The sequence below is a fragment of the Theropithecus gelada genome, chromosome 19 (genome assembly GCF_003255815.1).
Source record: "Theropithecus gelada isolate Dixy chromosome 19, Tgel_1.0, whole genome shotgun sequence".
Lineage (NCBI taxonomy): Eukaryota > Metazoa > Chordata > Mammalia > Primates > Cercopithecidae > Theropithecus > Theropithecus gelada.
Window position 1 is genome coordinate 23,779,258 of NC_037687.1, and position 138,830 is coordinate 23,918,087.

Sequence of the window (138,830 nt, forward strand, 5' to 3'; positions counted from 1 at the left end):
AAAAAAAAAAAAAATAAAAAAAAAAAAAAAAAAAAAAAAAAAAAAAAAAAAAAAAAAAAAAGGCTGCTATAAAAGGTTCTAAATACTTACTTCACCTTTTTTTTTTTCAGTACCACATTTATTTTTTTCTTTGAGACAGTCTCGTTCTGTCGCCCAGGCTGGAGTGCAATGGCGCTGTCAGCTCACTGCAACCTCCACCTCCTGGGTTCAAGCAATTCTCATGGTTCAGTCTCCCAAATAGCTGGGATTACAGGCGCCCGCTACCACGCCTGGCTAATCTTTGTATTTTTAGTAGAGATGGGTTTTACCATGTTGGTCATGCTGGTCTCAAACTCCTGACCTCAGGTGATTCTCCTGCCTTGGCCTCAAAAAGTGTTGGGATTACAGGTGTGAGCCACCATGATCGGCCAGCACCCGGCTAATTTTGTTTGTTATTATTTGTAGAAACAGGGTCTTGATATGTTGCCCAGGCTGGTCTTGAACTCCTGGACTCACGGGATCCTCCCGCCTCAGCCTCCCAAAATGCTGGGATTACAGGTGGGAACCACCTCGCCCTGCCTACCTACTTAATTTTTTTTACTTGCAGTAAGATACACATAACATAAAAGTTGCTATTTTAACCATTCAAAGTTACAATTCAGTGGCATTTAGTGCATTCACACTGTTGAGCAACCCTCACTACTATCCAATTCCAGGACATTTTCTTTTTTTTTTTTTTTTTTTTTGAGACGGAGTCTCGCTCTGTCGCCCAGGCTGGAGTGCAGTGGCGCCATCTCGGCTCACTGCAAGCTCCGCCTCCCGGGTTCACGCCATTCTCCTGCCTCAGCCTCCTGAGTAGCTGGGACTACAGACGCCCACAACCGCGCCCGGCTAATTTTTTGTAATTTTAATAGAGATGGGGTTTCACCGGGTTAGCCAGGATGGTCTCGATCTCCTGACCTCGTGATCCGCCCGCCTCGGCTCCCAAAGTGCTGGGATTACAGGCGTGAGCCACCGCGCCCGGCCCCAGGACATTGTCATCATCCCATAGGGGAACCGCAAGCTCATTCAGCACATTCGTGGGTCACCTTGACCTGTTTTTAACTCTCCCAGACCCCCCTTTTTCTGCTTTATTGTGATTTGAAACATGGTTACTGGGGGGAAAAAGAAGTCAAAACACCAGAGCCAGAGCTGGGAGGTGGTTTGTTTGTAAATTGTATCTGCCCAAATAACAATAGCAACAGCTACAGCAATGGCAATCATAGTGACATTTCTTATGGGCTTTATTCCACGCCCTGAGATAACTTGCTTTTCAGAGGGAATTGCTTAATCCCCAAAGCCGCCGTGTAAACTAACTGCTAGATGATGATCAAAAGGAAATGGAGGTGCCCCCGAGTGGACAGATGGGCCTGCTCCGCGCCCACGCCCACTCGCCATGTGAGCTGGGACAGGTGGATTATCATCTCTGGACCTGGACTCCAACCTCCATAGAAAGGACTTATTGCCGGGCTCAGAGGCTCCCACCTGTAATCCAAGCATTTTGGGAGGCCAAGGTAGGAGGATCACTTGAGGTCAGGAGTTCAAGCCCAGCCTGGCCAACGTGGCAAAATCCCGTCTCTATTAAAAATACAAAAAAAAAAAATTAGCCAGGGGTGGTGGCGCACACCTGTAATCCCAGCTACTTGGGAGCCTGAGGCAGGGGAATCACTTGAACTCAGGAGGCGGAGTTTGCAGTGGGCCAATATGGTACCATTGCACTCCAGCCTGGGCAACAGAGTGAGATTCTATCTCAAAAAGGAAAGGAGAGGAGAGGAGAGGAGAGGAGAGAGAAAGAGAGAGAGAAAGAGAGAAAGAAAGGAAAGAAAGGAAAGAAAGGGAAGAAAGGAAAGAAAGGAAGAAAGAAAGGAAGGAAGGAAGGAAGGAAGGAAGGAAGGAAGGAAGGAAGGAAGGAAGAAAAGGAAGGAAGGAAGGGCGCGGTGGCTCAAGCCTGTAATCCCAGCACTTTGGGAGGCCGAGATGGGTGGATCACGAGGTCAGGAGATCGAGACCATCCTGGCTAAGACGGTGAAACCCCATCCCTACTAAAAAATACAAAAAACTGCCGGGCGCGGTGGCTCACGCCTGTAATCCCAGCACTTTGGGAGGCCAAGACGGGCGGATCACGAGGTCAGGAGATCGAGACCATCCTGGCTAACACGGTGAAACCCCGTCTCTACTAAAAAATACAAAAAAAAAAACTAGCCGGGCGAGGTGGCGGGGGCCTATAGTCCCAGCTACTCGGGGGGCTGAGGCAGGAGAATGGCATGAACCCGGGAGGTGGAGCTTGCAGTGAGCTGAGATCCGGCCACTGCACTCCAGCCTGGGTGACAGAGCGAGACTCTGTCTCAAAAAAGTTACAAACTTTTAAACATCAAACCTGTTGTATAGCTCATAGTGACCCTCGTATTAAGCTGTGGCAAGTTCCNAAAAAAAAAAAAAAAAAAAAAAAAAAAAAAATACTAAAAACTAGCTGGGCGAGGTGGCAGGCACCTGTAGTCCCAGCTACTCGGGAGGCTGAGGCAGGAGAATGGTGTAAATCTGGGAGGCGGAGCTTGCGGTGAGCTGAGATCCGGCCACTGCACTCCAGCCTGGGCGACAGAGTCAGACTCCCATCTCAAAAAAGGAGAGGAGGGGAGAGGAGGGGAGGGGAGGGGAAGAAAGAGAAAGAGAGGGAAGGAAGGAAGGAAGGAAGGAAGGAAGGAAGGAAGGAAGGAAGGAAGGAAGGAAGGAGGGAGGGAGGGAGGGAGGGAGGGAGGGAGGGAGGGAGGGAAGGAAGGAAGGAAGGAAGGAAGGAAGGAAGGAAGGAAGGAAGGAAGGAAGGAAGGAAGGAAGGAAGGAAGGAAGGAAGGAAGGAAAGGATTTATAATAGGTTGCCCTGTGGATGGAGTGAGAGGAAGCGCCGCTCACCCCTGGAGGAGTTGGCTGCTGTTGTCCTCATGGGAGGCTCAGGCCTCACCTACCGCGCGCCTCTCCCAGTGTGGATTTTTTGTTTTAACACAGAGGGAGAGTGGGAAAGGGGAACTGGGACCGGCAGTGCAGTGGGGCTGGGTGGGGAGAGTTCCCACTCACCCTCCCCCACCCTAAACGCCTACTCACTTCCTTCCATGCTAGTCAGCTCACCCCTGAGCACCCTCCATCCTGGGCCTCTCTGAGGGCAGGGAGTGGTTATGAGAAGCGAGTGGGATGGCAGGCTGGAAATCACCCCAGCGGGGCCCAGGGTGGAGCGGAAGCTTGTCTGTGTCCTTAACACCAGGCCATCAGCACTGCTGAATTTCAGGGGGAGGTTGAGGGTTTTTTGGTTTCTGTTTTTGAGACAGAGTGTCACTCTGTCACCCAGTGGCAGGATCTCAGCTCACTGCAGCCTCAACCTCCCACGCTCAAGTGATCCTCTTGTCTCAACCTCCCTGGGAGCTGGGACTACAGGTGTGCACCACCACACCCAGCTAATTTTTAAAATTTTTTTGTAAAGACAAGTTCTCGATATATTGCCCAGGCTGGTCTCAAACTCCTGGGCTCAAGTGATCCTCCACCTGAACCTCCCAAAATGCTGGGATTACAGGCATGTGCTATGGTGCCCAGTCAAGTATCTGTTGAATGAATGAATGAATGAATGAATGAATGAATGAATGAATGAATGAAAGAAATCTTTGCGAGGGCTCCAAGGACACATAACATGAGGTCAGGCTCTGTAAGGAGGCATTTATTTATTCAGGACCCTGGGGACAGGCACAGGACTTAGGTTTTTGTTCTGGGGCAGTCCCCGGGATCCCCAGCCCCTACTCTTCATCTGTCAGCTTCTCCATCTGTCTCCCAGCCACCTGCACCCTCACAGTTCTCATCTCGCAGCCCATCAAGCGAAGTGGAAGGTCTCAGGCCCTTTTTGTACCAAGCACATGTCCTGCGTTGTCACCCACAATGCAGCAGCCTCCCCTTCCTCCCACTGCCCCTTTGGGATGCCAGCGCTCCCAAGCCTGATGGGGGACCAGCGGCAAGGGAAGGCAGGGAGCTTTTCCAAGAACCCTGGTTTTTGTGGAGCAGAGAGGGGCTGGCTCTTGGAGTGGCTTGGTAGAGGGGAGGGCCGTCCCCTGGGGACTTGGGGTGGGCAGCTGGTCCCCCTAAGTGGACGTAGATTGGAGCCAGCACCCAGACCAGAGCAGACCTGAGTGTACAGAAGCCGCTGGGAACTTCTCCGCCTGCTAAATATTTAGACAGTGAGATGGATGGGGAATCCAGGGCCAGAGCAGATCGGCCAGGCCACTGGCTATTTTGAGAGAACCATTCTTTCTGCGCTCCAGGATAAATGTTTCCTCTGTCCCGCACTCTCTTCCCAGAGCCAGCAGCGACTACCCTGCGCAGGAGAAACAGCAGCCAATCGGCCCCAGAGTTTGGGGGCCAAGGTTCCAGCATCCGCAGCCATCAGCCATGTCCCTGATTTTCTGGTTCCTGTCCCTCGAAGACAGGGATCACAGGGTCAGCTCCAAATGTCAGCAGAGGGAGCAGGCGACATTGGCTTCTGCTTTGGACGACGCTCCCACGGTGCTGCCGCCGGACTGCTGTGTGAGAGGCAAGGGCGCCACCTGCCCCTCGCCCCAAGCCGACAAAGGCACCCAGCTCCCCTCCTTTCCCACAGGAGCAGAGGGGGCCCTTGGGTCCCTCCTCCCTGAGGTGAGCTGGGAAAGGGGTGTCTGCGAGTCGCCGTGGGCAGGCCCGAGGCACAGGCAGCAGACCCAGAGCTTGAGTCGCTTGAAGACAGCCTTGCGGAAAAGGATGAAGACCCAGGGGTCCAGGATGGGGTTGAAGGCGTAGAAGCGGAAGGCAAGGAGGTCCCCCATCTCACTGCTGCTGTCAGGGGCGACGGCCTGGGTGAAGCAGCGGATCTGAGGGCAGGGTGAGGGCGTCAAGAAGCACCCAGGAGTCCTCAGCCTCCCCACCCTGGCTCCCCCCTCCCACTCGCTTACCAGGGATGAGGTAAGGGCGGCATGTCAGAGGGGAAGGAGAGAAGATAAAAACTAAGTAACAAATGCATCTGGGGAACACAGGGAGAGAAAGTCCCAGGAAATTGCCAGAGATGCCTAAGGGGAGAGGAATAGGGGCCAGGTATATGGGTCCCCCCAACCTTAGAAGCTGGGAGGACCCCCAGGCTCCACAGATTTTTTGAGTATAACGTCCCTACAAGAAGGCGGCGCCGCCCAGCTGGGCCCCCTGAATCTGCCGCAGAGCTGTTGTGGTGCCTGTGTGTATCTGTCCACAGCATCTGAGTCTCTGAGTCAGGGTAACCCCCAAAAAAGATTTAAGGACCCCCCAATCCAGCCTGGCCTCTTGCATTTTACAGAAACAGAAACTGAGGCTCAGAAGAAAGGTGGCACGACCAGGTGTCACAGACACTGAGTAGGTACCGGGGTCTGTGGCACTCCCATTGGGGAGGGGCAGGACGGGAGTCCCGGAAGAAAACCGAGGTGCGGAGGCAAGGGTGGGGCCTGCTCTGAGGCAGAGGGGAGCCAGGTGAGTGGGAGATCAGGCTCTACAATCGAAGGACCCAGGACCGAGACCAGGCTCTGTGTGACTGTGGGCGAGAGACACTGCCCCTCATCTGTAAAAACGGGGATGAGAGAGAACGTTCTCTTGGTTTCCTGCCAAATGCTGTGGAATGGGTGGCTGTGATCCTTTTGAAAATTGTCTTAGGAAGTATCTGTAAGCCACTAAGTACGAGGTAGGCATAGAGAAGCGCTCAATGAGTGGTGGTTTTTCATTACAGGGGTAGGGGAGGAGGGGGATGCATTTTATTACGGGGGGCTCAGGATGCCTGAGCTGGGAGACAAGGTACCAGAAGAAGTCAGATGCAGAAAGTCTTCTCCAGAAAGCCAGGATCTGTCTGCCTGGGGACCAAGCCTCTGTCTGATTTGTTTTTGTTTTCTTTGTTTTTGTTTTGAGACAAGGTCTTGCTCTGTCAGCTAGGCTGGGATGTAGTCATCACAGCTCACTGCAGCCTTGACCTCCCAGGCTGCAGCAATCCTTCCACTGCAGCCTCCCAAGTAGCTGAGACCACAGGCACAGGCCATCATGCCAGGCTAATTTTTAAATATTTCGTAGAGATGGGGTTTCACCATGTTGCCCGGGCTGGTCTCAAACCTCTGAGCTCAAGTGATCCTCCTGCCTCGCTTTCTTTTTCTTTTTTTTTTTTCTTATTTATTTATTTATTTATTTTTGAGTTGGAGTCTCACTCTGTCACCCAGGCTGGAGTGCAGTGGCACGATCTCAGCTCATTGCAACCTCCGCCTCCCCGGTTCAAGTGATTCGCCTGCCTCAGCCTCCCAAGTAGCTGGGACTTCAGGCATGTGCCACTACACCCGGCTACTTTTCATTTATGTATTTGTTGTATTTTTAGTAGAGACAGGGTTTCATCATTTTGGCCAGACTGGTCTCGAACTCCTGACCTCGTGATCCGCCCGCCTCGGCCTCCCACAGTGCTGGGATTACAGGCGTGAACCACCGCATCCAGTCCTGCCTCGGCCTTTCTAAATGCTGAGATTACAGGCGTGAGCCACCATGCCCACGATGTCTGACCTCTTTTGAGCCTCAGTCTCCCCATCTGTGACATGGGCACAACCCACAGAGCTGCCCTCCTCCTCTCCCCACTCCCCCCAGCTCCGGGGGGACTTACCGTGAGAGGCAGGGAGCACACGGCCATGACCCCCGTCATGAGGGCCAGCAGGATCAGGTGGTCCACCTCGTCCTCTCCGGTGCGCGGGCGTGGACCCACCGAGCTCTGGTGGCGCTTCTGCTGGCGGTACATGCGGCAGAGGCTGAGGGTGACCGAGCCGTTGCACAGGAAGATGGCGGCCACCAGCAGGGCCACCAGGCCGGCGTAGGCCAGCGAGAAGGCGGCACCGCCCGGCTGGGCCCAGCGCATGCGGAGGAAGCACCAGCTACCGGGGCAGTACTGCTGGTGTTGGCCCAGGCCCAGCAGGGGCAGCGCGCAGAAGAGGACGCAGAAGGCGTAGATGGCTGGCAGCGCCAGGCGGGCGCAGCGGGGCCCGTCCAGTTGCGCGTAGAGGTAGGGGTGGCTCAGCGCCAGGCAGCGCTCCACGGCCATGGCGAAGAGGATGAGCATGGACGCCAGGCCGAAGAAGGTCATGGCGAAGGCGAAGGCATCGCACAGCGCGGGGCCGCCCCGGGCCAGGCCCAGCAGGGAGCTGTTGCGCGCATAGGCCACGAACACGGCCGGGCTCAGGAAGCTGGTGCCCAGCAGGTCGGTGGCCGCCAGCCCGGTGACCAGCACCGCGAAGGCCGAGGGGCGCGCCGGTCGCCGCGCGTGCAGGATGCCCAGGGCCAGCCCGTTGCCCACCACGCCGGCCACGAACATCAAGGTGCTGGTGGCCGGCCCCACCGAGCCCCGCACGTAGGTGAGGTTCCTGCACGAATCTGCCATCCCAGGTCTGGGCTGGAGGGTTCCCAAGGTGGAAGGTGTGGGGTCAGAGGGAGCCAAGACTACCCCCACCACCCAGCCCACTCAGGTGTCCCTACTGGCCAGTCCTTGTGGCAGCTGGGGCCTCCCAGTCAACCCCCAGTTCTCCTGTGAATGTGTATGTAGTCCTCTCCTTCTGGCTTCTCCCATCTCTCTCTCTCTCTCTCTCTGTCTCTCCCCGCCCTCCTATTTCTCTTTCTTTTTCTCTTTCTTTTCTTTCTTTTTTTTTTGAGATGGAGTCTCACTGTGTTGTCTAGGCTGGAGTGCAATGGCATGATCTCGGCTCACTGCAACCTCCACCTCCTGGGTTCAAGCAATTCTCCTGCCCCAGCCTCTGGAGTAGATAGATTACAGGCGCCCACTACCAGGCCCAGCTAATTTTTGTATTTTTAGTAAAGATGGGGTTCCACCGTGTTGATCAGGCTGGTCTCGAACTCTTAACCTCAGGTGATCTATCCACCTCGGCTTCCCAAAGTGTTGAGATTACAGGCGTGAGCCACCATGGCTGGCACCCCCCCACCTCCTATTTCTTTCCTTCTCTAGCTCTGTTTCTGCCATTAAAGAGACAGAGAACATCCGGGCATCACCAGTTCTTTCCTTCTCTGTCTCTCGGTCTCTTGCTGTTATCTCGCTGTCTCCGTCCCCTCCCTTGTCCTTGTCCTCCCTGTACCTTTCTCCCTCTAACCCCACACCCTCTACCCGCTCCTGCTCTGTGTTGCTGCTTCCCCAGCCCCTCACCGCACCTCTCCAGTCTTGCCCAGGCTCTCCTGTCCCGCGCGTCTGTCCCTTCACTTGCTCTGCTCCGTGTGTCTCTCGCTGCCTGTGTCGGTCTGTGTGTCAGCTTCTCCTTCCCTCCTCCCTCCTTCCCTCCCTCCCTCCCACCCTCCTCAGCTTGCCTGCTCACCCCAGCTTTTTCATTTCCTCTCTCTGCCCCGCCTTCCCTCACTGTTCTCCAGAGGCCCCCCTGGCACACTCCCCATTCCCCATCCACCCGCCCAACCCAGGACATCCATCTCCCATTGCTGCCTGCACTGTCCTCCCCACATCCTCTCTTGGTTCCCATCACTGAGCCACCTGCCACCTCCCCACACACAGGACTCCTCCCTCCCCCAGTGTCTCCTTCTCTGGCCTGGGTGGGAAATTCCTGAGTCACCATCACTTAGGCTTGGAGCCTCTTGGGGTAGTAGGCGACCGCTAGGAGGGACCTGAAGGGCACACACTTGACCGGGCTTCAATGGGGTGGCCTTGGCCTGGGCTGTCTCAGGGTGGCCTCTGGGATCTATTCTGGGCTTCAGGCCCTGGGGCTTAGGACATTGCCCAGGGATTGAGAAATGACCAGGAAATTCCTCTCTGATGTAGTGTTTTCCAGACACCACTGAGCGTTCTAGTCCCTGGACAAAACTCACTCCTTCCAGAAAACTGAGGAAGGAGGCTTGGCCAGAGAAAGACATGCCAGTCCCTCGAGCCTGTCCCTGGGCACCCAGCTCACCCTGCAGAGACCCGAGAAGGAAGCATGAAGGGGCGTATTTGGTGTCCAGTTGTCAGGAACAGGCCTGGGCGACTTCCACGGCCCATCATGGAAGGGTAGCACTGGGCCACCCTCTGACTTCTTGCACAGCACCCCTAGGCCCCTGGTGACCTTGACCTTCAGGAATCATATTTTGATCACAGGAAGCTGTCCACAACTCCAACATTGCTGCCATGCATCCCCCACCCTCCCCAAACACAGCCAAGTCACCGCCGCTGCAGCCTCGGGCCAGTGCGACAGACCCACGTGCTCCCACTGCCCACACGGCGTTCACGAGTCTCCCTTCCCATGGAGTCCGTGGCTTCCCAGGCAGCCTCCCAGCCCCAAAGGGCCAGATAAAACCTCGGAGACCCTCTCTGAGCCCCGCTGTTTATCGGGGGGCAGTCTCAAATCCATTTGACTTGACTTCCTGTTTCCGTCTGACCACCTTTTTCCTTGCTGCGTGATGGACCCAGGCGAGAAGAGGGAGCTGGTAGACTTCAGTCACCTCCTCTGTGCGTGAGGTAACACGGGCCTCACCGGCCTGGTGGCTGCCCTCAGCCTGCAGCACATCCCAGATGGGTCTTTGTAACAAGGAGAGAGCCTGTGCAGATGTCTCATGTCCAAGGCCAGGAGGGATGTGTCCAACCCAAGGACTGGACTGTGGGCAGCTGCAGTCTTGCCTTCTCTGTACCCTGGCGTGTGACCACAACCCCTTTGCCCCTTCCCCCCATCTCCCTATCACCCATGCCCAGCTGGCACCCGCAGCTTCCAGCACGATGAACGCCCAAGTACCAGCCCTACCGTGGCTCCCTAAGGGACCCCACTGCCCTGCTCTAGGGGTGCCTGTGCATGTGGGCTCCAGGTCCTGCCACGTGGTCCCGCCTCAGGCTGTCTGGTCCCCAGGCAGACCAGAGGGAACTCAGGAAGTTATATCGTATTAATGAAGGATGATGCCTGGCAGGCGTGCGTCTTGTTTGAACCGGGTGGCCTCTGGTTCCCCGAGCCTCCCTCTCTCTCGCTTCCTGTTACAAGGGCGGTTAACACTCAGGAAGTCCCCTCTGCTCCCATGCCCAGTGGGACTGCGGTCAAACCCCCGGTCCCTTCCAGGCCTCAGTTTCTTTTTTGTTGTTGTTTTTCTCTTTGCTTGTTTTTGATTTGAGATGGAGTCTCGCTCTGTCACCTAGGCTGGAGTACAGTGGCATGATCTCAGCTCACTGCAACCTCCGCCTCCCGGGTTCAAGCGATTCTCCTGCCTCAGCCTCCCAAGTAGCTGGGATTACAGGCACGTGCCCCTGCACTCAATTTTTATATTTTTAGTAGAGGCGGGGTTTCACCATGTTGGCCAGGCTGGTCTTGAACTCCTGACCTCAGGTGATCGGCCTGCCTTGGCCTCCCATAGTGCTGGGATTACAGGCATGAACCACCATGCCTGGCTGTTTGTTTTTGAGACGGGGTCTTGCTCTGTCACCCAGGCTGGAGTGTAGTGCTGCAATCTCAGTTCACTGCAACCTCCACCTCCGGGGTTCAAGCAATCCTCCCACTCAGCCTCCTGAGTAGCTGGGACTACAGGCACCCACTGCCATGCCCAGCTAATTTTTGTATTTTTGTAAAGACAGAGTTTCACTATGTCACCCAGGCTGGCTCTCAAACTCCAGGACTCAAGTGATCTCCCTACCTCGGCTTCCCAAAGTGCTGGGATTATAGGCCACCATGCCTGGCGTCAGGCCTCAGTTTCCCCGCTGATGCCACTAGGAGCCAGGAGCCCTGGCAACCCCAGCATCGGTTCTGTGTTCCTGCATCAGGAGCAGGTATGGGTGGCAGTGACTGTGCCTCCCTCCTAATGAGGGGACTGAGTTCCCCAGAGTCCGTACTGGCGCCAGACATGCCTCAGTCACCTTCCCCTGAAACCCAGCCTCCTGCTTGGCCATGGCCCCAGCTAGCCAGGCCAAGCCCACAGCAGTGTCCACAAGGGGGTTCTGCTCCCCCGCCAGGTGCCTTGGGGTGAGGAATCACCCACAGTGCGTTGTGCCAGGGGCGGCTTCCAGGGTGGGTGGAGCTACGGAAAGAGTCAGCAGCCCTCCTCTCGCCCTCTCTCCACCCATGGCGAGGAAAAGAACCAGGCCTCCCTGGGGAGGACCCCGAGGCTGCAGGGAAAAAGAGGAAGGACAGCTCAGAGACCCCCGAGATTAGGGACGGACCAAGTGACACACAGCACCTGGGAGGGGAGAGAGATCGAGGCTAATGTGCTGGGGACTGTGGGTGTGTAACCGGATTGTGACTCTGCATAGTTAGTGTGGCCCACGTGACCTAAGTGAGCATTTTTCTCAGCATCGTGATTGTGTTTGTGTGTGTGAGTATTGTGTGTATGTGTGTATTGTGAGCTCATGGGACTCTGTGTGTGCACATAGGCACACAGCTATGTTGTAGTTTTGTTTTGTTTTTGAGACGGAGTCTCGCTCTGTTGCCCAGGCTAGAGTGCAGTGGTGCGATCTCGGCTCACCACAACCTCCACCTCCCGGGTTCAAGTGAATCTTCTGCCTCAGCCTCCCAGGTAGCTGGGATTGCAGGTACTCGCCACCACGCCCAGCTAATTTTTGTATTTTAGTGGAGATGGGATTTCACCATGTTGGCCAGGCTGGTCTCGAACTCCTGATCTCAGGTGATCTGCCCACCTCAGCCTCCCAAAGTTCTCGCATTAGAGTCATGAGCCACTGTGTGTGACCTAATTTTTTTGAGACAGGGTTTCACTGTGTCACCCAGGCTGGAGTGCAGTGGCAAGATCTCAGCTTGCTGCAACCTCCACCTCCCAGGCTTAAGCGGTGCTCCTGCCTCAGCCTCCTGAGTAGCTGGGACTTCAGGTGCCCGCCACCATGCCTGACTAATTTTTGTATTTTTAGTAGAGGCAGAGTTTCACCATGTTGACCAGGCTGGTCTCGAACTCATGACCTTAAGTGATTCCCCCCCCCCCCCCCCCTCAGCCTCACAAAGTGCTGGGATTACAAGCTTGACCCACCACACCCGGCCCAGGCCTGCATCTGGAAGTGCCGCAGACCTAAGATCCTGGCTTGCCCTGGGCCTGACCCTCTCCCGACTCCCTGGTTTCCGTCTTCCTGGCACTGGCCCTGGGAGGAGGCAGGCCTTATCTCATCTTCTGCACACACGCACCACCAGCTGCTCGTGCCTGCCAGGCCTGCCGTCGGCCTGCTGTGCCCTCTCACTGCTTTGAGAAACTGCTACGTGTCCCAGACCTGTCTCGCCTTGACTCATTCCAGCATCCAGAGCCAGAGGCCTCCTTTCTCTAACCACTCACTGCCCTCCACCGCAAACAGGCCCTGGCCTACCTTCTTGTGGCTGCATCTCACCTTGCTCCAGGGGGCATAACCCAGTCTCCTGCCTCTGAATGGGCCATGCCCCTCACCTGAGGATCCCCTCATTTCCCAGTCTTCAAGGCCTCCTTGTCACCCCCTGAACCTGTCCAGAGTGGTCATCCATCCGATCCTCCCATTCCAGTCTCAAACCCCAGCTGGTTACCTCTCCATGCCTTTTTCTTTCTTTCTTTTTGAGATGGAGTCTTGCTCTGTCCTCAGTTTGGAGTGCACTGGTGCAATCTCGGCTCACTGCAACCTCTGCCTCCTGGGTTCAAGCGATTCTCGTGCCTCACTGTCCCGAGTAGCGGGGATTACAGGTGCGCGCCACCATGCCCAGCTAATTTTTGTATTTTTAGTAGAGACAGGGTTTCACCATGTTGGCCAGGCTGGTCTTGAACTCCTGACCTCAAATGATCTGCCTGCCTTGGCCTTCCAGAGTTCTGGGATTACAGGCATAAGCCACTGCGCCGGGCCCCAGGCCTGTTTTCTTTGTCTGTAAAATGGGGATAAACAGAGTCCCCTTGAGGGCTACTGTGAGCATTGAGCAAGATGGGACTGTTGAACCGTTCCCCTAGGAAGTGGTGGCCAAGACTGCAGCTCCTGCAGGCTCTGGGCTTTCCGTCCCCTGCCCTACCCCTTCAGCCAGGCCATGCGCTGCTCTGAGCGCCTGGGTTGAGGTGCAGTTTGCGATGGGGGTGCAGAGGGAAGACAGCCTGGAATAGGGCAGCTGAGAGCCCTTGGGGTCTGGAGGAACAAGCACCTCGCCCTGCAGCCACCTCTACCTCCTGGCCTGTCTCTGACCCCAGCCTGGGCCTGGCCCCAGAGCTGACTTCACCTCTGGGGGTGGCAGGAAGCAGCAGCTGGTGACCAGAAGCTGGTGCTGCTACGAAGCGGTAAATCTAATAAGATTATTCGGATCTGTTCTCATGGAGGATGGGCACACGGGGACCTGCCCTGTCGCTTCTGGATTGTGACTCCTGGCTTCTCCTTCCCCCAGCCCCAGTTCCCCATCCTCCTCCTCCTCCAGAAAGATACCTCCTGCTGGTCCCCTCTGTGTCCCACTCCCGCCAGCCCTCCCTTCCCCCAACCCAGGTCCCATTCAACCGCTTACATCTCCATAGTTTCTGTCCCCCAAGACCAGGGATGGGAAGGAGGAAGGGTTTGCACTACGCAGCTCCGACATTCCAGCGCTCGAAGGATCTAGCTCCCAAGAGCCTAGGCTCAGGAACTCCTTACGCTTCTCCTGATATGCCAAGCTCTGGAATCCTAGGGCGCAGGACCCCAGGATCTTGGCCCCATAGGCTTGAAAGATGCTGGAATTCCAGCCCTCGGAGGTCCTGGGATCCTAGATTCCTTTGCATTTCAGGTTCTGAGCTATGAGGATGCAGGATCTGTGAATTCTGGAATCCTTCTAGCTCCTTCCTGCCCAGCTTCTCTCCCCGCTCCTCCTCCACACCCTAGCTCATCTCTGGCTCACTCCCTGTCCCCCGTCTCCCCCGGGGCTCCCACAGACATGATGCAACCAGGCCCGAGCCAAGCAGGCTCGGCGGTGGGAAGCAGGAGGGAGATGTAATTACAAACGCTCCTGCCTGGATCCTACAGGAGACTCAGACTAGGCACCCGGGGGACCCTAATCCAATGGGAATAATGGAGCAGACTTGTGCACATTCCCCCTGTGGAGGGGAGGCCCAGCAAGCCACCTCCAGCCAGACCCAGGGTCCAGCCTCCACCAGCCACGAGCTGGGGAGCCTGAGTATTAGACAAGATAAGAGGAGATGAGGGAGAGGAGAGGGAGTGATCCTCAGGCCCTTGGACCAACCAGATAAAATAATTGGCCAAACCCACAGCTTCCCTGGCCTGCATTCTCCCCATTTCCTTTTTTTTTTTTTTGAGACGGAGTCTTGCTGTGTCGCGCAGGCTGGAGTGCAGTGGCGTGATCTCGGCTCACTGCAAGCTCCGCCTCCCAGATTCATGCCATTCTCCTGCCTCAGCCTCCTGAGTAGCTGCGACTACAGGTGCCCACCACCACGTCTGGCTAATTTTTTTTTGTATTTTTAGTAGAGTCAGTGTTTCACTGTGTTAGCCAGGTTGGTCTCGATCTCCTGACCTCGTGATCTGCCCACCTCGGCCTCCCAAAGTGCTGGGATTACAGGCATGAGCCACCGCGCCCAGCCCTCCCCATTTTCAATGGAGACACAGAATTTTTTATTTTTCTTTTCTTTTTTTTTTTTTCTTTTTGAAACGGAGTCTTGCTCTGTTGCCCAGGCTGGAGTGCAGTGGTGTGATCTTGGCTGACTGCAACCTCCACCTCCCAGGTTCAAGCAATTCTCTTGCCTCAGCCACCCGAGTAGCTGGGATTACAGGTTCGTGCCACCATTCCCAGCTAATTTTTGTCTTCTTAGTAGAGATGGGGTTTCACCATGTTGGCCAGGCTAGTCTTGAACTCCTGACCTCAAGTGATTTGCCCACCTCGGCCTCTCAAAGTGCTAGGATTACAGGCGTGAGCCACTGCGCCCGGCCATTTTATTTCTCATTCCTCTGTAAGAAGCCCCCGACACAGGCTTCAGGTTAAATGGCGACTGGTCCCCAGCTTCCTTGACCAGGAGACAATAGGGCATGGTGGGGATTTTGGTGAGCTGGAAAACCCAGGCCCTGTCTTACAGCCTGTGAGTCACCAGACCTTACAATTTCAGAGAAGACTTTGCAATTCCAGAGAAATATGGACTTTGATGTCAAATATCTGTGTTTTTCAATTTGGCAGCCAAGTCAAGAACATCTTTAAACATCATGTAAAGCCATAAAAATTTAACTGTGGCCGGGCAGGTGTCTCATGTTTGTAATCCCAGCACTTTGGGAGGCCGAGGCGAGCGGATCACTTGAGGTCAGGAGTTCAAGACCAGCCTGGCCAACATGGTGAAACCCCGCCTCTACTAAAAATACAAAAATTAGCTGGGCGTGGTGGTGCATGCCTGTAATCCCAGCTACTTGGGAGGCTGAGGCAGGAGAATTGCTTGAACCTGGGAGGCGGAGGTTGCAGTGAACCGAGATTGTGCCACTGTACTCCAGCCTGGGTGACAGAGTGAGACTCTCTCTCTCTGTCTCTCTCTTTATCTCCTCTCTCTCTACATATATATATATATCTGCAAGCTACATATGTCCTGCAGGCCAGTAGTATGTGAATTGGAAAACAGAGGGCAAGAACCAGGGCCGTCACAGTCACCCCTGTGTCTCCAGAACAATGACAAAATAAAGGAAGGATGAAGGAATGTACTCATTATTTTATTTCCTCTCCCTCCCTCTAGCCATGTTTCTCTCTTCTCTGAGTCCCCAGGTTTTATTACCATCATGTTCCAGCTCAGATGTCACCTCCTCCAGGAAGCACGCTTACCTCCAAGCTGAGTCAGGAGTTCCCTCTGCACTCCCCGACCCAGCACTGCCCACTCTGGGTTTTTACCATCTGGGGACAGGTCTTTCTCTCCCACTGGACTCTGAGCCCCAAGAGGGCAGGGCAGAGCCAGGGCTGTCTTGGTCACAGCCATGTCCCTAGCATTGCCCAACGCTGGTCAGAAAGTAGGTATCAGGGAGTGTTTGGAAGAGTTAATGAGTGAATGAATGAATGAATGAACGAGTGAGCAGAGAAAAAGTGCAGGACTTTAGGACAGAAGCGGGCCTGTGGTACAGGGAAACCAGGTATGAAAAAAGAAGTCGTTCAGGGGGTGAGAAGTGTGGGATGGGGACTGGGGACCCTAAGAATGTCCAACCCAGTGGGGAGGAGAGAGGCTAGTGGAGGGGTTCAGGGAGTACTGGAGTACCCCCGTCAGCGCTCTATTACCTCCTAGCTTTGCGACTCTGAATAAAGGACTTCCTTTGGCTCAGTTTCCTCATGGGTATCATACAAGTAGTCAGCTGCCTTCTGGGGCCGTGGGGACCATTAAGTTCAGGATCGATAGTGGAGGAGATAGCACTGAATACTCATCTCCTCTGAGGCTTTGATGGAGTCATACTCACTCCACGTCCACCCCTACCCCCAACACACACACTCAGAAGGAATGAGAACGGACACAGCTTCCCCCACGGTGGCCCCAAGCTCTGTGCGTACCTCACTTTCCCTGAAAGCACAGGCACTACCACAGTTACCAAGTTTATTGGATCCATACTTTGGCAGGGGAGGGTAAGCTGTCTGGAGGGTTCAGAGCAGAACACAAAAGAGGCGCTTGTCGCGGAAGGGGTTCTCCGCGGCGGGTACTGGCGTCACCAGCGGGTCATCTTTGGCATGCGTTTCGCAGAAAGCCAGGAGTTCCGCTGCTGCCTGGGACACCTGCGAGCACCCGGGTGGAGATGTCACCGCCCTGCTCGGCTCCTCAGAGCCGCCCACTTAGGCCCCGCCTCTTGCCCGGTCCCCTCCTCCCACTCTGCCCCGTCTCATACAGGCCCCTCCCCCTGTCCTACCCCGACCCTCGTCCTGGCCCCTCCCCTGTCCTGCCCCCTCCTCGTCTTGGCCCCTCCTCCTGCCCTGCCCCGCCCCTCGTCCTGGCCCCTCCTCCTGCCCTGCCCCGCCCCTTGCCCAGCCCTCTTCCCAGGTGCATCCTTGCACTATGGCTCCCGGCCGACACAGCCCGGGACAGACCGCAGGCCCAGAATCCCCGCCCTGCTCCCTACCCTGACCCAGCACCTTCATGCGGTCGATGTTCACCTCCAGCTTCAGCTGTTCCACCGTCTTGCGGGCCTCGGCAATCTTGGCCATGTTGTTGGACATGGTTGCGGCGAGGAAGGGGTTAAAAGACGCGCGGGAGTTGAGGCTGTGGGAGTAGGTTAGGATACGTTTGGGTCCCGAGGCGGGGGTGAGGAGACGGACCCGGTAACAGGTGAGAGGGTGGAAGGGCGCGCGAATGGGGTGGCCAGGGGCTGGTGGAGGGAGGGACAGATGAGGGGGACAGGAACAAGAGGAGCGATGCAGGGGTGCACGGATGGAGGTACCTAAGGCAGGTGGGGAGAGAACGGGGAGGCGCGAGGGAGGGAAGGAGGGGCGCACAGATGGGAGGCTGAGACAGAAGGACGGGCCACAGGTGCTGGATCAGAATCCAGGTGTCCTCACCCCCCGGGGGCAGAGCAAAAGCCAGGAGGGGGGCCCCTCCTCAGGCCAATTAACAGCGGCTCCAGGGAGAACTGGGAATTAAGATCGCGGCGGGAGGAGCACAGAGGGGGACTCATTAGGGCCTTGGCAGCAGCTGCCCCCTCCGCCCCCCTCAGGGAGCTCCCCCACTCCAGCCCTGGCCACCTCAAAGGCTCCTCTGCTCATTAGCAGCCAGGGGAGAGGGTTGGGGGAGCCCAACCGAGGAGAGGCCTATCGGATGGACAGAGGGACAACGGGGCGCGCAGAGACAGAGACAAAGTAATGGAGGGAGAGACTGAGGCACTGGAGAAATGAAGAAACGGGGAGGAATAGAGAGAGGGAGAGACTGGGGAAGCAATGAAGTGATGGAGGAGAAAATAGAGGGACAAATGAAGGGGGGAGCAAGGAACAGGGTGATACAAGGCAACTGGCACCGAGGGGACAAAGGGACCGAGGGGACAGAGCAGGGGAGGTGGAGGAAGGGGGTGTGGGGTGGGAGAGAATGGGGACATGAAGGGAGGGGGTGTGGGGTGGAAGAGGATGGAGGAGATGGACGGATGGGGTGGGAGAGAATGGGGTGATGGAGGGAGGAGGTGTGGGGTGGAAGAGGATGGAGAGATGGAGGGAGGTGGTGTAGGATGGGAGAGAATGGAGGAGATGGACGGATGGGGTGGAAGAGGATGGAGAGATGGAGGGAGGCGGTGTGGGATGGGAGAGAATGGAGGAGATGGACGGATGGGGTGGGAGAGGATGGGGTGATGGAGGGAGGGAGAAAGGAGAGAGAAGGGGAAATGGAGGAAGGGGGGATGGAGGAAAGAGCAGAGAGACACCAAGGGGATAAAGGGACAGAGACGAGGAGATAGAGGGACAGAGGCAAGAAGGGAAGGAAAGAGAGGGAGATGGAGGGGTTGGGGAGAGATGGAACCAGAAAGTGGGAGAGAGGAACAAAGCGAGAGACAGGCTGATGAAGACGTAGAAGAATTCATTCACTCACTCATTCACTCATTCATTCAATCATTCTCAGGCGAAGAGACGGTGGCCACGGAGCAGGCAAAGGGACCAGCTGTGGGGCCGGGACCGGAGCTTCCTACCTGTTGCTGCTCTGAGCCGGGCTGGCGGCGGTGACAGAGGCTGGGAGGCAGCGTCTGGGTCCCTCCGGCCCGCCCCCCCCCCCCCCCCCCCCCCCCCCCCCCCCCCCGGGCGCAGGCCCTACGGACCCGCCTCCTCCGGGAGCCACCTTCCCCGCCGCCCCGCCGCCTTGGGGCTGCCTCTCTGGGCCCTCTCTCTTATCTGTCAGTCCTATCTTTGTCCCTCTCCCTGTGTCTCTGCCGCTGCTGTCCTTTTGTGGGACTCTGTGCCTCTCTCACACTCACTAGAAAAGACAGTCTTGTCTAGGTGGGTCCCCGGCCTCGGTGCATTTAATCTACAGTCACACAAACCTCTCCAGTGTGTCCCACAGAGCCTCTCACTCAGCCACACTCGCCACCTCAGTGACACCCCCCAGCCTCATGCTCACTGTCCCTCACACAGACACAAACTGTCTTGCCCTGTCACATAGTAGCACCACACAACCTCACGAATGACCTTGCTCAACACAACCTCACACGGTCGCCCCAAATGCCACACACAGCCACCACCAATGGCAGCCCCAAGGGCTACACATCGGATAAATTATCTCAGAGCCCCAAACGTACCAGCAGTTTGCCACAGTGTCACATATAATGTCTCCAAATGTCACACACATTTGCATGCCTTTTTTTTTTTTTTTGAGACTGAGTCTCACTGTTGCCCAGGCTGGAGTGCAGTGGTGTGATCTCGGCTCACTGCAACCTCCGCGTCCTGGGTTCAAGCCATTTTCCTGCCTCAGCCTCCTGAGTAGCTGGGATTACAGGTGCCTGCCACCACTCCTGGCTAATTTTTGCATTTTTTGTAGAGACAGGGTCTCACAATGTTGGCCAGGCTGGTCTCGAACTCCTGACCTCAGGTCATCCACCCGCTTCGGCCTCCCAAAGTGCTGGGATTACAGGTGTGAGCCACCGCGCCTGGCCTTGCATGCCATTTAAACTTCTCTCTCAGTTTCACACCCTGTCCCAGTCTCACACTTTCTGTGTCTCATAGTGGCATGCAGTTACCCATGCAACCTGTCAAGTACACACTGTTTTATAGTATTTCATAGTAACACCCAGTTGCCTGTCCAGTGACACCCATGGAAGGCCACACACATTCTCACACAGTCTCCTGGTGTCACACGCATCTGACACATTCCCTCCATACACAGTCTGTCCCTGTCACACACACGCGCCCCATCTCCTGGTGTCGTACCTAGCTACCCACGATGGCTCAGTGTCTCACAGAGTCCCACACAATCTCGCAGCGTTTCACACACTCACTCCCGCCTCTCCATCATCTCTTGCCTTCTACACACAAGGCCTCCCTCACACTCTCGCTTCTGAGTGCCCTGCACAGCCGCACACTCGCACGCACTGTCACAACGCTGCCATCTCTCACGAGCTCAGTGTCACACACACAGTTTTGTTTTGCTTTTTGAGACAGGGTCTCTCTCTGTCACGCAGGCTGGAGTGCAGTGGCATGATCTTAGCTCACTGCAGCCTCCACCTCCCAGGCTCAAGCGATCCTCTCACCTCAGCCTCCGAGTAGCTGGGACCACAAAGGTGCATAACCACACCTGGCGAATTTCTTTTATTTTTTTTTTTTCGGTAGAGACGGCGTGGGGAGGGGTCTCCCTATGTTGCCCAGGCTGTTCTCAAAGTCCTGGCCTCAAGGGATCCTCCTGCCTCAGCCCCCCAAAGTGCTGGGATTGCAGCAATGTGCCCAGATCATGCACTTTTTCACAAGCCACACACAGTGCGGCCGACAAAGACTGTCTGACGCTCACTCCGTCTGTCCCACCTCATGAGAGGCCTTCTGTGTGCCTCTCATGACACCTGTCCACACCACCTCTCAGTGTACGCCAGTCATCAGCCTCACTCCCTCTCACACAGAATCTGCTTGTGTGACACACACAGCACCATATGCTCACCATGTTGCACACAGCCACACACACTGCCCCCTCACACGCACCGTCACACACAATCTCTCACTCCCACATATGGTCTCTCAATGTCCCATACAGAGCCCCAAAGAGTGTCTCTCCCACACCCGATCACACACAACCTTTCATCAGCACACACAGTCACCCACAATCTCTCAGCATCACCAGTAATTTTACAGTGTCACTGTCAGCGACATGTCATCTCTGACATATGCAGTCCCACTCAGTCTCTCCTTGTCGCACATAATCTCACATCAATCAGTCACACACAGACTCCCAGCACCACACACCATCTCACCAATACACCACGGCAGTACACACTCATGGTGTCCTAGTTCTCACATCACACACCATCTCCCAGCAGTCCACACTCACACAGTTTCCTGGCGTCACACACCATCTCACAGCAGTACACACAGATCTCCTGGAGTCACACACCATCACGGCAGTACACACTCGCACACTCTCCAGATGTCGAACGCCATCTCCCGGCAGTCCACACTCACACAGTTTCCTGCCATTGCACACCATCTCCCGGCAGTCCACACTCACACAGTGTCCTGGCGTCGCACACCATCTCACAGCAGTACACACTCGCAGATCTCCTGGAGTCACACACCATCACGGCAGTGCACACTCACACACTCTCCAGATGTCACGCGCCGTCTCCCGGCAGTCCACACTCACACAGCCTCCAGGTGTCACACGCCATTTCCCAGTGTCACCGCGAACACCAGCGTCCCCCGCTCCCCAGCACTCCCCTTTCGGCGCTCACACGCAGCCCCTGCCGGCCACATGAGGGCGCGCGCAGCACGCCCAGGCGCCCACCCTGCCCCGCGAGACTACAGGAGGAGGTGGCCACAGGGAGGAGGGCCTGGCGGAAGATGAAGGGGAGACTCGGGACCAGAGGAAGCACGGCAGGGAGCCAGGGACCGGAGGGAGAGGACAGGAAATGGACGCTGAGAAATTCACAGACAGGGGAGGGAGATGCAGGGAGAGTCAGAGAGACGCAGGGGGCTATAGAGACACAGATTAAGAGAGGGAGCGAGCTAGGGACTCAGAGAGGCAGAGACGGGGAGGGCGCTGCAGAGAGAGAGACACGAGAGGCAGAGACAGACAGGACACAGAGAGACAGGGGGTAGGAGAGAGACACCCAAGCCGAAACGCAGAGTCAGAGACAGGGACGAAGACACAGACACACAGAGATGGAGGCAGAGGCGGCCAGAGAGACAAAGAGATGCGCAGAGGGCGCCTTCCAGTGGGGACCCGACGACGGAGGCGGGGCCTGCAGAGGCGCGACCGAAGGGGAGGGGTCCGGGGCGGGGTTTCTAAGGGGCGTGTCCCCCGGTGTACCTGGGGGCGTGTCTCGATGGATGGGGTTTGGGGTTCCTTCTGGACCTGGACAAGGCGGGAGCCCTAGGAGGAGGTGGAGGTGGGGAGGAGCGTCTTTACTGTGGTCAGCCCACCCTAACTCGGTTTTCACCGCCTGGACAGGGAAGGGAGACGGGCCGGAAGGGGACCCCGACCCGAGTCCCTGGTAGAGATTTGGGTCTCGGACCCTAGCTCCCCTCCCCCCTCCCCTTGCGGGCTCAACGGGGCCAGATAGAGGAGAGAAATCAAGCCCACATCTGGAAAGCATCAGGCGCGCCGGACGTGCCAGGGCCCCAGGCCCGGCTGCGGAAGAGGGGAGGGGAGCCAAGGCGCTCCCCGCCCCGCCATCGGGGTCCGCCGGCGCCGAGGAGGGGCCTGGGCGTGTGCCGAGCCTCTGCGCCTCTCGCAGCTGGTTTCCATCAGCAGTCTGGCTTGGGTAGCCCCCGAGGAGGAAACCCAGCTCAGAGCGGGGGAAGACAGGGTGACGATCCAGTCTTCCCTCCTGCTCCTCCACTGCGGCCAGAAGCTGGGGGGTGGGGGAGATGGACAGACAGACACTGCCTGCCGCGAGCGCAGCCTCCGTTCCTCTCCCGAGCTGCAGACCGCAGCAGATGACCTCAGTCCCTGCCCTGTGCCCCAGCCTCATGACAACTTAGCGCTTGAAGGCATTACGGTCCCCATTTTTTGGAGGAGGATGAAACTGAGGCCCTGGATTCGGATTCCGTTCTGAGATTATTTATTCAAGAAATCATCAACAAATGGCAAGAGTGAATTCCAGAATCCAATACCCAACCGCCTGGGCGTTTAGAAGGTCTCTCAAACTCAACGCATCCAATACTGAGCTGATTCCATCGACCACATTCGCTCTTACTTCAAGCTTACTCATCTCAAGTGATGATAAATCTTTGAATTTTTGTTGTTGTTTTGAAACAGGGTCTTGCCTGTTGCCCAGGCTGGAGTGCAGTGGTGCAATCATAGTTCACTGCAGCCTGAACTCCTGGGCTCAAGTGATCCTCCTGCCTCAGCCTCCCCAGTAACTGGGGCTACAGGCGTGCACAACCACAAACGGCTTTTTTTTTTTTTTTTTTTTTTCCAGACAGAGTCTCACTCTGTCATCCATGCTGGTGTACAATGGTGCAATCTTGTCTCACTGTAACCTCCGCCTCCCAAGCTCAAGCAATTCTCATGCCTCAGCCTCCTGAGTAGCTGGGATTACAGGCATGTGCCACCAACCCAGCTACTTTTTTGTATTTTTAGTAGAGACGGGATTTCACCATGATGGCCAGGCTGGTCTCAAACTTTGGCCTCAAGTGATCTACCCGCCTTGGCCTCCCAAAGTGCTGGGATTACAGGCGTGAGCCACTGTGCCCGGCCTAACTTTTTATTTCTTTTAGAGGCAGGGTCTCACTATGTTGCTCAGGCTGGTCTTGAACTGTGAGCCACCGCACCCGGGCTGGGGTCATCCTTGACTCCCCTCCTTCTCTCACACTCCACGAGTCACCCATCAAGACATCCTGTTGGGCCGGGCGCGGTGGCTCAAGCCTGTAATCCCAGCACTTTGGGAGGCCGAGGCGGGTGGATCACGAGGTCAGGAGATCGAGACCATCCTGGCTAACATGGTGAAACCCCGTCTCTACTAAAAATACAAAAAACTAGCCGGGCGTGGTGGCGGGCGCCTGTAGTCCCAGCTACTCGGAGGCTGAGGCAGGAGAATGGCGTGAACCTGGGAGGCGGAGCTTGCAGTGAGCCGAGATCGCGCCACTGCACTCCAGCCTGGGTGACACAGCGCGAGACTCCGTCTCAAAAAAAATAAATAAATAAATAAATAAAAATAAAAAAGACATCCTGTTGGCTCTATCTTCAAAGCAACTCCAGAATCCAATCCCTCTCACTTCCTCCGCTGTCCCCACTTGGGTCCAGACACCGTTCCCTCCTGCTTGGACTATTACAGTGACCTCTGCATTGACCTCCTATCTTCTCCCTGTCCCCCTCAGCCTGTTTCCCACAGAGCAGCCAAAAGGACCCTATTTCAAACTGTCCCCATATAATAGCAAGTGGGTATGTGGAGCAATCTGAACCCTCATATGCTGGTGGGGATGTAAAATGGTGAAGTCCCTTTAGGAAACGACCTGGCAGGCCGGGTGCCGAGGCTCATGCCTGTAATCCCAGCACTTTGGGAGGCCGAGGTGGGCAGATCACTTGAGGTCAGTAGTTCAAGAGCAGTCTGGGCAACATGGTGAAACCCTGTCTCTACTAAAAATGCAAAAATTAGCCGAGCATGGTGGTGCACGCCTGTGATCCCAGCTACTTAGGAGGCTGAGGCAGAAGAATTGCTTGAACCTGGCAGGTGAAGGTTGCAGTGAGCCAAGATTGCACCACTGCATTCCAGCCTGGGTGACAGAGCAAGACTCTGTCTCAAAAAAACAAAACAAAACAAAACAAAAACTTGGCAGTTCCTCAAAAGGTTAAACATAGAGTTAACATATGACCCAGCAATTCCACTCCTAGGTGTATACCCAAGAGCAATAAAAACATACAAAATCATATATAAAAATGTTCACAGAAGCAATTTTCGTAGTAGCCCAAAGTGGAAACAACACACGTTCATCAACTGATGCATGGACAAATGGAATGTGGTCTATCCAGACAATGGACTGTCAATCATTTGTCAATAAAAGGAAATGAAGTACTAATACCTGCTACAACATGGATGAAAGTTGGAAATAGTATGCTGGCTGGGCACAGTGGCTCACGCCTGTCACCCCAGCACTTTGGGATGCTGAGGCGGGCAAGTTGCTTGAGCCCAGAAGTTCAAGACTAGCCTGGATAACATGGCAAAACCCTCTCTCTACAAAAAATATCAAAAAAGTAGCCAGGCGTGGTGGCATGTACCTGCAGTCTCAGCTTCCCAGGAGGCTGAGGTGGGAGGATCACCTGAACCCAGGAGGTAGAGGCTGCAGGGAGCTGTGATTGCACCACTACTCTCCAACTTGGGCTAAGTGAAAGAAGCCAGTCACTAAAGGTCACATATTGTATGATTCCATTTATATGATATGCCCAGAACTAGTAAATCTGTAGAAGGCAAAAGTAGATTACTGGATGCCAGGGGCTGGGAAGGTTGGAGGATGGCAGCTGTGGGGCACGGTTTCTTTAGGTGGTGATGGAAATGTTTTAGAATTCATTGTGGTGATATTTGCACAACTCTGTGAATATACTAAAATACCTTTTTTTTCTTTTTTTGAGACTGAGTATTGCTCTGTCGCCCAGGCTGAAGTGTAGTAGTGCGATCTTGGCTCACTGCAACCTCCGCCTCCCGAGTTCAAGCGAATCTCCCGCCTCAGCCTCCTGAGTAGCTGAGACTACAGGTGTGCACCCCCACGCCCAGCTAATTTTTTTTGTATTTTTAGTAGACATGGGGCTTCACCACGTTGGCCAGGCTGGTCTTGAACCCCTGACCTCAAATGATCTGCCCACCTCAGCCTCCCAAAGTGCTGGGATTCCAGGCATGAGCCACCAAGCCTGGCCACTAAAATACTGAATGTCTTTTATATTCAATATATTAAAAACCATTGAACTGTATACTTTACATGGGTAAATTTTATGGTAGGTGAATATATTTCAATACAGCTATTAACCCTCCCCCCCCCCCCCCCAAAAAAAAAAAAAAACTTTAAAAACTAAGTCTTTTTTATGCTCAGAATTCTCCCATGGGTGCCAGGAAGTAAAAACCAAAATTCCCACCATGGCCCATGAAGCCCCCACGATGTGACAGTCCCTACCTCCCCTCCTTTTCACCTCCCCACTCCAGCTGGCCTCCTTGCTGTTTTGTCAACAGGTCTCTGTTCAAATGTTATCTTCTCAATTAGACCTTTTTTTTTTTTTTTTTTTTTTTAAATACAGAGTCTCACTTTGTCACCCAGGCTGGAGTGCAATGGCGCGATCTTGGCTCACTGCAACCTCCGCCTCCTGGGTACAAGCAATTATTCTGCCTCAGCCTCCCAAGTAGCTGGGACAACAGGCACATGCCACCACGCCTGGCTAACTTTTGTATTTTTAGTAGAGATGGAGTTTCCCCATGTTGGCCAGGGTGGTCTCAAACTCCTGACCTCAGGTGATTTACCTGCCTTGGCCTCCCAAAGTGCTGGGATTATAGGCATAAGCCACTAACTTCTCAGTTAGACCATTCTTGATCACTCTACTTAAAATTACACGCTCCCTTGGCTGGGCACACTGGCTCATGCCTGTAATCCCAACACTTTGGGAGGCTTAGGCAGGAGGATTGCTTGAGATTAGGAGTTGGAGACCAGCCTGGGCAACATGGCGAGACCCTGTCTCTACAAAAAAATTAAAAATTAGTCATGCATGGTGGTGTGTGCCTGTAGTCCAAGATACTCGGGAGGCTGAAGCAGAAGGATCCCTGTAACCCAGGAGGTCAAGGTTGTAGTGAGCCATGGTTATGCCACTGCACTCCAGCCTGGGTGACAAAGTGAGACCGTATCTCAAAAAATAATAAATAAAATTACAAACTCCCCTGCTTCACCACCCCACCCAATCCCCTCATATCTCTGCTCAGTTTTTCCCTATAGTCATCACCTTTAGCAAACTATACAATGTATATATTATGGTACCACCACCACCACCCCCGCCCCCAGCTTCCCTCCCTGTGACTCATTCCTGGTGTATCCTTTTTAAGATCATGGGACCAGCAAACAGACCATGTAGGGCACTAAGGCCATGAACTCTGAAAATAGTCTGCCTGAATGTGAATCCTGGCTTTGCCACCTATGAGCTTCAGATACATTTTTGTTTGTTTGTTTTTGAGATGGAGTTTTGCTCTTGTCACTCAGGCTGCAGTCCAGTGGCACGATCTCGGTTCACTACAACCTCTGCCTCCCAGGTTCAAGTGATTCTCCTGCCTCAGCGTCCCAAGTAGCTGGGATGACAGGTGCCCACCACCACCCCCAGCTAATTTTTAAATTATTAGTGGAGATGAGGTTTCACCACGTTGGCCAGGCTAGTCTCGAATTCCTGACCTCGTGAGACGTGCATTTCACCTTCCACCACGATTGTGAGCCCGCCCCCCTCCGCCAGCCACATGGAACTGTGAGTCTATGAAGCCTCTTCTTCTTTATAAATTACCCAGTCTCAGGTTATGCCTTTATCAGCAGCATGAAAACAGACTAATACAGGTGGAAAAGATTAAATGAGTCAATGTGTGTAAAGTGGTGGGAATAGAGTCCAGCATGCCATAAGTGCTCAAATAAGTGTTAGCTGTTATTTTTTTGTAAGCACTAAAATCTTAAAAGCCCATCCATATTTACTTGAACCATTTCGGCCACTAAGTGACCTGTGTAGCCCTAGACAAGTCTCTTCTCCTTTCTGACTTCCATTGCCCGTTTTATGGAATGAAGTTGGAGTAATGGTTCCCAAGGGCCTGCCAAGCAATAGCTTTTCCTGGAAAACTTTTAAAAATAACTTTTATTCATTATTATGCTAAGTAAAACGTAGGTTTATCCCCTACCCTACCCCCACCATAGAAGATCCGTAGGGCAGGGGTTTGCTTTCTGTTTTGTCCCCTGCTCTAACCCCAGTGCCTGGCTGGGTGCTGAAGATACAGGTGAACACAGCAGGCCTGGTCCCTGCCCTTTCCGAGCTCAAAGGGAGGTAGATCTACCCATGTAGACTCAAAGGTCAAAGCAGCAACAAACACCCATCCTTCTGACTGTGGAATCAGGTGGGGGCTGGGTCCTAGCCCTGGATTCCCCTTGCTATGTGACCAGGGCAAGTAATGGCCCCTCTCTAAGCCTCCATTTACCCACCTAAGAACTGAGCATAATTTTACATACCCAATAACAAAACAGGACGAGCACAGTGGTTCATGCCTGAAATTCTAATACTTCGGGTGGCCAAGGTGCAAGGATTGCTTGAAGCCAAGAATTCAAGGCTAGCCTGGGCAACATAGTGAGAGTTCATCTCTACAAAAAATGGGAAAATTAGTCAGGCGTTGTGGTGCACACCTGTAGTCCCAGCTGCTTGCGGGGGTTGAGGTGGGAGGATTGCTAAAGCCCAGGATTTTGAGGCTGCAGTGAGCTATACCACTGCACTACAGTCTGGGTGACAGATCAGGACCCTGTCTCAAAAAATAATAAAAAATAAGAAGGAATGAAAGAAGGAAAGAAGGAAGGAAGGAAGGAAGGAAGGAAGGAAGGAAGGAAGGAAGGAAGGAAGGAAAGAAGGAAAGAAGGAAGGAAGAGAGTAAAAAGGCAATTCACATAAGAGGAAATACAAGAGCCAATAAGCATACAAAACTATGTGTTACATCAAGGAAAAGGGAGGAAATGTGCTAATTAAAACAGAACACAGTTTCTCCCCATAAGATTTGCAAAATGAAAATGATCAATAGCATCTATCGTTTGGTGAAGGGGTAGAAAACAGACATCTGAAAAACTGCTGTTAGAAATGTCAGTTGGGGGCAGTGCTAATGGAAGGAAGTGTGGTAGTTTCCATTAAAAGTTCTTACATGGGCATACTGTTAATGACCAAGCAACTCTATTTCTAGGAATGGGTCCTACAAAAATACACACAGATATGCACAAAGAGGCAAATATAAGGATATTACTGTAGCAAGATTCACAATAGCAAAATAATTGGAGAGCTGAAATATAGGGTTAGATTATGAGAATCCCCATAATGGAGGGAAGCTGGGGGCGGGGGTGGTGGTGGTGGTACCATAATATATACATTCTATAGTTTGCTAAAGGTGATGACTATAGGGAAAAACTGAGCAGAGATATGAGGGGATTGGGTGGGGTGGCGAAGGAGGGGAGTTTGTAATTTTATTCTTTTTTTTTCTTTTGAGATGGAGTCTCACTCTGTCACCCAGGCTGGAGTGCAGTGCTGTGATCCCAGCTCACTACAACCTACACGTCCCAGGTTCAAGTGATTCTTCTGTCTTAGCCTTCCGAGTAGCTGGGACTATAGGCACATGCCACCACGACCGGTTAATTTTTGTATTTTTAGTAGAGACAGGGTTTTGCCATGTTGGCCAGGCTGCTCTCGATCTCCTGATCTCAGGTGATTCACCTGCCTCGGCCTCCCAGGGTGCTGGGATTACAGGTATGAGCCACTTCGCCTAGCCATAATAGTCTTATATGCACCTATCAATAATAATATAGTGATAGGATAATGTTACCTAAATTTAGATGAAATGAGCCAGACACGGTGGCTCACATCTGTAATCCTAACATTTTGGGAGGCCAAGGCAGGAAGATCACTTCAGCCTACAAGTTCAAGACCAGCCTGGGCAACATAAGGAGACCCTATCTCTACAAAAAGTTTAAAAATAGCTGGGCAGGGTGGTAAGTACCTGTGGTCCCAGCTACTCAGGAGGCTGAAGTGGGAGGACTGTTTGAGCCTGAGGGGTTGATGCTGCAAGTGAGTCACGATCACACCACTGCTCTCCAGCCTGGGTAATACAGCAAGACCCCATCTCAAAAAATAAAAGAAAAAATAAGTAGATTTAGACAAAATGGACAAATTCTTAGATGAATAGGGCCTAGCAAAACTGACACAAGAAAAAATAGAAAACCTAAATAGTACTGTAACTATCAAAGAAATTCAATCCTTAATTTAAACCCTCCCCATAAAGAAATCTCCAGGCACAGATGATTTCACACAGTGATAAACACTGCATACATATAGTTCAATTTATGTAAATATACAATTTCACACATATATTACATATATAACTATATGTATATTCATATATATTTATATAGTTATTTAGATTCATATATGTATGCAAACACATAAAGAAATATGGGAGGATGCACATAAACTGCTGATTATGATAACTGTGAGAGAGGGGATTTAGGGACTGTCTCCTATTCTGTTCCCATGTTTGGGAAACCATATTTTTTGTTTGTTTTTTGAAACAGTCTTGCTTGTCATCCAGGCTGGCGTGCAGTGGCACAATCATGGCTCATTGCAGCCTAGGCCTCCCAGTCTCAAGTGATTCTCCCACCTCAGCCTCCTGAGTAGTTGGGACTACAAGAATGACCTACCATGCCTGGCTAATTTTTGTATTTTCTGTAGAGATGGGGTTTTACCATGTTGCCCAAGCTGGTCTTGAACTCCTGGGCTCAAGCGATCCCCCTACCTCCACTTCCCAAAGTGCTGGGATTACAGGCATGAGCCGTCATATCCCGCCTAAAATCATATTTATGACCAAACATAACCCAATCAAAGGCTAGATTCCTTGATGTAAAATAGCCAATGGTAGGAAGATGATGCTGAGATTCACCCTGGGGCCTCCCTGGAAACTGCCATATCCACAGCAAACAGAAGTTGCTCAATAAATGTTAGTCCAAAGGAAAAAGAGCATTTCTCCCACTTAATCATTCAATGAGAGTCCACCATATATGTAACACTGTGCATTTATTTACAAAGAGGTTAGAGAAACACACAGAATCTGGCCCCCCTTTGCACTGGGGAGTCACCATCGTCATAATAAATACAGTAATTTTAAAAAAGAAAAAAAAATACTAGATTGGAACAGCTGAGGGTCATCAGGCTTCCCCCATTCCCTCTTACAGGGAGTGGGGGGTATGAGATAGAAACCATCTTCCTTCCCCTCTTCTACCTCCGAATCCTCCATAATTGTCCAGGGATCGAGGTGAAAGAGTCCTTCTTTCCAGGTGTTGCCAACCCCTACTTGACCCTCAAAACCCCCAAATCAGTGCTCCTTCCCTTCCCAGGGCACTCTGCAGAACCACCTGAGTCAGACACAGAGTCTCTGACCAGGGTGCCAAGGGGATATCTTAAGGTTCCAGGGGCATGGAGGGGGCACTTTGTGAATGAGAGGGGGCCATAGCTGGGCAAGGAAAGGAGGAATGAGAGGGCTCATCAGGAATGAGAGAGAGAGTGGTGAAGGGGAACAAACAGACTAGGCTTCTAAACTAAAACGGGGAAATTCAAACCAAATTACCCCTTTTGCATACATGGACACTTACTGTACAGATGAGAAAAGTGACGCCCAGAGAACGGGAACTGTCTTGCCCAAGGACTTCCAAGCTAGAAGCTGAAATGGGTCAAACAGGGCTCCTCCCCATTCCTCTCGCTAGTGGTGGGGGAGCCTTTTCAACCAAGACTGCTAGGAGTGGGGAGAGTGAGGGGGGTCTTTGGAAGCAGAGAAAACGATGGTCTTTGGAAGGTAGATGTGGAAGGGTCAGTGGTTGAGAGTGTGGAGGTGCAGAGGCCATGAAGGGGGAGCCCAAGCAAATCCCCAAACTCACACTGTAGTCATGACCTTGAGAGAACCCGAACGGAAACGCAGTATCTTTTTCTTGAGCGCGTGGGAAGCCTTGATCTTCACGAAGACTTTGGCGGGGCCGGCGGGCGCCCCTGCACCTGCTCCGCCCCCGGGCCCGGAGGCTGCAGTGGCCGCCACCAGCTGCTGCGGCCACACGAGGCCACCGCTGCCGTCTGAGTCGCTGGAGGCAGAGCTGAAGGCAGGTGACTCTCCCTCGCTGGCGCTCGATTCGCTCTCCCCGTAACCCCCGCCGACGCCTCCCGGAGGCCCCCGGCGTCCCAGGGGCCCCAGGCGCCCGGCCGAGCACTCTGAGTCGCTGCCCGCGCAGCCGTAGAGCAGACGACGCTGGGGAGCTGACGGGGACGGGCCGGGGCCAGGAACACGTGCCGCCGGGGCTCGGGGCCGCACGCGGCGCCCATCAGCAGCGTCGATCTCCGCAGTGGAGCGCCAGCGACGGCAGGACCCTGCGGCCTGGGCCGCCAGCGTGGGCGCTGGACCGCGGCGTGGCCGTGGCGGCCGAGGCTCTTCCCGCTCCGCCGTGGGGTACTTGGGGGGCCCGGACGGGACCGCGGAGGCGCGGCCCAGCAGGCTGGTCTCGGACTGAGAGCGCGAGGCCTTGCGGGCCCTGGGCGAGCCCCGGCGGCCCGAAGCCTCCGTCATGCGTCCACGGCGGCCGGCGGCCCGGGGACGCTCCCGGGGCGGTGACTGCTCCACGCTGCGGCCGCGGGTCAGTGGCGGTGGTTTGCGGCGGGCGGCGCGACCGGGGAGGCCTCGGGTGGCCGCCTGGGCGCCCGGGATGTACTGCGCCTTCACCAAGCGGCCCTCGGCCGGGCTGTCGGGGGGCGAGGGGGCAGCGGGAGGCGCAGCCGGCTCGGGTGCAGCCTCCGACTCCCACGACGACGCCCAGGCGCGGCTCAAGGGGGCAGGGCTGGTGGGGTGGCCCCCGACGCGCTCCACCGAAGGCTCCCGCGCGGGCCGCGCGCTGCCGGGGGGCGGAGACGCGTCGGGCGGCCGCTGACGCACGCTGTTCTGGCGCCGCGGGCCACCGTCCGCGCCCCCGGGACTGGTCCGGGGCTGGCCCGCCCCCCGGCGGCGGCGCCTGCGCAGGAGCGCCGAGATGTAGCCGTCCAGGGGCCGCCCCGCGCCCCCCGCGTCGGGCGAGTCGGTGGGAGGGCGGCTGCAGGGTCGCGGGCTGCGCATCGCCACGGCGTGCAGGGGGCTGGGCGTCAGAAAGGGCCCGGCGCGGGCCCGCCGCTCCGCCGAGGAGCAGGCCTCCGGGCCGGCGGACCCCCCTGCCGTCGGGTAGGGCGCTGAGAAGGACCGCGGCACTGCTGCCCGCGCGCCCACCACCTCCGGAGCGCTGGGACTGGCGTCTCCTAGGGAAGGAAGGCCAAAAGAAAAAAAAAAGGAAGAGAGTGGAGGGGCTCTCAAAGTCCTTTCCCATTTCCCATCCAGCCTGGAAGGGGGGGTTTGCCTCCCTCCCTTCCATGCCCATCTCAGCAAAAACCCTGCTCTCACACCTTCCTTCCTGTAAAATTCATAATAAAATCTTTACAGGGTCCTACAAGACCCTGCGTGACTTGTCCAGACAATGACTCTGCCTCTCCCACTCTCACATCTTACCCTTTCCTTCCTTCCTTCCTTCCTTCCCTCCTTCCTTCCTTCCTTCCTTCCTTCCTTCCTTCCTTCCGTCCTTCCGTCCTTCCTTCCTTCCTCCCTCCCTCCCTCCCTCCTTCTTTCCTTCTCTTTCCTTTCTTTCTTTTTTGACAGGTTCTTGCTTGCTCTTGTCACCCAGGCTGGAGTGCAGTGGCGCGGTCATAGCTCACTGCAGCCTCCATCACCTGAGCTCAAGGGATCCTGCCGCCTTATCTTCCTGAGCAGCTGGGACTACAAGAACACACCACCATGCCCTGCTGATTTTTGGGGGGATGGGGTCTCACTGTGTTGCCCAGGCTGGTCTCCAACTCCCAGGCTCAAATAATCCTCCTGCCTCAGCCTCCTAAAGCGCTGGGATTATAGGCATGAGCCACCGGGCTGACCCTTCTCCTCTTATTTATAGGACTCCAGCCACACTGGCCTCCTGAAATCACGCACCAGTCACATTCTGGCCTCAGAGCCTTTGTGCTTCCCATTCCAGATTCCAGATTCCCGGAATGCCCTTCCTCCTGGATATCTGTTAGGTCCATTCCCTCACTTAGTTCAGGGCACAACTCAAATGTTACAGTCTCAGTGAGGCCCTCCCTGGCCTTATTTTCTAAAATTGCACTTCCTTCCCCAAACTCAAAGGGACACTTCTGAGCCCCTTTCCCAGGCTTATTTCTTGTCATAGCACATGGCATTATCTCTTACCCTAGATATTTTGCTTATTAACCCTTTTTTTTTTTTTTTTTTGTATTTTTAGTAGAGACGGGGTTTCACCATGTTAGCCAGGATGGTCTCGATCTCCTGACCTCGTGATCCACCCGCCTCGGCCTCCCAAAGTGCTGGGATTACAGGCTTGAGCCACCGCGCCCGGCCCCCTTTTTTTTTTTTTAAGACGAGGTCTCACTTTGTCGCCCAGGCTGGAGTGCAGTGGCATGATCTCAGCTCACTGCAACCTCTGCCACCTGGGTTCAAGCAGTTCTCCTGCCTCAACCTCCTGAGTAGCTGGGATTACAGGCGCCCACCACCACGCCCAGCTAATTTTTGTATTTTTTGTAGGGACGGGGTTTCACCATGTTGGTCAGGCTAGTCTGGATCTCCTGACCTCGTGATCCACCCATCTCGGCCTCCCAAAGTGCTGGGATTACAGGCGTGAGCTACCACGCCCGGCCATTTATCCTGTATTTTATTTATTCCTCCGATAGGCTGGCAGTTTCCTGAGGGCAGGGATTTGCCTGTTTTGTTCATTAGTGTTCATTTTGTTCATTGCTCCTTGGATACTGCTAGATAGCACATAGTGGAGGCTCAAAAACTTACTTGTATGAATGAAAGACAGCAGTTCCTGTTTACCAGTGACTGCCATGCTCCAAGTCCAATGCCTTAGAGCAGAGGCTCACTGAATATTCAAAAATATCCCCTTGGGGCGGGCACTGTGTGTGTGTGTGTGTGTGTGTGTGTGTGTGTGTGTGTTTGGTTGTTTTTTTTTTGAGGCAGAGTCTTGCTCTGTCACCCAGGCTGGAGTGCAGTGACACCATCTCAGCTCACTGCAACCTCTGCCTCCCAGGTTCTAGCAATTCTCCTGCCTCAGCCTCACAAGTAACTGGGACTACAGGCATATGCCACAATGTCTGGCTATTGAGGCACTGTTATTATCCCATTTAATTTATTTATTTTATTTATTTATTTATAATATTTTTGAGACGGAGTCTTACTCTGTCACCCTGGCTAGAGTGCGGTGGCTCCATCTTGGCTCACTGCAACCTCCACTTCCGGGTTCAAGCAATTCTCCAGTCTCAGCCTTCAGAGTATCTGGGACTACAGGCACAGGCCATCACGCCCAGCTAATTTTTGTAGTTTTAGTAGAGACAGGGTTTTACCATATTGGTCAGGTTGGTCTCGAACTCCTGACCTCAGATGGTCCACCTGCTTTGGCCTCCCAAAGTGTTGGGATTACAGGCAAGAGCCAGTGTGCCCAGCCTATTTATTTACTTATTTTGAGACAGACTCTTGCTCTGTCACCCAGACTGGAGGGCAGTGGCGCAATCTTGGCTCACTGCAACCTCCACCTCCCAGGTTCAAGCGATCCTCCCACCTCAGCCTCCCAAGTAACTGGAATTACAGGTGTTCGCTACCACGCCCAGCTAATTTTTATATAGACGGGGTTTCACTATGTTGGCCAGGTTGTCTGGATCTCCTGGCCTCAAGTGATCTGCCCACCTCCCAAAGTGCTGGGATTACAGGCGTGAACCACCGCACCCAGCCATATTTCATTTTAACAGATGGAAACACAGAGGCCCAGAAATAAGAGACCTGCTCATAATCACGTGAAAAGAAAATGTCGCACCAGGAATTGGAATCCAGGCCCGATTCGGAAGTCTGTGCCCACAACCGTACTCTTACTGTCCTTTCCCTGGTCCCAGGGTCCCACCCTCACCCACCTTACCTAGGGACTTGGGCCTCTCGCTGGCATAGATACCCCGGGGCTCAGAGGGACCTAGGCGACCATAGGAACTGGATCCAGAGAAGCCACTGTCCCCACAGAAGGTTGAGGGTGGTGAATCTGGACCTCCCGTGGAGCTGGGATCTTCATAGAAGCCTGAATTTCCAAGAGAAGCAGAGACTTCAGGGGGTTTGGGTGGGAAAACCAGGGCTGGGGAAAGGAGGAGATGGCGTGGGGAGAGACATGGAGGGCCTGAGAAATAGGGATACAGGGAACATGGAGGCATCCCAGGCAGACCCTACCCCTCTATCCATGCTCACCCGAGCTGCGCCCGCTCTCCTGTTCCAGGCCCCCAGACTCTAGGCTCAGGTCTCCCAGCTGCTGGCCCAGGTCCCAGACGAGCCCAGGCAGGGCCTCCTGAAGGTATAGGGAGAGAAGGATGGTCAGAAGGCCCCCAGTCCTCTGCCAACTGGTCCCCTATTCCATGAGCTTATGGGCAGAGTTTCACTTTGACAGTGAGGCTCTTGCTTCAAAAGGATAAAAGTAGTACCTGAGTCCCTGGAACCCCTCAAGATCTCCGTCCCTTCATCCCCATTAGAAAGTCCTTCTGACTGTCTAACTCCAGTCCTTCATGCTGCAGCCCCATCTCATTCCCTCTTAGGTGTGATGAGGCCTCAGAAAACCCCCATCTCTTGCCCCCTCTTTACCAGTTGCTCCCTCCAATTTGTGCTCAGAGCCCCTCAACCCCAATTAGAATGTCCCTCCTTGAGTCTAACTTGAGGGATTGTTGTAAGGACAGTTTACTACTAAAAGGTGGCATCCATGACCCCCAGATCCCTTAGTCATAGGTCTGCCTTCTTCTCCAAGTTTTTCTTTTTTTACTTTATTTGTTTGTTTACTTATTTATTTATTTTGAGACAGGGTCTCACTCTGTCGCCCAGGCTGGAGGGCAGTGGCATGATCCCAGCTCACCACAGCCTCTACCTCCCGGCATCAGGCAATCCTTCCACCTCAGCCTCCTGAGTAGCTGGGATTACAGGCGCCCACCACCATGCCCAGATAATTTTTGTGTTTTCAGTAGAGGCGGGGTTTCACCATGTTGTCCAGGCTGGTCTTGAACTCCTGATCTCAGGTGATCCACCCGCCTCAGCCTCCCAAAGTCCCAGGATTACAGGTGTGAGCCACTTCGCCCAGCCTCTCCCTGTCTTTGACCTTTTTTTTCAGCTACACCCATTGCCCCTTATCACCAACAGAAGGTCCTTTTGTGAGTCTTCCTTAAGTCCCTCCTGCTGCAGATTGCCTCTTTCCCCAATATGGATAAAACAGGCTGACCACGACTCATATACCTCTTTGCTCTCCCTTCAGAAAGAACCTCCAAGCCTCCTAGACAGTCCTGTGAGTCTAGCCTTACTGGTACTGCAGCAGCCATCCCCAGCGTGTTCCTTTGCCCCAGAGACCACATCCTCCTTCTGCCTTTGGTCCACTCCCACCAGGAAGCTCCAATGGGTCTACCGTTCCTTATCGCCATAAGAAATTTCCAGGAGTCAGGCTGGGCGCAGTGGCTCACGCCTGTAATCCCAGCACTTTGGGAGGCTGAGGCGGGCGGATCACATGAGATCTGGAGTTGGAACCCGACTGGCCAATATGGTGAAACCTCGTCTCCACTAAAAATACAAAAATTAGCGGGGCATGGTGGTTTGCACCTGTAGTCCCAGCTACTTGAGAGGCTGACACGGGAGGATTGCTTGAACACGGAAGGCAGAGGTTGCAGTGAGCCGAGATTGCGCCATTGCACTCCAGCCTAGGCAACAGAGTAAGACTCTGTCTAAAAAAAAAAGAAGAAAAAAAGGAAAAGAAATTTCCGTTAGTCTACCCTGGGTGCTTCTTGCTGCGGGAAAAGAGCACTTCTCATCAGATGTGAATTAATGAAGGTGAAAGCCCTTTTAGGGGAGTGACCGTGACAAGAGGTGGCGTAAGGGCTGAAGCAACACGGATGGGGTCTCCAGGACATTAGGATTTAACCTCATTTTAGAAAAGAGAGGGTCAGAGGCAGAAGAAGACTCACATGGGTCTGAGTGCGGCTGGGTAGCAGCAGGCAGCCTCAGGCTGACGGCTGACCCTCAGACAAAAGCGGCTTGTCTGGACGGCAGGAGGGAGGGAAGTAGGGAGGAGGGTTTAGGAGGGCAGGCACCCAGCCCTGCCTATTTAGGGCAGAAACACTGGCCGGCTCCCCGGCAGCCACAACCCCCCCCCAGTCCCAGTCTCTCCAGGGCCCAGCCTCTCCCCTCCCCCGAGAACAGAAGCCCCCATCTGGGCCTGTTTATTCGAGGAAGGTCAACAAATCGTTCTACTTTGGGCTCCTGCCCTGGGCATGTTGAGACGCTCACGGTGAAGTCATCTTTGAGCGGAACTCAAAAAAGCAGCCGAATTGTGCGGCATCAGGAAGTAGCTAAAAAAATCTGTCGGACCGCCCATGTCCCCCATGTCATGTCCCCCACAAATCACTGGCAATACTCACTCCCCTCTAGCCTCGCCTGGCCTCGCCACCGTCCCTCGAACATACCACGGATGCGCCTACCTCGGGAGAATGTTTCCCCCACATACCTTCCTTGCTTCATTCAGGTCTTTGGTGACCTGATCTCTTCTCTGACACCTTTCCAAAATAGCTCCCCCGTCATTGTGCACCCTGTTGCCCTGCTTTTCGAGTTTTTTCTACGTATCAGTAATGACCTCTTGATTTAAAATTATACATTGGGCCGGGCTTGGTGGCTCACGCCTGTAATCCCAGCACATTGGGAGGCCGAGGCAGGGAGGATCACTTGATTTCAGGAGTTCAAGACCAGCCTGACCAACATGGTGAAACCCTGTCTCTACTAAAAATACAAAAAATAGCCGGGTGTGGTGGTGCGCGCCTGTAATCTCAGCTACCCAGGAGGCTGAAGCAGGAGAATTGCTTGAACCAGGGAGGCGGAGCTCGCAGTGAGCCAAGATCACACCACTGCACTCCAGCCTGGGCAACAGTGAGACTTCGTCTCCAAAAACAATTAAAATAAAATAAAATTATACATCAAGGTGTCATTCGTTTGTTGAATCTCTGACTAGAATGTCAGCCCTAGGAATGCAGAGATTTCTGTCTGTTTTGCTCACAGGTGTACCCCCACCCAGTGCCTAGAACTGTGCCTGGCACAAAGTGGGTGCTCAGGAAATATTTAATGGGCTGGGTGTGGTGGCTTATGCCTGTCATTCCAGCACTCTGGGAGTGCCAAGGTGGGAGGATCGCTTGAGGCCAAGAGTTCGAGACCAGCCTAGTGAGACCCAGTCTTTCTCTTTCCCCACATACATATATATATATATGAAATTTATTTATTTATTTATTTTTCAGACGGAATCTAGCTCTGCCGCCCAGGCTGGAGTACAGTGGTGCAGCCTCCGCCTCCCAGGTTCAAGTGATTTTTTTTTTGCCTCAGCCTCCCAAGTAGCTGGGATTACAAGCATGTCCCACCTCACTTGGCTAATTTTTGTATTTTTAGTAGAGACAGGGTTTCATCATGTTGGCCAGGTTGGTCTCGAACTCCTGACCACAAGTCATCCGCCTACCTCAGCCTCCCAAAGTGCTGGGATTACATGCGTGAGCCACTGTGCCTGGTATTTTTTATTTTATTTTTGAGACAAGATCTCACTGTCTCACCAGGCTGGACCGCAGTGGCACAATCACGGCTCACTGCAAACTTCACCTCCTGGGCTCAGGTGATCCTACTACCTCAGCCTCCCAAGTAGCTGGGACTACAGGCGCGTGCCACCACGCCCCGCTAGTTTTTGTATTTTTTTGGAGAGACAGGGTCTCCCTGTGTTGCACAGGCTTGTCTCAAACTCCTGGGCTCAAGCAGTCCTCCCGCCTTGGTCTCTTGAAGCGCTGGGATTACAGGCATGAGCCACTGCACCCAGCTGTCTATTTTTTAAAAAGAACTATTAGATGAAGGAATGAATGGATACAATGGAATACTATACAGCTGTTGAAATGGAATGAGTCAAATTTCTATATAGAATCATTACCAAGATATAGCATTGAGCAGAAAGAGAAAAGTGCAGAATATATATAGGAGTGACTCAGAATTACCAGGAGGGCTTGTGAAAACCCAAATGACTGAGTCCCATTCCCAGAGCTTTCGATTTCAGCCTGCAGTCGGGCCCAAGTAGTTATATGGCTAACAAGTTCCTTGTGATGTAGTCCTGCTGGCCAGGGGGCCACACTTTGACTGGCATAGTCTCTGGGACCTCACCCAAGAAACTAGAATTTGTAAAATGCAAAGCTTTGACAAAAGCTCCATATTTTTGGGTATCTAAACAGTTTCTGTTAGGAGATATGTTGGAAGAGGTCTGGGAGGTGACAGTAAGGTGACAATGATGGTGACCTCAGAGGAAAGGTTGGATTTAGGGGCTCCAGGGAGGAATGGGGGGACTGGATGGTAGAAGGAAATGTTTTTTTTTGTTTTTTTGGTTTTTTTTGAGACGGAGTCTCGCTCTGTCGCCCAGGCTGGAATGCAGTGGCCTGATCTCAGCTCACTGCAAGCTCCGCCTCCCGGGTTTACGCCATTCTCCTGCCTCAGCCTCCCGAGTAGCTGGGACCACAGGCGCCCGCCACCTTGCCCGGCTAGTTTTTTGTATTTTTTAGTAGAGACGGGGTTTCACCGGGTTAGCCAGGATGGTCTCGATCTCCTGACCTCGTGATCCGCCCGTCTCGGCCTCCCAAAGTGCTGGGATTACAGGCTTGAGCCACCGGCCCGGCCTAGAAGGAAATGTTTAAGGAGGCATGACTTGGCATCACATTAAGCTCTGCTGCTCCCCAGCTGTGTGACCTTGGGTGGGTGGCTTTACCTCTCTGGGCTTCAGTTTCCTTATCTATAACTGGGCATCATAGCACACCATCTCCTGGAGGTTATTGTGAGGATTAAATGAGTTTCTTTTGACACATAATAAATGCCAGTTTGTATGATTACAGGAAAGCTATTAATTTCTTACAAGGAAAATAGAAAATGTTTCCATTGTTTAATTAAAAATAAATGTAGGAGTCGGGCACAGTGGCTCATGCCTGTAATCCCAACAACTTTGCGAGGCCAAGGCGGGAGGATCACTTGAGGCCAGGAATTCAAGACCAGCCTGGCCAACATGGTGAAAACCCATCTCTACTAAAAATACAAAAATTAGCCAGGGGTGATGGTGCATGCCTGTAATTCCAGCTCCTTGGGAGGTTGAGACAGGAGAATCGCTTGAATCCAGGAGGTGGAGGTTGCAGTGGGCCGAGAATCACTTGAACCTAGGAGGTGGACGTTGCAGTGAGCTGAAATCATGCCATTGCACTCCAGCCTGGGTGACACAGCAAGACTCTGTCTCAATTAACAAATAAAGGCCAGGTACAGTAGCTCACACCTGCAATCCTAGTGCTGTGAGAGGCTGAGGCAGGAGGATTGCTTGAGCCCAGGAGTTGGAGACCAGCCTGAACAACATAGCAAGACCTCATATCTTAAAAAAAAAAAATTAGCCAAGTGTGGTGGCATGCACCTGTAGTCCTAGCTTCTTGGGAGGCTGAGGCAGGAGGACTGCTTGAGGCCAGGAGTTAGAGGCTGCAGTGAGCTATGATTGCGCCACTGCACTTCAGCCTGGGAGACTTTGTCTCTAAAAATAAATGAATAAATAAATATATCATTTACAAATATATAAATAAACGTGAAAGGATGGACTTTTCGGTAAGTTCTGCTAAGTCTAATTCCGGTTCTTCCATTACAAGGAAGAGCAGAAATTAAGGAGACAGACAGGAGATGCCTCATCCTCTCCAGCGCCTAGGCAGCCCCCCGAAAATATTCCAAGTCTACACCCCTCTATTTGCAAGTCTGGCCTCTTTCCTTCCAGTTGCAAAAGGATGAATCTTTAAAAGATTAGAAAGTCCTTGGCCTGAGTCTGGCTCCCTGCCTCCCTATGGTGCCCCTCATCCTTTCTCTGCAGGCTTAATAAGAGTTCGGTTAGGACCCCTGGAGACCCCTTTGCCCAAACTTCCCTTACCTTGTTTCTCCCCTCACGTGCCCCTCATTGGTATCCAATGCCCATTTATCTCTATTAGGAAGTCCTTCCGCAAGTCTGACTTAAATTCTTCTTGCTGAAAAGGACCTTTTTCCTTCTTGAGAACAAGCAGGACCCAGGGAGCCCCTGTCCTCACCCAGGATTCCTGCCTCTCTTCTCTGCAACACCCTTGATCTTTACCTGGTATTCCCATCATTCCTATTAGAAAGAAATCAAGTCTGGCTTCAGTCTTTCTTGCCTTGAAGGAAGTGTATTCCTGGCAGGGGCTGGGGGTGGGGGGTAAGTCATAAGACAAGGGCTGGGGGATCAGAGGAAGCCCTCACCGGCTCTTCAGAGGGACCCAGGAACCCCCAGCACTAGAGAAGTTTATATTTAGCGCTTCTCTGCTCCTCCTCCTCCCCCCGCCTGCCACCGCCTCCTCCCTGATGCTGGGACAAGCTTTGCCTAGAGACTGGGGGGTGGGGGGGACAGGCCTCTCCACTACCATCTCATGCCGGGAGGACAGAGGGCTGGGGGGAGGAGGGGACAGAGGGACCGAGGAGAGGGAGACTGAAGGGCAGAGATGGGGAAGGTGAAGGGTGAAAAGGGGAGAGACCAAGGGCAGAGCGGGAGAGGACGCAGCTACCCACAGCTACCCCATCCTCATGCCTCGCTTTCTCCTTGTCAGGATGGAAAGCGCCTTCCAAGCCGAGCCAGCTTGGGGTGGGGGGAGCTAGCGAAGGCCCCCACAATCCGTCTCTAACTTTGGGAGGGGGTGGGGACTCCCACAGCTGTTTCTGTTTCCAGAAAAGAATGTGCAGGGGGGGGTCCCACTCCTGAGAGGGGGAGGGGCCGGGCGTGCAGCCCCGGGAGTCTGGCTTCAGCCTTCCTCCCCAGTCCCCATCTGGGGAGAGGGCAGTCGAGGTCAGCGGCGGGGAGAGCCCCCTCCACTGCCACCTCGGCTCAGGTTTCCCGAAACGGGAAGCTCTGGCCACACACAGGCTTGGGGATGGGGATCTGCGGTGGAGCCAGGGTGTGCGGGCTGGGGGGAGGGGAAGAGAGACTAAGCCTGGGACGTCGGGCAAGAAGAAGAGAGCGAGGTGCAGACAGGCAGGAAGGGAAGGCCACGGAGACAGACGCAGAGGGACGCAGAGATCACAGAGACAGAGAGACAGGATGAAGAGAGAGAAGCAGACACAGAAAGTCACAGGGATGTGGCAGGACGGAGACAGTGACAGAACCCCGGCATGAGGTCGGGAGACTCAAGGAATGACATAGAAAGGGGAGAGGCATAGGCCTCCTCAAGTCATTCCGGAGACCTCTGTCCATCTTCCACCATGAGAACACCCAGAGGCCAGAAGTCTCCCCCAGGCGCTGCCTCGACCTGCCTCCCCTTGGGTCAAGGAGAGCTGGGGCCAGCTAGGAAGCAAGGGAAGCGTCATCAAAGGGTCAAGAGCCCAGTGGGGGGTCCTCAGGGACTGTGAGCTTTCTCTCAGCAGTGGTCCCTCCCTCTGGAGGCCCTCAGATTCCCCTCCTCCCACCCCGCCCCCTCCAGAGATCTCCAAGCACACCAGGACTTAGGGAAGATGGAGCCCTGGTGGCGGGGCCCAGAGAAGGGCATGTTTGGAGCCTGGCTGTGTGACCTTGGGTGAGTCGCTTGCTCTCTCTGAGCCTCAATTTCTCTCTATGTTAAATGGGGACTATCACCCCCTGTTTCCCAAGCTGCAAGAAGACAACGCCTGCAAAGTACCCGGTCCCGGGTTTGACACATACTTGGCGCCCAGAAGGATTTTCTTTGGGGAAGGGGTGTAACGGATGGGGCCTGTTTCTCACGAGGCCCCAGTGGGGGCGATGCAGTTTCCCCTCCCCCGATTTGGGGGCGGGGAGGCCAGGTCCAGCCCGCCGCCGGAACTCCGAGGTCTCCAGCCCCACCCCCTGTCCTTTCTCACTCCCTGCCTACCCGGGTCCCCAACCCCCCCCACCCCCCCCCCGCCTGAGCATCCAACTGAGGCAGACAGACAGACAGACGGGGTGGAGGGACCGACGGACAGGCGGCCCCTTACCAGCTGCTCCTCCAGGGCTGCTGCGGCCCGGCGCGCCGCCGCCGCATCTTCATCCTCATCAGCGTCCTCCTCGTCCTCGGCCTCGGCGCCCCCCATTCCGGGCTGGGCCAGCCGCAGCGCCTGCTGCACGCGGTACTCCTGTCTCTCCCGGAGCCAGTGTAACTCGCAGAGCCCGGCCAGGCTACCCTCCAGCCAGCCCCGCAGCCGGCCCCGCTCAGGGCTCACCGGGAACGAGAAGGCCCGGATCATGGCTGCGGCCCCCCGCCCCAGCCCGGCCGGGCCCCGCGGCCACCCCTCTCCCGGACCCACCTCCCCGCCCCAGCAGCCTGCCCGCCCGCTGGCCGGGCTGTCACCGTCTCATCTGCATAGGCGCCCGCCCATTGGGCCGCCCACCCGCGCCTTATCTGCATGGCCACGCCCCCAGCGACCGAGCAACTGCCGCCTATTGGCGAATAACCTCCCCGACGGAGACGCTCGGCCGTGCAACCGCACCGCCCAATACGACGCATGCTCGCAACTGCCTACTCACTCCGCTCGCCACGCCCCCTCCGAGCAACTGCCTCGGGGCCCTGGCCTCGCCCCTCTACGCGTCACAATGAAACAAGCCCGCCCTTGCCTCAATGCCATTGGTCTGTGTCTGGCCGGTCCTGCAGCAAGTTCCACCCTTTTGCGGGCGAGCACTGGCTACCATTGGACTGTCCGGCGCGAGGGGAAGGGTGATCTATAAATAGGGAATGGGTCCACGTGACAGTTTGGCAGCTGCTCCTACCCCTCCACCCCGCCCAGCCTTCAGCTTCTGAGGCTGCGCAGGGGGAGAAAAGGGTTAGGGGGTCGAGCCCTGACTTCGCCTCCTCTTCCAAGAAGCCTTCCTAGACGCTCAGCTGTAAAACCAGACGGACGTCCTCCGATAAATTGTTTCTACGTAGGGCCGGCTTCACCGGCTTGGAATCCGCTTAGAAGGGTCTTCGCGCTTGGTTGAATGTTCTGCAATTGCTGTCTTGAAATTTTTAGTTTTTGAGCATGGGGCCCCTTATTTTCACTTTGCACTAGGCCAAATATGTAGCCGGTCTTGCTGCTAAGAGTCTGAGATCCATTGTATTCCAAATTCTGGAATTATAAGACCCTGGGTGGAAGATTCTATGCTTTGACCAGAAGAGAGTCTAAGCAGCTTTTGTCTCCCAGGTGCTAGGAGGTTGTGTGCTCATCATTCTTCCATTCCAGGGGCCTTTGTTCTACGTTCTAAGGGGCTTTGTTCTCAGCCTTCTATGATGCTCTATTCTCAACGTTCTCTGGTCCTAGGAGTCTGAGCCTGACATTCGTTTCCAAGGCTTCCCGCTGTCTCCAGGCTCCGCGAGCAGGACTGGGGCACCCTCAGGCGGCCAACCTGTGTCACTACGCCGAGCCTGCCTCTGCCAACTTCCAAGACCTAGCTCTAATATTCACACTCATCTCTCAGACAGACCTTGGCTCCCTAAAAGCCAAGGCCCAGAAGATCATACGAGAAATTTCCTCTTTTATGATTCCGCGTGCACGAAGTGACCTTCTGGTGGTGAGATGGAGAGAAATTGATAGTGGCGACAGACAGCAAAGTCTCCAGGAGCCAGACTTCCTCGGGGTGAGTCACAGATCTGTCACTTGACAACTGTGTGACCTTGGAAAACTTAACCTCTCTGTGCCCCCGTTTCTTCATCTGATCACGGGATCATAATACTGGCCGCCTCATAGAGTTGTTCTGAGGATTAAATGAAATGTATCAGGTACTTGGAGCAATGACTTCCATGGATCAACAGCCACAGAAGGGTTTGATAAATACGTTTTAAAACTAATCTAGTAAGTTTCAGGGGAAAAAATGTCTTAAAATTTGGTAGAGACAACCTTTATTCAGTCTTCCTCTTGTTCAAAATAGAAAACTAGTCGGGTGTGGTGGTGCACGCCTGTAACCCCAGCTACTTGGGAAGCTGAGGCGAGAGGATCACTTAAGCCTGGGAGGGCAGAGGTTTCAGAGAGCCATGATCACACCACTGCAATCCAGCCTGGGCAGCAGTGAGATCTTGTCTCAAAAAAAAAAAAAAAAAAAGTTGAGGGCCAGGTGTGGTGGCTCATGCCTGTAATCCCAGCACATTGGGAGGCCGAGGCAGGTGGATCACCTGAGATCAGGAGTTCAAGAACAGCCTGGGCAACATGGTGAAACCCCATCTCTACTAAAAATACAAAAATTAGCCAGGCATGGTGGTGGGCGCCTGTAATCCCAGCTACTGGGGAGGCTGAAGCGAGAGAATCGCTTGAACCCAGGAGGTGGAGGTTGCAGTGAGCCGAGATCATACCAATACACTCCAGCCTGGGAGATACAGCCGGACTCTGTCTCAAAAAAAGGGGGGGGGTTCTCTTACACTGCCCTAATTTTCCAACAATAGGGAGATAATCAAGGATTGATAAGTGTCTGGGGAATGACATCAGTATTAGTTTTCCATCCCTGCTGTATGTACAAGATCAGTTGAGTCATTTGCCGAGTACAATGTTGAACCTGGAGCTGATTTAGGGTTCTGGTCACCAGGCATTTGAAGATGGATATTCCTAGGAAGATAACTAAAAAGAGAATAAGAGAGAAAAAAAATGAAGGTGTGAGACCAGAGAGCAGCAGATGGTGGGAGGATTCCAAGGAGGTGAAGAGACATCCTTGGTTACTGGAGTCCAAAGAGCTGTAGCAATTCTGAAGATTTCCTTTCTGACTTCTTGATGCTTTTATTAATGACGATGCCAAAAGATTTCTGGAGAATCAGCCAGGTGCGGTGGCTCACGTCTGTAATCCCAGCACTTTGGGAGGCCGAGGTGGGCGGATCACCTGAGGTCAGGAGTTCAAGATTAGCCTGGCCAACATGGCAAAACCCCATCTGTATTAAAAATACAAAAATTAGCCAGGCGTGACTGCACACACCTGTAATCCCAGCTACACAGGAGGCAGAGGCAGGAGAATCGTTTGAACCCAGGAGGCGGAGGTTGCAGCGAGCCAAGATCGTGCCACTGCACTCCAGCCTGGGTGACAGAGGGAGAATCCGTCTCAAAAAAAAAAAAAAAAAAAAGAGAGAGAAAGATTTCTGGAGAATCAACAAGCAACAGTTGCTTCCAAACATGGCACACAAACTGGATATGGTGGCATGTGCCTGTAGTCTGAGCTACTCAGGAGGCTGAGGCAGGAGGATCACTTGAGCCTGGGAGGCAGAGGCAGGCGGATCATTTGAGGTCAGGAGTTCAAGATCAGCCTGGCCAACATGGCGAAACCCCATCTCTACTAAAAATACAAAAATTAGCTGGGTGTGGTGGTGCACGCCTGTAATCCCAGCTACTTGGGAGGCTGAGGCAGGAGAATTGCTTGAACCTGGGAGGCAGAGGTTGCAGTGAGCTGAGATGACGCCACTGCACTCCAACCTGGGCAACAGAGGGAGGCTCTATCTCAAAAAAATAAAAGAGAGAGAACACAAATGAAAGGCAAAAGTCACATGATGAGAAGCAGGCACGGGAGGACCAGAGTGGGTGTTAAAATGGAGAATCCTAGCCAGGCTCTGTGACATGCACCTGTAGTACCCAGGAGACAGAGGCAGGAGGATTGTGTGAGCTCATGAGTTCAAGGACAACCTGGGCAACATGGTGAGACCCTGTCTCTAAAATAGTGTGTGTGGGAGGGAATCCTGGAGTTTCTGATTCCGGGAGGAGGCTGTCTCATGATGTCATCTACTTGACCCAAGGTTCTTGGGAGAGCTGTCTACAGATGCAGCCTCGTCCGCTTCCAGGGCTCTTGAAAGAGCCTCCCTCTGAGGTCTCTAATGGCAGTGGATTCCCATTCAGCACAGGTCTTATATCTCTTCATCTCTGAGATATGAACCCAAGGCAGGACAGTCTGGTGTTTGCAATAGTGTAGGGTCCATCCCATCTGAGTTCAAGGTTAGTTTTCCTGCGATGTCTTTTCCAGAGGACTAAATTCCCTGTTTGGGAATTATGAAGAGGCTGTAGTGGAGTATTTGGAGGGAAGGCAGCTTGCACCTCTTAGTGACAAGCATGTGTGTACTTAGTCCTTGATAATATCTGAGAATGTCGATTGTAATAGATTAGAGTCCTCAAGGGCCCAATAGGAGTAGAATCCTTGCGAGTCTTTGAGTGATTATTTCATAAGAAGATTATTGATGTGTGCTCTGGTAGGAAGAGTAATGGCCCCCCAAAGATGTCTACATCTTTATCCCTGGAACCTGTGAATATAGCACCTTTTATGGAAAAAGGAACTTTTTGTGATTAAGAATCTTGAGATAGGGAGATTTATCTTGGATTATCCCGGTGGATCCAATATCATCACAGGGTTCCTTATAAGATGGAGGCAGGATCGTTAGAGTCAGAGAAATATGTAAATATAGAAGCAGAGGCCGGGCCAGGCACAGTGGCTCACACCTGTAATCCGAAAGCTTTGGGAGGCCGAGAGGGGAGGATCGCTGGAGGCCAGGACTTTGAGACCAGCCTGGGCAACATATCTCTACAAAAAAAAAAAAAGAAAAGAAAAGAAAAGAAAGGAAAAAACTTAGCCAGGTGTGGTGGTGCATGCTTGTAGTTCCAGCTAGTAGGGAGGCTGAAACAAGAGGATTGTTTGAGCCCGGGAGTTTGAGGCTGCAGTGAACTATGATCGTGCTACTACACTCCAGCCTGAGTGAGAGAGCAAGATCCTGTCTCAAAACAACAACAACAACAACAACAACAACAAAGACAAAGGCATGTTAGGGTGCTCCAATTCCCCAATTCCCCAGACAATGCTTCCTTGCCTCTTCCCAGCTTCTGGTGGCTCATGGCAATCTCTAACATTCTTTGGCTTGTGGCTGCGTCATTCCAAGCTCTGCCTTCATCATCACATGCTTCTCCCTGTGTCTTACGTGGCCACCTTCTTATAAAGACACCAGTTGGCCAGGCGCGGTGGCTCACACCTATAATCCCAGCACTTTGGGAGGCCAAGGCGAGTGGATCACCTGAGGTCAGGAGTTTGAGACCAGCCTGACCAACATGGAGAAATCCCGTCTCTACTAAAAATACAAAATTAGCTGGGCGTGGTGGCGTGTGCCTGTAATCCAGCTACTCGGGAGGCTGAGGCAGGAGAATCACTGGAATCCGGGAGGCAGGATTTGCAGTGAGCCGAGATCATGCCACCACACTCCAGCCTGGGCAACAAGAGCAAAACTCCATCTCAAAAAACAAACAAAAACAAGACACCAGTCATGTTGCATTAGGGGCCCACCCTACTCCAGTATGACCTCCTTTTAACTGATTACATCTGCAATGACCCTATTTCCAAGTAGGGTCATATTCTGACACTAGAGAGACAAAATTCAACCCATGACCGGCCCAGAAACCATTGGAGTTGCCTTTTGGATAGTCTTGGATAAAACAAAATAAATAATGGTATAGATGCATGCTGTGTGGATAAGGTTTTGCCTTCAAGGGCAAGGTCATGCCCTAAATCTTGTTCTTATGAATTACATAGTTATAATTTGTCCTAGACACTCATTATTTTTTATTTTATTTTATTTTTGAGACAGGGTCTTGCTCTGTTGCCCAGGTGGAGTGCTGTGGTGCAATCTCAGCTCACTGCAGCCTCAACCTGTCAGGCTGAAGCAATCCACCCACCTCAGCCTCCCGAGTAGCTGGGACTAGAAGTGTGCATCACCACACTCAGCTAAGTTTTTTATTTTTTATTTTTGTAGAGATGGGGTCTCCCTATGTTACCCAGGCTAGTCTCGAACTCCTGGGCTCAAGCGATCCTCCCACCTTGGCCTCCCAAAGTGCTGGGATTACCGACATGAGCCTGTCCTTTATGAGCAAGGGCTTGGGGCAGATTTTTATTTGTTTTTCCTACTTCCTGTATAACTGCAGAAACTTGGGGCACGTGTGGAGTGTGAGTGAGTGAGTGAGCTGCTGGAATGAACTGACCAGACAGGATATCATCTATGCATGGGATTAGAATGGAATTATAGGAGAAAACCAAATCCTTCAAATTAGCATTCAGGATCGGAAAAAAAAGTAACTAGGGGTTTCAACGAACCACTGAGGCATAGCAGTCTATGTATGTTTACTGTTGACCTTCCAGGGGAAAGGGAAACGGGGCTGTGGATCATCACGTGTGTGAAAGAAGGCAGAGGGTATGTTAGTACAGTCAAGTGGGTAGTGTTGGCTGCTCTAGAATAGAGGCCAGTGTAGTGTTGGATTGGAAATAGCAGGAACTACAGTGTGACTGTTTTATTTACAGCCTTGAGGTATTGGACTTGTGGTATCCTTTAACATTGGGACTCTTATTGGGATTTTTTTTTTTTTTTTTTTTTGAGACAGAGTCTCGCTCTGTCACCCAGGCTGGAGTGGAGTGCAGTGGCGTGATCTCGACTCACTGCAACTTCTGCCTCTCGGGTTCAAGGGATTCTTCTACCTTAGCCTCCTGAGTAGCTGGGATTACAGGTACCTGCCACCATGCCACGCTAATTTTTTAATTTGTTTTTAGTGGAGTCAGGGTTTCACCATGTTGGCCAGGCTTGTCTAGAACTCCTGACCTCAGGTGATCTGCCCACCTCAGCCTCCCAAATTACAGGTGTTATGATTGGGATGCTTGGCAGACAGGAGTGTTGTAGGGGATGGAAGTGGATAGTAGGAGGCTCCGAATAACGCGTTGGGGGCCCTAGTGGGCCTCTGGTGTCAGAACACATTAAGGCAGCTTCAAGAAGGGCATGAAAAGATCTAATTCTATTCCACAACTTAGGGTAATTGGTTAAAAAAAAAAAAAGGGAGCCAGGTGCAGTGGCTCACACCTGTAATCTCAACACTTTGGGAGACCGAGGCGGGAGGATCGCTTGAGGCCAGGACTTTAAGACCAGCCTGGGTGACATAGCAAGATCTTGTCTCTATTTAAACAAAAAAAAATTTTTTTAATTCTAAAAAAGAAAGGATCTACTTCTACCTTAAGAGGTTTAGCCTCCCAGATGCACCCTATGTTTGTTGAGTTGGAGGCTCAAAGAGAATCAGGAATGCAAGTCGCAGATCCTGGATATGTGGGTCTGAGGGAGAGGTGGATGTTTCGGGAACAGGGTGGTTGGAGTGGTGGGAAGGTTAGTGGACTGGATGAACAAGGGCAGAATTAGGGACTGGGAGACATAAGCCCTCTTGTGAATGTGAAATACTATGGCTTTGGCTGGGCACGGTGGCTCACACCTGTAATCCCAACACTTTCGGAGGCCAAGGCAGGTGGATCACTTGAGGTCAGGAGTTTGAGACTAGCGTGTCCAACATGGTGAAACCCTGCCTCTACTAAAAATACAAAAATTCGCTGATGGTGATGGTGTGCACCTGTGATCCCAGTTACTTGGGAGGATTAGGCAGGCGAATGGCTTGAATCTGGGAGGTAGAAGTTGCAGTGAGCCGAGATTGCGCCACTGCACTCCAGCCTGGGTGACAGAGCGAGACTACATCTCAAAAAAAAAAAAAAAAAATTATTCTTCTACATTGATAGAATATCTCTTTCTAAAGGGATTATTGGAGTAATCTGAGTAAGAAACTTTGCTGGGTAGTAGAGGGCCCAACGAGCCCAAGAGTGGCTTGGACAGGCATAACCATGTGGCTAATTATGGTCTCATTACCATTATTGTTGTGTACTGAGGTAGGGAGTGGGCACTAATACGTTTATGGCAGAGTGTGTGGCCCCTGTGTCTACAAAAACCCTGGCAGGATGCTCATTAAGGGGGTTGATGGTCATTTCCCCCTGAAGGTTAAGGAATGCTTATAGACACAGAGGAGAAAGTTGGCTGGAAGTGAGTCACTGGAAGACTGAATCTTAGACTCAAATTCCTTTTGCACTTCAAAGCTAAATAGTGTCAAGTCCAATGTCCCTTTTCTTTACAGTATATACAAGTGTCTCTATCAAGATTAGGTTTTGAGGCCGGGTGCAGTGGCCCACACCTGTAATCCCAGCACTTTGAGAGGTGAGGCAAGAGGATCTCTTAACACCAGGAGTTCAATACCAGCCTGGGCAACATAGTGAGACCCCCTCTCTATAACAAAAAACATGCCCGGGCACAGTGGTTCATGCCTGTAATCCCAGCACTTTGGGAGGCCAAGGCGGGCAGATCACTTGAGGTCAGGAGTTCGAGACCAGCCTGGCCAACATGGCAAAACCCCTTCTCTACTAAAAATATAAAACTTAGCCGGGCGTGGTGGCGCATGCCTGTAGCCTCAGCTACTTGGGAGGCTGAGGTGGGAAGATCACTTGAGCCCAGGAGGTTGAGGCTGCAGTGAGCTGTGATCATGCCACTGCACTTTGGCCTGGGCAACACAGCAAGATTCTATCTCAAAAAATAATAAAAAATTTAAAACTACATAAAAAACAAAAAATTAGCCAGGTGTGGTGGCTCATACCTGTAGTCCCGGCTACTCAAGTGGCTGAGGGGGAAGATGGCTTGAACCCAGTAGTTTGAGGCTGCAGTGAGCTATGATCATACCACTGTGTGGAAGCCTGGGTGATAGAGCAAGACCCTGGCTCTAACAAACAAAATTAGATTTTGTGGTTCCAGTGGTCTAATAGGATAAACTTTTTGTCTCTAATGATTTAAGTTGTAGGCCCCTAAGTTTTCATTGGGTGGATTTGACTTTTTTTTTTTTTTTTTGAGACGGGGTTCACTCTTGTTGCCCAGGCTGGAGTGCAATGGCACGATCTTGGCTCACCACAACCTCAGCCTCCCGGGTTCAAGCGATTCTCCTGCCTCAACCTCCCGAATAGCTGGGATTACAGGCATGCGCCACCATGCCCAGCTAATTTTGTATTTTTAGTAGAGACGGGATTTCTCCATGTTAGTCAGGCTGGTCTCGAACTCCCGACCTCAGATGATCCACCTACCTCAGCACCCAAAGTGCTGAGATTACAGGCGTGAGCCACCGTGCACGGCCTTGATTTTATCTTTCACGGCATCCTCATGATGTGCGCTATCTCCTGGAATCCTATAATTGAGGAATTTCAACGTTTTTGAATCATGTCTCTCATTTCTGGTCTCCGGATGTTAACTAGTGGCCAACACAGCAGCAGATCAGGTCTGATAGTCTTTTCCATCCATTTTTAGCCTGGGTCTGTCACGGAGATGGATTCACCTCTATGTTGCCTACACTTCCGGACCTTAGACTAAATAAAGGGATAGGCACTGGGGATGGAGTCTAAGAGCCTTTCCCCAATAGTCTTAGCAACTATGCCTCAGAGGTATCCTGCTCATTTGGATACCTTGATTTACTGAGGCTCATTTAGCATTTTCAAATCAAAGAGCTGCAGCTCAGCCAGGCGCAGTGGCTCATGTATGTAATCCCAACACTTTGGGAGGCTGAGGCAGGCAGATCGCTTGAGCTCAGGAACTTGAGACCAGCCTGGGCAACATGGTAAAACCTCTACAAAAAAATTAGCCAGCATGGTGGCATGTGCCTGTAGTTCCAGCTACTCAGGAGGCTGAGGCGGGAGGATCACTAGAGCCCAGGAGGTCAAGGCTGCAGTGAGCTGTGATCATGCCACTGCACTCCAGCCCGGGCAACAGGGACCCTGCCACAGGAAAAAAAAAAAAAAAAAAAAAAGCTGCAGCTCTGGAACCATCAGATGGACAAGTTGATACAAATCAAATTGGAAAATCCCAGAGTAAGCTCCCAGTATTAGCCTAAATTGGCTGCTAAATTCTTTCCTGTTTTCCTGGTTTTTTTTTTTTAGGGATGTTGCCCAAACTGGACTCGAACTCCTAGACTCCAGCAATCCTCCCACCTCAGCCTCTTAAACAGCTGGGAATACTGTCACCTGCCACCATGCCCAGCTTTCAGGTAGGTCTTTGCAGCACGTAAGTCAGAGCGTGCTGAAAGTCTGAAGAAAACTTGTTCAGGTGCATGTTCGGATCGTTTGCCTTCAGCTGTGGAAGGTGGAGAACCATGTTGTTAGGGTGTTATTGGAGAACTGGGGAGCTGCAGGGCTGGAGTCAAAGGTAGAGAGAGGTGGATACGTGTTCCCTCCAGTTCGTTCCCTCCGCCTTCAGTCTTTCAACGCTAAGATGAAGCTTAAGAGGTCCTCTCGGCCGGGCGCGGTGGCTCAAGCCTGTAATCCCAGCACTTTGGGAGGCCGAGATGGGCGGATCACGAGGTCAGGAGATCGAGACCATCCTGGCGAACACAGTGAAACCCCGTCTCTACTAAGAAATACAAAAAATAGCCGGGCGAGATGGCGGCGCCTGTGGTCCCAGCTACTCGGGAGGCTGAGGCCGGAGAATGGCGTGAACCCGGGAGGCGGAGCTTGCAGTGAGCTGAGATCCGGCCACCGCACTCCAGCCTGGGCGACAGAGCGAGACTCCGTCTCAAAAAAAAAAAAAAAAAAAAGAGGTCCTCTCTGACTACCCACCCTCTCTGACCCCTGAGCTCATTCTAGGCTGCCCAAGCCTCCCAAACTCCCCCAGTCCAGCCCTTCCCATTCTGGGTCATCACTGTCCAGGGGCAGGTAAGTCTCTCCACTGGATGGCGAACCCCATGAAGGGCAGTCCTTGGCTGTCTCAGTCACCACTGTGTCCCCAGCATCACCCAGCTCAGTGAGACAAATGAATTAATATATACTTCTCTATATATTTCGTATACAGAGAAGTCATCACATCAATATAAAATAAAATACTAAATGTTGTATATCAGTTTTCTAGTATGGATCAGACTTGGGCTAACTGCATTTTATTTATTTTATTTTTGAGACAGGGTCTCTCTCTTGCCCAGGCTAGAGTGCAGTGGCGTGATCCTTGGCTCACTGCAATCTCTGCTTCCTGGGGTCAAGCGATCCTCCAGCCTCAACCTCCCAAGTAGCTGAGATCACAGGTGCAAGCTACCACACCTGGCTAATTTTTGAACTCTTTGTAGAAAGGGAGTTTCGCCAACTTGGTCAGGCTGGTCTCGAACTCCTGAGATCTAAGGGATCTGCCTGCCTCAGCCTCCTAAAGAGCTGGAATTACAGGCGTGAGCCACCACGCCCAGCCTGAATTGTTTTTTTTTTTTTTTTTTTTTGAGACGGAGTCTCACTGTGTCTCCCAGGCTGGAGTGCAGTGGCGCGATCTCGGCTCACTGCAAGCTCCGCCCCCGGGGTTCACGCCATTCTCCCACCTCAGCCTCCCAAGTAGCTGGGACCACAGGCGCCCGCTACCGCGCCCGGCTAGTTTTTTGTATTTTTAGTAGAGACGGGGTTTCACCATGTTAGCCAGGATAGTCTCGATCTCCTGACCTTGTGATCCACCCGCCTCGGCCTCCCAAAGTGCTGGGATTACAGGCTTGAGCCACCGCGCCCAGCCCCAGCCTGAATTGTTAATAGTTGTGATTAGTAGTAACACCACCAAATAAAAAATCAGTCATCACAAACCATGAGATTACTTTCTTTTCTCCAAGTTCTCTACCCTCCAGTCACATTCCTTTCATCTCTCCCCAGTTTCCAACTCCTTCTCCATTACTCCTCCCTCTCCCTTCTCTTCTTCTCTCCTGGCAATCCTTCTCTATATTTTCTACCCCAGGTCGTCCTCCTTCCAAGACTCCTCTCCCATCAGTCCTCTCTCCCCACCCCCTCCATCCTTCCTCTTTTCAGGCAGTCCTCTTTCTAGATGAACTCCATCTTGGTACAACAAACTATGAGTTAAGAGTGCTGTGTGCTGAGACCAAGGCCATGGGGCCAGAGATGAGTCCGTTTTAATTGCTGGGGAAGCAGGGAGGGGCCTCGGAAATAACTCCCCCCACCGCACTCCCCACGTGTCCCATCCAGTTTGGGCAGGAAGCCACTTGCCCTAGAACAGTTCATTGCTGGGATCCTGTGAAGAACCGCTGTGGAGGGCAGCAGCTGGACGAGGGCACAGGACCTCAGAGAACACTGATGCGCTCCGCCAGCCCCTGCATGTCGTGGTCCTGTGGTGAATGGGCCCCACCAAGATCCCTGTCCGCGGGCAGCCCAGACCCAGGCAGCGGATGCTCTGCCACAAACTGCTCCCAGCGCGCGTCGTCACTCTCATGCGTGATGTATCGCTCTCCCATCTTCCCCTCCAGCTCTCGGAGGTCCAGCCACGTCTGGTACTCCTGGGCCCGACAGAACTGGAGTTAGCTTGGGGTCTGCATTGGAGCAGTGCCTGGAGGCCATCTGCTTTGCCACTGACAGCTGGGTACCAATGAAGGTGAAGCCACACCCTCTGCAACCCACCCAGCCAGTAGACATTTAGCTTCACCCCCTCTTCCAGCCAATGGGAGGACTACTCACATTCCAGACCCAAGGAAACCTACATCCGTCACTACCTGCCTAGCCAATAAGCAATCTAGTTCCACCCATTCCTCCAACCCAGCCAATGGGCCAGCCCTGCCCACTGCATCACCTGTAACCAGGGGTGGCTGAGAGATTTGTCCACGCTGTAGCGTTTGCGCATCTTCACCTGCAGCAGGTTGTTGATGAGGTCAATGGCTGCATAGGAAAGAGAAACAGGTCAAGCCCTACAGGTCGAGGGTCACTCCTCTAATAGGCACGCCCTAGCCTACCTGCCTGCCACTGACACCTTCCTTCTGCACTAGCTCAGGTGGTTCAGAAGCCTCACCTGTGCCAATCACTCACCCATCCATTTCCTCATTACAAATTTGTCTCCTCCTGCACACGCATGTTCACACCAGCTCCCTCTTTACCTGTTCTCTACTTCAATTCCCCCATTCCCCTATGTCACCTTTTTTTTTTTCTTTTTGTCATACACAGGTACATACAATTACATGTGTACTATTCTTTTTATTTATTTATTTATTTATTTATTTATTTATTTATTTATTTATTGAGACGGAGTCTCCCTCTGTTGCCCAGGCTGGAGTGCAGTGGCATGATCTTGGCTCACTGCAACCTCTGCCTCCCGGGTTCATGCAATTCTCCTGCCTCAGCCTCCTGAGTAGCTAGGAATACAAGTGTGTGTCACCATGTCCAGCTAACTTTTTGTACTTTTAGTAGAGACAGGGTTCGACCATGTTGGCCAGGCTGGTCTCGAACTCCTGACCTCAAGCAATCCACCTGCCTTGGCCTCCCAAATTATTGGGATTACAGGCAAGAGCCACCGCGCCTGGCCTAAATGGATTTGCAACTTACAATATTTCCTTCTTTTTTTTTTTTTTTTTTGGGGTCTCATTGTTATCCAAGTTGAAGTGCAGTGGCATGATCAATGCTCACTGAAGTCTCTATGCCCCCAGCTTGATTGATTATCCTGCCTTAGCCTCCCGAGTAGCTGGGACTACAAGTATCTGTCACTATGGTCGGCTAATTTTTGTAATTTTTTTGTTTGTTTGTTTGTTTGTTTTTGAGACGGAGTCTCGCTCTGTCACCCAGGCTGGAGTGCAGTGGCCGGATCTCAGCTCACTGCAAGCTCCGCCTCCCGGGTTCACGCCATTCTCCTGCCTCAGCCTCCCAAGTAGCTGGGACTACAGGCGTCCGCCACATCGCCTGGCTAGTTTTTTGTATTTTTTAGTAGAGACGGGGTTTCACCGTGTTAGCCAGGATGGTCTCGATCTCCTGACCTCGTGATCCACCCGTCTCGGCCTCCCAAAGTGCTGGGATTACAGGCTTGAGCCACCGTGCCCGGCCAATTTTTGTACTTTTTGTAGAGACACATTGCCCAGGCTGGTCTTTAACTCCTGGGATCAAGCAATCTGCCCACCTTGGCCTCCCAAGGTGCTGGGATTACGGCCCTCAGCCACTGCGCCTGACCAACTTATGATACTTTTAATTTACAATGGGTTTATCAGGTTTATCTAATGCCAGTGTAAATCAGGGAGCATCTATGTCATCAGGCTGGGCGCGATGGCTCATACCTGTAATCCCAGCACTTTGGGAGGCCGAGGCGGGTGGATCACCTGAGGTCAGGGGTTCGAGACAAGCTTGGCCAATATGGAGAAACCCCATCTCTACTAAAAATACAAAAAATTAACTGGACATGGTAGTGCATGCCTGTAGTCCCAGCTACTCGGGAGGCTGAGGCAGAAGAATCGCTTGAACTCAGGAGGCAGAGGTTGCAGTGAGCCAAGATCGTGCCACTGCACTCCAGCCTGGGTGACAAGTGCGAAACTCCGTCTCAAAAAAAAAAAAAATGTCATCAGATGGTAGTTAGTCACCATTGCCTGCAGAAGCCTCAGAGACTAAGGCCTGTTCATTGTGAAGAAGAGGACTAGCAAATGTCAAGCTTCAAGACAAGCCAGCACTCATCCGAGGCTCTCTCCTTGATGGGAAGCCTTGAAGGACAAGGCTTCACTGTGTGAACCCATCCGAGGAGAGGCCTGGTGCACACAGGCACCCTGCTCCGGTCAACACCCACAGGATGCTGTGATCCTCACACAGGTGCAACCACACTTAAATTCACTTGTGCACACTCGATGCATTTTTACTCAGGGACTTCTGGGTGGGTCTCAAAAGACAATGTTGGCTGGGTGTGATGGCTTATGCCTGCAATCCCAGCACTTTGGGAGGCTGAGGCAGACAAGTAACTTGAGGTCAGGAGCTCAAGACCAGCCTGGCTAACACGGCAAAACCACGTCTCTACTAAAAATACAAAAAATTAGCCAGGCAGGTGGTGTGTGCCTGTAATCCCAGTTACTTGGGAGACTGAGGCAGGAGAATCCCTTGAACCCAGGAGGCGGAGGTTACAGTGAGCCAAGATCACACCACTGCACTCCAGCCTGGGCGAGAGAGCAAGACTCCGTCTAAAAAAAAAAAGCCAGTATTGAACACCCCCAGTATTATTCCAGGACTCAAGTCAATCCACATTCTCACTGCTTAGGGCCTGTACTTTTAGACCACCACCAAGACCTTGTCTTGTCCTGCACTGAGCAACCTCCGCATCACCCTGCCCCACCTGCTCCATGAAGTCACACCCTCCAGAGAGGGCTCTTCCCCCTTCCACTCTTCACAGACCACTCAAGGAGCTCCCCCGCACCTGACCCCTCCTGTCCAAGTCATCACAGTATTCCCAGAGCTGGAACAGTCAATGCCTGGCACATCGTAGGCGCTCAACATGTTGAATCAATTGTTATAAATACATGAATGTACTTGTTGAATAAATGGTTATAAATAAACGAATGAATGATCCCCCCCTTCCCATACTCCATCTGTCTTCCTGAGCTCCCTGGCTCCAAGACATGTCCCTTGTTCTCCTGGCTTCTGACACACCCCAGTATCTTAGCCTTGCCTCTGGCCCTCTAAACATGCCATCCCACACCCAGCCTCAAAGCTCCAGGCCTTAGGACTTAACTTTTCCAAGCAGGGAAAGTTACAGACCCATTCCCAAGCAGGTTCAAGTCACCAGGCCCGGTGCCACCTCATCAGGCCCAGCCACGACACCAAAGCCCAGGAATGCAGAGATCGCAACGTCTGCCTCAGTCCTGGCTCCCTTCTCCTCCCCGCTCCCATCCCCTCCCAGCTTCCAGGCCTCAGGGTCTGCCCTGTTACTGGACCTCTTCAGAAACCCTCCAAGGCCACATCCCTAGACTGGCCCCCTCGGTCACTGGACCCACTCCAGGCTTCAGGCCCATCTTCACCCAAGTCATGGCCCCAGTACCCAGCAAAGTAGCCAGGCCCTTGTTCCTCAACTCTACCCACTGGTGCCTCCTTTTTGCAAGGCTTACCCTTTTGGGGTCATAAACCCAAAGGCTCCAGGTTCCAACCAATGCCTTGAGGGGCTCAGCCCCTTCTCCTGGTCACCCCAGCCCTTTGCCACCCTCAAGTCCAGTCCCTCTCCTGGTCCCACCCTAGACAAGCCAAGTCTCACTCAGCCCCCTAAGGCTCCAAGTGTCCTCCTTAGCAGTTTTGGGGCACTTGGTTTCCAGCCCAAGTAACCTAGTCTAGGACTGGGTCCCAGCCCACTGTTTATAGGATGGCTCCTCCTGTGGCCACGCCCCTCCAGTAGGCCCGCCCTGCCACTAGGCTTCACCCACAAGGTGCCAGGCTGCTTCCCCGTCCATCCCCTCTCGTGGCCCCGCCCACTCCTCCAGCCCCACCCCACAACCCACCCACCCATGGGATAGGCGGGCCCCAGGCACCTCCAGCTGAGATGTGGCTCCAGGGGCTGGCCGGGTACATGAAGGCAGCGTTCTGGATTTGGTCATTGATGTCCTCGTCCTCGTTGAAAGGGAACGTGCCGCTGAGGCTGACGTACATGATCACGCCCACCGACCACATGTCCAGCGAGCGGTTGTAGCCCTGGTTGAGCAGCACCTCGGGCGCCAGGTAGGCCGGCGTGCCCACCACTGAGCGGCGGAATGACTTCTCACCGATGATGCGCGCAAAGCCAAAGTCACACAGCTTCACCTGCAGAGGGCGAGGGGCGAAGGCTCTATCAGGTGATGGAGCCGCACCCGCCCCAGCATCCCCACCACACCACCCCCCATGGTATTCCAGAGAAAGCTGAATGCTGGTTTGAATCCAGGCTCCTCGGCTCACTAGCTGAGCAACCCTGGGCAAGTGACTTTCCCTCTCCGTGCCTCAGTTTCCCCATCTATAGGAAGAATATGAGCAGAAGAGCACCTATCTCAGAGGACTGCCATGATGGTTAGTGAGTTAAACCATCCAAAGCCCACAACACAATATTTGGCATGCAGTTGGTGCACAATAAAGGCTAGCTGCTGCTATACCTCTGCCACCTCCAATGGTTTGCTGTTTTAAATAATGCAGATCTTTTTTTTTTAAATAGCCTTAAAATATACATGATTGGGGCATGGTGGCTCATGCCTGCAATCCCAGCACTTTGGGAGGCCAAGGAAGATGGATCATTTGAGGTCAGGAGTTCGAGACCAGCCTGGCCAACATGGTGAAACCCCTGTCTCTACTAAAAATACAAAAATTAGCCAGGCGTTGGTGGCAGACACCTGTGGTCCCAGCTACCTGGGAGGCTGAGGCAGGAGAATCGCCTGAACCTGGGAGGCGGAGGTTGCAGTGAGCCGAGATCGTGCCACTGCACTCCAGCCTGGGTGACAGAGCGAGACTCCGTCTCAAAAAACAAACAAACAAACATGAAACATAATGGAGATCTTAACAGTCCCTACCTTAAAGGGTGCTTATTTAGACTGAAAGAGAAATATATATGCAACGTGTTAGGAGCAGTGTCTAGCACAGAATGAGCCTCAGTGATCTCAGGTCAGGAACCTAATTTCTCCAGGCCTTGATTTTGTCATCTGTATTGGGGGGTTGTTGATAACAGCCTCCTCTCAGGCTTTCCTGGGGATTAGGTAGGAGCAGGTGCTGACTGCAGTAGCCGGCAGACAGTACGGTGTATGCCTACCTTTCCCTCATTGTCTTATTTATTTATTTTTTTGAGATGGAGTCTTGCTCTGTCGCCCAGGCTGGAGTGCAGTAGCGTGATCTTGGCTCACTGCAACTTCTGCCTCCCGGGTTCAAGCAATTCTCCTGCCTCAGCCTCCCAAATAGCTGGGATCACAGGGACCTACCACCACACCTGGCTAATTTTTATATTTTTAGTAGAGATGACGTTTTGCCATGTCAGCTAGGCTGGTCCCAAACTCCTGACCTCAGGTGTTCTGCCTGCCTCGGCCTCCCAAAGTGCTGGGATTACAGACATGAGCCACCACGCCTGGCCCCTTTCCCTCATTGTTAATGGCTGCAGTCTAAGGTCATGGACAGGCTTTGGAGCCAGCAAGACCTGGGTTCAAGGTCCTGCTCTGCTGCCTACCAGTCTCAGCCTCAGTCCCCGCTCTGTTCATGTATTGTCCCTTCCCTGTTCAAAACCCTTCCTTGGCTCACTGTTGCTTGCAGGATAGAGCCCCAAATCCTTGACGTCTGAAGCCTCTGTCACCTTTGAAACCAGCCACGTGCCAACCCCTGAGCTGAATCTCAATGTGACAGCCACACTTTCCTGAGGTCCTCTACCCTTTCTACAGATCTTATAGATCTTTCCCTTTTCCAAGATCTACCCTTTCCTATGAATCTTTTTTTTTTTTTTTTGAGACGGAGTCTCGCTTTGTCGCCCAGGCTGGAGTGCAGTGGCGCAATCTCAGCTCACTGTGAGCTCCACCTCCTGGGTTCACGCCATTCTCCGAGTAGCTGGGACTACAGGCGCGCACCACCACGCCTGGCTAATTTTTTGTATTTTTAGTAGAGATGGGGTTTCACTGTGTTAGCCAGGATGGTCTCGATCTCCTGACCTTGTGATCCGCCCACCTCGGCCTCCCAAAGTGCTGGGATTACAGGCATGAGCCACCACGCCTGGCTGGATCTTTTTTTAAAATTTTTATTTATTTTATTTTTATTTGTTTAGACCAGGTCTTGCTCTGTTGCCCAGGCTGGACTGCCGTGGTGTGATCTCGGCTCACTGCAACCTCCACCTCCTGGGTTCAAGCAACTCTCCTGCCTCAGCCTCCCGGGTAGCTGGGATTACAGGTGCCTGCCACCATGCCCGGCTAATTTTTGTATTTTTAGTAGAGACAGGGTTTCACCATGTTAGCCAGGCTGGTCTCCAACTCCTGACTTCAAGTGATCTGCCCACCTCAGCCTCCCAAAGTGTTGAGATTACAGGCATGAGCCACTGTGCCCGACCAGAAAATTTTTTTTTTTTTTTTTTTTTTGAGATGGAGTCTGGCTCTGTCGCCCAGGCTGGAGTGCAGTGGCCCGATCTCGGCTCACTGCAAGCTCCCCGGGTCACTGCAAGCTCCCCCTCCCGGGTTTACGCCATTCTCCTGCCTCAGCCTCCCGAGTAGCTGGGACTACAGGCGCCCGCCACCTCGTCCGGCTAGTTTTTCGTATTTTTTAGTAGAGACGGGGTTTCACCGTGTTAGCCAGGATGGTCTCGATCTCCTGACCTCGTGATCCGCCCGTCTCAGCCTCCCAAAGTGCTGGGATTACAGGCTTGAGCCACCGCGCCCGGCCCTCAGAAAACTTTTAAATACGTTTGGAACAACTTGTGTATGTCAATCTATTTCCCCAACTGTCACACACCAGATTTTGAAGACATAGTATGAAAAACAAGCAGAATATTTCACTGAACTTTGTTTCTTTTTTAAGAGACAGGGTCTTGCTCTGTCACCCCAGCTGGAGTACAGTGGCACAATTATAGCTCACTGTGGATGCAGACTCGAACTCCTGGGCTCAAGCTATCCTCCCATCTTGGCCTCCCAAAGTGCAGGGATTATAGGCATAAGCCACCTCGCCTGGCCTTAATAATTTTTATGTTGACTATTGAATAAAGTGCTATATGTTGGGATACACTATATTATTAAAACTAATTTCATCTGTTTCTTTTTACTTTTTTTTTTTTTTTTGAGACGGAGTCTCGCGCTGTGTCACCCAGGCTGGAGTGCAGTGGCACGATCTCGGCTCACTGCAAGCTCCGCCTCCCAGGTTCACGCCATTCTCCTGCCTCAGCCTCCGAGTAGCTGGGACTACAGGCGCCCGCCACCACGCCCGGCTAGTTTTTTGTATTTTTAGTAGAGACGGGGTTTCACCATGTTAGCCAGGATGGTCTCGATCTCCTGACCTCGTGATCCGCCCGTCTCGGCCTCCCAAAGTGCTGGGATTACAGGCTTGAGCCACCGCGCCCGGCCCTCAGAAAACTTTTAAATACGTTTGGAACAACTTGTGTATGTCAATCTATTTCCCCAACTGTCATACACCAGATTTTGAAGACATAGTATGAAAAACAAGCAGAATATTTCACTGAACTTTGTTTCTTTTTTAAGAGACAGGGTCTTGCTCTGTCACCCCAGCTGCAGTACAGTGGCACAATTATAGCTCACTGTGGATGCAGACTCGAACTCCTGGGCTCAAGCTATCCTCCCATCTTGGCCTCCCAAAGTGCAGGGATTATAGGCATAAGCCACCTCGCCTGGCCTTAATAATTTTTTTTTTTTTTTTTTTTTTTTTGAGACGGAGTCTGGCTCTGTTGCCCAGGCTGGAGTGCAGTGGCCGGATCTCAGCTCACTGCAAGCCCTGCCTCCCAGGTTCACGCCATTCTCCTGCCTCAGCCTCCCGAGTAGCTGGGAGTACAGGCGCCCGCCACCTCGCCCGGCTAATTTTTTTTGTATTTTAGTAGAGACGGGGTTTCACCGTGTTAGCCAGGATGGTCTCGATCTCCTGAACTCGTGATCCGCCCGTCTCGGCCTCCCAAAGTGCTGGGATTACAGGCTTGAGCCACCGCGCCCGGCCAATTTTTTGTATTTTTAGTAGAGACGGGGTTTCTCCATGTTGGTCAGGCTGGTCTCGAACTCCTGACCTCAGATAATCCATCCGCCTCGGCCTCCCAAAGTGCTGGGATTACAGGCGTGAGCCACCGCACCCGGTCTTCTTCCTTTTTTTTTTTTTTTTAAAGAGCTAGAGTCTCACTCTGTCACTCAGGCTGGAGTGCAGTGGCATGATCATAGCTCACTGCAGCCACCCAACTCCTGGGCTCAGGCAATCCTCCCATCTCAGCCTCCTAAGCAGCTGGGACTATAGGTGCACGCCACCATTCCCGGCTAATTTTTTTCGTTTTTTGTACAGGTGAGGTCTCGCTTTGTTGCCCAGGCTAGTCTCAAACTTTTGGGCTCAAGTGATCCTCCTGCCTCAGCCTCCCAAAATGCTGATTACAGGCAAGAGCCACTGTGCCTGGCCCCCACATCTTGATTAGTATAATCCCCTTCCCCATCCCCACCCCGGCCATCAGCGTTGCCTGGATTTCCCCAAATCAGGAGGGGACATAACTGACCTGAGGAAATGGGTCCGCTGATGCCAGCAACACGTTTTCTGGTTTCAAGTCACAGTGGACAATGTTCTTGAAGTGAAGATGTCTCAAAGCCACTAGGATCTGAGGGGAGCAGATGGGGCCAGTAAGAAAGGTAGACAGGTACTCAGCCAAATCTCACCCTCAGCAGCCAGCCCTCCAAACCCGTCCATGCTTTTTTTTTTTTTTTTTTTTGAGACAGAGTCTTGCTCTGTAACCCAGGCTGGAGTGCAGTGGCATGATCTCAGCTCACTGCAACCCCACCACGCGGGTTCAAGTGATTCTCCTGCCTCAGCTTCCCAAGTAGCTGGGACTACAGGCGTGTGCCACCATGCCTGGCTAATTTTATTTTTTTCTTTTTGAGGCGGAGTCTCACTCTGTCACCTGGGGTGGAGTGCAGCGGCGTGATCTCAGCTCACTGCAACCTCCGCCTCCAGGGCTCAAGAGATTCTCCTGCCTCAGCCTCCCAAGTAGCTGGGATTACAGGTACCGGCCACTATGCCCAGCTAGTTTTTTCTATTTTTAGTAGAGATGGGTTTCACCATGTTGGCCAGGCTGTTCTCGAACTCCTGACCTCGTGATTCGCCCACCTCGGCCTCCCAAAGTGCTTGGATTGCAGGCGTGAGTCACTGCACCCAGACCTGCCCTGATAGTTTTTTTTGTATTTTTAGTAGAGACAGGGTTTCACCATGTTAATCAGGTTGGTCTCCAACTCCTGGCCTCAAGTGATCCACCCATCTCAGCCTCCCAAAATGCTGGGATTACAGGCATGAGTGAGTCACTACGCCTGGCCCCATCCATGCCTTCCTACACACCCCTGCCAGGAAACAGGAGGCACTGGAGCACCAAAGAATCTCAGAATCATAGAACCATTTACACCTGAGAGAGAAGAGTTAAATGTAAACTAGAAAGGCTCGGCTACATGAGAGGGGCTGTGAAGATCCTGAGATCTTCTAGCATATGGTAAACTCCTGAATGCTACTAATAGAGCAGGCATTTTCAAGATCCAACTATGTGATTCTTTTTTTTTTTTTGAGACAGAGTCTTGCTTTGTCACTCAGGCTGGAGCGCAGAGCTGGGATCACAGCTCACTGCACCCTCGACCTCTCAGGCTCAATCCATCCTCCCACCTCAGCCTCCCTAGTAACTGGGATTACAGGCACACACCATCACACCTGACTAATTTTTGTATTTGTAGAGACAGTGTCTCACCATGTTGCCCAGGCTGGTCTCAAACTCCTGCACTCAAGTGAACCACCCACCTCAGCCTCGCAAAGTGCTGGGATAACAGGCGTGAGCCACCCCACCTCACCCTTTTTTTTTTTTTTTAAGAGATGGAGTCTCCCTCCGTCACCAGGCTGAAGTGCAGTATCATTTGCTACAGCCGCAAACTAATTGGGTTAAGTGATCATCCAACCTCAGTCTCCCAAATAGCTGGGACTACAGGCATGTGCCACTATGTCAGGCTTTGATTTCCCCCCCCTTTTTTTTTTTTTTTGAGAAAGCCTCCTAGGTTCACGCCAGCCTCCTGACCAGCTGGGATTACAGGCGCACACCACCATGCCCGGCTAATTTTTGTATTTTTAGTAAAGATGGTTGCTCTCTCTGTTGGTCAGGATGGTCTTGAACTCCTGACCTCGTGATCCACCCACCTTGGCCTCCCGGAAGTGCTGGTATTACAGGCGTGAGCCACCGCACCTAGCCTGATTCCATTTTTTAAAAAAATATTTTTCATCCTTACAAAAAACTTTGGGTGCGGTGACTCAAGCCTGTAATCCCAGCACTTTGGAAGACTGAGACAGGTGGATCACCTGAGGTCAGGTGTTAGACACCATCCTGGCCAACATGGCGAAACCCTGTCTCTATTAAAAATACAAAAATTAGTTGGGCGTGGTGGCGGGTACCTGTAGTCCCAGCTACTTGGGAGGTTGAGGCAGGAGAATCATTTGAATCTGGGAGGTGGAGTTTGCAGTGAGCCAAGATCATGCCTTTGCACTCCAGCCTGGGCGACAGAGCAAGAATCTGTCTCAAAAAAAAAAAAAAAAAAAGAGGCAGAGAGATTCTGGAGCCAATCTGCCCTGCCCAGGTGGAGAACCTGGCTCAATGCTTACGAACTTACGGCCTTGGGCAAGTCTCTTCACCTCTCTGGCTCTCAGTTTCCTCATCCGTAAAATGGGGGTGATAATAGTACCCACCCACCAGCCTGGCCGACATGGTGAAACCCCATCTCTACTAAAAATACAAAAATAAGCCGGGCATGGTGGCGCGAGCCTGTAATCTCAGCTACCTGGGAGGCTGAGGCAGGATAATTGCTTGAATCCGGAGGCAGAGGTTGCAGTGAGTCAACATCGCACCACGGCACTCCAGCCTGGGCAACAGAGCGAGGCCCCATCTCAAAAAAAAAAAAAAAAAAAGAGTACCGACCTCACAGGTTGCTATAAGGTTTCAAGCGTATCTGCGCTTAGGATAGCTAACCACTGTATGTTAGCTGTTACTGTTGTTATTAGTTACTATTTTTGTGATGGCCTGTTGGTAAATATATTTGTGTGTGTCTCTTAAATAAAGCTTCTCCTGCTGTATCTGTTCCTATGATGACAAGGTGAGCTGAGTGGAAGAAAAACAAAAAACCATCACCATTTGTAACCATTTATCTGTGAGAACCATATTTCTTGATTCTCTCAAACAAAATGCCAAGTACACCAGAAGCATAGTGTTGTACTACTGCAATTATTATCTATGTCTCAGAATTTAAATACTTGTGTTTATTCTGATTTTCTTTAAAAAAAAAAAAAAAATTTTTGTAGAGATGGCATCTCGCTTTGTTGCCCAGGCTGGTCTTAAACTCCTGGCCTCAAACGATCCTCCCACCTCAGCTACCCAAACCTTGAGATTACAGGCATGAGCCACCCTGCCCGGCCAAACTCCTCATTCTACAGACTGGGAGACCAAGCTGGAAAGATGCATGTGTTGTATGTCATCTCCAGGTTGTTTTTTTGAGACGGAGTCTCACTCTGTTGCCCAGGCTGGAGTGCAATGGCATGACCTCAGCTCACTGCAAATTCCACCTCCCTGGTTCAAGCGATTCTTGTGCCTCAGCCTCCTGAGTAGCTGGGATTACAGGTGGGCACCACCACACCTGGCTAATTTTTGTATTATTAGTAAAGATGGGATTTCACCATGTTGGCCAGGCTGGTCTCAAACTCCTGACCTCAGGTGATCCACCCACCTTGGCCTCCCAAAGTTCTAGGATGACAGGCGTGAGCCACCTCGCCCGGCCCATTTCCAGATTTTGTCAGTTGATTTTCTCCCAGTTCATATGAAACCAAGAGGGCAGGTTAGGCTGGGCATGGTGGCTCATGCCTGTAATCCCAGCACTTTGGGAGGCCGAGGTGGGCAGATCACGAAATCAAAAGTTCAAGACCAGCCTGACTGACATGGTGAAACCCCATCTCTACTAAAAATACAAAAATTAGCCAGGTATGGTGGCGTGTGCCTGTATTCCCAGCTACGCAGGAGGCTGAGGCAGGAGAATCACTTGAACCCAGGAGGCAGAGGTTGCAGTGAGCTGAGATAGTGCCACTGAACTCCAGCCTGGGTGACAGAGCGAGACTCCGTCTCAAAAAAACAAAAAAAAAACAAACAAAAAAAACATTGGCCAGAGACGGTGGCTTATGCTTGTAATCCCAGCACTTTGGGAGGCTGAGGTGGGTGGACCACGAGGTCAGGAGTTCAAGACTAGCCTGGCCAACATAGTGAAACCCCATCTCTACTAAAAATACAAAAATTAGCTGGGTGTGCTGGCATGCGCCTGTAGTCCCAGCTACTCAGGTGGCTGAGGCAGGACAATCGTTTGAACCTGGGAGACAGAGATTGCAGTGAGCTGAGACTGTGCTACTGCATTCCAGCCTGGGTGACAGAGTGAGACTTTGTCTCAAAAAAAAAAAAAAAAAAAAAGAGGGCCGGTTGGAAGCTAGATAGATCCAGACTCAAATCTTGGCTGGAAAGCTACTCGGCTGTGACCTCGAGGGAGACAGCTATCTCCCTGAGCCTCAGTTTCCTCATCTATACAATGGGGGTTATAACAATACCTACCTCATAGGATGGTGGTGAGGCCTAAATAAGCTCATGAAGTAAAGGGTTTAGCACAGGGCTTGGGTGTAGGGCAGGCAAGAGCCCAGAAAGCAGAAATCTGCAGAGAGAGAGAGAAAGAAGAGCAAGCAGGCAAAAAGAGAGGAAGAGACGAAGGCCGGAAAGAGAAACCCCCTCAGCTGCTGCAAGCAGCCACCTGTGAGCACCACGATTCCTCTCCACACCTGAAGTCTGGATGTGGCCGGGCGTGGAGGCTCACACCTGTGATCCCAGCACTTTAGGAGGCTGAGGCGGGCAGATCACTTGAGGTCAGGAGTTTGAGACTGGCCTGGGCAACATGATGAAATCCCATCTCTACTAAAATTACAAAAAATTAGCCAGGTATGGTGGCACACACCTATAATCCCAGCTACTTGGGAGGCTGAGGTAGGAGAATTGCCTGAACCCAGGAGGCGGAGGGTGCAGTGAGCCGAGATCGTGCCACTGCCCTTCAGCCTGGGCAACAAAGCGAGACTCTGTCTCAAAAATAAATAAATAATAAGGTCTGGATGAGGTTGCATTAGGGGATTTCTGTCCCCATCCCATAAGCCAGCCTGACAAACAGGCACACTGCCTGAGAGGATAAGGGTGCTGGCCCAGGGTAAAGGAAACAGCAACGATGACTCTGAGACTCACAGAGATGTCTCAGAAGAAGGCAAGGCGCCAACCAGAGGGAAAGGCCTTTCTAGGAGGGATGTGAAACACAGAAACCACAAAAGGGGATATTTAACATCGTAAAAGTTCAACTCTATGGCAGGCTGGATGCAGTGGCTCACGCCTGTAACCGGACACTTTGGGAGGCTGTGGCAAGAGGACCACTTAAGCCCAGGAGTTCGAGACCAGCCTGGGCAACATGGCAAGACCCTGTCTTTACAAAAACATACAAAAAAAAAAAATTGCCAGGTGTGATGGCTCATGCCTGTGGTTCCAGCTAGCTCAGGAGACTGAGATGGGAGGATCACCTGAGCCCAGGAGTTCAAGACCAGCCTGGGCAACACGGCAAGACCTTGTCTCTACAAAAACATTAAAAAAAAAAAAAGAAAATTAGTTGGACATGGTGGCTTATGCCTGGGGTTCCAGCTAATTCAGGAGACTGAAATGGGAGAATCGCTTCGGCCCAGCAGTTTGAGGCTGCAGTGAGCTATGATCACACCACCGCACTCCAGCCTGGATGACAGAATGAGACCCTGCCTCAAAAAAAAAAAAAAAAAAAAATAGAATAAAATAAAACCCTATGGTAAATAAAAGTTAAATATAAAATAAAGAGGCAAACAAATACTGGGATAAAAGCATTGAACAACGTAAGTGATAAGAATCTAATGTGCCCTCCCAAAAAAAGAAATCAGAACAGAGGCTGCACACAGTGGCTCACGCCTATAATCCCAGCACTTTGCAAGGCTGAGGCCGAGTTGGGAGGATCACTTGAGCCCAGGAGTTGAAGACCAGCCTGGGCACCATAGCGAGACCCTGTCTTTATAAAAATTAGCTGGGCGTGATGGCTGATCCCTGTAGTCTCAGCTACTCAGCAGGCGGAGGCAGGAGAATCTCCTGAACCCGGGAGGTCGAGGCTGCAGCAAGCTCAGGTGACGAAGCGAGACCGTGTCTCAAAAAAAACAAACAAAAAGCACAGGCACACAAGGAAAATCTGTCTGAATGTAACACAAATGAGTTTGACATCACTAGTTAAAAGCAAAGATCCTAGGTTCAAATCCCACCAGCTATGTGACTCTGGACAAGTTATTTGATGTCTCTGACCCTCAGTTTCTTCAACCGTAAAAGGGGAGTGAGAATAACAGCACCTCCTACATAGGTTACTATGAAGATTAAATGAGTTTGAAGAATGCCTGGCACATAGTAAGTGCTCAATAAATGTCAGTGACCACATTATTTATCATCACCATTATCAGCCTCCCTTGTCCTAGCCCTGCTCACCTGAGCGATCATTGTCTAAGGCTGGGGCTGTATTGGTCATCCCTGTGTCCTCAGCACTGCCCAGCAAGGCACCAAGCACAGAGGAGGGCCTAGGGAGTATTTGTTCACCAACTGAATGAACGAATGAGAGAAAAAGGGCTCCTTGATGCTTTTTTCTATTGTTTGGTTTTGAGAGAGGGTCTCGCTCTGTCACCCAGGCTGGAGTGCAGTGGCACGGTCATAGCTCACTGCAGCCTTGACCACCTAGGTTCAAGAGATCCCCTCCACTCCCTCCTCCCAAGCAGCTAGGACTACAGACTTGTGCTATCAGGCACCACATCCAGCTAAGTTTTCTTTTTTTTTTTTCTTTTTGTAGAGATGGGATCTCACTATGTTGCCTAGGCTGGTCTCCCCTGGCTTCAAGTGATCCTCTTGCCTTGGCCTCCCAAAGTGCTGGGATTACGGGCATGAGCCATCCTGTTTTTGAGATGGGCTCTTGCTATGTTGCTCAGGCTGTCTCAAACTCCTGGGCTCAAGCAGTCCTCTGGCCTTAGCCTCCTGAGTAGCTGAGATTAGAGGTGTACCCCACCATGCCTGACTCCCCTTTTTTCCAGATGAGTCAAATCAGGTCCAGGGGGCCTGATTGATCATTTATTTTCTTTTTATAGTAAAAGTAGCTATCATTACTACTAGTCTATTATTTTTCTATTATTATTACTCTTTATTATTATTATTATTGAGACGAAATCTCACTCTTGTCCCCCAGGTTGCAGTGCAGTGGCACGATCTCGGCTCACTGCAACCTCCGCCTCCTGGGTTCAAGCGATTCTCCTGCCTCAGCCTCCCAAGTAGCTGGGATTACAGGCACCTACCACCACGCCCAGCTAATTTTTGTATTTTTAGTAGAAACGGGGTTTCACCATGTTGGCCAGGCTGATCTCAAACTCCTGACCTCAGGTGATCTGCCTGCCTCAGCCTCCCAAAGTGCTGGGATTACAGGCATGAGCCACCGCGCCCAGACTACTCTTTATTATTTTTAATTGTTATTGTCACTCTATCATTTTTCTTTTTTCTTTCTTTTTAGAGGCAGGTCTCGCTACATTGCCCAGGCTGGAGTGCAGTGCCTCTTCACAGATGCGATCCCACTACTGCTCAGCACAAGAGCTTTGACCTGCTCTGCTTCCAACCTGGGCTGCTTTGCACCCTGGTGGTCCCCCGCTCCCAGGAGGTCACCGCATGGATGACGAACTTAATGAGAACAACTGATCAGCGCAGAACTCCTGGGATCAAGTGATTCTCCTGCCACAGCCTCCTGAGTAGCTGGGACCACAGGCACGTGCTACCGTGCCTGGCTTATTTTTTATATTATGCTTATTATTACTCCTGTATGATTATGGCTTTTATTTATTTATTTTCTTGAAACAGAGTCTCGCTCTGTCGCCCAGGCTGGAGTGCAGTGGCGCGATCTCGGCTCACTGCAAGCTCCGCCTCCCGGGTTCACGCCATTCTCCTGCCTCAGCCTCCCGAGTAGCTGGGACTACAGGTGCCCGCCACCTCGCCCGGCTAATTTTTTGTATTTTTAGTAGAGATGGGGTTTCACCGTGTTAGCCAGGATGGTCTCGATCTCCCGACCTCGTGATCTGCCCACCTTGGCCTCCCAAAGTGCTGGGATTACAGGCGTGAGCCACCGCGCCCGGCCTGATTATGGTTTCTATTATCTGCTATCGTGGCTCCTGCCAGTGTCTTCCTGACCCCCTAGGCATACAGGGCCTCTCCAAGCCAACACCTGATGGGGAGGGGTGGGTGGCAGCGGGCAGGATGGCGCACCTGGGTGATGAGGAACTTGGTGAGGCGCTCAGGCAGCCGGCCCTTCTCACTGGACAGGATCATCTCCAACATGTCTCCATGCAGCTTCTCCATCACCACAAACACTTTCTCAGGCGTCTCGAACATGCACTCCAGGTTCACGATCCCAGGGTGCCGCAGGCTCTGCAGGGTGGGGAGTGGGGTCAGGGCCCAGGTCGCCCACAAACTCAGACCCCAAAGGGTCAGGTATGGGAGCAGGAGGATGACAAACAAGGAGAAGGATGTCCCTGGGGTGTTGGCACTCAGGTAGAGAAGGGGGCTTCCCACAGGCCAAGACAGAACAGGCCCACCTCCACCCCACCTGCCAGGTGCCCAGAAGGATCTTTTTTTTTCTTTCTATTTAAATATAGAGATGGGGTTTCACCATGTTGGCCAGGCTGGTCTCAAATTTCTGGCCTCAAATGATCCTCCCACCTCGGCCTCCCAAAGTGCTGGGATTACAGGCATGAGCCACTATGCCCGGCCCAGAAGGATCTTTACATCCTGAAATTCTGGTGGAGGCCCAGGGTTGCAGGAGGGAGGAGCAAGAGCTTGGAGAAATGGGGAGAGCTCTGCATGTCTGTATCTTTTAAATCCATACCCCCTCTCACATTCCCCAGTCCTATCCTGGTCTAACCCCTCTCTCCCACCCAGATCCCCACTCAGCCTCCTGGCTACAGTCACTTCCCTTTCCACCCACCCTCCAGATGGTAGCCCGAGGAATTTTCCTAAAGTATGCACCTGATTCTGCCCCTCCCTTGCTCAAAAGCCTTCTGTGGCTCCCCAGTACCCTCAGGAGAAAGTCCCAAGGGTCTGGCTTCACCCTCCTCCCTGGCCTCATCTTCCAGTACCTCCTTTCTAGAAAACCTCACGCTCCCTCTCACCAGGCCTTTGTACAGGCTGGTCCCTCTGCTAAGAACACCTTCTCCTCCTCTTCAGTCTCAACATGCATATGGTTTCCTCCAGGAAGCCTTCCCTGACCACCCCTACACACTGGGTCAGCTGGCCCGTGAAAGGAAGCAGCAGAAAGGGAAGGCGGCCTGGTGCTTACCTGCAGAATGGCCACTTCGTTCCGGAGCTGGCTCTCCTGCTTGGTGGGGAAGCGCAGTTTGTCAATGACCTTAACTGCCACGTCCCGGCCTGTCTTCCGGTGCTTTCCTGGGCAGGGAGTCAGACAGATGGGGGTTGAGAGAGCAAGACCACCCAGTTTGGCAGGAGTATCTCCACCTCTGCTGACCTCTGCCCCCCCATCATAGAGACAGTCAGAGTTGGGCAGAGTTGGAGGCCCCAGGAGATATGTGAAAAGGCCAGCAGAGGTGCACTTTGGGAGTAAAGGCAGAAAGAAGAAAAGCAAAAAACAAAGCTCCAAAGAAGAGAATGTATAACATGGGAAACTGGATTTATAACCAGTCAGGATCTAGCATCTAGTTTTGTGGGGCCCATAAGAGTCCTGGGGACAGGGGAGAGACAAAAGTGAGGGGACTCTAGGGTCAGAATTATCTCCACCCAAATTCTACACTTCCAAGAGTGTAAAATTTACCCTGTCCTATCCAGCTCTAGGATCTAGCTCTGTGACAAATCAAAGTGTAAAATTTACCACCCCTTGAATCCAATCAGAATCTAGGATTTAGCCTGTGGCCAATCAGAATGCCGAATCTGCCCTCCTAGTCAGTCAGAATCTAGGATCTAGCTCTGTGGCCAGAGTGCAGAATCTATCCTCCTATCCAATCAGAATCTAGGATCTAGCTCTGTGGCCAGAGTGCAGAATCTATCCTCCTATCCAATCAGAATCTAGGTTCTAGCTCTGTGGCTAATCAGAATGCAGAACCTACCTTCCCTATCCAATCAAAATCTACCTCTGTGACTAATCAGAGTGCTGAATTTACGCTTCCTATTTACAACAGGAGGAGAGTCCATTGGTTTCTCCCAATGAGAAAAGAACCTACAAACAGTCCACCTAGGATCTAGCTTTCTAACCCAATCAACATAGGAGGTGAGCATGTGACCAATCAGAAAGGAAGGGTTGGAGCTACAGCAGCTTCCCCCAGCCCCACGCCCCCTCTGGGTTAGCTCTAAAGTGTCCTCACCTCCATAGACCACTCCAAACTGCCCTGAGCCCAGCACTTCATCAGGGAAGATCTGATAGACAGTGGCAATGTCCTGCAGGGTGAAGACAGGGCAGGTCAGGGGTGCAAATGGAAATCGGGGAGGGGGAGTCAAGGAGATGAGAGAGCTGGGGAGGGTTTGTGGGAAGGGAGGGCATCATGTGTGGGCAGGAGTCTCACCACATTCTCTTGGATCTGACTGTTGGACACAGAGATACTCAGAGAAGCTTGTCCTGGGGAGAGGGGAGAGAGAGAGGTGAGGGGACTCCAGGCTCAGGATTATCTCCACCTATACCTGTAAAGGCAGACTTGGGAGTCAGGCCACCCAGATTTGAATCCAATGTTCGATACAACATGCAGCTTCAGGCTGGTGACTTGTCCACTATGAACCTCGGTTTCCTCATCTAGAAAATGGGGATAATAAAAGGACCTCCCTCATAGGGCCACCAGGAAGAGTAAATGAGATGTACTGAGTGGCTAAAGGAGTGACGTTATGGATGATTTTGCTGAGCATTTTACCCTAGGATCTCAGCACCAGGGGAGGCAGACTGACCTCAATATACAGAGAAGGAAACCGAGTCTTGGAGGGAAAGCCCAGACTGACTCCTGCGTCTTCCCTTGAATTTGTCCCCCTACAAACCCAACCAGAGCCAGATATTTCTAAATCCGGATCTTTCTGCCACTTGAATGTCTCTCTCTTCCACCAGTCTAGGCCCCTGCTTGCCCTCCAACTCTGGGTCCTCACTCCACAGCCCCTTCCCTGGTCTCCTTGCCCCAATCGTGCCCCTCCTATTCACCTCCCACAGAGAAGCCAGAGGGATCTTACTGAGGCACAAGGTTGACCCTATCCTTCCTCTGCTCACAACTCTGCCTTGGCTCCCCAGTGCCCTGAGGAAGAAGCCTGAGCTCCTTAAATGGTCTAAAAGGCATGGCCGGCCGGGCGCGGTGGCTCAAGCCTGTAATCCCAGCACTTTGGGAGGCCGAGATGGGCGGATCACGAGGTCAGGAGATCGAGACCATCCTGGCTAACACGGTGAAACCCCGTCTCTGCTAAAAAATACAAAAAAACTAGCCGGGCGAGGTGGCGGGCGCCTGTGGTCCCAGCTGCTCGGGAGGCTGAGGCAGGAGAATGGCGTGAGCCCGGGAGGCGGAGCTTGCAGTGAGCTGAGATCCGGCCACTGCACTCCAGCCTGGGGCAACAGAGCAAGACTCCGTCTCAAAAAAAAAAAAAAAAAAAAAAAAAAAAAAAGGCATGGCCTAGACCCTCATCTACCTCTGACTTCAACCCCCCACATGCTATTCCTGACACACTGGCCTCCTTGCTGGGCCTCAAATACAGCAAGCTCTCTTCTACCTTCTAGTCTCGGCATATGCTGTTTCCCCTGCCAGGAAAACTCTTTCCTTCATCCTAGACTTAGCTAAATCCTCCTCATCCTCAAGTGTCAGCTCAAATGTCACTCCTAGGACCAAGCTGGATCACTGTTGCAAATGTTCTGTATCACACTCGTTGCTTGTATGGGTTAATGATCAGTGTCTGTAACCCACACTGGATTATAAGCTCCAGAGGGTGGGAACCTGGTACTCTTTCATCACTTTTTGCCTCTGCCTAAAATGAGATCTCATTTTCTTTCCCACATCTCACCCTGCCTCGGCCTCCAGGTCTCAGTTCAGATGTCACCTCCTCCAGGAAGCCCTCCTATACACCCAGATTGGGTCAGGTACCCCTCTGGGCCCCTCCAGCTCCCTGGGTCCCTTGTCCCAACCCTGCCCACCCTGGACTGTCACTCTCTGAAGACAGGTATTCTGCCCTACTGGACTCTGAGCCCCATGAGGGCAGGTCTTGGGCTGTCCTGATCACTGGGTCCCCAGCACTGTCCCGCGTAGAGGAGGCACTCAGTAAGTGCATGAGGACTTATCAGCACCTGGGACAAGGCTCATGGAGGGGAAGTGACATGCCCAAGCCCACATATCAGGCCAGGAGCTTAACAGAGATTTGTTGTGGATTTTTGTGTTGTTTGTTTGTTTTTTCTTTTTTGGAGACAGAGTCTTGCTCTGTCACCCAGACTGGAGTGCAGTGGTGCGATCACGACTCACTACAGCCCCTCAACCTCCCAGGCTCAAGCAATTCTCCTGCCTCAGCCTCCCAAGTACCTGGAACTACAGGAGTGCGCCACCACACCTGGCTAATTGTTTTTATTTTTTGTAGAGATGGAATCTCGTTATGTTGCCCAGGCTGGTCTTGAACTCCTGGCCTCAAGTGATCCTCCTTCCTTAGCTTCCCAAAGTGCTGGGATTAACAGGCATGATTAATAAAGTCTGAACGCAGGCCTGCTGAGTCCAGAAGCCATGTTTTCAACCCCACCATTGCCCAAGGGCCCTCTTTGGCCCTTCCATTCCCCAGAATCCTGCCCCACCCATCTAGACCTATTTTTTTTTTTTTTTTTTTGAGACGGAGTCTCGCTCTGTCGCCCAGGCTGGAGTGCAGTGGCGCGATCTCGGCTCACTGCAAGCTCCGCCTCCGGGGCTTACGCCATTCTCCTGCCTCAGCCTCCCGAGTAGCTGGGACCACAGGCGCCCGCCACCTCGCCCGGCTAGTTTTTTGTATTTTTTAGTAGAGACGGGGTTTCACCGTGTTCGCCAGGATGGTCTCGATCTCCTGACCTCGTGATCCGCCCGTCTCGGCCTCCCAAAGTGCTGGGATTACAGGCTTGAGCCACCGCGCCCGGCCTAGACCTATTCTTTCAAGGACCGGGGTGGGAGGACTTACTGTGGGGCGCGTGGCCTGGGGCGCTGGGTGCGTCCTGAAGGATGACGGGCATCAGGGCCTGGCGGATGGCTGTCTCCCAGCCCCGGGCGGCCTCAGCCCCCTGCCCACTTGGCCCACCTGGAGCCCCGCCAGGCATCTCGCCCACAAAGTAGGTGGCATTGGCAGTGACGATCTCAAAGCAGTGTGGGTTGGTGCCCGGCGGCACAAGGCTGAAGTTCTGGGCGGACTCCACCGTGAGGATTTCTGACAGCGGAATTTCCTGCAGGATGCGGAACCAGCACAGGTGAGGATACCAGGCAGACCCTGGAATTCTACTGCTTACCCAGAAGGATACACAGGATCCATGTTGATGGGGATGGGCCTGGTTTGCTGAGTGGTTAGACAAGTTCCCAGTAATTCTAAGCCTGTTCTCGCTGTTCTTTTATAATTACTGGCAGAGGCCAGGGGCGGTGGCTCACGCCTGTAATCCTAACACTTTGGGAGGCCGAGGCGGGCAGATCACTTGAGGTCAGGAGTTCGAGACCAGCCTGGCCAACATGGCAAAATCCCGTCTCTACTGAAAATACAAAAATTAGCCAGGCGTGGTGGTATGTGCCTGTAATCCCAACTAATCAGGAGGCTGGGGCAGGAGAATTGCTTGAACCTGGGAGACAGACGTTACAATGAACCAAGACCGCGCCACTGTTGCCTAGGTGACAGAGTGAGACTCCATCTCAAAAATAATAATAATACTAATTACTGGCAGAAGTGATATGGAAGCAGAGACCAGAAAGGTAAGAAGAAGTCAGCTGGCAAAGAGTAGGGGAACAGCATGTGCAAAGGCCCTGAGGAAAGGCTGTGCTCAAAAGCCAAGCTGTATTCCCATCACATGGCGGTGCCTGGACACAGTAAAAGCTTGATAAACATTTGACGGCTGGACGTGGTGGCTCATGCCTGTACTCCCAGCACTTTGGGAGGCCGAGGAGGGCAGATGGCCCAGGAGTTCAAGACGAGCCTGGGCCACATAGTGAGACCCCAGCTCTACAAAAAATTTAAAAATCAGTCAGGCATGGTGCCATAAGCCTGTAATCCCAGCACTTTGGGAGGCCAAGGCAGGCAGATCGCTGGAGCCCAGGAGTTTGAGACCAGCCAGGGCAACATGATGAGACCCCCATCTCTACAAAAAATACAAAAATTAGCCAGGTGTGGTGGTACGCACCTGTAATCCCAGCTACTGGGGAGGTGGGACAATTATTTGAGCCAGGGAGGCAGAGGTTACAGTGAGCCATGATCATGCCACTGCATCTGGGAGACAAGCAAGATCCTGTCTCAAAATAAATAAATGGGCCGGGTGCGGTGGCTCTCAACTGTAATCACAACACTTTGGGAGGCCAAGGCGGGCGGATCACGAAGCCAGGAGTTTGAGACCAGCCTGACCAACATGGTGAAAGCCCATCTCTACTAAAAACACAAAAATTAGCCAGGCATGGTGGCATGCCTATAATCCTGGCTACTCAGGAGACTGAGGCAGGAGAATCACTTGAACCCGGGAGGCAGATGTTGCAGTGAGCCAAGAATGCGACACTGCACTCAAGCCTGGGTGACAGAGCGAGACTCCGTCTCAAAACTAAATAAATGTTTGATAATAAATGGAGGAAATGAGGCCACACAGGGCTTCGCAGGCCACAAGGAAGAGCCTGGGCTTTGTCCAACGGTCTCAGGAAGCCACCGAAGGCTTTTGAGCATCATCTGCTTGTGTGCGGAGGGCAGATGGAATAGAATGAGATGGAGACAGAGAACCAGAAAGGAGGCTGAGGGGACCCAGGCGGGACAGAAGGCACAGGGATCATGGGGTGGGAAACGTGTCAAAGGAGGAAGAAGGGAGGAAGGACAAAGGAAGGAGGGAGGGAGGGAGGAAGGAGGGAGGAAAGAATGAATGACTTAGGTAGCCCATAAAACCAGGTGATGACATGGACACATGGGTGGGGGGACGGTGAGGACAGCATTTTATTTTATTTTTTTTTTGAGATGAAGTCTTGCCCAGGCAGGAGTGCAGTGGCGCGATCTCAGCTCACTGCAGCATCTGCCTCCCAGGTTCAAGCGATTCTCCTGCCTCAGCCTCCGAAGTGGCTGGGGTTATAGGCACCCGCCACCACGCCCAGCTAATTTTTGTATTTTTAGTAGAGACAGGGTTTCACCATGTTGGCCAGACTGATTTCGAACTTGTGATCTCAAGTGATCCTCCTGCCTCGGCCTCTGAAAGCTCTGGGATTACAGGCATGAGCCACCCATGCCTGGCCAAGGACAGTATTTTAGATGGTGTGGTCTGAGCAAAATGGGAAGATGATAAGGAACCAGCCATGGAAAGTTCAAGGAAGACACTCCAGGACAGGTAACAGCAGGAGTCCCGGTTTTATTACTGTAAGACAATAGGAGCCACTGGGGGGTTTTGAGGGTTTTAATAAAGACTCCCCTGGCTACTAGGGGGGAAATGACAGAGGTTGAGGTCAGAAGCAAGGACCCTGCAAGGAGAAGGCTGCAACCATCTGGGTGGAAGACAGTGGCTGGGACACGGTGTGGGCACAGGAGGTGGTGACGAATACACACACATAATGCAATACATTAATTATAAAGGAATAGCGAAGCCGGGCGCGGTGGCTCACGCCTGTAATCCCAGCACTCTGGGAGGCCGAGGCGGGGGGCAGATCGTGATGTCAAGAGATCGAGACCATCCTGGCCAACATGGTGAAACCCCGTCTCCAATAAAAATACAAAAATTAGCTGGGCGAGGTGGCGTTCACCTGTAGTCCTAGCTACTCGGGAGGCTGAGGCAGGAGAATCGCTTGAATCCGGGAAGTGGAGGTTGCAGTGAGCCGAGATCACGCTACTGCACTCCAGCCGGGCGACAGAGTGAGACTCCATCTCAAAAAATAAATAAATAATAAAAAAATAAAGGAATAGTGAGAACAGCCTTAGAAGTACTGGGAGCTTAATATACCACGCCCTAAGCCGATTGGTTTAGTGGATTGGCTCTTTGAATTCTAGCACCAGCCCTGAGGTATTAGCATTTGAGGCATATTTACAGGTGAGAAGCATGAGGCACTGAGAAGTAGGGAACCTGCCCCGGCCGCCCGCGCTGGAAAGTGGTGGGGCCAGAATCGGATGGGCAGCTCTTGCTGATGAGCTGGAAGCAGGGAGGCTGGGGGTGGGCAGAGGGTGTGATTTGCAGGATGTCTGGAGTAACTGGGGGTAGGAGGAGGTGTGGGGAAGTTTGTGGGCACAGCGGGAAGTCCAGGGGAGCTGGAAGCCCGGAGGCTTACCTTATAGTATCTGTTGGTCGTGTTGTTCTGGAAAAGCGTGATGCACTTGCAGTCCAGGCGCCAATAGTGCCGCTTTCTCTGCAAAGATGTTTGAAGAGTCACGTGAACCGCCAGACTTTCCGGCCCAGTCCCGGTCCCGTCCCGTGGCGCTGCTTGGGGCTCCAGGTGCCTGGAGCACCACGTGCACGCCCTAACCCTAGTACCTACCCCCACGCCGTAGTCCCACCCCCGCCCACACGCCCTAACCCTAGCCCCGCTCCTAGCCTTAACCCTAGCCCAGCCCCCACGCCCTAACCCCAGACTCACCTCCACTTAGCCCTCTTCCTCCAGCCAAGCTCCTCCCCTAACTCTAGCCCCGCCCATAACCTTGCCCTTAGCCCCGTGTCTTCCCTAACTCTTGCCCCTAGTCCCACCCTTATAACCCACGCTTCTAATTCAAGCCCCGCCTCCAGCATGGCCCAGCCCACTACTGGCCCGCCAGCGCCTAGCTTCAGCCCCACCCACCTAGCCCCGCCTACTCAAGCTGAGCCGCCCCTCTTCCAACCTTCACTCCCCGCACCTGGCCCCGCCCCGGCCACTCACCAGCGTGTCCTTGTTGCTGTAATGAACCACCCAACCCTCCCGCAGCGTGGTGCTGGATTTCCGCGTCGTGTGTCGCACTGATTGCACCACCCTCATTAGGGGGATGTACCCTAGGGAGCTGCGGAGGAAGAGTAAAGGGTGAGAAGACCATGCTGCTTGGGGCCGCAGGGGGCATCTCTGGGAAACTAGGGAGTTGCGGACTGTTTTTGTTTGGTTGGTTTTTGTTTTGACAATTTCCCACCCCCAACACACACCCCGGAGTTTTTTTTTTTTTTTTTTTCTGTTTTTTTTTTGAGACGGAGTCTCGCTCTGTCCCCCAGGCTGGAGTGCAGTGGCCGGATCTCAGCTCACTGCAAGCTCCGCCTCCCGGGTTTACGCCATTCTCCTGCCTCAGTCTCCCAAGTAGCTGGGACTACAGGCGCCCGCCACCTCGCCCAGCTAGTTTTTTTGTATTTTTTAGCAGAGACGGGGTTTCACCGTGTTAGCCAGGATGGTCTCGATCTCCTGACCTCGTGATCTGCCCATCTCGGCCTCCCAAAGTGCTGGGATTACAGGCTTGAGCCACCGCGCCCGGCCTTTTGTTTTGTTTTTAAGAGTCTCGCTCTGTCACCCAGGCTAGAATGCAGTGGTGCGATCTCAGCTCACTGTAACCTCTGCCTCTTGGGTTCAAGCGATTCTCGTGCCTCAGCCTCCTGAGTGGCTGGGACAATCACGGTGACCATTACATGCACGCCACCACTCCTGGCTAATTTTTGTATTTTTAGTAGTGATGAGGTTTCGCCATGTTGGCCAGGCTGGTCTCGAACTCCTGGCCTGAAGAGATCCACCTGCCTCGGCCTCCTAAAGTGCTTACAGGTGCGAGCCACCACGCTGGCCCAGAAGGAGATTCTTGAGAGGGCTTCTGTAATAGGCCTTTCTGAAGTCAGGCTGCCTAGCAAATTAACTAACCTCTTTGTGCCTCAGTTTCTTCACCCAAACGGGATGCTATGAGGAGTGGAAACCTTTCTACGGAGCTTAGTAAAGTGCCTGGCATACAGAGGACCTCCAGTAAATGCTAATTGGTATTTAGTCCAGCGATTGTGGAGCCAGCTATGTGACACTGGGTAAGTGATTCAACCTCTCTGGGCCTCACCTCCCTCATCTGTGCAGATGCTATTAGTACAGTAAGGAAGGTCTAGAGAGATTAAGTGACCTGCTGGGCATGGTGGCTCATGCCTGTAATCCCAACACTTTGGGAGGCAGAAGTGGGGGGATCACTTGAGGTCAGGAGTTCGAGATTTGAGAGATTAAGTGACTTGCTCAACTCTGGAACCAACAATCTCTGGATCCCTGTGCTAGATCAGAACCCGGGTGGCCTTGGGTGCAGTGGCTCACGCCTGTAATCCCAGCACTTTGGGAGGCCGAGGCGGGCAGATCACGAGGTCAGCAGATCGAGACCATCCTGGCTAACATGGTGAAACCCCATCTCTACTAAAAATTAAAAAAATCAGCTGGGTGTGGTGGCGGGCGCCTGTAGTCCCAGCTAGTCGGGAGGGCGAGACAGGAGAATTGCTTGAACCTGGGAGGCAGAGGTTGCAGTGAGCCTAGATCCTGCCACTGCACTCCAGCTTGGGCGACAAAGTGAGACTCGGTCTCAAAAAAAAAAGGACCCGGGTGGCCTTGACCACATCCCTTTGCCTGAGACTCAGTTTCCCCATCTGTGAAATAGGCTACCTCTCCCCACACCTGCCACCCCCAATCCCTCAAGATCCAACTCTGACAGCGTACGATTGTGTTACTAGACATTCCCAGGAAAGACGTGGGAGAAAGGGAACCTGCGGCTTCAGGCTGCTTGGGTTGGGAGGCACCCCAGGAAACACTGTCATTACTGTAACCAGCTTACCCATCCCCTTTCTGTCCCACCCTCTTCCCCTCACCCTCCCTGCTGCAGCCACATGGGTCTCTGCTGTCCCTGGAACACGGGTGGCTCTACCCAAGGGCCTTTGCACCTGCTGTTGCCTCTGCCTGGAAGCCTCTCCCCCAGAGCCCCACAAGGCTCCTTCCCTCCCCTCCCTTCAACTGCCACTTCCTCAGCGAGGTCTCCTTGAATGACCCTAAGATAGCATGTCCCCTATTCTCCATCTCCTCTTGTTTTTATCACCATCACCAATACCCGATGCTGTGGATGCATTTATTAGCTGTCTCCCCACTGAGACCGTCAGCTCCAGAAGAGCAGACTTTTACCTCTTTTGTTCATAGCTGTGTGCTTGGAGTCAGAACACAGCAGGTGCCCATTAAATATTTTCCGGTGCACCTGTGAAGGTGCCCGCTTACCCCTGCCCCAGGTTTATCACCCTGTGGGGTAGATACCTCATCGCCCCAGGAGGAAACCGTGGCACACAGGGAAGCACCTAGCAAGTGAAGTGGTAGAGCTGGGATCTGGGCTGACTCTCAGCCTCCAGCGCCTGTGTGAACTGTGCTGTGCCAGCTTTCTCAAGAAACATTCATGCCACACCCAGATAGGAAGTGTCTGATCTGCGCCAGCCCTGTCCTAGGCACCTGGGAGGGCAGAAAATATCCTTGCCCTCATGCACCTGAGCTCACATTCCAGTGGAGTTGAATAAGTGTGAACTCTGTATATAGTTCCAAAATGTGTAATCCCAGCACTTTGGGAGGCTGAGGTGGAAGGATTGCTTGAGCCCAGAAGTTCAAGACCACCCTGGGCAACATAGCAAGACCCCTATCCCTTAAAAAAAAAAAAAAAAAAAAAAAGAAGAAGAATATAGGTCGAGCGTGGTGGTTCACGCCTGTAATCCCAGCAACTTTGGGAGGCCAAGACAGATGGATCACCTGAGGTCAGGAGTTCGAGACCAGCCTGACCAACATGGCAAAACCCCGTCTCTACTAAAAATACAAAAAAAATTAGCCTGGCATGGTGGTGGGTGCCTGTAGTCCCATCTACTCCGGAGGCTGAGGCAGGAGAATCGCTTGAACCCAGGAGGCGGAGGTTCCATTGAACTGAAATTGTGTCACTGCACTCCAGCCTGGGCAACAAGAGTGAAACTCTTGTCTAAAAAAAAAAAAAAAAAAAAAAAAAATTAGCCAGATAGCATTGCGTCCCTGTAGTCCCAGATACTCAGGAGGCCAAGGCAGGAGGATCACCTGAGCCCAGGAGTTTGAGGTTACAGTGAGTCACAATCACACCACTGCACTCCAGTGGGCAACAAAGCAAGACCCTTTGGGAGGCTGAGGTGGGTGGATCACTTGAGCTCAGGAGTCAGGAGTTCAAGACCAGCCTGGGCAACATAGGGTAGACCCTGTCTCTGCAGAAATACAAAAATTAGCTGGGTATGGTGGATGAGCCTGTGGTCCCAGCTACTTGGGAGGCTAAGGTAGCAGGATCGCTTGAGCCCAGGTGGTTGAGGCTGCAGTGAGTCAAGACTGCACCACTGCACCAGCCTGGGTGACAGACTGAGACCCTCTCTCAAAACAAAAAATTATTTTTAAAAAGCTGTAGTGCTTTAAAAGGTTTGCCTCAGGAACTGGGAAAATTTACAAATACAAGGTGATGTCAGCCCACTGTAGATAAAAAGATATGGAGGTTCACTGTGCAGGAGGGTCTTCCCCCAGGGTTGCTTGGAGGGTTCCGTGCGTACCTCTGGGCCTTGCCTCCCTCGCCTTCCTCCTCCTCACTGGCGTGGAGCGCATTCTCCGAGTGGGAGCCAGGGATGACACCGGAGTCCTCTGACTCATCCATGAGGGCGCTCTTGTCAGCCTCGCTGAAATCGGTGGCCTCCTCCATCGGCACATCTGTGGGGACGGAGGCGTTAGAGGGGCCTCCACCCAGTCCTGCCCCTTCCCCTCTTTCTCCCCAGCGTCCCCCCAGCCTCTCACCTCCATTGATAAGGGCCTCCCCCAGGCAGTCATTAGGGACGCGGGTGGCGCAGCGTTTGTGACAGTTAAACTTGCAGTCTGGTAGGACAGGGAACAAGGCGACAGGTGAGAAGGGGAAGAGAGGTTACCTGGAAGGCTTGAACCTTGACCCTAAGCCCCAGGCTCAAAAGAGTCTACTCTTGCTGCCTGGGTAAGAACCCTGGCTGCCGCCGCCCTGGTCATTTTCCCACTTTCAGCCACAGTTTGCCCAACTCTCGGGAGGTCTTGATTAAGTGGGAGGGGTAGACTCAAAATCCCGATGACTGCCGGGTGCGGTGGCTCCCGCCTGTAATCTCAGTACTTTGGGAGGTCGGGGAGAACAGATAATTTGAGGTCAGGAGTTCGAGACCAGCCTGCCCTACATGGTGAAACCTCATCTCTACTAAAAATACAAAAATTAGCTGGGCGTGGGACTACAGGTGCCCACCACCAAGCCTAGCTAATTTTTGTGTGTTTTTAGTAGAGATGGGGTTTCCCCATGTTGGTCAGGCTGGTTTCAAACTCCTGACCTCAGGTGATCCACCCACCTTGGCTTCCTAAAGTGCTAGGATTACAGGTGTGAGCCACCGCGCCCAACTTGTGTGTGTGTGTGTGTGTGTGTGTGTGTGTGTGATTGGTTCTAATGTGCTGTGACTCTAGACTCTGAACACCCTAGGGCTGGGTTCCTCAACCCGTGACACTAACATAGTGCCCGGGATAACTCCTTGTTTTAGGGCACTTGCTCTGTGCATTGTAGGATGTTTAGCTGCATCTCTGACTTCCACCTACTGGACGCCAGTAGCACTATCCCAGTGTACCAAACAAAACTATCTCCAACCCTTGTGAAACATCCCCTAGGAGCGAAACTGCCCCTGGATGAGAACCATTGCTGTAGAGTTCAGTGTTTCCATGGTTCTAGGGACACTATACATCCAAGATTCTAGAGTGTACTAAAAACCTATTTTATGAAGGTTCTATGATTCTGTATTTCTTTTTTTTTTTTTTTTTTGAGACGGAGTCTCGCTCTATTGCCCAGGCTGGAGTGCAGTGGCCGGATCTCAGCTCACTGCAAGCTCCGCCTCCCGGGTTCACGCCATTCTCCTGCCTCAGCCTCCCGAGTAGCTGGGACTACAGGCGCCCACCACCTCGCCCGGCTAGTTTTTTGTATTTTTTAGTAGAGACGGGGTTTCACCAGGTTAGCCAGGATGGTCTCGATCTCCTGACCTCGTGATCCGCCCGTCTCGGCCTCCCAAAGTGCTGGAATTACAGGCTTGAGCCACCGCGCCCGGCCTTTTTTTTTTTTTTTTTTGAGAAATAGTCTGGCTCTGTCTCTAGTCTCTCCCAGACTAGAGTGTACAGTGGCGCAGTCTTGGCGCACTGCAACCTCTGCCTCCCAGGCTCAAGCAATCTTCCCACCTCAGCCTCCTGAGTAGCTGAAACTACAGGCACGTACTACCATGCCCGGCTAATTTTTTGTATTTTTTGTGGAGATGGGGTCTTTCCATATTGTACAAGCTGGTCTTGAACTCCTAGGCTCAGGCAATCCACCCACCTAAGCCTCCCAAAGTGCTGGGATTACAGGTGTGAGCCACTGCCCCCGGCCTGATGCCATATTTCTAAGGCTTCAGAGTTTGATGTCCAAGTTTCTAGAGCTCTAGACATCTATGATTTGACACTTCTAAGACTCTTTAATGTTCAAGATTTTAGGGTGTTATATATCTCAACTCTAAAATTTGACAGTTCTGCCGGGCGCGGTGGCTCAAGCCTGTAATCCCAGCACTTTGGGAGGCCGAGACGGGCGGATCACGAGGTCAGGAGATCGAGACCATCCTGGCTAACACGGTGAAACCCCGTCTCTACTAAAAAAAAATACAAAAAACTAGCCGGGCGAGGTGGCGAGCACCTGTCGTCCCAGCTACTCGGGAGGCTGAGGCAGGAGAATGGTGTAAACCCGGGAGGCGGAGCTTGCGGTGAGCTGAGATCCGGCCACTGCACTCCAGCCTGGGCGACAGAGCAAGACTCCGTCTCAAAAAAAAAAAAAAAAAAATTGACAGTTCTAGAGTTCTACAATTCTAGGCTTCTCTGCCTCCAGAGTCTGCAGATTCCAAGGTTCTAGGATTCTATACCTACAAGATTCTAGAATTTGATGTTTCCGTGCTTCTTTAGCTCTAGAATTCGATTGTTCTAATAAATTCTTGAATTGGATGTTTCTAAGTTTATATGGATCTAGACCTCTGAGGTTCTAGAACTTTTTTTTCTTTTTTTGAGACAAGTTCTTGCTCTGTCACCCAGGCTGGAATGCAGTGACACAATCACAGCTCACTGCAGCCTCAACCTCCTGGGCTCAATTAAATCCTCCCTCCTCAGAGTCCCAAGTAGCTGGGACCCCAGATGCATGCTGCCACGCCTAGCTAGTTTTTACTTTTTTTTGTAGAGACAGGGTTTCGCCATGTTGCCCAGGCTGGTCTTAAACTCCTAGGCTTAAGTGATCCACCTACCTTGACCTCCCAAAGTGCTGAGATTACATGCATGAACCACCATGCCTGGCTGGATTCTAGAATTTGATCGTTCGAAGTTCTGGGAGTGTAGAATTTCCAGGATTCTAGGTTACGATGGTTTCAAGTTTATACGATTCTAGACGTCTAAGACTCTCAAATTTGATGTGCCTATGTTTCTATTACCTTCAAATCCCATGGTTCCAAAATTCTCATGTTCTGAGAATCTATAACTTGGGAGATCTAAGATGTGTAATCTAAAGTTCTGTTGTTATTTTAGCTGAATTCTATCATTCTGAATTTTTGAATGCTATGGTTCTGATTCTAGAATTCTCAGATTCTACAGTTTTAGAATTCCATGCTAAACGCTTTATGAATCTAGAATTCCAAGGTTCTAAAGACTGAGGTTCAGCTGGGCATGGTGGCTCACACCTGTAATCCCAGCACTTTGGGAGGCTGAGGTAGGAGGATTGCTTAAGCCCAGGAGTTCAAGACCAGCCTGGACAATATAGTGATACCTTATCTCTACAAATGATTTAAAAATTAGCTGGATGTGTTGGCACCACCTGTAGTCCTAGCTACTCAGGAGGCTGAGGCAGGAGGATCACTTGAACCCAGGAGGTTGAGGCTGCAGTGAACCATGATTGCACCATTACACTCCAGCCTGGGTGACAGAGTGACACTCTGTCTCCAAAGAAAAACAACACACACACACACACACACACACAAAAAAAAAAAAAAAACTGAGGTTCTAGGATTCTAGAATTCCAAAAGTCCCAGAACACTAGGATTCAGGGCTCTCCCCTTCTGAGGCCCTGGGCTCCCAAGGCTCACAATACCTGTGCTGAGATCCTTGTGTCCTGCCCCAAGACCACGTTGGGACAGGGAGGAAGCTCTGACCCTGTCTGTCCTCCCCGACGGGCCCAGCTAACCTTTGCATTGTAGGCCCTGCCGGAAGAGGCCCTTGAGGAGTTTCTTGCAAGCTTGGCAAACGGTGGGCCGTGTATAGCTGTGGATGAGGAAGGTGTGCGGCACCTTGACCTTGGAGAGCAGCATCTTGTCCAACTCAATGGGGCGGCCCGTGTAGGATGAGGCAGAAGAGGAGGAAGAGGATGAGGGGGGACGGCGAGGCAGGAGTTCGGTGGTGCTACGGCTCTGTCGTCGGCAAGAACGAAAGGGACACATCAGTGCATTGGCCCCATGCCTGGGCCCCGTCACCCGCCTAGCTACCAATCCGTCCCATCCCCCATCTCCTCACCAGCTCATCAGCTGTGCAGGGCAGGGACTCGGAGGTGCCGAGGCGCACCGAATGGCCGCTGGCCAGAGACGTGGATGACAGGCGCCGTTTGCGGGCCCCACTACAGTTGTTGGGGATGCTGAAGGCACAGCGCTTGTGGTAGTTCAGCCCGCAGCCTGCAGGGGGCGCCAGAGAGTAAGAGACATGGCCTCTATCCCTCCTAGGTCTCTTCTTGAGAACTCTGCCCTTTCCACCCAATCTCCCACCTGCTCCTGTCCCCTCACCCCCAGCACGATATCCTCCAAAAGGTACTACCCGTAAGTGTATCAGCCCCCGCCCCAGGCCCGCCCCTCCTCAGAGCTCCGCCCCAAGTTCCAGCTTGTAGCCCCACCATCACTCCATCTATCCCCTAGACCCTGAACACACCGACACCCCTTTTCTCACTCCAACAAGGGACACCTCAAAGGTCCCCGCCAAAGCTCCATCCCTAGTTTCAGCTTGTAGCCCTGCCATCACCCCATCTGTCCCCCAGACCTTGAACACACCCCACATCCAAAATTTTCCCACTCCAACAACGGATACCTCAAAGGGTCCCTCCAAAGCTCCGCCCCTAGTTCCAGCTTGTAGCCCCAACATCACCCCGTCTGTCCCGCAGGGCCTGAACACGCCTCGCACCCCACCTTTCCCCACTGCAACAAGGGATGCCTCAAAAGTCCCCTCCAAAGCTCTGACCCAGCCCCAATCCTCTATGGTAAGCACCTCCTTTTAGTCCTCCCCAAAACTGTCCAACTCCCTAGAGACACCTGTTCCCCCTTCTAGCCCTGACCTTCCTTTTTCTGAGGCCCCTTTGGTTCCCCTTCTTTCCCCAGCCCCAAGTTTCCCAGAGAAAATGCCTCTCCTCACCCCCACCCCTAAGGTCACTATCACTCCCTCCAGGTCTGCTCACCCCCCATACCCCACTTTCTCTTTTCTGTAGACCTGGAATCCAGGCAATCCCTAAGTAGTGTGATTAAATCTTAGTAGTGCGGACCAGGCATGGTGGCTCACGCCTGTAATCCCAGCACTTTGGGAGGCCAAGGCAGGCGGATCACTTGAGGTCAGGAATTCAAGACCACACTGGCCAACATGGCAAAACCCCATCTCTACTAAAAATACAAAACTTAGCCGGGTGTGGTGGCACACACCTATAATCCCAGCTACTCCGGAGGCTGAGGCAGGAGAATCACTTGAACCCAGGAGGCGGAGGTTGTAGTGAGCTGAGATCATGCCACTGCACTCCAGCCTGGGCAATAGAGTGAGACTCAGTCTCAAAAAGAAGAGTTATCAGTTGTACTCAGGTTCATTGTACCATACTAGGCAGAAGTATGACTTGTTATTGTCTTTATTTTATTTTATTTTATTTTATTTTTATTTTTATTTTTTTTTTTGAGACGGAGTCTTGCTCTGTCGCCCATGCTGGAGTGCAGTGGCCGGATCTCAGCTCACTGCAAGCTCCGCCTCCCGGGTTCACGCCATTCTCCTGCCTCAGCCTCCCGAGCAGCTGGGACTACAGGCGCTCGCCACCTCGCCCGGCTAGTTTTTTTGTATTTTTTAGTAGAGACGGGGTTTCACCGTGTTAGCCAGGATGGTCTCGATCTCCTGACCTCGTGATCCGCCCATCTCGGCCTCCCAAAGTGCTGGGATTACAGGCTTGAGCCACCGCGCCCGGCCGTCTTTATTTTATTTTGTAGAGACAGGATCTCCATGTACCCCAGGCTGGAGCACAATGGCACAATAATAGCTCCCTGCAGCCTTCAACTCCTGGGCTTAAGCAATCCTCCTGCCTCAGCCTCCTGCATAGCTGGAACCACAGACGTACGATACCATGCCCAGATAATTTTTTTTTTTTTACAGATGGGGTCTCGCTATGTTGCCCAGGCTGGTCTTGAACTCCTGGGCTCAAGTGATCCTCCCACCTCAGCCTCCCAAAGCATTGGGATTACAGGTGTGAGCCACTGTGCCCTGCCTATTTTATCTTTTAAAATCCTCATCCATGGAGAAATCAGCTCAAGTCCCCGTTCCCCACTGGAAACGTGTATGCGTGCTCTAATACATCTCCAGTGATTCCAAACGATTCCAGGATCGCTTTCTATTCTGGAGTGAAGAATGTTCCTCCAGCCCTTGGGAGGCCTTCTGGTAGCCGCCTGCTCCAGGCTTTCCAGTTCCACACCTCCTCATTGTAGGCACTGTCTTGGCTGCATGTTGTAATCGCGGAGGCAAGCTTGGAGAACGGTGTTGGCCCTGCAAGAAGAGCTTCAGCAGGGCAAATGGTCTGCATACGGGAACCATTTCCCAGTGTTGGCCTTGAATCATTCATATGCTTTCCAGAATTTCAGAATCTTATCTATAACTCCCAGAATGAGTCTCAGGATAGAGTTAAACTCCTGTCGGAATGGAGTCATTTGGGGTTCTCTTGCCACCACAGGAACTGGGACCATCATCTGTGATGCTGGGTCACTGAGGTCCGTGCTGAGAACCCATTAGGACTTGATGACACCAGGGCTGTACCATGACGAAGACTGCATATGCTGAGACCTCAAGAGTTGGATATGGTGTATGGACGATGGCAATATTTATAAGAGCTTTGAATGCAGAGTCAGTTTCTGCAGGCCTAGAGTCCTTAAATAATACAAATATATTTAGGACTGCATGATGATCTGGAACACAGGATGCTGGAGAAATGATTTCTTTTTTTTGTTTTTTTGTTTTTGTTTTTTTTTTTTGAGATGGAGTCTCACCCTGTCGCCCAGGCTGGAGTGCAATGTATGATCTCAGCTCACTGCAACCTCTGCCTCCCAGGTTCAAATGATTCTCCTGCCTCAGCCTCCCGAGTATCTGGGATTACAGGCGCCTGCCACCATACCCAGCTAATTTTTGTATTTTTAGTAGAGATAGGGTTTCACCATGTTGGCCAGGCTGGTCTCTAACTCCTGACCTCAAGATCTGCCCGCCTCGGCCTCCCAAAGTGTTGGGATTACAGGCGTGAGTCACCGCACCCAGCTTAGAATCTGGATTTCTGTACAAGCGTGGCACCCATGGAGCTACAGATACTGTCTCAGACCTAATACCCAATGGAACATCCAAAAACATGCCTCTAATCTCAGGGCACATTGTATAAAAATGGAGGCGCATGGGGCCCAGCGCAGTGGTTCATGCCTGTAATCCCAGCACTTGGGGAGGCTGAGGTGAGTGGAATACTTGAGACCAGCCTGGCCAACATGGTGAAATCCCGCCTCTACTAAAAATACAAAAATTAGCCAGGAGTGGTGGCGTGCACCTGTAATCCCAGCTATTTGGGAGGCCGAGGCAGGAGAATTGCTTGAACCCGGGAGGCAGAGATTGCAGTGAGCCAAGGCCACGCTGCTGAACTCCATCCTGGGTGACGGAGCAAGACTCTGTCTCAAAAAAAAAAATGGAGCCACAGGGTCTCATCACAGAATGGATGGTCCTCACCTGTCATCTGTCCTCATAGCGAATGCAGGTACATGGCCTTCATCTGTAGGCAGAGCCCTGATTTCAACGTTCTCACTCAGAAGCATGAGTAACAGGGACAGAGGACCTATAGATCTTGACACTTGGGCTGAACCTTGAGATATCTTGGCTTAAAGAACTGTATGTTTTGGCCAGGTGCAGTGGCTCACACCTGTAATCCCAGCACTTTGGGAGGGCGAGGCAGGTGGATCATTTGAGGTCAGGAGTTCAAGACCAGCCTGGCCAACGTGGTGAAACCTGTCTCTACTAGAAATACAAAAATTAGCCGAGCAGTAGTGGTGCGTGCCTGTAATCCCAGCTACTCAGGAGGCTGAGGCAGGAGAATCACTTGAGCCTGGGAAGCGGAGGTTGTGGTGAGCTGAGATCCCACCACTGCACTCCAGCCTGGGTAACAGAGTGAGACGCTGTCTCAAAAGAAAAAACAAAACAAAACACTATGTTTTTAAACTATGATTTAAGGAGATACATATGGCTCCTGTTATGGATTAAATGTCCATGTCTCCCCCAAAATTCATATGTTGAAACCCTAACCTCCAATGCAACTATATTTGGAGATGGTGCCTTTATGGAGGTAATTAAGGTTAATTGAGGCCGAAAGAGTATGGCTGTAATCCAACGGGACTGGGTGACCTTTTTTTTTTTTTTTCTGAGACAGAATCGTGTTCCATCACCCAGGCTGGAGTGCAGTGGCGTGAACACGGCTCACCGCAGCCTCAACCTCCTGGGCCCAGGTGATCCTCCCACCTCAGCCTCTTGAGTAGCTAGGACTAGAGGTATGCACCACCATGCCTGGCCAATTTGTTGTATTTTTTAGAGACAGGGTTTCACCGTGTTGCCCATGCTGGTCTCGAACTCCTGGACTTAAGCCACACAGGGTGGTATTTTGTTATGGCAGCCTTGACAAACTAAGACAGGTGCCACGTTGATAAGAGGTGGACCCTGATGGTCATGTTTATGTGTCAGCTTGGCTAGGCGAGATTCACAGTTATTCAGACACTAATCTAGATGTTGCCATGAAGGTTTGTTTTTGTTTGTTTGTTTGTTTGTTTTTGAGTCAGAGTCTCGCTCTGTTGCCAGGCTGGAGTGCAGTGACAAGATCTTGGCCCACTGCAACCTCTGTCTCCTGGATTCAAGTGATTCTCCTACCTCAGCCTCCCAAGTAGCTGGGACTACAGGCACATGCCACCCCATCTGCTAATTTCTGTATTTTTAGTAAAGATGGGGTTTCACCATGTTGGCCAGGATGGTCTCGATCTCTTGACCTCATGATCTGCCCACCTTAGCCTCCAAAGTGCTGGGTTTATAGGTGTGAGCCACCGTGCCCAGCCAAGGTTTGTTTTTTCTGTTCACCCTCTCAACCCAGCTTTTCCCCGACTCCAGGAAGAACTGGGAAGAGAAAGCCCCATGGAGGTATTTTCTTTTCCTTTTTTTTTTTTTTTTTTTTTTTTTGACAGAGTTTCACTCTTGTTGCCCACGCTGTGATGGTGCGATCTCGGCTCACTGCAACCTCTGCCTCCTGGGTTCAAGAGATTCTCCTGATCAGCCTCTCAAGTAGCTGGAATTACAGGCGTCCACCACCACGCCGGGTAATTTTTTGTATTTTTAGCAGAGACGGGGTTTCACCATGTTGGCCAGGCTGGTCTCAAACTCCTGACCTCAGGTGATCCACCCGCCTCGGCCTCCCCAAGCGCTGGGATTACAGCTGTGAGCCACTGCGCCCAGCCCAGTGGAGGTATTTTCTGGATGTGATGAAAATCCATAATCAGTTGACTGTAAGTGGGAGAGGTAATCCTGCTTGTTCTAGGTAGGTCTGATTCAATCAGCTGAATGTTTTAAAAAGCAGATCAGAGACTTCTCGGATGAAGAAATTCCACCTGTGGACATCAGCTTCGCCTTGTGCCTTAGAGTTCCCGCCTGCCCTTCTTGATAGGATGAATTTTTTGTTTCTTTTTTTGTTTTTTTGTTTTTGTTTTTGTTTTCAGACAGAGTCTTGCTCTGTCACCAGGCTGGAGTGCAGTGGCATGATCTCGGCTCACTGCAACCTCCGCCTCTCGGGTTCAAGCAATTCTCCTGCCTCAGCCTCCGGAGTAGTTGGGACTACAGGAGCCCGCCACCACGCCCGGTTAGTTTTTTGTATTTTTAGTAGAGATGGGGTTTCACCATGTTAGCCAGGATGGTTTCGATCTCCTGACCTTGTGAGCCGTCCTCCTCGGCCTCCCAAAGTGCTGGGATTACAGGTATGAGTCACTGTACCCGGTCTTTTTCCTTTTTTTGCACCAGGGTCTCACTCTGTCACCCAGGCTGGTGTCCAGTGGTGCAATCAGGGCTCACTACAGCCTCGAGCTCCCAGGCTCAAGTGATCCTCCTGCCTCAGCCTCCCAAGTGGCTGGGACCACAGGTGTCTGTCACCATGCTTGGTTAATTATTTCTTGTACAGGCAGAGTCTTGCTATGTTGCCCAGGCTGGTCTTGAACTCCTGGCCTCAGGTGATCCACCCACCTTGGCCTCCCAAAGTGCTGGGATTACTGGCCTGCCCCACTGTGCCCAGTTGGATTTGAGTTGCCTAGCTACCACACACAATTCTGTAAGCTGATTCCTTGCATATAAATATCTTAATATATATCTCCTACTGGATCTGTTTCTCTGCTTGACCCCTGACTGATACAGGCCCCACCCTCTTCCCCAGTCACCCTTCTGCTCCCCTGGGCTCTGTTCTTAGGCCCGTACTTGTCCCTCTCAGCTCCACCTCCTAGGCTCCGCCCCTAGACTTGAGCCCCAGCCCAGCCCCACCCCTCCTTCCCCAAGCTCTGCTTCTGGGCCCATCCTTCTTGCCATTATTACTTCCTAGGCTGCGCCCCCAGCTCTGATCCCCGCTTCTCCTCCCCACGCGGTCCCCGCGCCAGGACCATTAGGCTCCGCCCCCGGTGCAGAGCCCCGCCCCAGGCCCCACCCCCAACCCCTTGGCTCTCACCATCGCACTTGAGGCCCTGGCGCACTAGGCCGAAGAGCATCTCCCCGCAGTGATCACAGAAGGCAGGTGCCCGGTAGGAGTGCACCGTGAGGGCGTGCGGGCGGATCTGGAAGTCCTCGAAGGTGGCTGAGGCTGTAGGCGGAAAATAAGGGTGGATGCTTGAGGCGGGATAGGCCGAAGCTTTTCCAGACCCCACGTTCCCTGATTTCTCACAGTCCTCCCAGCCGCAAGGTTTGATCTTTCCTTCCTTCATTCATTTGCTCTCATACTACATTCTGCCTGGCTTCAAATCCCAGCGCCACCCCTGAACAAAACACATATATCCCTATGCCCCGGGCAGGGACAGATCGGGAATTGGGGAGTTTTTAATGGGCAGGGAGCTTCAGTTTTGCAAGATGACAACAGTTCTGGAGACTGGCTGCACAACAGTGTGCATGAACTTCAAATTACTGAACTGTACGCTTAAAGGTGCTTTAAAATGTGGGGTTTTTTGTTTTGTTTGAGACAGAGTTTCGCTCTGTCACCCAGGCTGGAGTACAGTAGCGCGATCTCGGCTCACCAAAACATCCGCCGTCCGGTTCAAGCAATTCTCCTGCCTCAGCCTCCCAAGTAGCTGGGATTACAGGCATGTGCCACCACGCCCGGCTAATTTTTGTATTTTTAGTAGAGACGGAGTTTCACCATGTTGGCCAGGATGGTCTCAAACTCCCGATCTCAGGTGATCTGCCCGCCTCGCAGGCGTGAGCCACCGCACCCGGTCTAAAATAGTAATTTTTATTTTATGTATATTTTACCAAATTAAAATTTTTTAAATTAAAAATACCACCACCACCAACAAAAAAACATGGATAGGCCGTGTGTGGTGGCTCACATCTGTAATCCCGGCACTTTGGGAGGCCCAGGTGGGCGGATCACTACAGGTCAGGAGTTCGAGACCAGCCTGAACAATATGATGAAACCCCATCTCTACTAAAAATACAAAAATTAGCCGAGCCTGTAATCCCAGCTACTCAGGAGGCTGAGGCAGGAGAATCGCTTAACCTGGGAGGCAGAGGTTGCAGTGAGTCAAGATCATGCCACTGCACTCCAGCCTGGGCGACAGAGCAAGACTCTGTCTTAAAAAAAAGAAAAGAAAAGCCCAGTGTGGTGGTGCATGACTGTAATGCCTGTAGTCCAGCCACCTCGGGAGGCTGAGGCGGGACGATTGCTTCAGTCTGGGAGGTAGAGGCTGCAGTGAGTGGTCATGCCACTGCATTCCAGCCTGGGTGACAGAGCAAGACCCTACCTCAAAACAAAATAACAGGCCGGGAGCGGTGGCTCACACCTGTAATCCTAGCACTTTGGGAGGCCAAGGTGGGCAGATCACTTGAGATCAGGAGTTTGAGACCAGCCTGGCCAACAAGGTGAAATCCCATCTCTACTGAAAATACAAAAATTAGCCACGTGTGGTAGCAGGTGCCTGTAATCCCAGCTACTCGGGAGTCTGAGGCAGGAGAATCGCTTGAACCCAGGAGGCAGAGGTTGCAGCAAGCTGAGTTTGTGCCACTGCACTCCAGCCTGGGTGAGAGAGGGAGATTTCATCTAAAAAAACAAAAAATAAATAAAAATAACAAAAACAAAATAAAACTCAGGTTTAGGGGAGAGACAAGGATGAAGATAAAAATTCAAGTGAGGCCAGCTTATGATATGAAAGAGTACTTAAAGCCTGAACGAGGTCACTAAAGGTGTAAATCCAGACTTCTGTCATTCATTCATTGAGCTGGTTTCACTGAGCACTGCAGTATGCAGGAGCAGCAGGGAGGACAGCCATGAAAGGCAGCTGCCCCCCACCCTCAAGAGGGACCAAGGGCCATAGACTGGTCCAAGGTGCTGAGAGCATGCTCATCTATACGACTGGAATAGTGAGTGAGTGAACTGGCTTCTGGCTGTGTCTGAGAAAATCACCTGGGTGGAGGGAGGGGGGGGCTTTTAAAAATACTGATGGGCAGATCCTGTCTCACTTTGCAGAGATTCTGATTTAATTTAGCATTTTCGTGGGAGGAGCCATGGACATCATAACTTTTTTTTTTCTTTTTCTACTTTTTTTCTTTTTTAGAGACAGGGTCTCTCTCTGTTGCCCAGGCTGGAATGCAGTGGCATGATCGTAGCTAACTGCAGCCTCAAACTCCTAGGCTCAAGAAATCCTCCCACCTCAGCCTCCCAAGTAGCTGGGACTATAGACGTGTGCAACCTTGCCCGGCTAACTTTTTTTTTTTTTTTTTTTTTTTGAGACGGGGTCTCCTTATGTTGCCCAGGCTGGTCTCAAACTCCTGGGCTCCAGCCAGCGATCTTCCCACCTCAGCCTCCCAAACTGCTGGGATTACAGGTGTTAGCCATTGCAACTGGCCCATTTTTTACTTTTATATTAAAGTATAGCACAGTCAGTTACAGATCGAACTCCTTCTTCTCCTCTTTTCACTACTTCTCCCCTTCTCACTACTGCATTGACTAGTCTTATAAATAAATAAGTATAACATATGTTCAGGAAAGTGCACAGCTCAATGAATTTTCAAACTGTACAAACCGTGTCACTAGCATCCTAATCCATAAATGAAAGTTTAGACCAGCCCCTAAAAAGCCCCTTCGTGGCCCCACTCTGTAACCATCTTCCCAAAGCCCCCAGCTCTCCCTTTGTTTTTTTTTAGAGGGACAGAGACGAGGAGAGATGGAGTCTCACTATGTTGCCCAGGCTGATCTCGAACTCCTGGGTTCAAGCGATCCCCCCAGCTCCAGCTCAGCCTCCCAAAGTGCTGGGATCACAGACGTGAGCCACTGCGCCCGCCCGGCCTCTCCTGACTTCCAACTCCCGCTACCCTCTCCTCCCCCAGATGCCCCGCCCCGCCCAAGGCCCCGCCCCCAGGCCGGCCACCACCTCTCACCCGACAGCACCACCTCCACCAGGTCGCCCTCCTGGATGTCTCCGGCCGAGCGCACCAGCTGCAGGAGGTTGGCCGACGTGGGGTCATGTTTGAAAAGCAGGATCTTGTCGTAAAGGCCGTAGAAGCCACACTCAGGGAACTGAGGGGCGGGAGAGGGATGTGGCGACGGAAAAGCTCAGAGCCGCTTTCAGCAGCGGGCGGACTGTGACCCTCCCAGGGCAGGGCCGGCTGTTTCCCCCGGAAACGCAGAGACCCCGCAGGCCCTCGCTTCCTGCCTGCCCCCTCCCAACCCCAGCGCGAGCCGGGCAGGATGCCAGCGCCCCAAGTGTGCGGGGAGGGGGCGCCGGCGTGGGTTTGGTGGCTGTAAGGGGGAGCTGGGGTGGGAGGGAGAGTGGCTCCGGGAGCGTGGACACCTCGAATTTTCCGGAACCTGGCGGAGGTGGGAGGGGATGCTGAATGAACACCCCCTCCCCTGTGCCCCCTCCCCAGGCTCACACACCCGCCCCCCAGCTTCCTTCCTGGATCTGTCTATTGTTGTCCCAGTTACCTGGCTCGAGGCCCAGCACTGGGGTGGGGCGAGCTGGAAGGCGGACTTTTCGGGGCTCCTGGGAAAGTGGGGGGGCGGGGCTCTAGGACTCGAGGGGGCTGGAGATAAGGGGGGCGCCTCCTACCCGATGCTCAAAGGACCCAGGTGTCTGGGTCCTCAGCTTGGGGGGCCTGGGGGCAGGAAATGAAACCGGGTAGAACAGAAAGTGAAACTGCCCGGGTGGGGCCTCGGGAAGGAAGGTACGGGGCCCTAACACACCTGGACCTGGCAGAAAAATAAAACTGGGGTGAAGCCTGAGCGGGGCAGGCTGGGGACTTGAGCACTGGACAAAGAAGTTCACCCAAGGGACAGTCTGCCCCTGTACCCCCACTGCATCAGCTTCCCATGAAGTGGGCTGAGTTGGGGTGGGGAGCTGGACCTGCTGGATTTGGGCATTTGGTGGGCAAAACCCTATCAGTTCTCACTGCTAAGAGAGAGTCCACAGAAGACCAGGACTGTCTTGGCCCTGACCCCTTGGGAAGTTTTTCTCCAAGCTTAAGTTTCCTTGTCTGTAGAATGGGGGAGCTGGCCCAGTTCCCCACGTTTCTCTGACGCCCAAAGGATTCATTTCCAGGAGTCTGAAAAGATTCTGGAATTTGGATATTTTGGGACTCCAACATGCTCACATTATAGAATTATACATTCTAGATTCCAACCTGGTATCACTATACATTTTAGGATTTCAATAACCTAAATAAGTGGTAATCTAATATTTTAATATTCTAGGAGTCTGACAAGCTAGGACTGTGGTGTTTGGATTCTTTAGCATTCAAGGACCTCATCCATCAGCATTCCAAAATTCTAACATTTTAACTTTCTAGGATTCAACAATCTAGGAATCTCATATTCCAACATTTGAATGTTTTACTATTTCACAAACCTAGAATTCTAATATTTTGAACACTAACATGGGGGCAATTTAATTGCCTAGGATGCATAGTCCAACAATTTATGGTTCTAATATTCTAACATTTCTACAGTCCAGTACTCCAACACAGAAGCCCACTGTTCTTTTAACATTTTACGATTTAGACGTGGAGTTCCACCTGGTTTCCTCTTGCCATAACACCCAGCTGCCCACCCTGGGGACCCTGGTGTCCACAATTAAGAGTGGCTAAGAGGACTGTGACTAGGAAAGGGAATAGGGTCCCCAGGGTCTCTAGGGGTGCCTGCCCCTCCACACATATCTCAGGCTTAGGGCAAGGCACAATTGGGCTCTAAGACCTCACTTGCCCCTGGCAGCTAACTCAAGCACCTGCACCCACACATGTCACCGGATCACCATGGCCAGCCCGGGTTCAATTTCTCCTGTTTCCACCAAATGGGAGGCCCAGGATGGGCCTGGATGTGGAGGTCCGCCGACATCTGCTGCCCCTTCCTCCCCTCTCTACACCTGGCTGCCCCCCCCCTTCCTCCCTGTTTGCTGCAGAAAACAACAACATGCAGGGACATGAAATTTGGGGAGGCCTCTGGGGCACCCCACCCCTGCCCAGTCCTCTCTCAAAGAGATGGTGGGGAGAGGGGCAATGGAGGGGGGCAATGTCGCCTATCCCTCCATCACCCAATGCTCAGGTCCCCTTCCCCCCTCTTCCGCACACCAGGCCCCAGACCCCTCCGCCAGCGCCCCCTCCTTCAATCTCTCCCCGAGCTGCATCGAGGGAGCCCGCGCCCTCACCTTCTGGTCCACGATGGAACAGGCCAGCTGCTTCACATGAGCCAGCTCGGAGGCGGCGGGCAACAGCACGAACTCGCGGGTCAGCCCGATCTGGATGTGAAAGGAGACCCCGGAGCCCGGGGCCGGGACCTGGGGCAGTAGCGCTGGCGGCGACTGCAGCTCTAGGCCGCCGGGGGGCGGAGGAGACCCCGGCCCGGGAGAGCCAGGGAGCCCGGCGGGAAAAGAGGGGGCGGCGGCCATGGGGGGAAGCCAGGGACCGGCCGCCTGGCGCCCACCCGGGACCCGGCCGGGGGGCCCCGGGGGACCCTGGGTCCTAGATCCGCGGGATCTCGTGAGCAGGTGGTGGGAGCGCGGGGATCCAAGAAAAGATCTGGCAGGTGGAGGGGACCTGAGGATGGCGGGGTCCTGGGAAGGAGAGAAAGGCACTGTAGCGGGTCAGAGGCCCGGAATCCAGGACTCCCAGCAGAGCAGAAAGGAGAAAAGTAGTGGTTTGGAGGTCCCAGCGATTGAGAGATTCCAAGAAGCCCAAGAGGAAATCTAGTAGGTAAGGGTCACAGGGATCAGGAGAGCCCGCGATTCAAAGGCCCCTTCCCTAGAGGACGGATTGAGAAGGGGACAGAGGGAATCCCAGGAACCAGTGCTCCAAGAAGAGGATCCCACTCAGAAGGCGGCCCGGGGGAATTCACCTTGAGGGTGGAGGCAGGAGTCTCTGAGTCGGGGACCAAGTGGATCCCAGAAATAAAGGGCTTAGCAGGGACCCGACCGGCCCGGGGATGGGCAGAGGGGTCCCGAGGGCCGGAGTGGGTAGAAGGGAATCTCACGAATCGCAGAAGTTGGAGAAAAGTTCGGTCGGCAGCCGTGAGGAAGGGGGCGTTGCCGGCGGCGGGGGGGGGGGGGGGGCAGGGAGGGTCGCCAGGCGCCAGTAGCTCTTTTTCCCCCTCCAAAGTTTAAGTCGGCGGCGGCGGCCCAGGAGGAAGTGTCCGGAGCGACGGCGCAGTCGACCAATCGGCGCGGGCCTCGGCAACGTCAGCGAGGGGGCGGAGCCTACCGAGGGGCCGGGGGCGGAAGGGGAGGGCGGGCTTGGTGCCTCTGAGTTGGGGGTTGGACCTCCGCCTCCTGGGTCGGGGACCTGGGATGGTGTGAGAGATGGAGGGCAGGCAGGCGAGACCAGTTCCTTCCCTGAACACAGCCAAGCCTGGAGAGTTAACTTTTCCCTCGACTGGACAGGGAGGGGAAACACTGTCACCCACCGCCGGTCGCGGGCGTCGGGCTTGGAGACCATTGGCCCTTTAAGGAGGGGAGCCCTCTCCGGCAGGCGTCCGGCGCCCATGACAGTGGACAGGGTGGGAAATCAGGGTCAGGTCCCGGCCCGCTCCCTTGGCTCGGCCTCTCTGTTCTCCGAGCGTCGCCCCAGCCCTCCCCGCCGCGTCCCAGCCCAGGGAAGGGGGTGCTGCAGAGCGTCCCCCCGCCCCAGCCCATTTAACACATGGAAAGACCAAGGTCTCTAGATGGGTAGGAAGGGCTCGCCTTAGGTCTGTCTCCAGCGTTGCTGGGCAAGGTGCATGGCGCTAACTGGATGGGTGGGGAGGGTCCATCCCCCCCACCCCAACCCCGCCTTAGGACGGTGCGGGGCTGCCAGGAGGGAGGACAGCACACCCATACCACTTCATAGATGCAGAGTGAGTCTCCTGGGGATGTGGATGGAGTACATGTGCGTGTCTTTCTCTCCATGTGACTTTAGGTGAGTGGCTTCTCTGTGAACCTCAGTCCCTCCATCTGTTGGGACTGTAATAGGACTTACCCCACATGGGATGGTGGGAACCGATGCGATGGTATACAGGTGCCTGGAAACGCAGCAGTTCAGTAGAAGCGGTGGTTGTCTCTAATATGCGGAAAAGGGTGGCCACCTCCAGCACTCAGGCTTTGATGGGTGGGCACGTCCATTTAGTCACCCAGCAAGTATCTGTGAGGACCTACTGGGTGCTGGATGGACCCTGCCGTAAAACTCCAGCCGCTACAGGGGTCAGGCTTGATCTCTTCTCCCCAGCTCATCATCAAATAGTGGCTACCATTTAGTTTACACAGAGTAAGCTGAAGCCTCAGAGATCTTGCCCAAGATCCCAGTGTGAAGTTGCTTGAGGGAAGCTGCCCCACCCACCCCTTTGATTGACAAGTCAAGGCCTTGGTTTGAGCTCTAAGAGAGGGGCCACCTGTCTGGCTGGGATGCTGGCAGGACTGGAAATGGCAGGACTAGCTGGGGATGGGGGCTGCCAGAAGAGCCCCTCTTCCTGGTGTAGGGCCGTTGGGGGTAGCTGAGGTCGGTACAGTATCGATTCTGTCACCACATCCGGGGACTGGGGCTGAGGAAGGAAGTCTGAGGCTGGAGTGAAAACCCAAACCACCACCTGGGGAACTGCATCGAGCCCAGAGGGATGAGCAGGGAGCACACCACGTGGAGCCCACGCAGGCTCCTGTTGGCGTCACCTAAGGGCCTCCTGCCCACCTGCACCCTTTTTCCTGAGGGGCAGATGACTGTCCCAGCAAAATGCTGCCATGTCCCCAATGTCCAGACAGCGACCTCCATCCTTTCTGGTATGTTCACTGGGGCCTGCTGGGGGACTGGGGACACAGCCCTTTACAACCCAGGAAGAGGGCATTAGTGGCCTGTGGCAGAGGTGCTAGGACAGCTGAGGACGCCTAGCTGGTAGGTGGTGGAAGCCTCCTCCTGGAGACAGGAGCGGCGGTCCCCTCCATCTCATCTGGAGCATGTGGACACCTGTTCCCTCTTTTTAAGGCTGTGGACCCAGTGAAATGCCATGTAAAGCGCTCAGCACAGTAGACATGGACTACTGAGAACAGAAAGGAGGGACTCATCAGGACATGCGCCCCGAGAGCTCGGGCACCTGCAGCACCTCCTCCTAGCATGGAGGAGCCTGCGGCCTGCGTCCCAAAGCCATCATTCTCCACTGGCAGGAGCAGCCTTTCCCTCCCTGCTCCTTGTGGGCCTGGGAGGGAAACAGGAAGGGGGTTTATGTCCTCTGGGCACCAGCCCTTTGGCCTCACCACCACCCATCACACATCCCAGGCGGGGCTGAGGCTTCAGCTGAACTGTCATCACAGTATCTGCTCCCCAGGGCTCTGCCCCTGGGGAGGGAGCACTTAGGGACAGAAAGAAAGGGCACAAGGAGATTCGGTCCAGTGCCTCCACTTCTGCTCTCCACCCACACCCCACCCAAGCTCTGGGCCCCTCTCCGTCCCCTGCTGCCCTACCACAAAACCCCAACCCATCATATCCCCTCTCTCCAAACTCCACTCAACCCAGGCAGAGCCGGTCACTCCTCCCCCAAAGTCCCCAGTCCCCTCAACAGATGGCACCATCACCCATCTTACTCCAAAGGGTTTATTGAGACAAGTTTTCACATACAAGATGGGGGCAGAGGGGATAGGGGTTATAAACAGGAACCTGGAAGGGGACCGAGAGTGCACGGTAGAACCAAACAAGAGTGAAATAAATAGAGGAAAGAGTGGAGGCAGGGAGGAGACTGACTGAGACCATCACACAGTGATAACGTGGGTGGGGCAGCGCCATGAAAATCTCGTTATTTATACAGATATACAGGGAGTTCAGGGGGACCCAGGGGCCCCCTCCACCCTCCATGCCCCAGGGAGGGGCATAAGAAAGCCATCTCTGCCCATGGGCGACCCCGTGGGGCGCTGGGAGGGCTGCCCTAGGAGTCTTGGGCAATCCCTGGCCTGGAGGCCATGGTTAGTGTCTGGAAAGCAGTGGAGAGGGCCAGAGGGGAGGGGCAGCCAGGCCGGGGCTCAGCTCCGAGGCTTCTGGCTGCCACCCTTTCTCCCAGCACAGCTCCTGCCCAGGTCTGGGAGGATGGGGGATGGGGCAGCAGGAGCTCAAGGGGAGAACCTGGCACCTTCTGGAGTCTTGGAAAAAGTGATCCCTAAAGACACCCAGCCCTGGCTGTGCTGCCCTCTGGAAGGCAGCTCTGATACCAGGAGTGGCTGTCAGGGCACAGGGGGAAACCCCGAGGCCATCCTCAGGGGTGATTCCTGAAAGGGGCCCATCCCCAGGCTAAATGCTTGGGGAAGGCAGCCGTGGGGGAGGGATTCCTGGGGAAAGGGCCGTTAGCACCACCAGGCTCCACGGCAAACAGAGGCCAGGCCTCTGCACCTCCAGTGAGGCTGGGAGTCCCCTGTGGGAGAGAGAAGGGAGAGGAGACTGAGCCGCCGCCTCTAGGGCACCTCTCAGGCCTCAGCCCCTCCCCTGCATGCCCAGGACTTCCCCAGTGATTCTCACAGGACGCCCGACTGGACTGCGGGGCTCAGCACACTCAGGAGTACCAGGCATGGACATGTAGGGACTCAGGTTGCGGGGTTTCTGCCCTCACCTCAGCCCCACCTGCCCGGCCCCGCACCCTAGCCAGCGTGGCGGCCAGGGCAGGGCCAGGTGGGCATCATACGAAGACCTTGGCCAGGGCGTCGGCGCCAGCACTGGCAATGAGGGCCTTGCTGGGGTGGCAGGCGACGGCGTGGATGGCCTCCTCATGCTTCTTGCGGTGGGCTGTGATCTCCTGCACGCACGTTTTGTTGTCCAGGCTCCAAAGACGCAGGGAGCAGTCATGGCCTGAGCAGGGGTCGGGGGCAGAAGGGGTGGTCACCGGGCTCCTCGCTCAGACGCAGTCCTGGAACCCCTCACCTGGCCTTGTCCAAAGGCCTCAGGGGAAGTGGGGCTCAACTCTCCTCTCTCACCCTCTGTTCATCACCTCCTGAGGCCCACCCAAAGGAGAACCCTGGTCCCTTCCTGTCCACAGTCCATCTTGTTCCCCAGCATTTCCTGAGCAGCTACTGCACACTGAGCCCCGGGGCGGAGGGGCGGGCAGTGAACAAAACAGGCAACTCTCTCTGTCCCGCAGCCTTGACGCTGCAGCTGGGAGACAGGAAGAGAAAGAAGAAAGCAACCCAGCCGCTCAGTGTGAGGACAGAATGGCCCCAGGAGGAATGCAGGGAGCCTTCCAGGCAAAAGGACAGGTGGGAAAGGTCCTGAGGCAGGAGGCGGGGGTGGCCACAAGAGCCTGAGCAGGGGCTTGGGGAGAAGAGGGGAGAGGACAGCAGGCTGGGCAGGGCCCTGGTGAGGAGAGGTCTGATTTAGGGTCAAGAGGATCAGGCAGGGCAAAGGCTTAGCTCCCTCCACTGTCTAGTGGCCCCCAGAATAGAGCCCTGTCTGGGCACTGGGCTGGAGTTCACTGACCGGCCCCTCACCCACCAGAGGCTGCCAGCACAGGCCCAGAGGCAAAGCCCAGCCACAGCCTCCAACACCACGGCCTGCGCCTCTGTGCACACACACACTCACTGCTGCACTCACTGCAGGCCTCACCCTTCACCCCACAGCAACCTCCAGTCTCCTCCACCCACCTACGTCCCATTCCATCCCTTCTAAGCACAGCCGCGTTGCTGGCCTCAATGCCCTTATCCAGAGACAGCAGAGTGGGAGCACAGAAGTCCCTGCAGGTACCCCCAGGTAGACCTGGACTGATGTTACGAAGCTTCAATGGCCAAGTTACAAAGCGTCAAGGCGTCAGGGCCCACATCTGTAAACTGGGGATCAAAGTACCAACCGCACAGGCTGCTTAGTGGCCGAATAAGACGATGCAGCTCCAGTGCCCCAGAGGAGTGCCCCAGTGGGCTGTGCTGCCCGCTATGGTCATCACTGTCATTCCCGCCCAGACCAGCTGCCCCCTGCCCTCTATGGTCACCACTGTCATTCCTGCCCAGACCAGCTTCCCCCAGCCCTGGCCCCCGGGCCCACTGAACACTCGCCTGGAGCCAGTGCCCAGGCCTCTTCCTCCCCTTCTCCCCAACCCTGGTGCAACTAGTGTGCCCAACTTACTTCCTGACATCAGGAATGCGCCATTGGGGTCCACGGCTAGGCAGGTGACTGCGTCCAGGTGTGCAACCATGGAGTGCACCAGCTTACCTGAGGCGAGAGGGGCGGGTGGCAGGTTTCCCTCCCACTCTGAGCCTCGACTGAGAGAATGGAAGGACTGGAGGAGACGCTCCCAGAGCCTCCCACAGGGACACAAGCATCTCTGCTGCCTGCCTTTGGCCCTCCCCACCCACCGCGAGCACAAGGGGCTAGGCCTCACCTGTCCGATTGTCCAGGAAGCGGATGCCCCTGTCGTCGTGGGCGGTGATAGTGAGAGGCTGGTTTGGATGACTCACCACTTGGTTGATCTGGGTTGGACCTGAAGGAAAAAGGCAGGAAGAGGGAAGGCTGTCAAGGGGAAAATCAGGAAGACTGGAACAGAGGCACGAGTGCAGCGTGACAGCCCCACAGCAGCCTCTGCCTGGATGTCGAGGGGGACTGGGCGAGGGCACTCCCATCCCTGACCGCCGTGCTGGTTCTGCACAAGCAGCCCCTGGGCCCTGTTTTGGGGCTGGGGGAAGAGGAATAACAAACATGAACACATTCCGCCACTCTACCAAGAGGGCCTGACGGAGTGGCCTTGACACGCTCTCCCCACTCGGCCCCCCCAGTGCTCTGGCTGTGAGGGCGGGGGGCCCTCCACTGGGACCCGACTTCCTTCCTGCTCAGGGCCCGAGGGTACAGGGGAGTCATCTGAGCTGACTGGCAAGGGGTCACCAAAGCCCCAGGAGGAAGTGGGGCCCACAAGACACTGAGACCAACTCCCTGAGCTGATGTCAGCCCCCTTACCGCTGCTGCCCCGGGACTCCAGCGTGAGGAGGGCACCACCAGCCTCCAGGTCATACAAGACAGTGTCGCCAGAGCGGAAGGAGGCCACGATGTGGGCAGGGTCGGTGCTGGTGAAGGCCACTGAGGTTGGGACCCCGTGCTCTGAGGGCACAGGGAAGAGAAGGCTGCTGAACGGACCCTCAGACCCAGCCCTGCCCCAGGGTGGGGGACTGTGGGTGGGAGGCCTGGGGCCTCAGCGGGAACCACTCTGATAGCCTCCAGCCCTGCATAGCTCCAGGGTAAGGTGCTGGGGCCCCCACTCAGGGCCCCACTCACCGCTGGCTGTGGGGAAGGTGCAGAGGCAGGCCGGGCTGCTGCTGCTGGGGTCCCAGATGCGGACGGTGCCGTCGGCGGAGCAGGAGGCCAGGCGCTGGGAAGCGGGACTGAAGGCCAGGCCCCACACGGCATCCCCGTGGCCCTCCAAGACGTGGCTCAGCACGCTTGGGTCTGCACCCACCACAGGGAGGAAATGGGCTGTGTCAGGGATGTCAGCTCCTCCCTGGACAGCCCAGAGCCCCAGCTCTGCCAAGCCCCAGGCGGCTGGGCTCCAATCACCCATGCACCCGCTTCATGCCTGCTGCCCCTTGGAACTGTCCACCACCAGGACAGCCCGGCAGCTGCTCACACTGCCCACTAGCTTTCCAAGGAAGGTTCTAGGGCTCCAGAAGGCAGGGATTTCCCTCTATTCATGGCTGTCTCCCCAAGCAGGGCCCAGAAACTGAGAACTCAATACAGAATTTTTTGGACTCCATTAAGGAAGAAGGAACAGTATGGTTCTGTGGTCCCAGGAGTGGCACACGGCCTGTGCTGGCCAAGCGTTGGTCCCAGCCCTGGCCCAAGCAGTCTTTTCAGCCCGTGACCCAGTGCATGAGTTTGCCTGGTCTCTCCAAAGCCCCCTGGTCATTCAGAGGTCCAACCACTGCTTCCCTGGTCGCTGGAGTCCACACCAGCAGCTCTGGCCTGCTGACACTGAAAGTGTGGTGGTTAATGTGGCTGGGACCGACCCTGACCTTATGCAGGTGAGCCTGTTCTCTAAAGTCTGTCCTCCCCTTGAGAGGAGACAAAGACCTCTGAACTCTGCCCGGACAAGGTCAAGCACAGGGCCAGGTACATGATCAAGAGGAGGCAGAGCCGGGTGCAGTGGCTCACGCCTGTAATCCCAGCACTTTGGGAGGCCAAGGCAGGTGGATCACCTGAGGTCAGGAGTTCGAGACCAGCCTGGTCAACATGATGAAACCCCGTCTCTACCAAAAATACAAAAAATAGCTGGATACGGTGGTGCATGCCTGTAATTCCAGCTACTGAGGAGGCTGAGGCACGAGAATCACTTGAACCCAGGAGGCAGAGGTTGCGGTAAGCCAAGATCACACCACTGCATTCCAGCCTGGGCGATAAAGCGAGACTCTGTCTCAAAAAAAAAAAAAAAAAAAAAATTGTGGCAGAGAGCAGGAGGACAGATGTTGAACAGGAGTGACAGTCTGGTCACTTCCCTACTTAGGTCTTAGATGCTCCAAAGAGAAAGCCCCAACTCCCTCCAGCCTGGCCCAGCTAACTCCACCTTCTCTGCTTTCTCTGGACATGCCCTCCCCCTAACCACGCAGAGACGCTCGTGGATCCCCACACACAGAGCACACGGCATGGCAGAGCAGAGGCTGCCAGGGCCAGCCACGCCTGTGCATGGGCTGCTCCCAGCCTGGGCGGTCCCAGCTCTGCCTTCTGGACACCACCTCACATGATTCTCAGGCAGCTTCACCACCTCCTCCCACAGCCATCGTTCCCAGCCTGGCTGGCTCGTCCCTCAGCCACGCACTACATCGTGCTGCTCACAACACAGCAGATGGGGGAGCCATCACATGCACTCCCGAGGCCTGCAGTGTTGGGCAAGAAGTGGACGTGACGTGTGCGTGCGTGGAGGGGACGGCCAGGCCCCAGCGGATGTGAGGGGAAGGCAGGCGGCGTTGTCCTCACCATAGCCATCGTAGGGATCCATGCTGAGGTCTGGAATCTTCCAACTGTGGATACAGGCATCTGCCCCTCCACTGTAGCAGTACTCACTGTTGCTGCCCATGGCCACAGCCAACACTGGGCCCCTGGAAGGGACAAAGATACGGAAAGGGGGATGAGACAAGCTCAGAGCCTCCCCTGGCCACAGGACCAAAGTTTCCTACTAGCATTCTTCAAGGATGGCCAAAAGGAATTCAGTGACTGGGGCTCTGGCCATGCTAGCTGGACAAGCTACCTGTCCCCTGCCCTCCCCCACCCCACCTCCATCTCCTCCCCTGAAGGGCTGTGCTGAGCACCAGCTGCCAGGGTATGTGAAAGTCAGCATGGAGCCCCAGGAGCCAGGGCTGTGTATATCATGGAGGGGCGCGGGGACTCAGAGCCCCTGCTGTTCTGCCTCCTGCCATGTGCCTCCCGGGATGGCAGTGAGTGGGTCAGGGGTCAGGCTACGTTTAGGACGAAATTTCTAGCAGGCTCAGGGGCACCTCCCTACCTGTGAGCCCGGAAAGCATGGATAGGTTCCACGTCTAGAGCCGCATTCCTGTGGGATGATAGAGGAGCCTGATGTCACTGAGACCCTGTCACCCCCATCCCTAGATGCCCCTACCCGCGGCCGAGTTTGCTGCCCTCACTTCTTGGCTGTGACCGCCTTCTGCAGGTTCCAGAGCTTGAGCGTGCCGTCCTCGGAGGCGGTGAGCAGAGCCGACTGGCTGTGGTGGAAGGCCAGGGAACGAATGCCATCGTAGTGCGAGCGCAGGGTGAACTTGGGGTTCCATGTCTTCTTAAAAGCATCTTTGCTGTCAGACAGCTGGGGTTGGGGGGAGCCGCCTCAGTGTCTTTGCATCCATCCAGCAGTCATGCAGACACTGACACCCAGGGCTTGAGGCCCCCTCCCTTCCACCCAGATGACCCTGGCAGGAATGCCCTCAGAGCCTGGGCTCCAGCTGGGACCTCTCCCCTTCCTCTGCTGGGCGGAGTCTCCACACTCGCCCAACAAGTCCCCACACTGTGCTGGGCTCTGGAGAGACAAAGGTGAGCCTGACCCCTCAGGGTCTTGCAGTTGAGACGAAGGGGAATAAGGGACACAACTGGACCATCCCACAAGTGTGTGGGATCATAAGCCATGAGCAGGGCAATGAATTAAAGATGCGCAGAGAGACATCGGGCAGCCTGCCCTCCTCCCTGGGGGCCACCGAGGCTTTCCTGAGGAAGCACGAGCCAGCAGGACCTCACCAGATAAGGAGAGGGCCCTGGTGAGGGAAAGGGCCCGTGCAGAGGCCCTGAGGCACTGAGGCAGCAAGGATGGGCCCAGGCCTGAGAGGTCAGTGGTACAGGCTGCGGAAGCAAGGAGAGTGGCAGGGGATGAGGCAGGCACTGGGTGGTGAGCCCCAGAGGAATGCGCATTTCACACTAAGAAAAAGCCTGGGAGAAATGAGGAGCTGAGGAACTGTTTAGAGCAGGGGAACGCCATGGCTTGTTCCTGCCACCCCTGAAAGGCGCAGATTAGGGGCAGGTCAAAGTAGCCACAGACCAGGCGCAGTGGCTCATGCTTGTAATCCCAGAACTTTGGGAGGCCTAGGATGATCATTTGACCCCAGGAGTTCGAGACCAGCCTGGATAACATAGGAAGATCCTCTCTTAAGAAGCAAAAAAAAAAAAAGTAGCCTCAGCGAGAGAGGTTGAGAGGCCAGGAAGTCCCAGAGGAGACGAGGGCATGGAGAGCAGATACGTGACCTTGAAGGGAGAGGCAGTGCACAAGTGGAAGAGGTGTGGGGGCCTCTGTTCGCCATGTTGCACATGCCCTGAGGGACGGTGGGAGAGGTGTGGGGGCCTCTGTCCACCACGCTACATGTGCCCTGGTGCCGCTCACCCAGCGGGGGACCTGGAGAGGGCCAGGCTCAAGAGAGATGATGAGCAGAGTACCAGGCAAGCCTCAGTGCCATGCCCCAAGATGGGCTCCCAGCTGACATCCCTGCCTCAGCCATCCCTTCTGCCACAGTTCTTTAAGGCCAGAGGATCTGCTACTGAGTGGTTCACTCACCCCCTCCCCTAGCGGGGCTCAGAACACTGTTCTTCCCCAAGATGGAGTGACACCTTGGGGCGTGCAGAGGGACCCCATAGCATGCTCCACTTCTCAGGCCTCTGCTCTGACCCCACTTCCTGAATCTCACAGCAGTCACCCCCCCACCCCCGAGCCTCGCTAGGGTCACCAACACTGGAGATCCCATTCTGTCACAGTAAAATGTGCACATGCACTCACACCAAAAGCTCCCAGCTGGCCAAAGGCTCCCAGATGCCCAGAGGCCCGTCCACATATCTCAGGCCTGGAACATTTCATTTCAGCCCAACTGCCCATTCATACGAGACTGGCCTGACTTGGCAGAGCAGGGCGTGGCTAGAGGTCATCTTCCTGCATCCCAAATTAAATCACCAGGGTGGGAGGGGCACTGAGTGGTGGAGCCATGGAACTATGATTAAGACACGGGCTCCAGAGTCTTCCAGGCCCTGCGCCTCGACGACCGCAGTCAAGTCCCTCCAGTGTCTACATCTGCACCCCTCTGTGAAACAGCATGAGCAGGGCACGGGTGGCACCCAAAGCTTGCAGGGGCTAGCCCTGGGCACAATGCCCAATGGGGACAGTACGGGGGGCACCCAGAGAACTTACATCGCAGCTGAGGTCGTTGTCGTTGGTGACGGTGAGATCTGCCAAGTCCCCCAGGCTCACCTCCCCGCCCCCGATAGTGTCCATGATGAAGACGTCTGAGGAGAAGCCAAAGGAACCTGGTAGGGGGAGGGGAGGGAGGGGCAGAGAGGGCCAGGGAGAGAGAGAATGACAGAGAGAGGCAGAGAGAGATAAAGAGCGAGAGAGAGAGACAGGGAGAGGACAAGATGAAGAATCACAGCTGGAAAGAGACAGAGAGACAGACAGGGCAGGACAGACAAAAAGAGAGGGAGACAGACAGACAGACGAACTTTTGGGGCAGGGAGGCTGCAGACTGGAGGCTGGGCCTCGACCCTGAGGACACAGAAGCCCTGGGCTCAGCTCTGCAGCCTCCCTCTGCCATGGGCCCGCAGGACTGGGGCCAGGTGGGGGATGCCTCTTACCTTCGTGTGGCCGGGGCTGGGGTGTGCCAGGAGGCGGGCCGGTCACTTTTGGGGGCAGCCCATCCACATCACGCAGGTCAGCCAGAATGCCCTGGAGTTTGACCCGACGGCTTTCTGCAGGGTCAAGGCATAGGGCCGGAGTCACCCAGCAGTTCCAACCCAGTCTGGCATAGGTGACGCCTTCCCCACACTGAGGGCTCCCTGCCACTCTGGGGGGCTGTGAAGCTCTGGCCCCGGAGAGGGGGGGCACATAGGCAGAGGAGAGGAGGTTGACTGGGCCCCTCCGTGGGGCAGTGGGCAGGTCACTGCCTTGCCTAGGCCTCAGGCCCCAGCCATCCATCCCACGTGACCTGAGAGCCCTCCTAGCTGGGAATCACAGGACAGGGAGGAAGACGTGGCCCTCCCACCTGCCTCTCCCCCACTGGGTCCTCATCCTGTTCTCTCCTTGAGGCCAGCCAGAGCTAGACGCCCGCCCTGGAGGGCTGGCAGCCCCACTTCAGGAAGAGCCAAGCCTGCCTGTGTCTCCACAGGGATTTTCCAGGGAAGGGGTGAGGGGCCGGCGCCATGGCCTGGGCCTCCTGCTCTCCTTGGCTACCCTGCTCTCAGGAAACATATCCATCCGGTGGAGAGACCCTGCACAGGAAGCGGCTGCAGGCACCTGGGCCTGCTCCCACTCCCTCAGCGGGGAAGGCAAGCAGGAGCTGGCCAGAAAATCTCAGCTCACCCAGTTCGTGGGGGCTCCCATCCACAGCGCACCGCCGAGGGTCTGGAGCCCCTTCCCCATCCTCTCCTGAGCCCAAGAAATCAAACTCATTGATAGCATCTTCGGAGTCGTCTTCCTCGTCCTCGTCTTCCATTTCGGGCACCAGGGCCTTGGATGGGAGCTGGGGCATGGAGAAAGCCAGACAAGTCAGGGGGCCTCTTGTCCACAGACTAAGCCTCCTCAATGCCTGGGAACAGATAAGCCGGGGCTCTGGGCCTGTCTCTGCTCATGGGGCTGCCTCAGCTGCTAGCCAGCTGCCCTGCAGCGCCCCCTGCTGGGCCTTGGACAGCTGCTACCACTAGGGCCGGTTGGCCTGAAACCACCCTCATGCAGCCCTTGGCCTAGCCCTGGCTCAGCCTGCTCCAGTTCCCCAGGACGGTGCCTCGGAAGAAGAAAAGTCAGATAATGCAACAATCTGCCTATGGGGAGAGCAGATATGCACTGGTGTCCGTATGTGAATATATGGAGATGCAAACAAGTGAGGACGAATGGACCACAGCATTGCAGCCATGAACACAGCACTGGCTGCTGTGCTGGCACAAGAGCAAATTCCACTCACTGAACGAGCACTGACTACACCTCGCAGACACGACTTAACCCCCAAATCTGTGAAAAGCTACCGTAAACACTGTCATTATCATTCCCACATTACAGGCCAGGAGACAGGCTGAGTAGCGGGAACCCACTTGCCCCAGGTCACCAAGGTCAAGCTCTGCCCACCGTGAACTCCTCCAGGGTGTGGCTGGCCCCTTCCACATGTCAGCCCCCCAGGCTGAGTCTGGTGACACCTCTCGGGCAGCACTAAGGGGCCAGGCTCTGAACTGCATTAGGGCGGACCAGAGGGAAGGGACACAGAGAAGACCTAGGGCCAAGGTTTATTCAACACTTGTAGAAAGAATGGGGAAGGGGAGGGTTTATAGACAGCATGCCCAGAAAGGCAGCAGCCGGGCTTAGGACTCCAGAGGAAACCACCACAGGTGCTCGGAGGGGCACACGAGTGGCAAGTGTGCTCCGCTAACAGTGCCTGAAACCATGAGGGCTCCACCACTACCAAGTGCCACCAGCGCCACCGACTAACCCCTAATGAGCACTTGGGGGACGGCCACCGTGCAGCTGAGGGCTTCCTGGGCACCAGCTCATGCTAATTAGATCCTCAACAACCCAGACAAAGGGACTCAGCCCCATCTAAAGGGTGAGAAGACTGAAGCCAAGACAAAGAAGCATGGGCCTGAACTCACACAGCTGGACCAGGGCCGCCTGGGAGCCATGGCAGTCCCCTGGGTTCCCAGCTGGGCCTCGCTGGAGGGCTGCTGTGCGGAGACGGAGAGCCCTACCCAACCAGCCAGCCCCAAGGGTGTGGGCCTAAAGGGGTGCAAACACCACGGATGATTCCTGATAGAATGGGTGGAGGGGTGGAAAAGGACTAGAAATTCTCAGAGGGACAGGAAGGACCAAGCGTCTGGAGCAGGGGCCAGCATTTGAGACCCTGGACTCACAGCCCTCCTGCTCTTCCTCTAGACCTCCTGCAGTGCTGTGGCTCCGTGCACACCACTCCACTTGGAGTGTGACTCCGTGCTGAGCCACACTGGGACACTGGAGATGGAATGGAGGCCCAGACAGGCCCAGTCCCTCCTGGGGAGGGGTCAGGAGGGATACAGACCAGACAGGGAGGATCCCAGAGTGGCCAGGGCCAGGGAAGGGAGCCCAGGGTGAGTCAGAGAAGGCTTCCTGGAGGAGGGGGTGTCTGAGCTGAGTCTAAAGGAAGAAAGGAAGGGGACCCAGGCAAACGGACCGCTAATGGGAAGCCCGGGGCTCAGGGAAAGCTCCGAGGCCATCTCCCACAGGTCCCTCCTTCATGGGCACATGCCCCTGCCTCCACCACAACACGTCCTTTTGCACGTGTCTATTTACAAGGCCGCTGCTGGCCAGAAGCTCCTCCAGGCCAGGGCCTGTGTGTCTCTATATCCCTGCTGTCAGCACACACCGCAGCCCCTGAAGGCCCAAGTTGACTCTGGGAAGGGCCTCGATCAGGTCACACCCAGGCCAGGCTGTGCAGGGCACGGAGGAAGGGCTCACCTTCACACGCTGCTTCTTGTGCTGCACGCTGTCCAGCTCATCGTCCTCATCGCTGTCTTCGTCCTCGCAGTTCTGCAGGAAGGGGATCTGCCCCAGCACTGAGCCGCCCAAGCGCTCTTTGCCGTCTTTGCCTGCCGCGTTCCTGCCGAAGACAGCGGAGCAGAGGAGGCATGAGTCCTGCCAGGGGTCAAAGCTCAGATGGGAAAGTGCCTGCCCAGACTTGGTGGCCAGAGCTCAGACCCAGCTAACCCTCAAAGCCCCAAGCAGCCTTGACTCTGGTCACACACAGAGCCCTAACCCCAGCCTCTGCCCGACAAATGCTCATTCCAACTGCAAGCCTCACTCAGACCGCAAACGGAGCCTAGCTCCTCACTGACCACCGACCTGCGTTTCAGAGGGCCAGCCCCCAACCCTGGCCACAAATCTCCATCCTATGCTGAGTCAGAAGGAAAGCTGGATGAGAAAGTGCCACTGACTCAGCAGTCACCATTCCCACAGCCCAGTCAGACCACAAGGGCAGGTCAGGCAGGAGGCAAGCATGTCCTGCAGGAAAGAGGAAACGGCCATTCTACAAATGCTTGGCGAGGCACTGAAAGCCAGCCAGCCTCGCGCAGGGAGGGGCGCCGGCGATCCCTACTATCCAGGAGCCTGCACTATCCCCAGCAACAGATGGCACTCCTCCTTCCACCTCCTGGCTTCCAACTTCATGTCAAGTTATAGCAGAGGAGGTATTGACCCAGCCTGACTGCGGGAGAAGGCAGGGTGGAATTTGAAGTACAGATGGATGCAAAACGTTCCCCCTTTCTGCCATCAGGTTGATGCCCTGGAGGTCTTATCAACTGCCGGTTACCAATGGCTGCAGAGGCCACTGCAGATGTACCCTCTTGCCTCACAGGTGCCATCCCCAGAGCTCCACTCTTTCCGCAGAACACTCGCTGCACCCGCAGCGGAACACAGGACTCCGTTCTCACAGGCCTTCCTCCCACAACGACACTGACATGCTACACGGGCTCAGCCTCCTTCTCTGCTTCCTCCTCCTGCTCCTCCCTCCAGCCTCTAAGCGGGAGAGCACCTGGGCAGTCCTCAGATCTCTTCTCTGCACCATCTACACTCACTCCTGCAGGCACTGCAGACGGCCATGGCTTTCCAGAGAATGCCCATGTGCTTGTTCAACTAGAGCTATGTTTAGGGCTCAAATGCCCCCGAGCTCCAGACGAGCTCTGCTTCTCCACGTGGAGGTAAACAGGCCCCTGTTCACACAACCTCGGCGGCCCCCAGAACCTCCACTCCCAGGCTTCCCCGTCTCAGAGGACGCTGCTCCAAAGGCTCACACCAAACCCTGAAGTCACTCGTCTCTTTTCCTCTCCGCTTAGCTGCAGTCCTTCAGTGTCGACTGCCCAAAGGCCTCTGGGGAGGATGACACCTCTCGCCTCGCCACCGCTAAGGTCCTTCAGCTCTGTCCAGGACAGGGACACCATCTCCTAAACTGGTCCCCCCCTGCCTCCTCTGTGACCCTCCTACAGCCCTTCCTTCTCGGAGTAGATCAGGTACGTCAGATTACATCACTCCCTTGCTCGAAACCACTGGCTTCCCACAACCCTGACTTAAACCCAGACTCTATCCCAGCCCAAGGCCCTGAGTTACTGACTCCTGAGACCACAACTTCCCCATAGCCCACGCCTCGCTGTCTGCAGCCACGCCGGCCTCATGCTGCTTCTGTGCAGGCTGCGCCTCTCCTGCCTCTGGACCTTGGGGTTCACTGTGCCCTCTGCCTAGCACATTCTCCTCCCAGCCACTCGTGTGGCTTACCCTCCATTTAATGCCCACAGAGGCCCTCCCTGCCCACCCCCCAGAGAGAAGCACGTATTGGCCCTGTGGTCTTCATCGTGCTTAGCATCACCTACGTGGCCTCACTTGTTCTGCTTAACTGACAACTGCTGATGACAATGAACAAGCCAGAGCTTCCTGAGGGTGGCGACCACGTGTACTCCACTCCCTGCTAGCAAGACACCCAGGGTCTGCCTTCGGTAGGCACCCCATGCGACTGAGGAGTGGGCAGGCCTGAGTATCAGGACGGGGGCAGGGCTGGAGATGAGGCCGTGGGGAAGTGTGTGGAGGGTACCCAGAACGGAATCCAGGGAAATCCCAGCAGTAAAGGCACCGAGGGTTTCGGAACAAGGGAGCCCACGGCATACTCCAGGAGGAGGGGCCACCAGGGCACCCAGCGCCATCAGCTGATGCTCTGACCCTGGCCTTCACCAGCAGTCAGGAGGAACAGAGAGACACACCTGCCAGGCCCAAGGGCTTACCTCTTTATCTGCTCCTCGATCTGTTTCACCAGCAGTGACTCCCCGCCACTAAGCCCCACAGGGCCTGGTGGAGCCCTGGGGGTCCCTTCACTCGGCTCTACTGCCCCGTTGAGCTCCAGCGAACGGCCTAGCAGGGAACGGACGCGCTTGGACCGCATGTCGAGGATGGTGTCTGTGTAGCCCACCTCTTCCAGGTACCTGCAGGGGTGCAGAGCCACGCGGGTCAGACATCCCCCGGGCTTCTTCATGTACTGCAGGGGCCAATGCAAACTGAGACAACCTCGTTAAGGGGCCACTTAAGAGCATACGCCAAAATCTGACATAGGCACACCCTCGCTCCAGCTGTTCCCCGTCAAGGCTATTTCCAATGGAAGCCCTTGTTCACACACACAATGCTATGTGTGAGGGTGCTCCCTGCACTGCTGTATGGGGAAGCTGAAGCACAGGGACCAGCCTCAGCACCCACCGACAGGGACTGTGTCAGCAAATGACTCATAGCGCTGCGAGGCAGGAGATCGACAGGGCAGAGCCTGAAGGGAAGCTGGCCACGGTAAACAGCAGAACGAAAACGCTAAGTTCTATGATCCACATGATGCCAATGTTTGTAGAAAAAAACCAAAAAGGCGTTAATGTGCATAAAGCTTACACCACACACAAACACACGTTTGTATTATGTCCCCCAAGAGGCCTAGAAAGATCCATAAAAAACGTAACAGCAGCGACCTCTGGAGAATGGGATTAGAGGCGTAAGAGGAACTTTTGCAACTTACTCTACTTACTTCTACAAATGAGCACTTATTACTTCTGCAATTTAAAAACTGAAGCCAGCTGGGGACTGGACTAAAAGTAAAAAAAGAAGAAGGAAAAAAGAACAAAAATCAATTTGGGGTATTTGCGGCTTCAAAATACAGAGACAACAGTCCCTTGCTAGTCCTCAGGAGGCTTCCTGGCCAGGAGGCCTTTGCTGTTCCCTGTCCCTTCGCAGCCCTGACCCTGCCTCTCCAATGTTAGGCTGCACACACCTGCATGTACGTCTCATCCTGTGCACCTGTGTGTGTCTGAGGCTCCTATCTCCCCACCAAGAGAGACAGGGAAGCATGGGGCTTTAAAACTCGGCACTGGGGGGCGGACTGCCTAAGATCCCACAAATTAACCATGCAACCTTGTGTAAACAGATCACCTCTCCGCATCCCACTTTTCTCATGAGGGGAATACTAGCATTATACCACACAGAGATCTCAGTTGAGGAGCCAACAGGTGGAAAATGTTTAGCACAGTGCCAGGCACATAATAGGTACTTGGTAAGTGTAGCCTGTTAGTATTACTATTATTGTTTTAGGGTTATTGTTTGCACACACTTTAAGCTAGCAACCCCACTTCCAGATATCTAACTTGAGTAAATCAAGGATATGCACAAATGTCTTCCCGATTTTTATCACATTGTCTATAATACTAAAAAATTAAAAGTAATCTCGACAAAATATAAGGAACTGGCCATGGAGAGTTACGGTTATCTATATGACAGACATTATATGTTGGTTTTTTCCCTCCATAGGACCAAAGGAAGGAAATTATAAGGTCCTCAAAATGATGCAACATAACTAATTTATATGGAGAGATGTTCGCAACGCTTAATGGTGAAAACAAATCCCAGCTTTTATAAAATATATAAGCTGGGCTGGGGCACGGTGGCTCACGCCTCTAATTTCAGCACTTTGGGAGACCACGGCAGGCGGATCACTTGAGCTCAGGTGTTCAAGACCAGCCTGGCCAACGTGGTAAAACCCTGTCTTTACTAAAAACACAAAAATTAGCCAGGTGTAGTGGCACACGCCTGTAATCCCAGGTACTTGGGAGGCTGAAACACGAGAATCACTTGAACCCATGAGGCAGAGGTTACAGTGAGCTGAGATTGTGCCACTGCACTCCAGTCTGGGTGAAAGAGCAAGACTCTGTCTCAAAACATTAAAAAAATAAATAAATAAATAAATAAATAAATAAATAAATGAAATACATAAACTGAGCAGTGTGGCTCATGCCTGTTGTCCCAGCTACTCAGGAGGCTGAGGCAAGAGGATCTCTTGAGTTCAGGAGATCAAGGCTGCTGTGGGCTGTGACTGCACCACTGTACTCCAGCCTGGGTGACAGAGTGAGTTTATTAAGATAACAGAGGCAAAAATACACAGCCATGGAAGAAACTGAGACCATATATGGCAAAATGTTTATAGGGGTATGAAATTTCTTGAGCAGAGGAATTGTGAGTAATCTTTTTTTTCTTTCTGCTCTCCTATATTTTTAAAGTTTTCTAAAATGCACAAATCTCTTCAGCAATTAAAAACTAATAATTTGAGGCCAGGTGCAGTGGCTCACACCTGTAATCCCAGCACTTTGGGAGGCCGAGGCAGGCGGATCACCTGAGGTCAGGGAGTTCAAGACCAGCCTGGCCAACATGGTGAAACCTTGTCTTTACTAAAAATACAAAATTAGCTGGGCATGGTGCTGCGTGCCTGTAATCCCAGCTACTAGGGAGGCTGAGGCAGGAGAATCGCTTGAACCCGGGAGGCAGAGGTTACAGTGAGTCGAGATCGCGCCATTGCACTCCAGCTTGGGCAACAAGAGCGAAACTCTGTCTCAAGTAATAATAATAATGTAATAATCTGGCCACGTGCAGTGGCTCACGTCTGTAATCCCAGCACTTTGGGAGGCCGAGGCGGGAGGATCACTTGAGCTCAGGAGTCTGAGAACAGCCTGGCCAACATGGTGAAACCCTATCTCTACTAAAAAATACAAAAATTAGCTGGGCGTGATGGCATCTGCCTGTAATCCCAGTTACTCAGGAGGCTGAGGCAGGAGAATCGTTTGAGGTGGAGGGAGGCAGAGGTTGCAGTGAGCTGAGATCGTGCCACTGTACTGCAGCCTGGGCGACAGAGTGGAAACTGTCTCAAAAAATAATAATAAATAATAATAACATTAATAATTTTCTGGTTCAAACATGGTGAGTTACTGTGATCATTCACAGTCAATTACAAACCTACTTACAGATCTGCCCTCTCCCCACTTCTCACTACTGCATTTGATTAATTTTTTTTTTTGAGACAGAGTTTCACTCTTGTTGCCCAGGCTGGAGTGCAATGGCGTGATCTCGGCTCACCGCAACCTCCGCCTCCCAGGTTCAAGCGATTCTCCTGCCTCAGCCTCCCGAGTAGCTGGGATTACAGGCATGCACCACCACGCCCAGCTAATTTTGTATTTTTGGAAGAGACGGGGTTTCTCCATGTTGGTCAGGCTGGTCTCGAACTCCCGACCTCGGGTGATCCACCTGCCTTGGCCTCCCAAAGTGCTGGGATTACAGGCATGAGCCACCGCGCTGGCCTGATTAGTCTTTAAAAATCTAATTAACAAATAAAAAATAATTTAATATTACCCTTGGGGAATAAAAAGCGACACTTCATAAATCTTCACAAGGTATTGAAAAAAAAAAAACAAAGCCACAGGGCTCCTATGGCCACCGAGATTTAAAAAAAAAAAAAAAAAAAAAAAAAAAAGGCCACAAAGGGCTCCTATGGCCACTGAGATTAAAAAAAAAAATAAAAAAGCCACAGAGGCATTCAGGGACACATTCCAATGGGGGCGTTCCCATGTCCGCCTCCTGCAGTGCGTTTCCCTCCCTGTCCCCAGGCCAGGCTCCGCCCACAGGGTGAAGGCCACTCCAGCCATGGCGGGCTAAGATACTGATAGTTCAGCGTCCCCACTGGGTACACAAAAGGACTGTGGAGCCTTTGGACTTCTCTCTCAAGCCAAATGTGCCATGTGACCCCAGCCCCACTCCCCAAGCACACTCACTGTCGGAGAAGCTGCCGCCCCTCCTTCCACACCAGCGGGCTGTTCTCCAGGGTGACCGATTCCACGGGGCCATTGGAGACTGGCGGGTGAGAGAACGGAGGCTGTCTTAGTCGGGCCACTGCCACCTACCCATCACCTCCTCCATCCTCCTCACCCCTCCAACCCAAATCGGTCACTGTCACGGGTCCTGTGGCGTCACTTCCTGAGTGTTGGAACCCTGCTCTCTTCCCCCACGTGGGGATGCCTCCTCCTTGAAGCGGTCCTCATCTCTAGGTCTCCTGACTGGTGGTTCCCCAAACTGGCCCCCGACAAGATAAGGGCTTTTTCTCAAAACTCTGGCGAGTTGTCATTTTCCTTCACAGAAAGCTGGCCTGGTTCTGAGAGTAGGGCTGACCAGGTTCAAGCCCAGCTCTGCCCCATCCCAGCTGTGTGACCCTGAGTTAGGGTAAGCGGTGTCAGTTTCGTCCTCTGAGAAATGAGCTTAATGATAACAGCATCTCCCTCTTGGGAGTGCTGGGAGGATGCAATGAGGTAATTTGCTTAGTATTTTATTCAAGTCTTTTCTGGGCATCTACGTCGTGCGTGGCTAGGGACCTGGGCTACCCGGGTCAACAAAGACCTGCCCCTGTGGAACTTCCGTTCCAGTGAGAAGAGCTGGCAGCAGGTAACGACCATCACTATCAGCTGAGCATACAAGGTCTTCTCAGCTTGCCTCAGCCAAGCTTCCCCTCACCCGGCCCGCCCTCCCACATCCCCTGCCCTACACCGTTTGCCCAGTCACAGTGACCGACTCCCTATGCTCTAACTCGTTCAGCGTGCGTCTCTGCATCTGTGCTGTCTCCCCTGACTCTCCTGCTGGGGAACAGAGTCATCTTTCAAGAAGCTTAGACTCTAAGGGACCAGAGGGGAGGAACCACATCTCCCGTGCTCTCTGCTGTATTCCTGATCTGTGATACAAAGCCTGTACCCCACAAATAAAGTCTTTTTGGATGAACGACTGAATGGCAACCCTGTTCAAACGCCACCTCCTCAGTGACGTCTTCCCCGGCTTTCCCGCACCGTCCCCAGCGCTCTATAAATAGTCCTGGCGCCCACTCCTCGCAAAGGGATCCCGTGAGCTGCTCGTGTGTCTGCCTCTGTTGCACAGGGAGACGGCAAGCAGGACTGGCCCCCAGGGTCCAGCACAGGACCTGGCAGCCCATGGGGAGGACTCTGAGAGTGAGAATCCGCCCCTCCCCAGCCCCGGGGCCGATTCTGCCTTCTAAGGAGCAAAGTGAGAAAGAGGGACCCCATCTTCCTGCTTCTCCAGCACACTCCACGTCCACGGGAGGGCGCCGACCGCGCGAGCATCAGAGGGTGGGTACCTTGTTCTGACACATCTGCTTTCTTCTCCCCCTGGTTCAGGTCTGTACCAAACTTCAGTTTATGGTATTTGGCCCTAAAAGAGCAAATGGTTAATGAATAAGAGATGCGGGAGAGTAGACAGGGTCAGTAGTTACCTGAGGAATCCGGAATCCCAAACCCCAAATCACAGGGGCCTCCCACAACTGGTCTCCTACCACTGAGGCTGAAGCATCCCCCACACCCCTGGCCTGGTGGAAGAGATCACTCCCTGGAGTCAGGCAACCTGAGACCCCTAGTCTCAGGGGTCCTTGAAGAAACCATCAGCCCTTGAAACCCCAGTTCCTCGTCTGAAACAGGGCTAACAATACCCGTTAGGCTACGGGAAGGGGTAAGGGATAACCGAGGTAAGGACTATACAATATTTGGCGCACAGTGGGCCACCAGCATCGTGAATACTGTTTCTGGTAGACGTCTAGCCGGAATCCCACCTACCCTATCTTGTTTCTCCCCTAGAACCTTATGGTACTGGAATGATGGAAAAGAATGTCGACCCCAAATCTCCCTCAGCTGGAAGGAGGTGTGGCTGGTGGCCTCCTGACACTGTGCTTGACATGGACCCAGAAGGCAGGCCCGGGGCAGGATGAAGGCTCACCTTTCCTGCTTCAGCGCATACTCTAGCATCTTGATCCGCCGCACCAGGTCTGTCTTCAGATTCTCCTGCCCTTTCCTCTCTCCCTGGAGGAAGGCCACCTGAGCCTGGGAGGGCACACAGGAGGCAAATGAAGACAACGGGGCTCAGGCTCACTGCCGGTGTGTCCGTCACTCATCCAGGCACAGTACCAGCCCACAGCCACCCCACAGTGATGGGCGGCAGCCACTTCCTCGGCACAAAGACCCCGAGCCAGGGTTCAGGAAGCACTGAGAGGACAGGCTGGATCTGTTTCCAAGGCCCCCTGCCACGTCATCCACAACGAGGGCCGAAGGGGAGCCCTTAAACCCTGAGATGACAATGGGGACAGCCTAGGCCTCACTTGCTGGCTGCTTTTGGAGGGAAGTCGGGTCAGGGATGGCAGTGGAGAGGAGGGTGGGCATTCACTGCCCTGGACTCCCCCCAACACCCTCTGGCAGGTGCTGTCCCTAAGGCTACTGGTGGAGGTGGTGTCCCACTATTCTTACCAGAGCATCTGTCTCTGGGAGGCGTGGGAAGCTACTTCTGGAGCTTTGGGACAAGAGTGGGTGGCTTGGCTCGGCTCCGGCTCCAATACAAAAGCTTTACAAGCCAAGCCCACTGTGGGACCAGCCGTCCCACTGCATTCTGCCCAGGGTGTGAGAGAAATGTGCCACAGACACGACCCCGGGTTCCTGCCAAGCACTTCACACCGTCTGCTGGCTTGAGCTGCCCTGTCTGCTCCAGTCTGTCAACAAGTCATTTAGAGACACTGGGCCCACTGCCTTCCAGGCAGGATCCTGGCCTCTGACCATGGTCCAGAAGCCCTTGTGCCAAAGCCCTGGCCCAGGGCTCATCTCTGGCTTCTCCCCAAGCACCCCACCATTCCAGCCCAGAACAGCCAGAGCTCCAGGCCCAACTTAGACACTTACTCGCTACATGATCTTAGGCAGGTCATTGGCCTTCTCTGAGCCTCTATTTGCCCCTCCAGAAAATGAGACTCATAAGAGTGCCCTCCCCTCATGTGCTAGCTTCTGCTCAGTCCAAGGCCTGGCACAGAATAAAGGCTAACAAATGCCAGCTTCTACTTCTCTTATCACTTTTACTCTCCATGTACATTTTTTGCAAATCCAAAATGGGCCCAGTTCCTTACAGGAGGCAGGATCCCTTGGAGACCCCAGATCAAGTAGAAATGTCTGTTTCTACTTGATCTGTAGATCAATGAAATGGCCAGGCACAGTGGCTCACACCTATAATCCCAGCCCTTTGGGAGGTTGAGGTGGGCAGATGACTTAAGGTCAGGAGTTCGAGACCAGCCTGGGCAACATGGTGAAACCCCATCTCTACTAAAAATACAAAAAACTTAGCCAGGCGTGGTGGTACACACCTGAAGTCCCAGCTACTTGGGAGGCTGAGGCAGGAGACTCGCTTGAACCTGGGAGGTGGAGGTTGCAGTGAGCCAAGATCGTGCTACTGCACTCCAGCCTGGGTGACAGGTCGAGACTTTGTCTCAAAAAAAAAGAAATACATGTCACCAGTTACCTTATAGAAAAGAACCTCATCTGTCCGCTTCGAGACACATATGTATATAAACATCCAAGGCCAGATGGGGAAACTACTTATCTGACATCAACATCTCTAAGGCGTTTCTGTCCTTCATGTATCTTCTCGGTCCCCCAAATCTACTCTCTGAATCACTGGAGAAGGTGTGAGGAGAGGTGGACCGACCACCAAAGACAAGCTCTGACTTTCCTCCTCACTCTCTTCCCTGCCCTCCTGGGCTTTGGTGATTGATTCCTCAACCTCCCGGGGCAGTTCAGCCTGCTGGGAACCTACACCTTGGTCAACACCTGCCACTGTTTGGTGATTGCCCACACGCATGAGGTGCCCCAGTAAGGCACTGGGCAATAACAGAGGAGCCACGTGGTTCCTACACCCACAGGGCTCAGTCCCGTGCAGGAGACAGACATGAGCAGCAGCTCACACGCAATGTGACTAGACCCCGTTGTGGGAGTGAAGGATGCTATGGGAGGAGGGACAAGAGGCGACAGTTCAGCTAAGGCCTGAAGCTGAAGAGAAGTTAGCCAGGGGAGGGAAGGGCCCTGCTGGCAGAGGACGGAGGCAAGAGCAGCACAGTGGGCTTAAGGAACTCTAAAAAGGCCAGGATGGCTGCTTCAGAATGTGTAAAAGGCTCAGGGAAGCCATGGAAGGGTTTTAAGTAGAGAGAGGTAACCGATTCGCATGTTACAAGGGCAGCCCCAGCTAAAACATGGAGAACTGACGAGGGAGCAGGAGAGCGGCAGAGCTGGACACAGAGACCCCCATCACAGATGAGGGCAGTCCCAGAAATCCCAGGACAGAACGGCAGTGGCCTGGACTAGGACGGGGGCACACTGGAGGTCTATCTGTGGGGGCGGGAGGCGGAGTCGGGCATCCCACCCAGACCTGTCACTGGTTGGGTTCCCCCTTCATCCCTCTGCTGCCTCACTGGGCCATGGTCTCCCTCCTCCTAATGTGGACGTAAGGGTCTCAGCCGCCCACTCTGCTTTGCTGTCCCTTTTCCAGTGCCTCTGGAAACAGAACCAGAAAGATGTGGTTGGAGCGTCTCAGGGAGGTGGAAACCCAACAAAAACGGGAAGCATCAGTGGCCAGTCCTTCCCTCGCTGCAGATGCCAGCAGTCCCCACTGGCTGCCTGGTCTGCAAGTGCCAAGGGCTGTGGTAGGCCTGAGGGTCAATCCGGGATCTGGAAGTGCCGCTCACCACTGCTCATCACACCCACCCACTGCCACTCCCTCTGGCCAGAGCCACAGAGCACGTGCCCCCAAAACCTTCTGATACCTGGCAGCTACTGCCTCTCCGCCCCTCCAGCTATTCCCAGCAAGGCAACATCTAAAGGCTTCGGAGGAGTCCTAGCAATTCAGTCCTCCCAGGAGCTGATGCCTCTCTGAATTCGCTGCTTCCTGTCCCAGCTCCCTGGGAGGAGTTCCCGTTTCGTGCCACCTAGCCCTGCATCTCCTAAGGGGCTCCTTCCCAAGCTTCAACAGCTGCTGGCAGGGATGAGCCCCCAGGAAGCCGGAGTGGGGAGGGGACAGCTCCGCACATTCTCTGCTGGCACCGCACTCACTGCAGCTCCCTGTCACTGCTCCTATACAAATCTCCAGTTCAGATCCCTCATTAAAATGTCCCTCCTATCCTCAAAAAGCTTCCCCTCTCAGAGTTGCCACAGAACAGGGGCAGAGCCACACAATCAACTACAGCTTTGCGGTCCCCTGCACGAACAAGCTTCCTCTGCCAGCTTGGAAGTTTCGGATGGGCAGAAACCGCATCACCTACTTCTCAGAATCCCCCACCTAGCAAATGCCTGCTCATTATCAGACTGAAGCTCCACCACCTTCCTGCTCCAAACTTACGGCGCCTACTGCCAGGACCTCCCGAGGGGCTGCCTTCCCTGCCATTCAACACACGTGTACTAAACAGGGTCGCACGGCAGGTCTTCTGCTAGGAGCAGCTGTATTAAGCTCTTCACAGAAAAGTTATTCAGAGTCCATCAGGAAAATCTGACACTGCCCAAGTCTTAAGGGATCTCACGGGGGAAGTCACACTGTCTGTTAGCGCTAAGTGTTCAAGTAAAGGTGTGTAAAAGAGGTGCCGCTGATGGGAGAGTAAACTGGTGGGTCAACATGGCAGAGTCAATCCCTGTTTCTTTTTCTTTTCTTTTTTTTTGAGATGGCATCTCGCTCTGTCACCCAGGCTGGAGTGCAATGGTGTGATCTCGGATCACTGCAACTTCCGCTTCCCGGGTACAAGTGATTCTCCTGCCTCAGCCTCCCGAGCAGCTGGGACTACAGGCGCCTGCCACCACATCTGACTAATTTTTGTATTTTTAGTAGAGACAGGGTTTCACCATACTGGCCATGCTGGTCTTGAACTCCAGACCTCGTGATCCACCTGCCTCAGCCTCCCAAAGTGCTGGGATTCCAGGCGCGAGCCACCGCACCCAGCCCAATCACTGTTTCATAAACACATCCATTCTACTATTCCACTCATCTGTTCTGCTTCACACTCGCACATGAATAAGGGGTACTCACTGCAGCCATGTCTGATGGGGAGAAAAACTAGAAAAAATCTAAAAGTCCACCAACCAGGGTCACACTCAATCAGCTATGGTGTAAACATCCCATGGGACTCTATGCAGCTATGAAAAAGCGTAAGAAAGAGTTCTCTGTGCTGATATGAAAGAAAACCAAAACACATTATGTCATAGAATGATACATACAGCAGCAGTTCATCTATTACACAAACACAATAACTCTTTTCTCTCGGGAGAGAAGAGCAAGAAAGGGATGAAGAGAAGGAACTTTCCTTTTTCACTCACATATATATGTGTATACACACACACACACCCCTCTGAGATGTCTGAATTTTTACTAATGTAACAATAAAAGAAAACAAAAGTGCAAAGTGACAGTGCTGGCACCATGCCAGACACTAGTTCCTCTCAAACTCCAAGAAAGGTCATTAAGTGAGGGGATAAACATCTTTTCTCTCATCAGCCTCCAGGATGAGAAGATGGTGTGGTGGGTGCTGTGCAGTGCACTGGTGCAACATCCCAGAGGCTAAGATTCAGTCCAAGCTCTGCTATGACTGCTTGGGTGACCCTGGGGAGGCCACTACGCCTGCCTGAACCAATTTTCTCAACTGTACTGGGTAGCAGAGAGGTACAGAACATGTGCTTAAAAGTCCACCGACGGTCGGGCATGGTGGCTTACACCTGTAATCACAGCACTTTGGGAGGCCGAGGCAGGTGGATCTCTGGCGGCCAGGAGTTCAAAACCAGCCTGAACAACGTGGCAAAACCCCCATCTCTACTAAAAATACAAAAATCAGCCAGGCGTGGTGGTGCACACCTGTAATCCCAGCTACTTGGGAGGCTGAGGCAGGAGAATTGCTTGCAACTGGGAGGTAGTGGTTGCAATGAGCCGAGATCATGCCACTGCACTCCAGCCTAGGTGACAGAGTGAGACTCTGTCTCAAAAGAAAAAAAAAAAAGGTCCACAGACAAGCCCTTCTGCTCATCTGCTGGGATCCTCGATAAATCACCCTCTCAAAACTTCCATTTCCTCGTGCTTTTTTTTTTTAAAGGCAGGGGGAATATCCTTTACCCTCCCAGAAGGCCACAAGAATGAAATGACAGCTCATATCTACAGTACTTGATACACAGCCCCAGACATGGTATGTGCTCACTAAATTGCAGCTGGTGCCGTTATTGCTGAGTGAGGTAATGACACTGCCTCTGCTACATCACGGGGCACTGAGAAGATCTGATGAGATGTATGCTGGGAAAGAGCTTCGGAAGTAGAGAGTGGGACACAAGTGAGAGCAGTTACATAAGGATTCTGCTCCCACCCCAGCTCCAAGCCTCAGCCACCACAAGTGAGGGCAGGGGGAGAGTTACTTGAGGTCTTTACTCATCCTATGAACAAAATGCAGTTTTTGTTGTTGTTGTTTTCTGAGATAGGATCTCACTCTTTCGCCCAGGCTGGAGTGCAGTGGTGCAATCATGGCTCACTGCAGCCTCAACCTCCGGGGTTCAAGCAATCCTCCCACCTCAGCCTCCTGAGTAGCTGGGACTACAGGTACACATCACCACGCGCGGCTAATTTTTGTACTTTTTTGTAGAGATGAGGTCTTGCTATGTTGGCCAGGCTGGCCTGGAACTCCTGGGCTCAAGGGATCCTCCCACCTCAGCCTCCCTAAGTGCTGGGATTACAGGCATGAACCACCGCACCCCATCCCTACCGACAAAATTCTCATCAGTTATTTATTTGGGTGCCAGCTTCCACTAGATAGAAAACGGCAAATCGGAAGGGGAAACGTGGGCTGCTACAAGGAATACTAGCAGAAAAGTACTGACAATTTCTGCTAATAATAACCCAGTCCAAGAATCTTCAGACTTCCAGTGGGCCATTCCTGATCCCTTCAAATCCGGACATCTCCATGATCCTCCAGTCACTGCCAATGGACCTGATGTTCCACGAGGTCACAAACCCCAGCCGAACTCTTCAGACTCTTCCACACATCAGCCCGGAGCATATCCCTGTCCCAAGCTACCCCACAAACCATGGGGTCTTTTCCCAGGACTTCCACAAACATATCTCCTTCCCCCCAACCCCACCCTACCCCCGTTCTCTCTGAGATGCCTCCTCATGTTGCCTTCGGGCTCTACAAAATTCTCCCCCCTAAAGCATCACCCCAGGGTAACACCTAACTCGTCCTCATTGGCACCATCCCAGGACCCTCACCTCCATACTGGACATGCCCGACACCCCCACACTCCAGTTCAGGGTTCTCTTCCTACATCCTACACACACGTCCCATCTCAGTGCCATCGCGCCCACTCCTGCACACCCCCAAGTGGAACTTCCACTCTCAAGTTCTCCCACCCAGGCTCCTAGGGTACATCTCCTGTTCTGTCCACACTTCCACTCCAAAGATCCCTTCCCTGCACTCTGCAGCCACACATGCCCGGGATCCCCAAAGTTTCCCCTAAGAGGGAAAGCCACACACCTTCATCCTGGACCCCTCGAAACTCTCTTCCCACCTCTCGGGTCCTTACACAGCCACCCTTCCGTGCCCACTGTCCAGTCGTCCCGAAACACACCCATCTCAGGCTCCCGGACTTCCTCTCCCTAACTCCTCCCGGTTCCCGGTCTGGATCCGCTCTTTCCCAGCGTGTCCCAAGTCCCCCCTCGGACGCTTCTACTTCCCACCTGCACCTGGCTAGGGCCGGGGTCGGGGGTCCCTCTGCGCCCGCCGAGCTTCTGCTCACTCCCACAGGAGACCACTCAGGTCTTTCCCAGACCCCTCCAGCTCCTCTCCACACCCTTTCCCGAGTTCTCTTGGGGCTCCCCTCTAGGGCCCGAGTCGCCTCTCTCAGGAGCCCCGCGGCCGGCGCGCTCAGTTCCAGTCCCAGTCCCACTCCCAGCCAGTTCTGGTACCTCGGCCCCTCTCTCTCGGCCGGTCCCGGTGATCCCTCCCACCCCCGGTCCCTCCACTCCCACCTCGGGCCGTCCCGGTCCCCTCCCACCCGGGGTGCCCTCAGGACACCCCTCGGACGGCCCCTCACTCGCCCTCCGGGACCGTCGCGGTCCCCTCCCGCCCCCCCCCCGGCCGTCCCGGCGGCCATTGCTCCAAGATGGCGGCGGCGGCGGCGGCGGCGGGTGAGGCCGGGCCGGGCCGGGCCGGGCCGGGTGGGGGGTCGGGGGTCCCGGGACGGCGCTCACCTGTAACTCGGCGCGCTCGGCCTCCCAGCGGGCTTTCTCGGCTTCAAAGCGCGCCCACTCGTGCTGGATAAAGTGCAGGATCCCCGGCAGGCTCAGGGGCTCCGGGCCCGCCGTGGGCCCAGGGCTGCCTCCGCCGCCGCCTCCCTTACCTGCCGGGCCCGGCCCGGGGGCAGGGGCGGAGACCGGGGCCGCCCCAGTGGGGCCAGGGCCCGCGCCTGAGCCGAGCGGACGGCAGGAGGAGGCGGCGGCGGCGACCGCGGCGGCCGCTCGCTCCTCCATCATGGAGGCCCCGGGGCCGGCCCGCGCGCCCGCTATGCTTCGCGCGCCTGCGCGGGCGCTCCAACACACCCCCCCCACCACCACCACACACATACACACACACACACACACACCCCACCACCCCGCGCGCGCCTGACGGAGGACAGTGGGAAGAGGGGCTGGCGGAGAGCGCGAGGCCGGGCACGAGCCTCGCCCACCCGGGTCGACCCCGAGGGCTAGCGTGCCCGCGCGGGGGGCGGCGGGAGGGAGATCGCGCCCCGAGGAGGGCGAGGGAGACCCAGGCCCCGCACGACGGTCCCCCTCGCTGGAGTGAGACTGAGGAAGGGGCCACTTTCTGCCCCCCTCCTCCTACTCCGCCCCAGAGAAAGAGCCTTACCCCTTCCACACCCAAACATCACTCTCCTGGGCAATTACTTTTACTCTGAGAGAAAGGGCGACCAGCAGTGGCCCCATCCTCTCTGATTCCTGTCCAGGTCGGTTGTCATGGTAACCCTTCCCCATTGGTGGGGGCGAGTTGGTGGGGGACAGCCTTCCCCTCCCTTCCACCTTTGTGGTTATGGAGCCCCAAACCTCTTCGGACTCTGCACCAGGAGAAGGTTGCTAAGGTAACCTAAGTCCCTGGTGGTCCTTCTGCTCCTTTCCTCATTGGTTACTATGGCAACCCCCCACACCTAGCATTCAGGTAGAAAGTACCCCAGCCCCAAAGACGCTGATCTCTAAGAGAAGCACCTCTTCCCCAGTCCCTCCCCCATAGCCACCTAGTTGGCATTACCGTGGTAACCGTCTTCCCCTTCCCATTGTGGGAGGCCCATGCACCAAACCAACCAGGTGTTTTTATTTAGAGGAGGAGATGCTCTGCTGAGGAACAGTTGCTATGGTTACAGGGCCTGGACCATCCTCTGGGGGATGAGAAACAGGCAAGGTCAAGGCCTGGTTACTATGGTAATAGAGAAGCCCCCTTCGAGTGACCCTAGGAACCAAGCCCAACCAAGGAGGGGAATTTTTTTTTTTTTTTTTGGAGATGGAGTTTCACTCTTGTTGCCCAGGCTGGGATGCAATGGCCCGATCTCAGCTCACCACAACCCCTGCCTCCCTGGTTCAAGCCGTTCTCCTGCCTCAGCCTCCTGAGTAGCTGGGATTACAGGCATGTGCCACCACGCCTGGCTAATTTTTTTTTTTAGTAGAGACGGGATTTCTCCATGTTGGTCAGGCTGGTCTTGAACTCCCGACCTCAGGTGATCAGCCTTAGGCCCGCCTCAGCCTCCCAAAGTACTGGAATTACAGGTGTGAGCCATCGCCCCTGGCCAGGGGATGTTTTAAGAATCTCTCAGAGGTGGAGTGTGTCTAGGGAGGGGGTTGTCATGGTAACAGCTTCTGTTGGCTTCTAGCCCTACCTTTTCTGGACACATTCATGCTAGAGGGATGGTTATAGGTTGCTGTAATAACTGACATCCCTCCCATTCACCCCACCCCACTTCTGAGACACCCCAGGTGGTGCCTGAGATCATGGGACTTCAAGAGAAAGGATTCCCTGACCTTTCTCTTGCCACTATTGTGGATAAGATGAAATTGTGCTCTATTGTACAGAAATGGCTAATTTGGGGTTTTCTGGTTCTCCTCTCAGGAGTGCAGCTCAGCTGGGCTGGAACTGCCCTCCTGGAACTCCCCCAGCCTGCAACCTAGGAGGTAAGAAGTCCCTCAGTGTCACCCGCATTCTCATGGAAACTGCCCTTCCCTTATTTCCTAAGGCTTTCCCATGTCTCTCATTTTTTTCTTTTCTTTTTTTTTTTTTTTTTTTGAGACAGAGTCTTGCTCTGTTGCCCAGACTGGAATGCAGTGGTACGGTCACAGCTCACTGCAGCCTCCACCTCCTAGGTTCAAGTGATTCTCCTGCCTCAGCCTCCCGAGTAGCTGGGATTACAGGCGCCCGCCACCACGCCTGGCTAATGTTTTGTATTTTTAGTAGAGACGGGGTTTCACCTTGTTGGCCAGGCTGGTCTCGAACTCCTGACCTCGTGATCCACCTGCCTCGGCCTCCCAAAGTGCTAGAATTTACAGGCATGAGCCACCGCGCCCAGACCTCTCATTTTTTTCTAACCGTCACATTCCCATTCCACAGATGCAGGAACTAAGGCTCAGGCCAAATCACAGCTCAGACCCCGTGAACCCAAGGCCTGAAGAGAATTTGGATTCATTTACATTGTTTTGTGGGGACTGGAGAGACAAGTAAGTTCTCAGCTTAACTGTCCTCTCTGGCTCTGACTACCATTTCTAAGGCAAGCCCCTTGTTTCTACTCTTGCGCCCCTTGCTGGTTTCTTGCCCTGTCTGTAAGTTGTATGGTTGTTGTCCGTCTTTTTTTTTTTTTTTTTTTTTTTTTGGGACACGATCTCGCCCAGGCTGGAGTGCAGTGGATCAATCTTGGCTCATTGCAACCTCCGCTTCCCCAGTTCAAGTGATTCTCACACCTCAGCCTCCCCAATAGTTGGGATTACAGGTGCACACCACCATGCCCAGCTAATCTTTGTATTTTTTTATAGAGAGGGGGTTTCACATGTTGCCCAGGCTGGTCTCTAACTCCTGACCTCAGGTGATCCGACCGCCTGGGCCTCTGAAAGTACTGAGATTACAGGTGTGAGCCACCACAGGTGGCCCTGTCAGTCTTCTTTCTGTCTTCTGGAGGGCTGACCTAATGAGTACCTCATTCATTCTGTATCCTCAAAACACAAGGTCCACTACAAAGAATACTTGAGTTTGTTGAGTTACCGAGTTGAATTAATTTATTAATGTGCCACAGCCAAGCTTTGAAAGCACCTGTCAGGTTAGGGCTGGGGAAGGCTCACCAGAGATGGGTTGAGAGTCAGGGCTTCAGAAAGAACCCAAGAGAGAAGGCAAAGTTTATTGGTTTAAAGCACAGCTCTGTAGCCAGCTTCTTGGATCAACTCTTGGGTCCACTACTTCCCATTGTGTGACCTTGATAGAGAGTTAAAGAGACTTAACTCTTTAAGACAACTCTGGGCACTCTTGTTGCCCAGAGACTTAACTCTTTAACTCTGTGTGCCTTTATTTCCTTTTTTTTTTTTTTTCTTTTGAGATAAGGTCTCACTGTGTCACTGTCACACAGGCTGGAGTGCAGTGGCAAAGTCTCAACTCACTGCAGCCTCTGCTTCCTAGGCTCAAGAAATCCTTCGACTTCAGCCACCAGAGTAGCTGGGACTACAGGCGCGCACCACCATGCCCGGCTAATTTTTTAATTTTTTTGTAGAGATGGGGTCTTACCAGTCCACGCTGGTCTCAAAATCCCAGACTCAAGCAATCTCCCCCCGCCTCATCCTCCCAAAGTGCTGGGATCACAGGCGTGAACCACCGCATCAACTGGTTTCCATTTTTAAATTTGATCATAACGTGAGGATTAAATAAGTGAATATGCATAAAGTGCTTAGAACAGGGCCTGGCACAGGGTGAGCTGCTAGAATTGTTATTATTATCCTCCGATTCAGAAAAATTTAGAACATTCAGACCTTCAAAATCATCATTGCATCCACTTTGCCCCAATGAAGGAGTTTGTAGCCCTTAGAGGTGGTGAAGTCTGCGTGGCTTTGTCAGGGTACTGGATGATTCCTTTCCCCGCCTCAGCTTCCCTCACATCCTCACCAGCAGGTGGCACCTCCTTATCTGGCCATCAAACCCACTGGTGTCTGGTCTGCAAGGGCCAAGGTCCGTGGTGGGCCTGAGGGTAGCCAGGACCTGGCTGCTGTCCTCTGCCCTGCTGGGCACCTCCTGGCCGACCCAGAGTCAGTCAGACAGTGTAGCAAGAGCCAGGGCCTCGGAAGCGGAGACCTGGGTTCTCATCCCTGCATCCTTCCCATCTCTCTGAGCCAGAGGTTCCTGTCTTTCTTTTTTGAGACAGGGTCTCACTGTGTCACCCAGGCTGGAGTGCGGTGGCTGGATCACAGCTCACTGCAGCCTCTACCTCCTCGGCTCAAGGGACCCTTCCACCTCAGCCTCCCTCCTAAGTAGCTGAGACCACAGGTAGGTTCCACCATGCCTGGCTAATTTTTGTATTTTTTGTAGAGACAGGGTTCCACTATGTTGCCCGGGCTAGTCTTGAACTCCTGAGCTCAAGCGATCCTCCTGCCTCAGCTTCCTATAGTTCTTGGATTACAGGAGCGAACCACCACACCCAGCCCACGTTCCCTATGTTAATAATTCAAGTCACTCATTCATTCAACACATATTTATTGAGCACCTGCTATGTGCCAGGCACTGAGCTGTGCTCTGGGGATACAGTAGGGAAAACAGATCCCTGCCCTCCATGGTGATTCTGGCAACAAACAGACTAAGTAAAATCCACGTGACAACTACCAGGGGAGCAAAATAAGGCAGGAATGGGGTATAGGAAGTACATGGGTGATAGGGAGATGCTTTAAAAAAAAAAAAAAAAAAAAAGCTGGGCTCGGTGGCTCATGCCTGTAATCCCAGCATTTTGGGAGGTCGAGGCGAGCAGATCACGAGGTCAGGAGTTCGAGACCAGCCTGACCAACGTGGTGAAACTGTCTCTACTAAAAATACAAAAATTAGCCCGGCATGGTGGTTCATGCCTGTAATCCCAGCTACTCAGGAGGCTGAGGCAGAAGAATCGCTTGAACCTGGGAGGTGGAGGTTGCGGTGAGCTGAGTTTACACCACTGCACTCCAGCCTGGGCAACAGAGCAAGACTCCATTTCAAAAAAAAAAAGATAAGGTCTCACTCTATTGCCTGGGCTGGAGTGCGATGGTGCCATCATGGCTCACTGTACCCTCGACTTCCCCAGCTCAAGTGATCTTCCCACCTCAGCCTCCCAAGTAACTGGGACTACAGGTGCAAAAGCCATCACGTCCAGCTAGTTTTGTTTATTTTTTGTCAGCAAAGCAAGACGCTGTCCCTTTAAAAACAAAAATTGTTTTGGCCGGGTGCGGTGGCTCACGCCTGTAATCCCAACACTTTGGGAGGCCAAGGCAGGCGGATCATGAGGTCAAGAGATTGAGACCATGCTGGCCAACATGGTGAAAACCCATCTCTACTAAAAATACAAAACTTAGCCGGGCATGGTGGCACGCTTCTGTAGTCCCAGCTACTTGGGAGGCTGAGGCAGGAGAATCACTTGAACCCGGGAGGTGGAGGTTGCAGTGAGCCAAGATCGCACCACCTCACTCCAGCCTGGCAACAGAGCGAGACTCTGTCTCAAAAAAAAAAAACAAACTTGTTTTTGGCTGGGTGCGGTGGCTCACGCCTGTAATCCCAGCACTTTGGGAGGCCAGGGTGGGTGGATCACCTGAGGTCAGGAGTTCGAGACCAGCCTGACCAACATGGAGAAACGCCGTCTCTACTAAAAATACAAAATTAGCTGGATATGGTGGCGCATGCCTGTAATCCCAGCTACTTGGAAGGCTGAGGCAGAAGAATCGCTTGAACCTGGGAGGTACAGGTTGCAGTGAGCCAAGATGGTGTCATTGCACTTCACCCTGGGGAACAAAAGCGAAATTTCGTCTCAAAAAAAAAAAAATATATATATATATATATGTATATTTAAAATTAACCAGGTGTGGCATGCACCTGTAGTCCCTGCTACTCGGGAGGCTGAGGCAGGAGAATTGCTTGAACCCAGGAGGTTGCAGTGAGATGAGATCACTGCCACTGCACTACAGCCTTGGCAACAGAGGGATATTCCATCTCAAAAAAAAAAAAAAAAGAAAGAAAAGAAAAGAAATAAGAGCAGTTTCAGAAAATGTTCTGGGTGACTTAAGCATACAGGTTGGGGAAAGCATGGCAAGAGATGAGGGCGGAATGGGGAACAGACAAGGGGAATGTCAGAAGAAGCTTCCACTTTCTCCCCTGGGCACTGGGGAGCCATGGCAAGTTGAGAGCAGGGGAAGGAGAGGCCTGACTTGTGCTTTAGGAAGACTCTTCTGGCTATCACGAGGAGAGGAATTGCCAGGAGATCGGGGGAGGTTGGATGGGAATGTGGGTGGACCTGGTTGAAGAGGGAGCTGTGGAAATGGGGAGGAGGGGACAGAGGATTTAGGACATAGGGAGGTTAGCTAGATGTCCCCTCTCTCTAGGAAGGACAGAAACCTACAAAAAGTCATCATGGGGACACTTTATTTGATCATCTGCTTGGAACCCAGAGCTACACCACCTGTGCTGGAGACCCGCCAGCCAAACTTTCAAAGTCGCGGTGGGGACAAGGAGACAGCGCCATCTGGTGCTTGAGGGTGTGGCCAATGAATGTGGAGGGGAGTGTCCTAAGGTTAGCAGCCTCTTTTGATGCAAGCTACCCCACTTTTTTGTTGTTGGGTTTTTTGAGACAGGGTCTCACTCTCGTCCAGGCTGAGTGCAGTGGCATGATCATGGCTCACTGGCTCAAGCCATTCCCCACCTCAGCATCCTGAGTGGTTGGGACCATAGGTGAGTAGCACCGCACCCAGCTAATTTTTTATTTTTTGTAGAGATGAAGTCTCCTTATGTTACTCAGGTTGGTCTCGAACTCCTGGACTCAAGCGATCCTCCTGCCTTGGCCTCCCAAATTGGTGGGATCACAGGTGTGAGTCACTGTACCTGGCCCACCCCACTTTTGTTTTGTTTTTCTTTTTTTAGTTTGTTTTTTCGATTTTTTTTTTTTCCCGAGACGAAGTCTCGCTCTGTCACCCAGGCTGTAGTGCAATGGTGCCATCTCAGCTCACTGTAACCTCCACCTCCCAGGTTCAAGTGATCCTCCTGCCTTGGCCTCCCAAATTGCTGGGATCACAGGCATGAGTCACTGTACCTGGCCCACCCCACTTGTATTTTGTTTTTCTTTTTCTTTTTTTTTTTTTCAAGACAGAGTCTCGCTCTGTCGCCCAGGCTAGAATGCAGTGATGCCATCTCGGCTCACTGCAACCTCCACCTCTCAGGTTCAAGTGATTTCCTGCCTCGGCCTCCTGAGTAGCTAGGATTACAGGCACCCGCCCTCACACCTGGCTAACTTTTGTATTTTTAGTAGAGATGGGGTTTCACCGTGTTGGCCAGGCTGGTCTCAAACTCTTGACCTCAGGTGATCCACCCACCTTGTCCTCTCAAAGTGTGGGATTACAGGCGTGAGCCACCACGCCCAGCCTGACCTTTTTTTCATTTATATTTTTCAGCACCCTACTTAAAAATTTTTTTTTTAATTCTAATTAAATACGTATAACATTAAATGTACCATCTTAACCATTTTTCAGCACACAGTTCAGTCGTGTTAGGTGCATTCACATTATTGTGCCGACAAACCTCTGGGACCTTTTCATCTTCCCAAACTGAAACTCTGTACCATCAAACAACTCCCCATTCCCCTGCCCGCAACCCCGACACCCGTCATTCTACTTCATGTTTCTATTAGTTTGACTCATTCTGTTAAAAAAAAAAAAAAGTTTTTTTTTTTTTTTTTTGAGGCAGAGTCTCACTCTGTTGTCCAGGCTGGAGCGCAGTGGTACTATCTCAGTTCACTGCAAGCTCTGCCTCCCGGGTTCACACCATTTTCCTGCCTCAGCCTCCCGAGTAGCTGGGACTACAGGCGCCCACCACCACGCCTGGCTAATTTTTTGTATTTTTGGTAGAGACAGGGTTTCACCATGTGAGCCAGGATGGTCTCAATCTCCTGACCTCGTGATCCGCCCACCTTGGCCTCCCAAAGTGCTGGCATTATAGGTGTGAGCCATCGCGCCCCGCCAAAATATTCTTAATTAGTGGCCAACATTTTAAAATTTGGGTAATTCTGATTTTTAAAAGATATTTCTGGCTTTTCATGCAAAATCAGAGTTGTCAGGCTGACCATCAGGGAGATGATGGGATGGCACAGGATTTCAGGGTATGAGGTGGCGGCAGGGGAGGGGCTTGAGAGCTGTGGCATCAGCCTCACCCTGGAGCCAGAACCAGGGTGTTGAGGGGCAGGGAGGGGGAGATCAGGGGTGGCTTCCTGGAGGAGGGAATGGTAGAGAGGGAGATGAGAGTGGGAATGGATTTAGGGTGTTTAAAACTGAGCCTGGGCCGGGCGCGGTGGCTCAAGCCTGTAATCCCAGCACTTTGGGAGGCCGAGACGGGCGGATCACGAGGTCAGGAGATCGAAACCATCCTGGCTAACACGGTGAAACCCTGTCTCTACTAAAAAATACAAAAAACTAGCCGGGTGCGGTGGCGGGCGCCTGTAGTCCCAGCTACTCGGGAGGCTGAGGCAGGAGAATGGCGTGAACCCGGGAGGCGGAGCTTGCAGTGAGCTGAGATCCGGCCA

The 138,830-nt window shown here is 53.4% G+C and overlaps 6 protein-coding genes and 1 long non-coding RNA gene across 24 annotated transcripts in view; 2 read left to right on the forward strand and 5 right to left on the reverse strand.

Moving 5' to 3' along the window:
* Positions 1–3,697: 3,697 nt before the first annotated feature.
* PTGIR (prostaglandin I2 receptor) lies at positions 3,698–8,760 on the reverse strand. Of its 2 annotated transcripts, none has more exons than XM_025366922.1 (3): positions 8,689–8,760; positions 6,680–7,459; positions 3,698–4,895 (listed from the first exon to the last, which is right to left on the reverse strand). In XM_025366922.1, the coding sequence occupies exons 2-3, from the start codon at positions 7,445–7,447 to the stop codon at positions 4,503–4,505; spliced, it is 1,161 nt and encodes a 386-aa protein (XP_025222707.1). In that variant the 5' UTR covers positions 7,448–7,459; positions 8,689–8,760; the 3' UTR covers positions 3,698–4,502. The 2 variants fall into 2 exon arrangements, with proteins under 2 accessions (XP_025222707.1, XP_025222706.1); XM_025366921.1 differs by lacking the exon at positions 8,689–8,760 and adding an exon at positions 8,227–8,346.
* A 7,790-nt stretch (positions 8,761–16,550) lies between these two features.
* On the reverse strand, positions 16,551–17,120 carry GNG8 (G protein subunit gamma 8). The gene is made up of 2 exons (XM_025366934.1): positions 17,034–17,120; positions 16,551–16,679 (listed from the first exon to the last, which is right to left on the reverse strand). The coding sequence occupies exons 1-2, from the start codon at positions 17,115–17,117 to the stop codon at positions 16,551–16,553; spliced, it is 213 nt and encodes a 70-aa protein (XP_025222719.1). The 5' UTR covers positions 17,118–17,120.
* A 13,196-nt stretch (positions 17,121–30,316) lies between these two features.
* On the reverse strand, positions 30,317–43,750 carry DACT3 (dishevelled binding antagonist of beta catenin 3). The gene is made up of 4 exons (XM_025366889.1): positions 43,406–43,750; positions 35,609–35,705; positions 35,292–35,444; positions 30,317–32,583 (listed from the first exon to the last, which is right to left on the reverse strand). The coding sequence occupies exons 1-4, from the start codon at positions 43,652–43,654 to the stop codon at positions 31,187–31,189; spliced, it is 1,896 nt and encodes a 631-aa protein (XP_025222674.1). The 5' UTR covers positions 43,655–43,750; the 3' UTR covers positions 30,317–31,186.
* Positions 42,946–58,556, forward strand: LOC112612412. The gene is made up of 3 exons (XR_003116858.1): positions 42,946–42,990; positions 49,310–49,456; positions 58,243–58,556. It is a non-coding gene; the product is annotated as an uncharacterized LOC112612412 (long non-coding RNA).
* Positions 55,106–101,115, reverse strand: PRKD2 (protein kinase D2). 3 transcript variants are annotated; one of them, XM_025366886.1, is made up of 19 exons: positions 100,930–101,115; positions 100,109–100,513; positions 97,848–97,986; positions 94,930–95,061; positions 88,449–88,603; positions 88,123–88,345; positions 84,678–84,755; positions 84,440–84,593; positions 80,805–80,922; positions 80,223–80,300; positions 76,924–77,182; positions 74,337–74,389; positions 74,139–74,211; positions 73,103–73,209; positions 72,034–72,195; positions 64,153–64,251; positions 59,471–59,768; positions 55,816–55,901; positions 55,106–55,525 (listed from the first exon to the last, which is right to left on the reverse strand). In XM_025366886.1, the coding sequence occupies exons 2-19, from the start codon at positions 100,346–100,348 to the stop codon at positions 55,313–55,315; spliced, it is 2,667 nt and encodes an 888-aa protein (XP_025222671.1). In that variant the 5' UTR covers positions 100,349–100,513; positions 100,930–101,115; the 3' UTR covers positions 55,106–55,312. The 3 variants fall into 3 exon arrangements, with proteins under 3 accessions (XP_025222671.1, XP_025222673.1, XP_025222672.1); XM_025366888.1 differs by having other exon boundaries at positions 59,501–59,768; positions 100,930–101,098; XM_025366887.1 differs by having other exon boundaries at positions 59,501–59,768; positions 100,795–101,098.
* A 2,377-nt stretch (positions 101,116–103,492) lies between these two features.
* On the reverse strand, positions 103,493–130,592 carry STRN4 (striatin 4). 3 transcript variants are annotated; one of them, XR_003116789.1, is made up of 18 exons: positions 130,267–130,592; positions 122,968–123,071; positions 122,336–122,409; positions 120,972–121,050; positions 117,129–117,326; positions 114,820–114,961; positions 112,705–112,864; positions 111,981–112,094; positions 111,541–111,635; positions 109,508–109,683; positions 109,369–109,416; positions 108,843–108,964; positions 107,151–107,321; positions 106,836–106,976; positions 106,267–106,365; positions 106,011–106,097; positions 104,512–104,747; positions 103,493–104,316 (listed from the first exon to the last, which is right to left on the reverse strand). XR_003116789.1 is itself a non-coding variant. In XM_025365810.1 (17 exons), exons 1-17 carry the CDS (start codon positions 130,546–130,548, stop codon positions 104,578–104,580), a joined length of 2,283 nt encoding a protein of 760 aa, XP_025221595.1. In that variant the 5' UTR covers positions 130,549–130,592; the 3' UTR covers positions 103,493–104,577. The 3 variants fall into 3 exon arrangements, 1 of the variants encoding a protein (XP_025221595.1); XR_003116788.1 differs by having other exon boundaries at positions 111,541–111,656; XM_025365810.1 differs by having other exon boundaries at positions 103,493–104,747; positions 111,541–111,656.
* Positions 130,156–138,830, forward strand: part of FKRP (fukutin related protein) — a 12,614-nt gene continuing 3,939 nt past the window's right edge. The window contains exons 1-4 of one of the 13 annotated variants that reach the window (XM_025365814.1): positions 130,156–130,199; positions 131,390–131,462; positions 132,170–132,231; positions 132,665–132,821. The gene's annotated coding sequence lies outside the window, so the exon portion shown is untranslated. Of the gene's footprint in view, positions 130,204–131,070; positions 131,151–131,389; positions 131,463–131,798; positions 132,232–132,664; positions 132,874–138,830 lie in introns of those variants that run through there. The other 12 variants (XM_025365821.1, XM_025365817.1, XM_025365822.1 and 9 more) reach the window with 12 other exon arrangements.

Bases quoted from the DNA above. Each gene is read 5' to 3' on its own strand.
- PRKD2 (XM_025366886.1), bottom strand. From the start codon at position 100,348: ATGGCCGCCGCCCCCTCTTTTCCCGCCGGGCTCCCTGGCTCTCCCGGG. The intron at 74,390-76,923 runs GTAAGTCCTCCC...CCCTCTCCCCAG, and splicing joins CCCAGGCCACGCGCCCCACA to GACAAGCTTCTCTGAGTATC. The intron at 55,902-59,470 runs GTGGGTTGTGGG...TTTCCTATGCAG, and splicing joins CCCGCCTATCCCATGGGTGG to CCATTGACCTCATCAACAAC.
- GNG8 (XM_025366934.1), bottom strand. From the start codon at position 17,117: ATGTCCAACAACATGGCCAAGATTGCCGAGGCCCGCAAGACGGTGGAA. The intron at 16,680-17,033 runs GTGCTGGGTCAG...GGGTGCTCGCAG, and splicing joins TGAACATCGACCGCATGAAG to GTGTCCCAGGCAGCAGCGGA.
- DACT3 (XM_025366889.1), bottom strand. From the start codon at position 43,654: ATGATCCGGGCCTTCTCGTTCCCGGTGAGCCCTGAGCGGGGCCGGCTG. The intron at 35,445-35,608 runs GTGAGCATGGAT...TTGGAAATTCAG, and splicing joins GGAGAGCGGGCGCAGCTCGG to GCTTCTATGAAGATCCCAGC. The intron at 32,584-35,291 runs GTAAGGTGGGTG...TTCCTTCCCTAG, and splicing joins CGAGAGGCCCAAGTCCCTAG to GAGACGCCAGTCCCAGCGCT.
- STRN4 (XM_025365810.1), bottom strand. From the start codon at position 130,548: ATGATGGAGGAGCGAGCGGCCGCCGCGGTCGCCGCCGCCGCCTCCTCC. The intron at 112,865-114,819 runs GTGAGCCCTTCC...TCCATGCCCCAG, and splicing joins ACAAGAAGCAGCGTGTGAAG to CTCCCATCCAAGGCCCTGGT. The intron at 106,977-107,150 runs GTGAGTGGGGCC...CTGTGCCCTCAG, and splicing joins CACCTTCCCCACAGCCAGCG to AGCACGGGGTCCCAACCTCA.
- PTGIR (XM_025366922.1), bottom strand. From the start codon at position 7,447: ATGGCAGATTCGTGCAGGAACCTCACCTACGTGCGGGGCTCGGTGGGG. The intron at 4,896-6,679 runs GTAAGTCCCCCC...CCCTGCCCTCAG, and splicing joins TGTGCTCCCTGCCTCTCACG to ATCCGCTGCTTCACCCAGGC.